The sequence below is a fragment of the Mirounga angustirostris genome, unplaced genomic scaffold, assembly GCF_029215605.1.
Source record: "Mirounga angustirostris isolate CCGP_5_RB_7025 unplaced genomic scaffold, mMirAng1.0.hap1 SCAF_1, whole genome shotgun sequence".
NCBI classification, from domain to species: Eukaryota; Metazoa; Chordata; class Mammalia; order Carnivora; family Phocidae; genus Mirounga; species Mirounga angustirostris.
Window position 1 is genome coordinate 205,425,645 of NW_026991709.1, and position 115,468 is coordinate 205,541,112.

The following is a 115,468-nucleotide window of genomic DNA, read 5'->3' on the forward strand; positions in this document are numbered from 1 at the left end:
CTTACAGAGTGAACATCACAAGAGAAAGATGAGTAAAAAGAATAACCCAAAATTTCACAAAATTTGGGCATTTTATTATCAGATTGCAGAAAGCAGGAGACTTGTTGTTCCTGTGCCTATTCAAATATAAATTAGATTGCCAAGGACTCAGGAATAAAAGGATTTGAAAAAGTCTTTTAATGTGGAGAAAAGCAGTATCTAAAGTTTTAGTTTCATCGCACATAAAAAGATACGGGACAAGTATGTTTATGGAAGGTAAAGGTGATTCGTGGTCAAACATAATAAGAAGAATCCTTTTCAAGTGATGAAATTTCTATTTTAGAAATAGATCCAATAATAAAAGGCCAAAAGGAACAATAAGGTACACAGAGACATGAACACTAGTTGGAATATATGTACAAAGGGTGATTTGTGTGCAATAAGTATACAGAAGGACATTCACTTTCAGTGTTTGGAAAACAAGTATGAACTAGTGAAGAATGTCAAGGTGACAGATCAATTCTTCCAGCAAAGCAAACAAACAAACAAACAAACAAAAAAGTAGAAAAATCAGTGTAGGGAATATATTATGACTAACTCAGAGACTAAAACCCAAAATTTATACTCTCACACATTCTGCACAAATACATCTATACATACATAAAAAAGCAAAATGGCAAGTAGATAAATTGGTGAAATAAACAGCAATTCTTTGCTGAAAGATCACAAAAAAACCCCCAAAAAAACAAACAAAAAAACCACCCACACAAAACAGGAATAAAACCACTCTGACCCCAAGACTCCCACAGCCAATTTTCAATAGAGAAAGTGAGTGGTTAGTTAAACCATATCGTGTTCAGGCTCACAGATAATGAGGTAATTGTAAAGGAAGCTCATCAGCATACCCTTTTTCACATAATACATGTAAAAAATTTCATTTGAATACTCAAGAGAGAGGAGGTATGGTGATATGTATGTTTCATGGACTGCTCTTGCATAGATGTATCTGTGAGAAATCTTTCGTCTGGATTTTTCTCCTCGGTAGGGAAATGTAGTCTAATATGTCCATATTAAAAGAGAAAAGACATATACTCACTTCACTGTATATCCCTCCATGGCTAATACTTGACTTTTCTACTCTAGTTAATCACAAAGATCCTTGGTCTCATGTTTCCCATCCCTCATAGGATTGGATTTCCCTTATTATGATTTACTTGTTAACGCTGAAACTTGCATTTCTGAATTCCATGTTCACATCTATTTTTAGGGTCATAAATACATAAGTTAATCAACCAATAAATTTCTTAATCAAGCCAGCAAACAGCCACAGAAAACTCTCAGCTTTGGGCTGGGCTGGATTGGCCCTGAGGTGACCTCAGCTAAATGCCTTGACTTTCATTCTCAGACCAACTGCAGTCCCTACTTGGCAGTAAAACTAATCTAGATGGGGTCTCACAGAGGAAGGTCTCGACATGGAAATCAAAATACCTGCCTGGTTGGTAGATGATGGAGGATGAAGCTCTGTCCCCAGACAAGAGAGCAGGAATGAATCAGACTTCAGTGCCCCATCCAGACTTAGGACTGCACAAGAAATGACCAGGTCTTGTTCATCCCGAGGTTGCCCGCACTGCGGGACTGCAGCCAAGGAGGTATTTACAGCTGCTTTGGTCTGCTCGTTAGGCACATTTCCCTCTTGTTCCTCCCACCTTTAGGCACATGACTTCCCTGCAGAACACTAGTGTGGACAGAAAGGAAATTTCACCTTTTGAATCTGTTCCTAAGAGAAAGGCTGATAAGCCAGGTGAAGTCAGTTCTTCTTACCCTTTTTCTATGACTTCTTCTGCCTTTCAGAGATCTAAACTTCCAGCACCTTATCCCACTCCTGAGTGAACATTTTCTCCTGTTTAAGACTGAGGAATCAGTCCTGACTAGGTCCCTTGGATCCTTCAAAGCATTGACTTGGGCTGGATGATACCCCTGATATCTCTAGAAAATTACTTTTCCCTTTTTCAACAAAGATAATAAGTTTGTTCTTTTAATATAAACCCTTGGGCACTACACTCTTTGGCTTCATGACAATTTTGCCAAAAAATTAGGAATTTCACACTTCTATCACAAGTTCAGAGCTATGAAAATGTCACTATAAAATGTTTGTTAATTGTAAGATATATATTGAGATATTTTATTTGGTATAATCTGAGTTTAGCACCTTATAGCAGTTGCCTAGTGTTCATCCCAACACATGCCCTCCTTAATACCCATCATCTGGTCACCCCATCCCCCACCCTCCTCTCTTGTGTAACCTTCAGTTTGGTGTCTGATTACTGATGCTAGGACTTCTAGTACTACGTTGAACAATAATGGTGAGATTGGGCATCCTTGTCGTGTTCCTGACCTCAAGGGAAAATCTCTCATTTTTCCACATTGAGAATGATATTCACTGCATGCTTTTCTTAGATGGCTTTTATGATATTGAGTATGCTCCCTCTATCCCTGTATTTTGAAGAGTTTTAATCAGGAAAGGATGCTGTATTTTGCAAATGCTTTCTCTGCATCAAGTGAGAGCATCATATGATTCTTGTCTTTTGTTTTATTGATGTGCTCTATCACGTTGTTTGATTTGTGAATGTTGAACCACCCTTGCATTCCTGGAATAAATCCCACCTGGTCCTGGTGAATTTCTTTATAAATTTCCTTTCAACACAAAAGAAGGGATTACTGAGTCAGTGTTGTACATACTTGTACTTCTTCCTTGCCAACCTGTACTTTGTATCACCTCCACCACCATTCCCAAGATGCTGGTGAATATACTAACACAGAGAAAAGTCATAACTTAATGAAAGCTGCCTCATACAGATGTACTTTTTCTTACTTTTTGTAGGGTTGGACAACTTTCTCCTGACTATGATGGCTTATGACCCCTTTGTGGCCATCTGTCAGCCCCTGCATTACAGGGTCATCATGAACCCCCTGCTCTGTGAACTGCTGGTTCTGGTGTCCTAAATCATGAGTGTCTTGCATTCTTTGTTGCAAACCTTGTGGCTGTCCTTCTGTACAAGCTGGAATTCCCCCACTTTTTCTACGAACTCAATCAGGTGATCCAACTCGCCTGTTCTGATACCTTTCTTAATAACATGGTGATGTATTTTGCAGCTATGCTTCTGGGTGATGCTCCCCTGGCTGGGGTCGTTTACTCTTACTCTAAGATAGTTTCCTCCATAAGTGGAGTATCATCAGCTCAGGGCAAGTATAAAGCATTTTTCCACCTGTGCATCTCACCTCTCAGTTGTCTCCTTACTTTATTGTACGAGCTTAGGTGTGTACCTTAGTTCTGCTGCTACCCAGAGCTCCCACTCAAGTGCAGTGGCCTCGGTGATGTACACGGTGGTCACACCCATGCTGAACCCGTTCATCTACAGCCTGAGGAACAAGGACATAAAGGGGGCTGTAAATGTATTTTTCAGTGGGAAGCCACGAAAGGGCCGTTGTTCAACATTACCTGTGATTTCATGCTTAATGCCTAAAAGCCAGAAATTGTGATTCTTAGATTGGATCATGAAAGAAGAGCTTAATCCCTCTATTTATAACCTGGAGTTTCAATTTTCTAAAGTTCAACTGCTATTGATTTTAAATAAGTCCCTTTGTTGAACTTTCTGCACTTTCTGATAGCCAACAATTTTTCCTTTTGTTTCTTTTTTAATTCTTTTATTTATTTTTAAAGATTTTTTTTTTTTTGTCAGAGAGAGACAGAGAACATAAGCAGGGGGAGCAGCAGGCAGAGCAGGCAGAGGGAGAAGCAGGCTCCCCACTGAGCCAGGAGCCTGATGTGGGACTCGTTCCCAGGTGCTGGGATCATGACCCAAGCCGAAGCCAGATGGTTAACCAACTGAGCCATCCAGGCACCCCTCCTTTTATTTTTTAATTTCCAAAGTTAGTCCCATCATGAATCAGAAACAATTTGGAGATTCCCATTTGCTTAATATTGTGATTAACGGTATATAATGATTATCATTTAGTTATTAACTGATTATTACTCTATTACATAGAGTAATAATTTTGTTATATAAACTACATTTGGCCACCGAGGCCAAAATTTATAATTTTAATGTAGAGGAAATTCTTTGATCACAGCTTTTCAGTCTGTGTTTGCCATTCATTTCCATGTTACTACTTTAAATGTTCTTCCCGGTGATAAAGACTTTAACTTATTAGTTTGTTTTGTAGCTAGTCATGGGGCTTTATGATCCTCATTAGGATCCTGTTCTCATATCAGTTCAGAATCCACAGTATCCTTGGCACAGAATAGTAAGGCGAAATTGCTTATGAAAAACTCCCTCCAAGTGTAATCTGCAGAAAGACAAATTTGCATAAACCAAATGACTTAATATGGGCTCAGTATCAGAGAAGAACTGAAATATGATGAAGTAAAAATTTCAATCATACAATATTTTATTGTGGAACATGTGTTTTTGATGATGTACATCTACTCATTGAAGTGTGGGATATTTGGCATCCATGTGTAAAGGGTTTTATTTATTCGAGTGAAGAATTTATTGGCAGATATTGAGTTATTTAATTGGATGATGTACTGTTTCTATTTGAAAATTTCCAGTGCTGCCTACAAATATTGCTACTCCCATTGCCCTAAACTTAATATCTCCCCCTTTAAAAATGTTGTCATAAACATTATAATGTGAGTGAACAATTGGTGTTTTCCCTCTGTCATTAACTACCTTTTTTATGCTCTAAACTCTCTTCAATCCTATGATCAAAGGATGACTCAGACAAGAGCTGGAATTCCTGCCCAGTAATGCTCTGGGAATGGAAAGTTGTGACTGAGGGTCCCCCAAGTTATTCCTGCAAAAACATAGAGATTTTTTCAAACTCTACCAGTTACCTGGATGGGAATCTCAGTGGTGGTCACTTTTTAGTATAGTTATCTGAAATAACTGTGAATAACCAGGCGATTATGAATACATCTTTCAAATACCAGAACAAATGTCAAAAATAAGAAGCAGTATATTATTAATAATATTCTCAGCTCTGTTTATACTGATTATTGTATCAGTCAGCTATTACTGCATAAAAGCCATGCCAAAAGGAAACAATATAATATTTTTTTTCTTTTTTTAATCACATGGGAGTCTGTGATGGGGAAGTCTTCAGGGCTCTGCTGGTCTCCTCATGAGGCTGCTGTCAACTGTGGGTCAGCTGGAAGTGCTCTGCTAATCCTGGCCGTGTTCTCACATTTTTTTTTAAAGATTTTATTTATTTATTTGAGAGGGAGAGAGATAAAGAGAGAGAGAGCTGGAGGGATGGGCAAAGGGAGAGGGAGAAGCAGACTCTCCCCATGTGGGGTTCAATCCCAGGACCCTGGCATCAAGATCTGAGCCTAAGGCAGACACTTAACCAGCTGAGCCACCAAGGTGCCCTGTTTCTAGGATTTGTCCATTTCTTCTAGGTTGTCCAATATGTTGGAGTGAAAATATTCATAGTGGTCTCCTATGATTGTATTTCTATTCTAGTGGTTGTAAGGTATCATTTTTGCTGCTGATTTTATTTATTTATGTTTTCTACCCTGTCTCCTTTTTTTTTGGTCTAACTAAAAGTTTGTCAGTTTTGCTAAGCTTTTCAAATTATTTACTCTTAGCTTTGTTAATATTTTCTACTGGTTTTCTGGTCTATATATTATTTCTGTATGCTCTAATATTTGGTATTTCTTTTTCTCTGCTGCTTTGGACTTAGTTTGTTCTTGTTTTTCTAGGTCTTTGAATCATAAAGTTATTTACTTAAGTTTTTTTTTCTTAATGTTGGCATTTATTGCTGTAAACATCCCTCTTAGAACTGCTTTTTGCAATATCCCATAAGTTTTGATAGGCTGTGTTGCCATTTTCCTTTGATTCAAGATTTTTAAATTTCCTTTTTGGTTTCTTTTTTCACCCATCAGCCATTCATGGTTGGCATGGTTTAATTCCCACATATTTGTGAATATCTCACATATCTGTGCCCTTACTTTTGTTGTAGCATTATTCACAATAGCCAAGATGTGGAAATAGCCCAGTATCCATTGACAGATGAATTAACAATGATGGCATTTTGGTACAATGGAATTCAACAAATAAAAAAAAGGAAGACATCCTGTCCTTTGCTAAAATATGGATGGACCCCGAGGGCATTATGCTAAGTTACATAGACAGACGGAAAAAGTAAAATACTGTATGATCTCACTTATATGTGAAATACAAATATCTGAACATGTAGAAACAGAGAGTAGGTTGATATTTGCTGGTGGCTGGGGTTTGGGGAAATGAGAAGATGCTGGTGAAAGCCTACAAAACTTCAGTTATAAGATGAACAAGTTCTGGGAACTTAATGTACAACATGGTCATTTTGGTTAACTATATTGTGTTGTACAGTTGAATGTTGCTAACAGAGTACATGTTCTTACAACAAAAAGAAATGGTAACTACATGAAGTGATGGATGTATTCACTAACCTATCGTGGTGATCACTTTACAATGTATATGTATATGAAATCACCAATCACAAATTTATATATCAATTACATTTCAATAAAGCTGGAAAAAATATTCCTATGTCTCTGCCTTCTATTTGCCTTTCAAATATCACCTCCTTTCGGCAGTACCCTCCCCATAAAAAAATAAAAAATACTACCAGGATGAAAACTATTTTGAATATGTCATTGGGAAGGTCTATCAATAGGAAAACAGTATCTACATTAAAGATGCCATGAAGATGGTATCAGTGATACAACAGTTCTTAGCTCCATCAATCAGTGAGTTAGATACAAGATCCCTGGTCTCTCTGAGGCATCTGGAAAGAAAACTTATTTCTTTGATATTTTCTTAGACTAAGAATGGTGATCTGGGTGCCTGGGTGGCTCAGTTGGTTAAGTGACTGGCTTCGGCTCAGGTCATGATCCTGGAGTCTCAGGATCGAGTTCTGCATTGGGCTCCCTGCTCAATGGGGAGTCTGCATCACCCTCTGACCATCTCCCCTCTCATGCTCTTTCTCACTCTCTCTCTAAAATAAATAAATAAAATCTTAAAAAAAAAAAAAAAGAATGGTGATCTATTGGCAAGGGGTGGGGAGGAAATATTTACCATTGGAGGAAAGCTTGATTCTCTGGAGTAGAATTTCCATAACTGCCCAGTGGACACATAATTCAGTTTCACTGTCTTCTCTGAGATCATTCCATTGCTGAAGGTGGACATGGACGTGAAAAATTTTGGATTGAAATTTACACTAGTGGTAGACTGTTTGCAGAGATGGACCCACATCCCCGACTTTCTCGGTAGCCATGTCTTTGGCAGTGTGTGCAGCACCTTCCATCAGGTTGTGGAGACTATTCCTCCACCTTTGATCTGGGCTGGATTAGGACAGTTTATGTGCTGTGGCCAGCAGGATATGATGGGAGTGACAGTGCACCTTACAGCCTTGGTGCATTTCTCTGCTTTGTCTTGGGACTCTGCCTCCAAAAAGTGAATTAAGCTGGTTGGCTGCCAGAGGAAATGAGGTCATGTGGAGCAGAGACCAGTTGTTCAAGTCAAGGCCACCCTGGATCAGCCACAGCTCACTAGCCAAGCCCCAGTTATATTAGAATGCCCTGTGGAGATCAGCAGAGCTCACCCAGCTGACACACAGCTGACTTAAAGCTGTTGAAGAGTTGAAAGGATATTAGAACAACTCATCACCATGCAATTCTACTTGCTACTAAAGTCATTATATCAAGCCATTTGCTTTCAGGATGATTTGTTATGTAACAACATTCATGATCACTTTGTTATTCAAGTTTATTTTGGGTAACTTACAAAGTAACTCTAGGGCACTTGGGTGGCTCAGTCAGTTGAGTATCCCACTCTTTGATTCAGCTCAGGTCATAATCTCAGAGTCATTGGGTCAAGCCCCACCTTGATCTCCCAGCTCAGCAGGGAGTCGGCTTGAGATTCTCTCTCTCCCTCACCCTCGGCCCCTCCCCCCATTCTTGCTCTCACTCTCTCCATCTCAAATAAATAAATAAATCTTAAATTTAAAAAAATGACTCTAATGAGGATCCATTTCAGGTACCAACTAGTGTTTGGAAGGACATGCATTTTTGTGGAGATTAAAGTGTGATTCAGACTCATGTAACTACTCAGGAATTCATGCTCTGTCTTGCAGAGACATCTTGATTTTAGCCCAATGAGACTCATTTTCAGCTTTGACCTCCAGAACTGGAAGAGTATAAATATGTTTCTTTTAACTCCTCAGTGTGGTGATTGATTGTAGCAGCAACAAGAAAGTGACAGACATTTTTCCAATAAAATTTTCTTTGAAGAAACTAATTTAAACCTCTCAGTTCATTCACTTAGCTTCCTCGGGTAAGCACATTTTGTGCTGAAACCCTACCTTCAGTAGTAGAAAAATCTAAAGTCAGTTTGGAGATATTCAGCCTGTTTTACTGGTACATGGAAGTTCTTGCATAAATGTCAATGTGGTTCTGTCTTTGAGAAGCAATGCATTGTTAAAATTAAGGCCAGCTGTTCTACTAAATGTTTTTGTCTAAATTTCTACATTCCTAGTATTTTATGCAAATGCAAATGTTTGTTCTTTTCACTTCTTAACCCTCAAGTTTCTCTAAAGCTTTCTTTCAACACAATAGATAGGTGATAATGGGTTATAATGAGGGTCATGAGCCTTGTACATGTACATCCATGCATGTGTGTTTTCTTTAAATAAATTGTATATGAATATACATACATTTACATACACACAACATTTAGTCTTGAACATTCTTTGTCCCACAAAGTATTTCCTCACATTTCATCTTTCCTTACAACATTCTGTGAAGTTAGGTTTATGAATCCGCATTGCCTTCAGAAGAAAACATAGGCTGGAGAGATTACATCTTAAGAATTGCATAATGAAGCAGAATTTATTGTGCATCTTCCTGAGTTCTATGGAAATGGAACCATGCACTATGTACCCATGAGTTTTCAATGATTATTTTAATTCCTAAAGTTGTACACTTTAAATATGTACAGATTATTGCATGTAATAATGGTCCAATAAATTAATTAGAATTTAAAAATTCTAGTGGTGCATGACTCAGAGTCAGAAATGGAGCATAGTTAGCTGAGTCACACCTAACAGGGTGGGAGAGCTCTTCTCCAACCGTGGAAAAGCAAAGGTTCACATGTGGATATTAAAAGAGTGGAATTAAAGTAAACAATTCACATTTGATAAACTCATTTATTTTGTAACTAGAAGATGCCTACATATATAAAGGAGCAAAATGACATAAATTGGATCAAGACAGAAGAACACTACAGCCACATACTTCATGGATGAGCCTTAGAAACACAATGTAGAGATTCCCAACTTACTTCAGAATCATGAGGAGCCCTGCAGAGATCAGAACAACCCCCTCCCCTACAATCCCTTTCCATAACAAAGGTATCATAATAAGCCATTTTTTAAAGGTTTTATTTATGTACTTGAGAGAGAGAGAGCAAGCTAGAATGAGAGTTTGAGGGTGGGGGGACAGACAGAAGGAGAGGGAGAAGCAGACTCCCCACTGAGTAGGGAGCCTAATAGGGGGCTCTATCCCAGGACCCCAGAATCATGACCTGAGCCAAAGGTAGATGCTTAACCAACTGAGTCACCCAGGCACACATATATTAAGCCATTTTATTTTAGGATGCTTTGTATGCAACAATAACTAACTGATACAATAATCAAATCAGAACTGACAGCATTTGTAATAATCTGATTCTTTTTATTCTAGGCAATTATTTTGATAATTGAAGGTAGCCTTCATGACTACTCTGTTCTTGAAGTTTATTTCATGTAACTGTATAAAAAAATGACTCCTTAGAGGCCCCTTTGAGGTAAAATGGAAAGGTGGGAAGGACATGTATGTGTGCCCACAACTTGTGACTCTGAACCACATCCTGGACAGGACTCAAAGCTTGCTGGTGAGTCATCCTGTGATTATCAGGATCATATATAGTGGATGTTACTGATATGGTTAATTTGCTACCCCTTTAGTAATTATGGCAAAATTTCGAAGGGTGAGAGATATTTCATTTAGAGAAATGGAAGGAATCATATTTGTATGTAGCACTGGAAATGTTCAACCAGAACCAGAAAATAATTTGATAAAACCCCAAACATGCCACCAGTCTTTCATTTTAATGAATACACCTTACAAGTGGACCCTGATATTCCATAAGTCAATGACTAGATGAAGTGCCTGAGAAAGAAATATTTTGCATAGCAATAAATATATAATTTAGTATTTTGCCTCATCATTCTTAAAACCAGGTTTGATTCTAAGACCATATTATGTCAATCTTTTTTTTCCATATTTGTCTTTCTGTGTAGATTCCACTTGGAGACATGTAATTTATTATCATATTTTTTGCCAGTGACTATGGCAGGCATGGTGTGTTAACAGAACAGGATCCTAATGTGTAGAAAAATTCCCATGATCAGCTATAGCGATCAGTACGCCAATGTCTGCATTCTCTCTAAGAGCAGTTAAGGTAGTGATATACAAAGGAATGATGTTCACAAAAGGGAAGTACAGTGGTCTCAGATTTTTCTCTGTTATAAACGTACATAAATAGCTGTGGTGACCAAGAGTAGATTTTTTCCACAGGAGTAGTATTCAGTCAAACAAAAGAAAAAATACTCACTATGATCTATTTTATTTGCCAAGAAATTATTCTTAACAGCTTAATGTAATCCTTTGAATAAGTAAGAATGTCCAAATATTTCACATCCAAAGTTAGGAATGACATTGAGACATAGGAAAATGACAAAGGGAAAATCTTTTGGATATCAGAGATATCACAAATCTTAAGAAAATGAGTTACATATATTGTACAAGACATTGAAATCAAAAACATAGAAATTCTAGGAAATAAGCTAAGGAAGCAAGTTCTACTTCCACAATATACATCAAATAATCACAACTTCTGACTCTAAGTCATTTGCTCTGCAATCATGGGCACTTCAGGCCTCGGACAATTGGTCCTTTTAGAACTGCCATCCCAGAGAATCTCATCAGAACCTTCTTTATGTCTTTATTTCTCAGGCTGTAGATGAAGGGGTTCAGCATGGGTGTGACCACCATGTACATCACCGAGGCTACTGCACTTGAGTGGGAGCTCTGGGGAGCAGCAGAGCTAAGGTACACTCCTAGGCTGGTACAATAAAGTAAGGAGACAACCGAGATGTGAGATGCACAGGTGGAAAATGCTTTATACTTGCCCTGAGATGATGAGATCCCAAGTATGGAAGAAACTATCTTACAGTAAGAGTAAAGGATCCCAGCGAGGGGAGCACCCCCAGCAGCACAGCTGCAAAATACATCACCGTGGTATTAAGAACAGTATCAGAACAGGCAAGTTGTATCATCTTATTGAGTTCACAGAAAAAGTGGGGGATTTTCACCTCTGTACAGAAGGACAGCCACAACACCATTAAGGTTTGTAACAAAGAATTCAGGATGCTCATGATCCAGGACACCAGAACCAGCAGTCCACAGAGCTGGGGGCTCATGATGACCATGTAGTGCAGGGGGTGACAGATGGCCACAAAGCGGTCATAAGCCATCACAGTCAGGAGGAACATGTCTACTTTTGCAAAGAGTATGAAAAAATACACCTGGCTGAGGCAGCCTGCATAGTTAATGACCTTACTGTGAGTCTGGATGTTCCACAGCATCTTGGGGATGGTGGTGGAGGTAAAACAGATGTCTATAAAAGATAGGTTGGAGAGGAAGAAGTACATGGGGGTGTGGAGGTGAGAGTCAGAGCTGACGGTCACGATGATGAGAAGGTTTCCAAACACAGTGATCAGGTACATGGAGAGGAAGAGTCCAAATATGAGGGGCTGCAGTTCTGGTTCCTCCGATAATCCCAGAAGAAGAAACTTTGAAATTCCTGTATTGCTTCCTGGGTCCATTGTTGGAGATGACTACCAGCACAGGGGAAAATAACATGATTAATTTTCACACAAATGGGCATTGCTCACATTGTGGAAATGCTAACATTTACATTTTCCATTCAAGAAACTAATTTCAATATTTTGTGAATGGATTTGGGCCCCTTGAGGGTATCCCCAGTTCCTCTCTGATTAGGAATTTCCTTCCCAACATCAGATGTTCCCCAACAGGTCAGGTATTATAAAGTTTAAATAATAAATCATTTCATGCATTTAAGGAATATATAGAGTGTTGACCACGTTTCAGAAATTCCTAATCATAAAGTAGAGGGTGCTGAAAAGCAATAGTCCCTACAATTCAATGATGGTGATGGAAAAGAAGCAGATATAAAGATTAAATAATGGACAGATGCTATAAAAAAAAAACAGAAGCAGGTTAAAAGAGAGAGTGAATGGGGTGTTACGTTGGGTGTTCAGTCAAGACTGGATAAGATGACATTTGAACAGAGACCTCATGGAAGAGAGGGTAGATGATGGGAGGTCTTCCTGGCAGATGGAACAGCCAGTGCAAAGGCACTGAGGAAGTGCTTCTGTCAGAAAAATTAAGGCTCAGAAGGACGCCAGTGTGTTGAGGGGAATGGACAAGAGGGAGTGATGAGAGGCGGTGGCAGTGAATTTCCTAGAACCATGTGGCCTCATAGCTGCTTAAGTTCAAGACACAGGGAGTTCTTCATCCACACTATGTACCTCTTGCACTTTATGATCTGGTTGCAATAGGGTCTGGTCCATTGAACATCCCTCCTCAGTATCATCTGTTGATTGAGTTTGGCCTGTGTACTGTAAGTGTCACCTTGTAATAGAGGAGCCCATGTATCCCTGCTCGGAGGACTGCTCTCACTCATCAAGATGCCCACACACACGTGCACACACACACACACAGTGTCACATACACACAACACAGCACACCATGTCCTCCTGGTATGTGTTACTCTATGTCCTTCTCACCCCCTAACCCACCCCAACACACTATTTAGGATATGAATGCATACACATCATATTACTTTTCCCATAAGGAATGTAGAAATATTACCCAGAAATTCCTATTCATTGCTTCCCAGGGATAAATCATCTTGGGGCTCCATTTTGGAATGGCCACTTTCTGACCTGTGTGTAAGGAAACAAATAATTGTGCTCAATAGAGAGAGAGAGAGAGAGAGAGAGAGAGATGGAGGGAGGGAGAAATAAGATGGACATAAAGAGTAAAATGACCTAATCAGCTCATTTGTCCTGAGAGACTGTGAGGAAGGAAAGCTTCCTTGGTGCTGATGGCATCCAATTCTGGTTTTACCCCATTTATACCCACCAAAAATAATAAAAGAGCAAAAATAAATTGCCCAAAGACAAAGGTAGTGACTTATTTATGGTGTAAAACACCTTACAGATTGAACACCACAAGAGAAAAATGAGTAAAGAGAGTATACCAACACTTCACAAAATTAGGTATTTTTATTAACAGATAGCAGATAGCAGGGGAACTGTTTTTTCTGTGCCTATTGCATATTTATTTGACCCATTGATTTTTGTTTGGTTCATAGAGGATAAGGTGAGCCCCTTTATCACTTTTCTTATGTGACATCTTTTTGTGATTATTTGTCATCTTATTCTTTGGGCTTTAGTCACTTTCTTGACAAGTCCCAGGAGAACATCTACCTCTATTGGTTCTGTTCTTTTCCAATATGTGAAGACCTCCCCAGACTCTGTAAAATCCTACACACCCCATGGCAATCTATCCTCTTACTCTGAATACTCTTCATGTGACTTATCTGAGGACATTATCTCGTACCACATTTATCTCACCGTGCTCTTGTCTGTCATTCTGATGTAAGCACCAAAGGAGCAAGAACTTCATCTGTACTGTTCATCTTTTTCTTTACGGGTGTGGATGTATATGCACTTGTATTGAAATAAGTTCAAGAAAATGAGACATTATGAAATACAGAGAATGACAGAGGAGATAAAACCAGGTTAAAGAGAGCGGGTTCAGTACAACAGTATTTCACAACACTGAAGTGAGTTTTGAGAACTAACTGAAACAGGATCTACAGGAGCAGTAAATCCACAAAAACAACATGGGTGAATAATAAAATTTCCCATGACCCTGAAATAGAAGGGTATAACATATAAAGTTATTAGAATATCCTGGCACATAGAAGATGCTCTTTTAGTATGTGTTGAATGAATCAGAAATTTGGTCTCATTATATGTTGACATTTAATACATGACAAAGATGCATTTCAATTTAGTTGGAAAAGACTGGATTGTTGAATGGAAGCTGGCACAAATAGCTTTCTATGTGCAATGAAGTACAGTGGATCCTTATCTCACACATCTCACAAAAAATCAGGGGAAAACCTTCAGTTTAGGAGTAACCATTCCACTTTAGTTGCACATCTAGAAACCTCCATATAAAATCCACAGCTGGGCAAACCATCATAATTAAGGCAAAAAACTCAGAAGTAAGAAGATAGAAATACTTAACCAAATAAAATTTAAAACTATTTTATGGTGAACAATATCTAACTAAAAGTCAAGAGAGAAACTGATTTACAACAATTACTTGAAATGCTGATAATTATAGATAAATAGGCATATAATATGTGGACATATAATGATAACAAGCAAATATCCATGGTGATCAAATACATGAACCTTTGCTGGAGCTCATTAATAGTTTAAAAACTCAACAAGAAATCTCACACCCATCACCTGGAGAAAATACTCAAGGAGCTGTCACATTGATTGGGGTTGAAATTTTTGAACACAAAGCATAGAGGTACTTTGTAATTTTGCTATCAGAATTGTGAAGTGTTACAGTGTCTTGTGGAGGCTCTGAAGACAGTTACAAATTTTTTTTTAAAGATTTTATTTATTTATTTGAGACAGAGAGAATGAGAGACAGAGAGCATGAGAGGGAGGAGGGTCAGAGGGAGAAGCAGACTCCCTGCCGAGCAGGGAGCCCGATGCGGGACTCGATCCCGGGACTCCAGGATCATGACCTGAGCCGAAGGCAGTCGCTTAACCAGCTGAGCCACCCAGGCGCCCCGACAGTTACAAATATTTAAAAAAAAGATGTTCTTTGGGGTGCCTGGCTGGCTTAATTGGTAGAGCATGGGACTCTTGAGGTTGGGGCTGTAGGTTCCAGCCCCATGTTGGATGTAGAGATTACTTAAAAAAATAAGGTATTAAAAAAATAGAAATATTCCTCAACTCGGGATTTCTCAGTCTCTGCATAAGGACATTTGTGGTCAGATTCTTCTCTGGTTCTTTTTTTTTTTTTTTAATTTTTTTTTATTTATTTATTCATGAAAGTCAGAGAGAGAGAGAGAGGCAGAGGCAGAGGGAGAGAAGCAGGCTCCCCGCCTAGCAGGGAGCCCGATGCGGGACTTGATCCCAGGACCCTGGGATCATGACCTGAGCCGAAGGCAGACGCTTAACCGTCTGAGCCACCCAGGCACCCCTCTTCTCTGGTTCTTTGGTTGTGAAACATAGTTTTAACTATTTAAAAATATTTTGTAGCATTGATATATTGTAATTTAATGAGAAAAAAATAAGAAAGATCATCAGAAGTGTAAATGGCTCAGCCACAACATGAAATGTCATGCAGGCGATGAAATAATGACAGCATTACACAAGTTGAGTAGAAGGACATGTAGAAGGTTCTCCTGAGTCAGAAGGACTGAGGAAGAAAAGCTAGAAAGAAAGGTTGTACCAGAACATACAGAGTACTTAGAATATGCATAGGTGTCTTTCTATGCATATGAGCTGAAAGGGTGTGAATGTGTATGTCTGCAGAGCACATTATAGTTTTAAAAAACAAAGACATTTGAAAGAAAGAACAGTGGAAATGCACTTAGGTTAAGCAGAATGGCTCAAAACAACTGTCTGAAACCAAACGGAAGGAAGTCCCAAAACCAACTTCTGTACAAAGAGGTTTAAAAGAGTAATAATTAAATGAAATTGACAATGGTACAAATCTAAATTAAAGTGCCATGGATTTGGGAATAAAAGAATATGAAAAAGTCTTTTAAGGTGGGGAGAAAGCAGTATCTAAAGTTTTAGTATCGTGTAACATAAAGATATATTGGACAGGATTGCTTATGGAAGGAAAGTGATTTTTCTTCAAACATAAAGAATCCCTTTCAAGTGATGGCATTTCTATTTTAGAAAAAGATCCAATAATAAAAGGCCAAAAGGAGCAGTAAGGAATACAGAATTGAATACTAGTTGAAAATATGTATAGAGGGTCATTTGTGAGCAGTAAGTGTGAAGAAGGTCATTCACTTCCATTTTGAATGTAGGTATTCACCAGTGAAATATATTAAGGTGACAGATTAATTCTTTCAGAAAAAAGAGAAAAGAAAGAAAGAAAGAAAGAAAGAAAGAAAGAAAGAAGGAAGGAAGGAAGACAGACAGACAGAAAGAAAGAAAGAAAGAAAGAAAGAAGGAAGGAAAGAAAAAGAAAGAAAGAAAGAAAGAAAGAAAGAAAGAAAGAAAGAAAGAAAAGAAAGAAAGAAGAAAGAAAGAAAGAAAGAAAGAAAGAAAGAAAGAAAAGAAAGAAAGAAAGAAAAGAGAGAAAGAAAGAAAGAAAGAAAGAAAGAAAAGAAAGAAAGAAAGAAAGAAAGAAAGAAAGAAAGAAAGAAAGAAAGAAAGAAAGAAAAGAAAGGAAGGAAGGAAGAAAGAAAGAAAAGAAAGGAAGGAAGGAAGGAAGGGAGGGAGCCTAGAAAAAGCAGTGAGGAAATATATTATGACTAACTCACAGACTTTACCACACAGAATTTATACACTCTCACACATTCTACACAAATACATCTATACATACATAAAAAAGCAAAATGGCAAGTAGCTAAATTGGTGAAATAAACAGCAATTCTTTCCTGAAAGATCGCAAACAAACAAAACCCAGGAATAAAACCACTCTGATCCCACTATGCAAACACCAAGGACTCCCACAGACAATTTTCAACAGAGAAAGTGGGTGGCTAGCTAAGCCAGGATATATTCAGGCTCACAGGTAATGAGGTAATTCTCAAGGAAGCTCATTAGCAGACCCTTTTTCACATAATCCATGTAAAAAATTTCACTTGAATACTCAAGAGAGAGGAAGTACTTTGATTGTATGTTTCATATACTGCTCTTGCATAGATGTACCTGGGAGAATTCTTGCATCTGGATTTTTCTCTTCAGTATGGAAATACAGTCTAATAAGTCCCATCTTAAAAGAAAAAAGACATGTCCTCACTTCACTATATATCCCTCCACAGCTAATACTTGACTTTTCTACTCTGGTTAATTGCAAAGATCCCTGGTCTCATGTTCTACTTTTATGCATCCTGTTCCCTGTCTGATTGGGTTTCCATTATTATGATTTAGTTGTTAACACTGAACCTTGTAATTATGAATACAATATCCACTTCTATATTTAGCATCATAAATACATAAATGAATCAATCAATGAACTTCTTAATCCAGCAAACAGCCACAGCGAACTCTCAGCTCTGGGCTAGGCCGGATTGGCCCTCAGGTGACCTCAGCTAAATGATCTTGACTTTCATTCTCTTGACCTTCTCCTGCAGCCCCTACTGGGCAGTAAAACTCATCTAGTTGGGGTCTCACAGAGGAAGGTCTCTATGTGGAAATAAAAATGCCTGTCTGGTTGGTAGATGATGGAGGATGAAGATCTGTCCCCAGACAAGAGAGCAGGAAGTGGTCAAACTCCAGTACCCCATCCAGACTTAGGACTGCACAAGAAATGACCAGGTCTTGTTCATCCTGAGGTTGCCCGCACTGCAGGACTGCAGCCAAGGAGGTATTTACAGCTGCTTTGGTCTGCTCATTAGGCACATCTCCCTCTTGTTCCTCCCACCTTCAGGCACATGACTTACCTGTGGGACACTAGTGTGGACAGGAAAGACATTTTTCCTACTGAATTTCTGTTCCTAGGAGACTGGGTGATAGGCCAGGTGAAGTCAGTTTTTCTTACTCTTTTTCTGTGACCTCTGCCTTTCAGAGATCTAAACTCCCAGCACCATATCCCACTCCTGAGTAACGTTTTCTGCTGTTTAAGGAGGAATCGGTCCTGACTAGGTCCCTTGGGTCCTTCAAAGCTTTGGCTTGTGGTGGAGACACAATCCCTGATATCTCTAGAATGTTACTTTTCCCTTTTTCAACAAAGATGATGTTTGTTCCTTTAATAGAAAACCCTGGGCCCTACACTCCTTGGCTTCATGACAATTTTGCCAAAACATTTAGGAATTTCACACTTCTATCACAAGTTCAGGCTATGACTTAAAATGTCACTACAAAATATTTGCTAATTATAAGCTATATATTGAGATATTTTATGCACTATGATCTGAGTTTAGCACCTTATAGGAATTGCCTGATTTAATTTTTATAAAAGTCCATTCTGTGAGGAAACACTATTGTGAACCTCTTTCCCTATGGAGAAATGGGGTTTGAAGAATTTAGTGATCTTCTCAAAGTTATCATTGTAGAAAGGGATGGGTGTTGACTGCATTCTCTCAGGATGCTCCCAGTTTTCAAACTCTGTGCCAGTGGTCCCAACCATACATGGTACTTTTCCCTGGGCATATGTGGCAATGTCTGAGGGATGCTGCTAAACACTTCCAATGAGCAGGACAGCTCCCCCCAAAAATAATGACCCTGCCTCAAAGGTCAAATTGAGAATGTGAGAAACGTACTCTAGACCAGCACTTCTCCAACTTCAAAGTGCCTGTGAATCACTTAGGATTCTAGCTTACTTGCAGATTCTGCTTTATCAGGTGCTGGTGGGCCCAGGAGTTCAGCATTTCTAACAAGCCCTGGAGTGATGTTGATGCTGCAGGTTGTGGTCTGGGGACCACTCTTTGAGTAGCAAGGCTATCGTCCTACGATAGAGTAAGGTGCAGGTGGTTGTAGGTGTTCTTCACACACACACAAAAATAACCAAAAAACATTTTTGCAAAAAATTTTGAATGACTAGTAGTATTTCCAGTCATTCTAGGGGCTGTGATAAATTCTGTGTTTGTTTCTTTTATATAAGGACCCTTGTGTGGTACACACAAAAAAATACTTTTGGAAAAGACTTTCTAGTAGGCAGAAAAAGAGCCTCTTTAACTTGTCTACATTTTAGTACCTAGAAACTTCAAATATGTTATTCTTTATAGGAAGAGGGAGGTTAAGGTAGCAAATGGAACAAGTCCACTAAGCAGCTGACCTTAAATTAAGACTGGCCAAGATTATGCAGGTGGAACTAACATAATCACCACAGTCCTCTCAATGTGGGAAAGGCAGGCAGAAGAGTTGGATCCGAGAGATATGTGAAGATGCCACGTCACTGATTTTGAAGATGGAGAAAGGGCAATGAGCCAAATAATGCTTGTTGTCAGTAGAAACTGCAATTGGAAAAAAAAAGTCTCTCCTGCAGCATCCAGAAGGAACCAGGTGCTGCAGATAACTTGATTTTAGCCTACTGAGACTTACTTCAGGCTTCTGACCTCCAAAGGAGTAAAAGCCTAAATTTCTTTGAAACCTCTAGTGTGGTAATTTGTTAAAGCAGAAATAGGAATGTAAAATAGACATCGATCCAATAAAATTGTTTTGGAGTAAAGCAAATTTTGGTTTCTCAATTAATCCATTTCTTTACTCTTGGGTAAGGGTATTTTGGGTTGAAATCCAACCTTAGCTGGAAGAAAAAAAGAATAAAGTCATTTTTTTTTTAAGATTTTATTTATTTATTTGAGTGAGAGAGAGAAAGAGCACAAGAGGGGGAGCGGGAGAGGGAGAAGCAGACTCCCTGCTGAGCAGGTAGCCCGATGCGGGACTCGATCCCGCGACTCCAGGATCATGACCTGAGCCGAAGGCAGTTGCTTAACCAACTGAGCCACCCAGGCGCCCAAGAATAAAGTCATTTAGAAGCTTCTGTTCCATTGCTGAAATGGAATGGAAAAAGTGTGATTTACTTACTTTATGTATTTATTTTAAAAAGTGGTGGAAACTTTTAAACTGGTAGCCAAGGGATTACTGTGAATTTGCTGGCAGGAAAGTGTTACAAGGTTGAAGGCAGAACATGAAGGCAGCTGTGTTCCAAAAACTGATATTCTTTTATTTATTTATTTATTTATTTTTTATTCTTATGTTAATGCCCATACATTACATCATTAGTTTTAGATGAAATGTTCCATGATTCATTGTTTGTGCATAACACCCAGTGCTCAATGCAGAAATTGCCCTCCTCAATACCCACCACCAGGCTAACCCATCCTCCCACCCCCCCTCCCCTCTAGAACCCTGTTTGTTTTTCAGAGTCCATCGTCTCTCATGGTTCGTCTACCCCTCCGATTTCCCCCCCTTCATTCTTCCCCTCCCGCTACCTTCTTCTTCTTTTTTTTTTCTTAACATAGATTGCATTATTTGTTTCAGAGGTACAGATCTGAGATTGAACAGTCTTGCACAATTCACAGCACTTACCAGAGCACATACCCTCCCCAGTGTCTATCACCCAGTCACCCCATCCCTCCCACCCCACCCCCCACTCCAACAACACTCAGTTTGTTTCCTGCGATTAAGAATTCCTCATATCAGTGAGATCATATGATACATGTCTTTCTCTGTTTGACTTATTTCACTCAACATAATACCCTCCAGTTCCATCCACGTCGTTGCAAATGGCAAGATCTCATTCCTTTTGATGGCTGCATAATATTCCATTGTATATATATACCACATCTTCTTTATCCAGTCATCTGTCGATGGACATCTTGGCTCTTTCCACAGTTTGGCTATTGTGGACATTGCTGCTATAAACATCGGGGTGCACGTACCCCTTCGGATCCCTACTTTTGTATCTTTGGGGTAAATACCCAGTAGTGCAATTGCTGGATCATATGGTAGCTCTATTTTCAACTCCAAAAACTGATATTCTTTAACTCAGGGTTTCTCTGTCTCCTCAACATGGACATTCTGGTCACAGCCTGCCCTGGGGTGGGGTGTGTCCTGTGCATTGTAGGGTGTTTAGAGCATCTCTGGCCTCCACGCACCCCTCTCCAGTGTGACAGGCAAAGCTGGCTCCAGGCAGTGATCAGTGACACCCCCCCCCCCAGGGGACCAAATCACATCCAGTTAGAACCACACATTGAGTGTAACAATCTCAAACTACTTTTTCCAGCATTGTTATAATAGCAATTTAATGATAAAGAATATGAAAGACCATCGAAAATGTGAGTAGCAGTTACTCTGTGATATTGATATTAGCACTAATAATACATTAATTACTTAATCAAGCAAACAAACACAAGGATCCCCTGCTCTGGGCTAAGTTGAATTGGCTCTCACATGGTGATGGGTCAATGTTCTTGGCTTCCAGTCTCTCTGACCCTGTCATCCATGGTCCACTGGGGTGTTGGACTCACCTGGCTAGGGTGTCTGGCAGGAAGACGTCCTTGTAGATGTTTGAATTCCTCCCTGGACAGCAAATGATAGGGACTAAAGCTCTGTCCTCATCTTCCTGAGACAGCAGGAAGGAGTGAAGCATTGGCCTCCAGCCAGAATTAGGACTCAGAACAAACAGACAAGAAACATGGCCCTTCCCATCCAAGGTTGTACAGAGTGATGGACTGGAAATGAGGAGGTATTTACAGCTCCCTGTGTCTGCTCATTAGGCACATTTGGCTCTTGTGACTCCAGCCTCTAAGCGCATGATTCCCAAGTGGAAAAGTTCTCTGGACAGAAAGGATGTTTTCCTAATGAATCTGTTCCCAAAAGACTAGGTTAGAGATTAAATGAATCCAGTTCTTTTGTTTGTTTTACTCCTTTTCCTTGACCTTGCCCCCTTCCTGATGTATAAATCTCCTAGCACTTTATCTAAGCTTTGAGTTATAATTTTCTCCAAGTCTACAATGGACCGAGGCACAAACCTGGGTTAGATCTCTTTATCTTCAAAGCATCAACATGTGGTGGGGACCCAGCCCTGCTGTCTCCAGACAGGGTCTATTATTCTATTCAATAAGGTGGACAAGTGGGTTCTTCTGATAATAAACCTTGGCCACTACAGACATTGGCTTCAAGACACGTTTGCCATTACAATTAGGAATTTCTTACTTTTTTTTTTTTTAGATTTTTTATTTTGTGTATGTATTTGTCAGAGGGAGAGAGAGAGAACAAGCACAAGCAGGGGGAGCGTCAGGCAGAGGAAGAGGGAGAAGCAGGCTCCCCACTGAGCAGGGAGCCTGATGTGGGACTTGATCCCAGGACACTGGGATCATGACCTGAGCCGAAGGCAGACACTTAACTAACTGAGCCACCCAGGCATCCCAGTAATTTTTTACTTAATCACAAGTTAAAAGCTGTCCCTTGTTATAAAAAATGTTAATCATAATAGATGTATTTAGATCTTTTTATGTACTATAATGTGAGCTTATCATATCATAGGGATTTTTGATTTAATATTTATAAACATCTTATCCCTGAGGGAGTACATTTATGAACTCCAATCTATATTGTAGAAATGGCCCTTGGTGGTGTGTTGTGATCTGTCCACATTTAATATCCACGTATGTGTTTGTCCTTGAGTGTCATGCTGTCAGGACGCTTCTAGTTCTCAAGCTCTGGGGCAGTGGTTCTCAACCAGAAATGAATTTTCCCTGGGGAATGTTTGGTAATGTCTGAAGGGAAGCTGCTAAACGCTTATAAAACAAAGGAAAGCATCCCTACAATATTATTATCCTGGCCCAAATGTCAACCACAGAAGGTTGAAACCTCTCTAGACCAGCATCTCTCCAACTCAATGTGCATTTGAAACAACCCGGATCCCAGGACAAATAGAGGATCTGATCACAGGTCCTGGGTGGCCCAGAGATTCTGCATTTCTGGCGAGCTCCCGGGTGATGCTGATGTGTGGGTCCTGGTCTGTGTTCCTGTGTAAGAGATAGGTGTAGGGGGTGTTGTTTCAGGGTTGCAGGGTTCTTGTCTCACGGAGTCGAAGAATGAATCTCGCAGACACAAAAGGTTGAAGTGAAGTGAAAATTTATTAAGTGAAGGTGAGAACTCAAAGGAAAGGAAAAAAACAGCTCTAGAGTGAGAGGGGTTCTGAATGGGTTGCCACGAAGGGCGTTTATGGTCTGTCTTTTATAGGAAAGTGACCAGGGAACATGGTAAACATCTCATCGATAGCATTTAGGACAAACAAAGTGGATTTATAACTATCATGTAAATATATCATTTATATTTAGGACAAACAAGCTGCATTCCTTATGTTCCCTTTCTCTGGGTAATATCTCATCTATAACAGCTCTCCCCATCTGGGATTTCTGTGAGCCTGGTCACATAGTCCCTGGTGTGAGCCTAGTTGCATAACCCCCTACCTGTCTGTCCCTACATAGCCCCATCTGTCCCTTACTCAGTTTTAAGTCTTCTGTACCAAATACATGTAATCTTGAAGGAATAGTATACGATGGGGGATCGTCAAGCCCAACAGTCAAGAGAGAGTTCTTGAAAGTTTCACAGTGCAAAAATGTGATTTTCATTACAGCATAGGGACAGAAGCTGTGGACAGAAGAGCTGCACTGGGATTGTGAGGAGTGACTGATTCTATACTTTTTAGTCAGTGGGGGTTAGGAATAGCATAAGTCTCTAAGATTGAAAAGGGTTGCTAATCAGCTACCATTAAGATAAAGAGATTAGCTATGATTGTCCAGATGGGGCTAAGGTAATCACAACAGTCCTCCAAATGTTGACAAGGGAGACAAAGAGTTCGTGTCAGAAAGACTTTGAAAATGCTGCCCTGCTGGTTCTGAAGATGGAGGAAGACCCATGAGCCCAGGAATGCAGGTGGCCAGCAAGAGAGACTAGAACTGAAAAAGAAACAGATTTTCCCTTGAGCCTCTAGAAGGAACTCAACCCTGCAGACATGTTGCTATTGGTCCGATGAGACTCCTTCCAAGCTTCTGACCCCAGAACTGTAAGAGCAAGTATGTGTTTGTTTTAAGCAACTAGTGTGGGGATATTTTACAGCAGTGGGAGGAATCTCATATGGACAGAGTTATAAAATTATTTGAGGGAACTGAGTTTAAGTCTTCCAATTCATTCATCAGCTTCCTTTGGATAAGGGCAATTTGCATTTAAAGAACCCACATTAAGGAGTGCCTTGGTGGCTCAATAGTTTAAGCATCTGTCTTCAGCTGAGGTCATGATCTCTGTGTGTCCTGGAATCAAGCCCGCATGGGGCCACCTGCTGCTGGGGGAATCTGCTTTTCCCTCTCCCTCTGCCCCTCCCTCCTGCTCATGCTTTCTCTCTCAAATGAATAAATGAAAATTAAAAGAAAGAAAGAAAGAAAGAACCCACATTAAGTAGAAAAAATTTAACTCGATTTGGAGATATTCTCCTCCATCAGCTGGTACAGTGAATTCCTCCAGGCATAAATGTGCCTGTGGTCTGACTCTGAGGCCTTTGAGGCAGTGATATAGGAAAGGAACTCACAGTCAAAATTAAGGTAATCCATTGTAATTTACAATTTTGTGTTTATATTTCTGCATCCTTTTATTTCATGTTGATTCAACCATTCATTCTTTTCAGTGTTATCCTCTCCAACTCTCCCTCAAGTTTCCTTTCATCAAAAAAGATGAAATCAGAGATCATCTGTGTGTGTACACACGTGCGGAGTGGGCTTGCTTATTTGAAAGAAAAATGTATACACACACACACAAGATACAACCACTAAACTAGAATATTTCCTTTGGAGTAAAAAATTAATTTCCACGTATTTCATTCTTTTCTTATGGCATTCATATGAACTTACGTTCAGTATTCCACACAGCCTTCAGAAATAAGGAAAGAGCCTCAGGGAGCTGAAATTTTGCAACAATTAGTTAACACAGCAATTAAAGCTGATGTAACAGTCTTAAATCATACACAAATGGAAACTTGCACCATGTGCTCTTCATTTTCATGATGCTCCTTTAATTCAACAAAATGTATTCTTTCAATGTGGAGTTCATTATATGTCATTATAATTTGACAATTGAATTAAGTGGGAAAATGTCTATGGTGTGAGGCCAAGGGTAGGATCCAGCGCACAGTAGTTGACTCTCCACTGAAGGTTTGCAAGATAGCTCTTCTAAAAGGGAAGGAAAGCACGTGTTAATTATGGAAGCAGGAACAGTGCGATGAAATTTAAAGAATTCACATAAGTTCATTTAATTTCTAAATAGGAGAATACCTTACATATAGAAATGTAGTAACAAGACCATGAATTGGCTGAGACAGAAGAACTCTACAACCACACACAGCATCATGGATGAGCCTTAGAAACACAACAGAGATTCACAACTGGCTCCAGACCCATGAGGAGCCCAGCAGAGTTCAGAAATGCTTCCCAGAATATAATGTCATTTGATCATAAAGGGATTACCGATGAGAAGAATAGAGGCAAGAGAAATGCAGCTAGAAGTCAATCTCCTTAAAACCTGCAGCCCCTGATAAATCCTTGAGACATGCAGAGGATGACATTCCTCCAGGAACTCATGGCTGCATTAATGTTGATGTTTTATTAGAGATGAAAAAAGAAGCTTATCTTTTTTTTTTTAAGATTTTATTTATTTATTTGAGAGAGAGAGTGAGAGAGAGAAAGAGCACAAGAGGGGGGAGCGGGAGAGGGAGAAGCAGACTCCCTGCTGAGCAGGTAGCTCGATGTGGGACTCGATCCCGGGACTCCAGGATCATGACCTGAGCCGAAGGCAGTCGCTTAACCAACTGAGCCACCCGGACGCCCAAAAGAAGCTTATCTTGACAATAATCAGAACTCCAAGAACCTGTAAACCTCAGGTTCAGCATACAGAAATTCCTTAGAAACTTACATTATCTCTGCCCACTCCTGCCACAAATTTAAAAGTACAGAATCAGCTACTCCTCACAATTCCAAGGTAGCTCTTTCTGACCCCAAGTTCTGTCCTCGTGCTATTACCAAAGTACCTTTTGTACCAAAAAAAATCTCAAAAATTCTTTCTTTTTTTTTTTGATTTTATTTATTATTCTTTTGACGGAGAGAGACACAGCGAGAGAGGCAACACAAGCAGGGGGAGTGGGAGAGGGAGAGAAGCAGGCTTCCCACTGAGCAGGGAGCCTGATGGGGGGCTCGATCCCAGGACCCTGGGATCATAACCTGAGCCGAAGGCAGACGCTAAACAACTGAGCCAGGCGTCCCACAACAATTCTTTCTTGATCATTGTGTTCAGCCACCCTGCATCAGTATAATGCAGCCACCCTGCATCAGTATAATATCCCATTTGACAAGGACAGCCTGTTATACAGCAAGAGCTGACTGACACAATAATCCGAGTGAACAGACATGAGGCAATTAGAACATGTGCTGTTTTTTGTTTGTGGAATATGATCTGACAAATAGGAGAGGAGTCATGATCTTTCTGTTATTCAAGTTTATTTCTGATGACTTTATGAATAAGTGACTATATGTGGGCTTCATTCCAGATCACTGGAAGAGTCTGAAGGACATGCATGTTTGTGCAGAAGAACTGGTGACCCTGAACCACACGACTGGCAGGACATCCGCTTATCTGTGGAGCGTCCTCTGATCCTGCAGGGGGAAGACATTTCTGAAAGGTGGGAGGTACGAAATGGGTGATGCTGGTATTGTTCATTCGCCATCCCTTAGAATCTGTGACAAATATTAGGACAGGGAGTTATTTTGTGTAACAATAGAAGCAGTCATATTAGCAGGTAGGTTTGGAAGATATCAAGTAAAAACAGGAAGATAATTCGGTGATAAAATATATAAGATACAAACCAACCCTTCACCTCAATGAATAAACCCCCTCAGTTGTGGACACCGAACTTCTATGCTTCAGTAAATATATGCACAGCATGAACTGTGATATAAATAAAGGAAAACAGAAAAAAAAAAAAGAAATATTTTGTGTAGTAACAAAATGGATGTTTTGAAATTTTGCATCATCATATTTATGATTATCCTGACGCTAAGAATATACCTGGTCGATCTATTTGTTCAAGTTTGTCTTTCCATGTAGACTGCACTGGGAGGTATATGTTTGCTAATCAGCGTTTGCCAGTGGCTATGGTGGGCTTCCTGGACAGGGAGCTGAATCACAGAATAAAAGAAGTTCAGAAACACAGGAGCATGTGTCCAGAGTAACTGCCTGACTTTAAGCATTTTGATTGTAATGTAATTACCTGACATCAAGCTTTTGATCTCTGAGGCATGCATTTCTTAGGCAGTCAGGTTGAGTAAACACACTATCAGGTGAGGGACACAAGGACCAGATAAGCACTCAGGCTGCCCCAGCCATGAAGTACCTCTTCAAAAAGCCCTGGGTAACCTCCATACGGACACAGGAGTGACCCTGATTTTCCCATTGAGCACCCAAATTCTAATCATATAAAAATCTCCAATAGACATTATAAAATGGGGCGGAGCAAGATGGTGGAGGAGTAGGAGACCTGGATTTCGTCTCCTCTGAGGAATTCAGCTGGATAGGGATCAAACCATTCCGAACACCTACAAACTCAACAGGAGATCGAAGAAAAGAAGAGCAACAACTCTCTGAACAGAAAAGCTACCACTTTCTGGAAGGACGTGCGGAGAAGTGAATCCAAGGCGATATTCGGGAGGATAGATGGCGGGGGAGGGGCCTCCGTCAGCCGCTTCTGGCAAGTGATAGAACCACGGAGCACAAAATTGGAACTTTTAGGAGTCTGCTCCGCTGAGGGATGTCACTCTGGTGGCTAAGCGGGGGGTGGAACCCTCCGGGACAGTGTGGTCTCAGGACCCTCGGGGTCACAGAAAGACCAGGGGTGCCTGAGTGCGGCAGAACTCCCAGGAAACAGAGCAGGGAAGGTGGCTGCAGAGGCGGAGCCCAGGCGCGAGCTCTCAGCTCGGGGTGGCCATAAACCGTGATCCGCAGCACAGTTGGGCCACTGCTCCTCCGGCAGGGACCCAACAAGCGGCAGATCCAGGGAGACTCACCTTCCTCCCCGGGGAGGAGCCCCGCGGGAGTGCACCGCAGGGATCTGCTGGGTTTGGAGACTCCACCCGGGGTCGGGTGCCAGAGATAGAAACGCGCGGTCACAGGCCGGGCGAGCACGGAGTGTGGCCGGAGACCGGGGAGACGGGAGTGACTGGCAGCTTTTCTCTGAGGGCTCACTGAGGAGCGGGGCCCCGAGTTCTCAGCTCCTCCGGGGCGGAGATTGGGAGGCCACCATTTTCACTCTTCGCCTCCAAAGTTGTACAGAAAGCTCGCGGGGAACAAAAGCCCCAGAGAGCAAACCCGAGCAGATTACTTAGCCGGGAGGGGGCAAGGGCAGGGCAATTCCGCCTCCAGCAAAGACATTTGGAAACCACGGCAACAGGTCCCTCCCCCAGAAGATCAGTGAGAACAGCCAGCCAAGACCAAGTTTACCGATCAATGAGAACTACAGAGCTGCAGCGCTAGGGGAATACTGCACATAGAATTCATGGCTTTTTTACCATGATTCTTTAGTCTTTCAAAGTTAAATTTTTTTAACTGTCTTTTTTTCTTTTTTTTCTTTTTTTGAATTTTTCCTTTTTCCCTTTTCAACCAACATCTTATCAATCCCCCCCTTTTTTCCCCCCACTGGCCTGTTTATTTTTTTTTAATTCTTTTTTTTTTAATTTTTTTATTAAGTTAATCCTCATACATTACATCATTAGTTTTAGATATACTGTTCCATGAATCATTGTTTGTGCACAACACCCAGTGCTCAATGCAGAATGTGCCCTCCTCAATACCCACCACCAGGCTAACCCATCCTCCCACCCCCCTCCCCTCTAGAACCCTGTTTGTTTTTCAGAGTCCATCGTCTCTCATGGTTCGTCTACCCCTCCGATTTCCCCCGCTTCATTCTTCCCCTCCCGCTACCTTCTTCTTCTTCTTCTTTTTTTTTTTCTTAACATATATTGCATTATTTGTTTCAGAGGTACAGATCTGAAATTCAACAGTCTTGCACAATTCACAGCACTTACCAGAGCACATACCCTCCCCAGTGTCTATCACCCAATCACCCCATCCCTCCCACCCCACCCCCCACTCCAACAATACTCAGTTTGTTTCCTGCAATTAAGAATTCCTCATATCAGTGAGATCATATGATACATGTCTTTCTCTTTTTGACTTATTTCACTCAACATAATACTCTCCAGTTCCATCCACGTCGTTGCAAATGGCAAGATCTCATTCCTTTTGATGGCTGCATAATATTCCATTGTATATATATACCACCACTTCTTTATCCGTTCATCTGTTGATGGACATCTTGGCTCTTTCCACAGTTTGGATATTGTGGACATTGCTGCTATAAACATCGGGGTGCATGTACCCCTTCGGATCCCTACTTTTGTATCTTTGGGGTAAATACCCAGTAGTGCAATTGCTGGATCATAGGGTAGCTCTATTTTCAACTTTTTGAGGAACCTCCATACAGTTTTCCAGAGTGGCTGCACCAGCTTGCATTCCCACCAACAGTGTAGGAGGGTTCCCCTTTCTCCGCATCCCCGCCAACATCTGTCGTTTCCTGACTTGTTAATTTTAGCCATTCTGACTGGTGTGAGGTGGTATCTCATTGAGGTTTTGATTTGGATTTCCCTGATGCTGAGCGATATTGAGCACTTTTTCATGTGTCTGTTGGCCATTTGGATGTCTTCTTTGGAAAAATGTCTGTTCATGTCTTCTGCCCATTTTTGATTGGATTCTTTGTTCTTTGGGTGTTGAGTTTGATGAGTTCTTTATAGATTTTGGATACTAGCCCTTTATCTGATATGTCATTTGCAAATATCTTCTCCCATTCTGTCGGTTGTCTTTTGGTTTTGTTGACTGTTTCCTTTGCTTTGCAAAAGCTTTTTATCTTGATGAAGTCCCAATAGTTCATTTTTGCCCTTGCTTCCCTTGCCTTTGGCAATGTTTCTAGGAAGAAGTTGCTTCGGCTGAGGTCAAAGAGGTTGCTGCCTGTGTTCTCCTTTAGGATGTTGATGGACTCCTGTCTCACATTGAGGTCTTTCAACCATTTGGAGTCTATTTTTGTGTGTGGTGTAAGGAAATGGTCCAGTTTCATTCTTCTGCATGTGGCTATCCAATTTTCCCAACACCATTTGTTGAAGAGACTGTCTTTGTTCCATTGGACATTCTTTCCTGCTTTGTCAAAGATGAGTTGACCATAGAGTTGAGGGTCCATTTCTGGGCTCTCTATTCTGTTCCATTGATCTATGTGTCTGTTTTTGTGCCAGTACCATGCTGTCTTGATGATGACAGCTTTGTAATAGAGCTGGAAGTCCGGAATTGTGATGCCGCCGGCTTTGCTTTTCTTTTTCAATAATCCTCTGGCTATGCGGGGTCTTTTCTGGTTCCATACAAACTTTAGGATTATTTATTCCATTTCTTTGAAGAAAGTGGTTGGTATTTTGATGGGGATTGCATTGAATGTGTACATTGTTCTAGGTAGCATTGACATCTTCACAATATTTGTTCTTCCAATCCATGAGCATGGAACGTTTTTCCATTTCTTTGTGTCTTCCTCAATTTCTTTCATGAGTATTTTATAGTTTTCTGAGTACAGATCCTTTGCCTCTTTGGTTAGATTTATTCCTAGGTATCTTATGGTTTTGGGTGCAATTATAAATGGGATCGACTCCTTAATTTCTCTTTCTTCTGTCTTGTTGTTGGTGTATAGGAATGCCACTGACTTCTGTGCATTGATTTTATATCCTGCCACTTTACTGAATTCCTGTATGAGTTCTAGCAGTTTTGGGGTGGAGTCTTTTGGGTTTTCCACATAAAGTATCATATCATCTGCAAAGAGTGAGAGTTTGACTTCTTCTTTGCCAATTTGGATGCCTTTGATTTCTTTTTGTTGTCTGATTGCTGTGGCTAGGACTTCCAATACTATGTTGAATGGCAGTGGTGATAGTGGACATCCCTGCCGTGTTCCTGACCTTAGGGGGAAAGCTCTCAGTTTTTCCCCATTGAGAATAATATTCACTGTAGGTTTTTCATAGATGGCTTTTATGATATTGAGGTATGTACCCTCTATCCCTATACTCTGAAGAGTTTTGATCAAGAAAGGATGCTGTACTTTGTCAAAAGCTTTTTCTGCATCTATTGAGAGGATCATATGATTCTTGTTCTTTCTTTTGTTAAAGTATTGTATCACATTGATTGATTTGCGGATGTTGAACCAACCTTGCAGCCCAGGGATAAATCCCACTTGGTCGTGGTGAATAATCCTTTTAATGTACTGTTGGATCCTATTGGCTAGTATTTTGGTGAGAATTTTTGCATCCATGTTCATCAGGGATATTGGTCTGTAATTCTCCTTTTTGATGGGGTCTTTGTCTGGTTTGGGGATCAAGGTGATGCTGGCCTCATAAAATGAGTTTGGAAGTTTTCCTTCCGTTTCTATTTTTTGGAACAGTTTCAGAAGAATAGGTATTAATTCTTCTTGAAATGTTTGGTAGAATTCCCCTGGGAAGCCATCTGGCCCTGGGCTTTTGTTTGTTGGGAGATTTTTGATGACTGCTTCAATTTCCTTAGTGGTTATAGGTCTGTTTAGGTTTTCTATTTCATCCTGGTTCAGTTTTGGTAGTTGATACATCTCTAGGAATACATCCATCTCTTCCAGGTTATCTAATTTGCTGGCATAGAGTTGCTCATAATATGTTCTTATCATTGTTTGTATTTCTTTGGTGTTGGTTGTGATCTCTCCTCTTTCATTCATGATTTTGTTGATTTGGGTCATTTCTCTTCTCTTTTGGATAAGTCTGGCCAGGGGCTTATCAATCTTGTTAATTCTTTCAAAGAACCAGCTCCTAGTTTCGTTGATCTGTTCTACTATTCTTTTAGTTTCTATTTCATTGATTTCTGCTCTGATCTTTATTATTTCTCTTCTCCTGCTGGGTTTAGGCTTTATTTGCTGTTCTTTCTCCAGCTCCTTTAGGTGTAGGGTTAGGTTGTGTACTTGAGACCTTTCTTGTTTTTTGAGAAAGGCTTGTATTGCTATATACTTTCCTCTTAGGACTGCCTTTGCTGCATCCCAAAGATTTTGAATAGTTGTGTTTTCATTTTCATTGGTTTCCATGTATTTTTTTAATTCTTCTTTAATTTCCTGGTTGACCCATTCATTCTTCAGTAGGATGCTCTTTAGCCTCCATGTATGTGAGTTCTTTCTGACTTTCCTCTTGTGATTGAGTTCTAGTTTCAAAGCATTGTGGTCTGAAAATAGGCAGGGAATGATCCCAATCTTTTGGTACCGGTTGAGACCTGATTTATGACCTAGGATGTGATCTATTCTGGACAATGTTCCATGGGCACTAGAGAAGAATGTGTATTCCGTTGCTTTGGGGTGGAATGTTCTGAATATGTCTGTGAAGTCCATTTGGTCCAGTGTGTCATTTAAAGTCTTTATTTCCTTGTTGATCTTTTGCTTAGACGATCTGTCCATTTCAGTGAGGGGGATGTTAAAGTCCCCCACTATCAATGTATTGTTGTTGATGTGTTTCTTTGCTTTTGTTATTAATTGCCTTATATAATTGGCTGCTCCCATGTTATGGGCATAGATATTTACAATCGTTAGATCTTCTTGTTGGATAGATCCTTTAAGTAGGATATAGTGTCCTTCCTCGTCTCTTATTACAGTCTTTGGTTTAAAATCTAATTTGTCTGATATAAGGATTGCCACCCCAGCTTTCTTTTGGTGTCCATTAGCATGGGAAATGGTTTTCCACCCCCTCACTTTCAATCTGGGGGTGTCTTTGGGTCTAAAATGAGTCTCTTGCAGACAGCATATTGATGGGTCTTGTTTTTTAATCCAGTCTGTTAGCCTGTGTCTTTTGATTGGGGCATTGAGCCCATTTACATTCAGGGTAACTATTGAAAGATAGGAATTTAGTGCCATTGTATTGCCTGTAAGGTGACTGTTACCGTATATTGTCTGTGTTCCTTTCTGGTCTATGTTGCTTTTAGGCTCTCTCTTTGCTTAGAGGACCCCTTTCAAGATTTCCTGTAGGGCTGGTTTTGTGTTTGCAAATTCCTTTAGTTTTTGTTTGTCCTGGAAGCTTTTTATCTCTCCTTCAATTTTCAATGACAGCCTAGCTGGATAGAGTATTCTTGGCTGCATATTTTTCTCATTTAGTGCTCTGAATATATCCTGCCAGTCCTTTCTGGCCTGCCAGGTCTCTGTGGATAGGTCTGTTGCCAATCTAATATTTCTACCCTTGTAGGTTACATCTCTCTTCTCCCGAGCTGCTTTCAGGATTTTCTCTTTGTCTATGAGTCTCGTAAGTTTTACTATTAGATGTCGGGGAGTTGACCTATTTTTATTGATTTTGAGAGGGGTTCTCTGTGCTTCCTGGATTTTCATGCCTGTTTCTTTCCCCAAATTAGGGAAGTTCTCTGCTATAATTTGCTCCTTTATACCTTCTGGCCCTCTCTCTCTTTCTCCTTCTTCTGGGATCCCAATTATTCTAATGTTGTTTCGTCTTATGGTATCACTTATCTCTCGAATTCTGCCCTCGTGATCCAGTAGTTGTTTATCTCTCTTTTTCTCAGCTTCTTTATTTTCCATCATTTCATCTTCTATATTACTGATTCTCTCTTCTGCCTCATTTATTCTAGCACTTAGCGCCCCCATTTTTGATTGCACCTCATTAATAGCCTTTTTGATTTCTACTTGGTTGGATTTTAGCTCTTTTACTTCTCCAGAAAGGGTTTCTCTAATAACTTCCATATTTTTTTCAAGCCCAGCTAGTATCTTTAAAGTGATGATTCTGAACTCTAGATCTGACATCGTACTAATGTCCGTATTGAGTAGGTCCCTGGCAGTCGGTACTACCTCTTGTTCTTTTTGTTGAGGTGATTTTTTCCGTCTTGTCATTTTGTGCATAGGAGAATAGATTAATGAAAGAACAAAATGCTAGCAGAGTAACAACATCCCCAGAAAATATACTCTAAACAAATCAGAAAAGACCTGAAGCAGTGGGGTAAGAAAGGGAAAGAGAGAAAAAAGAAAAAGAAAAAAAAGAAAAAGATAAAGATAAAAACAAAAACAAACAAAACAAAACAACAACAACAACAAAAAAAAACCAGGATGTGATCAAATATGATCTATATGGTATATAGATCAGTGCCACACACTAGATTTGGGGTGTATTTTGGTCTTTTAGAAGAAAGTGCCTCCCAAAATTTTAAAGAAAGTAAAACTTATATATGTACAAAAATAAGGGTTGACATGATGAAGGGATGGAATATGACTGTAAAAATCGAAATTATAAAAAATTTTATAAAAGGAATTGATAAGAATTTGTTTGAAAAAAGAAAGAAGAGGATTTAAAAAAAGAAAAAAGAAAAAGAAAAAAAAGGGAGAGGATGTGATCAGGCAGGGGAATAGAAAACACCATATACTAGAGATTTAGGGTATATTTTAATCTGTTAGAAGAAACTATCTCAAAATTTTAGAGAGAGAACAACTTATATATATAAGCCAAAAATATGGCTAACTACTATGAAGGGATAGAATATGACTCTAAAAATGACCAATAAAAATGTTTTTTTTTTTTTAAAAAAAGGGATTGATAAGATGTTGGTTGAAAAAGGGAAAAAGAAAAATTCAAAAAGAAATAAAAAGACAAAAAGACAGTTAAAAAAATTAACTTTAAAAGACTAAAGAATCATGGTAAAAAAGCCATGAATTCTATGTGCAGTATTCCCCTAGCGCTGGAGTTCTGCCGTTCTCATTGATCGGTAAACTTGGTCTTGGCCGGCTGTTCTCGCTGATCTTCTGGGGAGGGGCCTGTTGCCGTGGTTTCCAAATGTCTCTGCCGGAGGCGGAATTGCCCCGCCCTTGCCCCCTCCCGGCTAAGTCATCTGCTCGGGTTTGCTCTCCGGGGCTTTTGTTCCCTGCGAGCTCTCCGTACAGCTTTGGAGGTAGAGAGTGAAAATGACGGCCTCCCAATCTCCGCCCCGGAGGAGCCGAGAACTCGGGGTCCCGCTCCTCAGTGAGCCCCCAGAGAAAAGCCGCCAGTCACTCCCGTCTCCCCGGTCTCCGGCCGCACTCCGTGCTCACCCGGCCTGTGACCGCGCGTTTCTATCTCTGGCACCCGACCCCGGGTGGAGTCTCCAAACCCAGCAGATCCCTGCGGTGCACTCCCGCGCGGCTCCTCTGGGGGAAGGAAGGTGAGTCTCCCCGGATCTGCCGCTTGTTGGGTCCCTGCTGGAGGAGCAGGGGCCCGACTGGGCTGCGGATCACGGCTTATGGCCACCCCGAGCTGAGAGCCCGCGCCTGGGCTCCGCCTCTGCAGCCGGCTTCCCTGCTCCGTTACCTGGGAGCTCTGCCACAATCAGGCACCCCCGGTCTTTCTGTGACCCCGAGGGTCCTGAGACCACACTGTCCCAGAGGGTTCCACCCCCCGCTTAGCCACCAGAGTGACGTCCCTCAGTGGCGCAGACTTTTAAAAGTTCCAATTTTGTGCTCCGCGGCTCTATCACTTGCCAGAAGCGGCCGACGGGGCCCCTCCCCCGCCTTCTATCCTCCCGAATATCGCCTCGGATTCACTTCTCCGCACGTCCTACCTTCCAGAAAGTGGTCGCTTTTCTGATGAGAGAGTTGTTGCTATTCTTTTCTTCGATCTCCTGTTGAGTTTGTAGGTGTTCAGAATGGTTTGATCCCTATCCAGCTGAATTCCTGAGAGGAGACGAAATCCAGGTCTCCTACTCCTCCGCCATCTTGCTCCGCCCCCTATACAATGGAATATTACTCAACCATCAAAAAGAATGAAAGCTTGCCACTTGCAAACACATGGATGGAACTAGAGGCCATTATGTTAAACAAAGTAAGTCAGTCAGACAAAGACAAATACCATGTGATTTCACTCATATGGAATTTAAGAAAATAAACATGTGCAAAGGAAAAAAAAGAGACAGAGACAAACCAGAAACAGTCTCTTAACTACAAAGAACACACTAATGGCCATTCTCCAGAGAAGACATAGGAATGGCTAATTAACACATGAAAGATGCACAACATCACAATCATTAAGGAAATGCAAACCAAACCATAATGTGACACCACTTCACACACACTATGGCTATTTTCAAAGCTAAAACAGAAAAAAAAAAAAGAGTTGGCAAGGATGTGGGGAAATTGGAACCTTGTGGTACTTTGCTGTTGAGAATAAGAAGTGACACAGCAGCTGCAGGAAACAGTGTGCCAGTTCTTCAAAAACTGAAACATAAAATTATCATATGATCCAGTAGTTTCACTTGTGGGTATATGCCTACTTATATGGCCCAAAGAAAAGATTGCCATACTCCATAAAAGACTGTCAGTGCCATAAATAGCCTCATATGATATAGAAGAAGGAATCCACAGTTCAGGAGATAAGGGCATTGTAATGGATTTATCTTGTGTGATTCAATATCTTAACCCCAAAGTATACCCAAAATAAGGGTTCAGAGGACATAAAATTCAACATAAGGTCATTGAGAAATAACCTGGTGAGGCTGTAGTATCTTCCTTGACAAGCTCTACAGAGTCATACAACCCTGTAGGACATGGTTAACATGGACATGCTCAAATTGAAATGGATTTGTCCTGAGGTCAACCCATCCTGAACTGGCAGAGGCCATGTCAGCAGTCCAAAACCATCTGAGATGTGGTGTTCATAGTTCATGTAAGAGTTCATCATCCTCATCTAAACTGGGTGAGCCACAGGGATTTCTCAAAATTGCAAATTCCTCATGGTGTCTCCACGAAACAAAAATGATGGGCAGCTTAATAAGGACTCATTCCATCTGAGTAACCAAAACAATAAAAAAAATTAAAAACCCTCTAATTCTCATGAAGAAAAATTTGACCTGAGTCACACAATGAAGAGTCATAATCTCACAGGTCCAAATCCTAGATTGATGGAACCAGCTACTCCTGAGTGAAGACTCTAAAATGGCAACAAATGCATTACATTTTCCTCCAAACCCAACCCAAAGACTCTGAGGTGATGGTGCTAGGCAGCTTATAATGATGCATGAGGACTGAGTACATGCAGCCTGAACTAAAATTGGTAGCTTGAAATTGGGCAAGATGAGAGGTGCCTGGGTGTGGCAGTCAGTTAAGCAACGAACTCTTGATTTTGGCTCAGGTCATGATCTCAGTGTTGTGAGATCAGCATGGAGCCTGCTTAAGAGTCTCTCTCCCTCTCCCTCTGCCCCTCCCCCCCAATTTCTCTCTCTCTCTCTGTCTCTCTCTCTCTCTCTCCCTCTCTTAAATAAAACTTTAAAAAAAGAAATTGGGCAAGATGAGAGTAATTATACTATGGAAGCTGGCAAATGCTACAAGTGCTCTGCTTTATTCCCTTTATCTTATATTCTTCCTATCTTCATGCTTTCTTTTCTTTGTGTTTTCTTTTTAAAGAAAGATCCTTAAACATTTATCTGAATACTAGTGTTCAAAGTGATCTGTGGACTTTTACCCAGAAAACTGTGAACCAGGTAATAGGAAGTTACCATTATGGCCTACAAATCCAAGTGGAGGCTTCTGGGGTCAAGTGATGAGGAGCCATTCATCTTACTCTGTCTCACAAAGCACAGGTGAGGTCCATAGGCACAGCCTGCTATTACTGCCTAATCTCTGGGATGCATCATTACAAAGACTTAGCTGGAAATAAGTGGAATATCTATATTGCTTTTGTGATCTATGAAAGGACTATTATGGCAGGAGGTGCTGAGGGAAATCACCAGGCAGCGTTGCTGCTTACCTAAATACTAAAAGAAAAGTAATAACGCATCCCTGGAATAAGCACTGAAGAGGACACCATCAGTGCCTGAAAAATCAGTTGTAATTTCTATTACCTACACTTAATTTATGTTTTGAACTGTGCAATTGAAAATTAGATAATTCATAATGAATGTGGATTATTTTAAACTTCATCACATAGGGTTCCAGGTGCCTCTGCTGTTTTACATGTGATCTCTTTCTGGGGTAGATTGAGAAACCCCCAGGAAACTGCTATATAACCTCTGCTATATTAAATGGATTTTCTCCCAAAACAGATATTCTAAGGGATAACTACTTTCATCTGAGGGAGAAAGCATCCCATATATTCTTCTGGCTCTTCCAGAACATTATAAGTATCCAATTTCCTGTATTACTTATCCACAGCTGGAAATCCATGCAATATCAAAAAAAAAATTTAAAGAAATAGGGGCGTTGGAGTGGCACAGTCAGTTAAGTGTCCAATTCTTGATTTCAGCTCAGGTTGTGATCTCAGGGTCATGAGATTGATCCCTGCATTGGGCTCCATGCTCATCCCAGAGTCTGCTTGAGTCTCCCTCTCCCTCTGCCCCACCCACTCATGCTATCTCTATCTCTCTCTGAAATGAAAAATAAATAAATAAAATCTTTTAAAAATTTTTAAAGAAATAGACCGTAAAACAGATTCTTAAAAATGGAGAAAAAACAGGGTTGCTGGAGGAGAGGTAGGTGGATGGATGAGCTAAATGGATGATGGGGATTGAGGAAGGCACTTGTTGTGATGAGCCCTGGGTGTTGTAGGCAAGCGATGAATCACTGAATTCTATTCCTGAACCTACTATTACACTATCTGTTAACTAACTGGAATTTAAATAAAAACTCACTATTCAAAAAAATTTTGAAAAAAAGAAACAGTTGATCATTATGTATGAAAAAAATTAAAGAGACCGAATACTGTAGGAAGATAAACTGCATAATGTATTTCTATGAACTGACACAAAAATCATGATCTAGGTCTTCTGGGATTTGAGCCCTATTACACATGTCTTCATCTTGAAACAAAGGATCCTTATATGCAGAGAGTGTCTCTCAGCTAAAGAGCTTTCTTAGGGCCAGCTTTATGTCTCTGTTCCTCAGACCATAGATGAAGGGGTTCAGCATGGGTGTGACCACTGTGTACATCACTGAAGCTATGGCAGTTGTCCTGGAGTTTTGTGAAGCAGCAGAACTAAGATACACCCCAAAGCCTGTACCATAGAACAAGGAGACAACCAAGAGGTGAGACCCACACGTGGAAAATGCTTTATACTTGCCCCCAGAAGATGAAATTTTCAGAATGGAGGTTACAATTCTAGAATAAGAAGAAAGGATACCAATGAGTGGAATAAAACCCAGAAGTCCACTTGCAAGATAAATCGCCAGGTTATTGAAGAAGGTATCAGAACAAGCAAGTTGGATCACCTGATTAAGTTCACAGAAAAAGTGAGGGATTTCCAACTGTGTACAAAAAGACAATTGCAAAACCATTAAGTCTTGTAATAGAGAGTCCAGAACACTCAAAACCCAGCATACCAGAAGCAGGATGCCACAGAACTTGGGGTTCATGATGACCATGTAGTGCAGTGGGTGACAGATGGCCACAAACCGGTCATAGGCCATCACTGTCAAGAGAAAGTTGTCTAATCCTGCCAAAAGCATGGAAAAATACATCTGGCTGAGGCAGCCTGCATAGGTGATCACTTTGCTCTGTGTCTGGATGTTCCACAGCATCTTGGGGATGGTGGTGGAGGTGAAACAGATGTCTACAAAGGACAGGTTGGAGAGGAAGAAGTACATGGGCATGTGGAGGTGGGAGTCCATGACAATGGCCAGGATGATGAGCAGGTTCCCACTGAAGGTGACCAGATACATGGACAGGAACAGCCAAAGGAGCAGTGGCTGCAGTTCTCCCTCCTCTGAAAGTCCCAGGAGGATAAATTCTGAAATAGGAGTTTGATTTCTTTGTTCCATGTAACTGCTGAAAACAGCTGGAACAGAGACAAGAGCATAGTAAAGTCACAAGCAGTGAGCACAGAGTTAAAAGAAATGCTGTGATTGGGGTGCCTGGGTGGCTCAGTCAGTTGAGCAACCAACTCTTGGTTTCAGCTCAGATCATGATCTCCTGGTGGTGAGTTCAAGCCCCACATTGGACTCTTTCCTTGGGGCAGAGTCTACTTCAGATTCTCTTCCTCCCCCTTTGTTCCTCCCCCCACCTGTGCACTCACTCTCTCTCTCTCTCTCAAATAGATGATAGAGAGAGAGAGAAAGAAATGCTGCCATTTGTGTGGTGAAATTTGTGTTTTCAAATTGCTTCATTCATTAATTCTCATACATTACCTATCAATCTAGAATAATTAGCCAAAACCTGCAAGGATCTCAAAAGCTCCATGTTTTCCATGATGCTGAAAATAATTGCAGTCCTGAATCAAAACATTTACCCAAAGCAATGTTGTCCTCTATAAGTTTCCTGAGACATTTTTTGTTCACTTAACAAATATTTTAACCAATTATCTTGTGACAAGCATTGTTGAAAGCATTGTAAATTAGTGATGTGTGTTTGACCTTAACAAGATTGTATCTAAGATATGTGTGTGCCAGAGGGAGCAATAAAATATTGACAAATGAGCAAATGATGTTTCAAGTGGTGGTTATCACTACTAAGTAAAATAATGCAAGACAAGGTAGTCCTAAAGTGAAGAGAAAATTTTCCATTGTATCTTCTCTGATAAGGGGATTTTGAGCAGGAAAGCTGAGGGCCGTGGATTCATGAACCATGCAGATAATTTTGAGAAAAACAACTAAGGCAGAGAAATAGCCTGTGCAAACAGCCTTATACAAGAGCTTACCCGAAACCATAGGGCAACATCAAAGAGAAAGCTGTGAGCAGAGTGGGTAACACAACAGGAACAGGTGTTGGATGTAGGAGAAGAGAGAGAGGAGGTCAAAGCCTCCTGCTTCTTTGGAAACATTCTACGGCAATGGAAACTGTCATTCATTGTCATTTTTATATGTATATATTATATATGATGCCTACAATAGCACAAATTTTATGTAATATATACAAATGGGACAAAATTCATTCCTCTATAACTCTTTCTTTACTCTCAGTCTATATTTGGTCTACATTCTGCATTTTTTATTGCTTAAAACAGCTTCAGCTTGACCTGTGTGTACTGTAATGATAAATTATTCCCTACACACACACACACACACACACACACACACTGAGTGCAGAGAGGGAGAAAGACAGAGAGAGTTGTCCATTATCGTAGTACTGTGAACGCTTGTAGCTGAAGCACAACTGTATTAGAAAGCAGAGGACAAGCTATACTGTGAGTCACAGAGCTTCTTTCTCCTAGGAGAATTGCATTTTGTAATGTAGGGATTCCAATGGAGTAGTCATGACTGAAGATCACAAGATCCATACAGAATTAGGATGAACACCAATCTTTTTCAAACTCTTCCAAAAAATATCAAAGGGCAAACACTTCCTACTTTATTCCAAGAGGGCAGCATTGCAGTTACAATGAAGCCAAATAAAGACATTACAAGAAAAAAAGGTACAGATCAACATTCCATGGGAATCTTTGACTAAATATTACAACTGAATATAGCAGCCTTTTTTTTAATGCTGTATAAGAGGATTATGCATCATGACTAAGTGGGGTTCATTCCTGGAAGGCAAGGATGGTTTAACTTATGAAAACCCATCCCTGTAATACACCACATTAACAGAATCAAGGATAAAAGGCAGAATTATCTCAACTGATGCAGAAAAAAATTTGACAAAATTCTGCATTCTTTCATAATAGCAACATTGAAAAAGCTAAGAACAGAAGGAAACTTCCTTAACATGATATAGGTCATATATGAAAACCCACCTCTAATGTTATTCTCAATAGGGAAAGTCTGAAAACAATCCTAAGATAAGAACAAGACAAGAATGCCTGCTTTTCTAACTTCCTTACACACAGCATTCCAAGCTCCAGACAGAGCAATTAACCAGTGAAGAAGAAGCAGCAGAAGCAGAAGCAGAAAGAAGAAGAAGAAGAAGAAGAAGAAGAAGAAGAAGAAGAAGAAGAAGAAGAAGAAGAAGAAGAAGAAGAAGAAGAAGAAGAAGAAGAAGAAGAAGAAGAAGAAGAAGAAGAAGAAGAAGAAGAAGAAGAAGAAGAAGAAGAAGAAAAGCAAAGCCATCAAAATTGTACAAAGGAAGAAATAATATGATTTTTGTTCACAAAGAAGGTGATCTTATTTTAAACATGACACACCATTAAAAACAAGAAAAACTATTACACTAATAAACAGATTAAGCAACGTTACAAATACAAATCAACACACACAAAACACAGAGGACTGAGGGAATCCCAGAATGGAATGCCTCCATGTGAAAAAAAACAAAACAAAACCTAGATTACAATCGCATGAAAAAAATCTCAATGAAGCAAGTGGGGGAAAAGACAGAAATATGTGATCTGGGAACTGAGTGGAGTCTGTAAAACTGGAAATGAAAGTGCACAGAAGGACTCTACTGTAGTTAATACAGATGTATCCCAGAGAGTACTATTAACAGTGCTGATACTTGTGCACGTGTGAATGAAACTGAACATTTAAGGAAATGGAGAGTAAGTGGTGAGCCATTTGGTGTGGGAGTTTACAGGTAAGCAAGGTGGAGAGGCTAGAATGATCCATGTGGCAATAAATGAGAGTTGGAGCCATCAGTATGAACTTGCTTTAGCTTCACATAGATACAGAGAGTTACATATAGATATGTGTATAATTGTCTGCATATACAGAGTATACACTCCTGTGTTTCCTTGCCAGGTCAGTTGAGAGGATACAGAGACCCTGGCAGCAGTAAGCACACCTGGCACCCAGATCTTGGTGCTAATCCCATGACCCAATAAAATGAAACAGGGCTCTTTGCAGGAATCACTGATTCTAGGGCTCAGGAGGGAAATACAAGAAGCTGAAGCTGAAGCCTCTTTTACTGTAAGACAGTAATGAAATGCTATCTGAAAAAGCCAAGAATGGAGACATGCCGAAGAGACATATCAGCTGACTGAAGGAGTTCTCTATTGCCAAAGCTGGAACAATTTGAGCAACAAAATGAAGTAGTATTGGGTTATAACACAGACTATATAATCAATATCACAGAGTATACACCTATGTAAATAAGTGAAAAAAAAGAGAAGACACACATTAGAGAGCAGAAGAATACCAACAATGTACATAGATATTCTACTCTCAAGGAGGTGGAGGATAACTCCCACTACTTAAGAATGGGGCTACACTTAGAAAAGTCCCTACAAAAGTACAGTATGGAAATAAGGGGAAAGATTAACCACAGTGGAGAAATCTGAAAAACCCCATGCAGCCAGCACATCAACAAAAACACCAATGAGGGTCAGTCATGTTGACAGTGTGTACCCTTGATGTCATGAGATGAACATGGCAGTTCATCTCTGTGGTCTTCTTGTCCAACACCCATAGTCCTAGTATACTCAGGAAGAAAAGAACAATAAGGTAAGTCCAAAAGAAGATAATTTTACAAAACACCCAACCAGTACTCCTCAAAACTATCAATTACTTTGAGAACAAAGGAAGCCTGAGAAAAGTCACTATGTGTGGAAGCTCAGCAGATATGAGGATTACATGTGACATGTATAACAGATACAATGTAATCATAAGAGCAGAAACTGGGAAGGGAGCTTATGAGAACTCTCTGAACTATCACAGTAATTTTTTCGTGATAAATGTACAACTGTTCAAAAACTAAACTTGATTAAAACTTAAATTAATGAAGTGCAAAATATTTGGAAACGCTGAAATCTGAGCATGTCCGGGGTCCATTATATGCTTTGTGTAAACAGTATCACTGCTGTCAGCAACACTTTCCATCCATAAAATAAAAGAGTGATACCAAATTCATAGTTTTTGAAAGATTTCAATAAAATGATTACTACAATATGTCTGGCATTGTTTGTAGTATTAATTAACTCCTACAAATGATGAAGAGAAGATGTCTGGTAGTTTCTAGGAAAAACGTAATAATGAATGAAAAAAAATCATCTGAATTTTTGTATCCATGATGTCCACCTTCTCAGACACCCATCACTTGCCTCCCATCTCACTCTCATGATGCTATTTCTATCCCTCAATGTCCCTCTCACACCCTGAACACAGCAATGGCTTGTTCCTCACATTAACCTGGGTCACTTTTCCATAGAGCAGACCTGTGCATAGTTATCCTCTGACCTTTAAAACCCGCACTTACTCTTCACTAATTTCAGAATTAAAGTTCAACCCTGTAGCCAAAATGCTTGATTCTTTCTTTTTTTTTTTTTAAAGATTTTATTTATTTATTTATTTGAGAGAGAGAATGAGAGAGAGAGAGCATGAGAGGGGGGAGGGTCAGAGGGAGAAGCAGACTCCCTGCCGAGCAGGAAGCCCGATGCAGGACTCGATCCTGGGACTCCAGGATCATGACCTGAGCCGAAGGCAGTCGCTTAACCAACTGAGCCACCCAGGCGCCCTTGATTCTTTCTTAACATACTATTTCTTACCAGGCCGGTCTCCTATCTGTCCATTTTGCATACCCTGCTATTGATGGTTGGTCAGGTCAGTAAGAAGTGTTTCTAATCTCAGCAGCACAACTTCCAGTTTAATTAATCTCTAAATTTTCTCATTTGCTGTTTCTTCCTGGACTGCTCACACCCATTGCCCCCTGGAAGCACTCCAACACCTCCTTCAAGGCTCAATTCGATTATAAACTTCTCTGTGAAGCCTTCACTAATTCCCATGAAAGAGTTAACTTCTTGAAAAATTTTTTTAAAGAGTCAACTTTTTTGGATACTTCCACAGATTTCAATGCAACCTCGTGTTGCCACATTTATTTTTACATCTCTCACTTCGTTTACACAGTGAGTACCTTGAGAGAAGAAATAATGTCTTATTTATTTATTCCCAGAATAAATGGTAGTATCTACCATATATTAAATATTGAAAAAATGTTTGTTTAATGACTACAATAACAAATGGCTGAATAATGATAAAGTCTCTCTCGAGAATGAAAGAACAAGCAGTGAAACAGAGGAAAGATTATTGAGGAATGATATCCCTGTCATTAAGCACTACTCTGAAGGAGACAGATCAGGGAGAGATGGTTTAATGTATCCAGACTTTCCCTCCAGAATCAGAGCCTTAGTGGGCAGGACTTGGCTTTATTAAACTCTCCTTAACTTACTGTCCCTGTCCCTCACCCAACAATAATCACCAAGAAAAGCATCCCTCCCACCATAACACATGTCCCCAGCACTAGTGACTCACCCAGATGTTATCACACAACAGCATGAGATCACTGACCCATTTTCTCCCATGGATGATTGATGAGGTTGGAAGTTATGCCCCCAGGAAAGGAAGAGACATGGTCCCATTCATGAAGACTCTGGAAGACACAGTTATGTGTTTGTATCACCTGAGATTAGAAGAGATGAAGTCAGTGGGTGCAGCAGAGACATTTTCAATTTCTGTGGCTATAGAGGCTGAATTCCCATGAGTCTCATTAATGAAATATTCTTCTGTCTCACTTCCCCTTGGGAGACTTGGTGCTAGGAAAGAAACATAGAATGCAAACAAGTCCTGGTGTTGGTATTAGGACACAGCCTTGGTATTCCATGATTGTCTCATCCCATTAAACTCTTTGATCCCACGAGGAGGTCCTCTCTCTGTAGAGGGTCTCACTAATAAGCCAGAGAACCCCATAATAAGTATACAATTCTTGATTTGGAAGAGAGATTCTGAGTGCCCTACATCTCTTCTTTCTCGCATCTGGACCCTCTTCTGTTGGCTCATGATCATGGATCCTTCATCCCCCACAGTGCTTCTCCTGTTCTGCACCTCTTTCTCCTTCATTGTACACTGTGTCTGTTTAACATCACTCAATCATTTGCTTCTTTGGGCATCTTGCAAACACTTAAGCAGCAGGGGTGATACAGTAGACACTAAGCTACATCCTGGGGATAAAGAAAAGCATAAGACATGGCTTACAGTTATGAGACAGGGCAAGAGACAGAACAATAAATGAATGCATTAACCTGAAGTGGCACTGACACCTGATGAAGAGAACACCAACGTAATCAAGTCTTCCAGGGGAGATGAGTGAAGGCTTCACAAACAAGCTTATAATTGTCCTGAGTCTTGATGTCAGGGAATGCGGTAAGAGCACTCCAAGAGGGGTATCAGGGCTGTCAATGTGGTGGTTAGACTGTAAGATACAGTCAAGATATTTCCTATGCTTCATACTTGCTGACCAATAATCGGGGGCTAAGTATTACAATTGAAACATGACCCTGAGCAGTAAGACAGCATTCAGATAGCAGAGATGCTTATATTTTGGATACAGGCCGACATGTGTTTATGAAAATTATGGAGTGTCAGTGCAAAGTTCATGATGGGATGTCCAGGATCAAGCTGTCCCTGTGGAAAAGTCATCCTGGGACAATGTTAGACATAGATTCTTGCTACTATAATAGTCAAAGAAAACCGAAAAAGTGTAGATGGAAAAATAGAGAATGAATGGACATCTTTAAAGGGCAAAAATAATAATAATAAAATATTTTAAGTTTGCAATATGGATGGAGCCAGAGGGTGTAGTGCTGAGTGAAATAAGTCAGTCTGAAAAAGGCAAATACCATTTGATTTCAATTATATATGGAATTTAAGAAACAAACAAATGAACAAAGAAAGAAGACCAAAAAAAGACTCAAATACAGAGAACAAATTGGTATTTGCCAAAGGAGAGATGGGTGAGGGGATGGGTAAGATAGATAAAGGGGATTAAGAGTACACTTATCTCCATGAGCCCTGAACAATGTATACAATTGTTGGATCATTACACTGCATGCCTGAAGCTAATATAACAATGTATGTTATTATACTTTCATTAAAAAAAAATCCTGGGGGGGGGGGAATATGATTTTCAGAGTTACCACGTTATAATTTTAAAACAATCCATTATCAACGACACAAACAGAAATATAAATCATTGGAATAGGAGGAAGCCCAGAAATAAACTGTCATATATACGATTGAATGATTTTTGACAAGAGTGCCAGGACAGTTCAACGGTAACTGGATAGTCTTTCCATGAAATAGTGATGGGAAACCAAGATAACCATCTGAAAAAACATGAAGGTGACCTTTCTGTCCACCATCTACAAACATGATTCCAAATGGATCAAAGATCTAACCACAAGAAATAACACTGTAAGCACGTGGAGGAAAACACGGAGGTACATCTTTAGGACACTGGATTTGACCAAGATTTCCTGGATATAATACCAAAGACGCAGGCAACCAGAGAAAAAAATTACTTCAGCAAAATCAAACTATTTGTGCATTGAAGGGCACTATTTCTCAAGTGAAAAAGCAACCCACAAAGAAAAAATTGGCAAACCACATACTTGATAACAGATTAATATCCAAAAGATGTACAAAAATTCAATAGCAAAAAACCCAAACAACTCAATTTCAAAAACACAATGTTTTTGTTTAAATTCCAGTTAGTTAACATACAGGTAATATTAGTTTCAGGTGTACAATAGAGTGATTCAGCACTTCCATAATAAAAAGTTTTTTAAAAAGATATTTTTAAAAAAAGAACAACTGTTGGCAATGATTTGTTGAAAAAGAAACTCTCTTGCACTGTTGGTGGGAATGCAAACTGGTGCAGTCACTGTGGAAAACAGTGTGGAGGTTCCTAAAAGTTAAAAATAGTACTACCCTATGATCCAGTAATCACACTACTGGATAATTACCCCCAAAATACAAAAACACTAATTCAAAGGATTACATGCTCCACCATGTTTATAGCAACATTATTTACAGTAGCTAAACTATAGAAGCAACCCAAGAATCCATTAATCGATGAGTGGTTGAAGAAGGTGTGGTATAATTATACATACAATGGAACACTACTCAGCCATAAAGAAGAATGAAATCTTCCCATTTGCAATGACATGGATGGAACTACAGAATGTAATGTTAAGTTAAATAAGTCAGTCAGAGAAAGACAAATACCATACGATTTCACTCATATGAGGAATTTAAGCAACAAGGTAAAATGGTGGGAGCCAGGGGCTGGGCAGAGGGGCAATGGGGAGAGTTAGTGTTTCATGGGAACAGAGGTTCAGTTTGAGATGATGAGAAAGTTCTGTAGATGGATAGGGGTGTTGGTTGTGCAATAGGGAGAAAGTCCTTAATGCCACATAACTGCATACATCAAGATGTTTAAAATAAAAAAATTTTTATATATATATCACCATGACAAAAAAAGCATGAAAAGAGATTGGCATACTCTAAAAGAATGTCAGTGCCATCCATAGCTTCATATGATGTAGAGAAAGGAATCCAAAGTACAAGGAAACAGGGGCATTGCAATGGGTTTATCTTGTGTCATTCAGTACCTCAACCTTAAAGGATACCCAAAATAGGGTTTAAGGGACATAAAATTAATAAGGTTATTGAGAAATAACCTAGTGAGGCTATAATGGCCTCCTTGACAAGTTCTAGAGAACTTCTCCCTTATAGGACAGTTACCATGGACATGTGCGAGTTGAAAAGGATTTGTTCTCAGATGTCTCAGTGGCTCAGTCAGTTAAGCATCTGCCTTTGGCTGAGGTCATGGTTCCAGGGTCCTGGGATCAAGTCCCGCATCAGGCTCTTTGCTCAGCAGGGAGCCTGTTTCTCCCTCTGCCTGCTACTCACCCTGCTTGTGCTCGCTCTCTCTCTCTGACAAATAAATACATAAAATCTCAAAAAAAAAAAAAAAAAAGAAAAGAAATGGATTTCTCCTGAGCTCAACCCATCCTGAACTGGCAGAGGCAATGTCAGCAGTCCAAAACCATCTGAGGTATGGTATTCATAGTTCATGTAAGAATTAACCATTCACATCTAAATTGGGTGAACCATAGGGATTTCTTGAAATGGCAAATTCCTCACGGTGTCTTCATGAAGCAAAAATGATGGGAAGCTCACTAAGGGCCCATCCAATCTGAACAACTAAAAAAATAAACCAATAACAACAGAAATTCTAATTCTCATGAAGAAAAGCTTGACCCGAGTCACCACGATGGGTCACAATCTCTACTTGACTGTCAAACCTAAAACAGTTCACTGACCCAGATTCTCAATTGATGGATCATGCATGAGTGAAGACTATAAAACAACAAAAAATGCATTACATTTTCCTCCAAACCCAACCCAAAGGCTCTGAGGTGATGGTGTTGGTCAGCTTATAATGGCCCATGAGGACTGTGGTCTGAACTAAAATTGGTTGCTTGAACCTGGGCAACATGAGAGTAATTATACTGTGGTAACTGACAAATGCAACAGGTAAGCTCTCTTCTTTATCCCATTTTTCTTACTTTCCTCCTTTCTTCTTGTTTTCCTTTCTTTTGTGTGTGTGTTTTCTTTTGAGAGAGAGATCCTTAATCATTTATCTGAATACTAGTGTTCGAGGGACCTGTAGACTTTTACACAGAAAACTGTGAACCAGGTAATAGGAAGTTACCATTATAGCTGACAAATCCAACTGGAGATTTCCGGGGTCAGGTCATGAGGAGACATTCGTCTTACTTTGTCTCACAAAGCACAGGTAAGGTCCATATGTTTATCCTTTTATTACGGCCTAATTTCTGGAATGCATCACTACAAAGAGTTAGCTGGCAATAGGCAGAAAGTCCATATTCCTTTGTGATCTGTAAAAGGACTATTATGGCAGGAGGTGCTGAGGGAAATTACTAGGCAGTGTTGCTGCCTACCTAAATACTAAAAGAAAAGTAATAATGCATCCCTGGAGTAAGCACTGAGAAGTACACCATTGGCCTGAAAAATCAGGAGTTGTAATTTCTATTACCTACACACTTAATTTATGGTTTGAACTGAGCAACTGAAAATTAGGTATTTCGTGGTGAATGTGGATTGTGTAAACTTCATTGCACAGCGTTCCGGGTGCCTCTGCCCTTGCAGATGTGCTCTCTTTCTGGGGGGGGATTGACAGGAACCCCTAGATACAGCCTCTGCTATGTTAAGTGACTTTTCTCCCAAAGCAGATCCTCTAATGGAAAACTGCTTTCACCTGAGGGAGGAAGCATTCCACATTTATTCCTCTGGCTCTTCTTATCTCATTGTAAGTACTCAATTATCTGTATTATTTATTTGCTGCTAAAAGTTCATGCAGAGGAATTTAATGAGCTATCAAATTTTTTTAAAGGAAAAGATCATAGAAGACACTCTTACCAATGAAGAACAAACCAAGGGTGCTGGAGGGGAGGTAGGTAGGGATGGGCTAGATGAGATATGGGCATTAAGGAGGGCACCTGTAGTGATGAGCAATGTGTATTGTACATAAGTGATGAATCACTAAATTCTACTTCTGAACCTATTATTACACTATCTGTTAACTAAAAAAAAAAATAGTTGGTCATAATGTATGAATAATTAGAGAGACAAAATACTGTAGAAAGATAAATAGCAAATTGTCTTTCTATGAACTAATACAAATATTAAGATCTAGGTCTTCTAGGGTTTTGAGCCCTATTACACATGTCTTCATCTTGAAACAAAGGATCCTTATATGCAGAGAGTGTCTCTCAGCTAAAGAGCTTTCTTAGGGCCAGCTTTATGTCTCTGTTCCTCAGACCATAGATGAAGGGGTTCAGCATGGGACCACCGTGTACATCACTGAAGCTATGGCAGTTGTCCTGGAGTTTTGTGAAGCAGCAGAACTAAGATACACCCCAAAGCCTGTACCATAGAACAAGGAGACAACCAAGAGGTGAGACCCACACGTGGAAAATGCTTTATACTTGCCCCCAGAAGATGAAATTTTCAGAATGGAGGTTACAATTCTAGAATAAGAAGAAAGGATACCAATGAGTGGAATAAAACCCAGAAGTCCACTTGCAAGATAAATCGCCAGGTTATTGAAGAAGGTATCAGAACAAGCAAGTTGGATCACCTGATTAAGTTCACAGAAAAAGTGAGGGATTTCCAACTGTGTACAAAAAGACAATTGCAAAACCATTAAGTCTTGTAATAGAGAGTCCAGAACACTCAAAACCCAGCATACCAGAAGCAGGATGCCACAGAACTTGGGGTTCATGATGACCATGTAGTGCAGTGGGTGACAGATGGCCACAAACCGGTCATAGGCCATCACTGTCAAGAGAAAGTTGTCTAATCCTGCCAAAAGCATGGAAAAATACATCTGGCTGAGGCAGCCTGCATAGGTGATCACTTTGCTCTGTGTCTGGATGTTCCACAGCATCTTGGGGATGGTGGTGGAGGTGAAACAGATGTCTACAAAGGACAGGTTGGAGAGGAAGAAGTACATGGGCATGTGGAGGTGGGAGTCCATGACAATGGCCAGGATGATGAGCAGGTTCCCACTGAAGGTGACAAGTTACATGGACAGGAACAGCCAAAAGAGGAGAGGCTGCAGCTCTGCCTCTTATGAAAGTCCCAGGAGGATAAATATAGACATTTGGGTTTGGTTTCCTTGTTCCATGAAGCTGAAGACACTGTAGAACTGGGAACAAGAGGAATTCAAATTTAGCCACAACCAGCAATCAAGAAAGTAACAGGAAAGAACCAAGGTGGCCTTCAGTAGGTGAATGGATAAATAAATTGCAATGTATGCAGATGATGGAATGTTATTCTTTGCTTAAAAGAAATGAGCTATCAAGCCATGAAAAGACATAGAGTAACCTTAAATACATGTTATTAAGTGAAAGTTTATGTGAAGAAAGCTACATGTAATTCAACTACATGAAATTCTAGAAAAGGCAGAACTATGGACACAGAATAAAAGATAAGTGGTGGCCAGGGGGTAGAGTGGGAGTGAGAGGAGTGAATAGGTGAAGCACAAAGGATTTTTAGGACAGTGAAAATACTCTGTATGATACCATAAATATGGATATATGTTCTGTGTGTGTGTGCGAGCCAGTCTAAGCATATCATTTACCAGTGTTGTGACTGGACTGGTCCTTGTGGTTCTTATTATAGTTGCAAGACACCCTCAGCAATAACCATCAGAAAACTCTGAAAAATGTATTGAGACACCTGGGTGGCTAAACTGGTTGAGCGTCTGACACTTGACCTCAGCTCAGGTCTTGATCTCATAGTCGTGAGTTCAAGCCCCATGATGAGATCCACTCTGGGCATAGACCCTACTTAAAAAAATGTACTGGGGGGGGGAGGAAAAGATGGCAGAGGAGTAGGGGACCCTATTTCAACTGGTCCCTGAAATTGAGCTGGATATCTACCAGACCACTCTGATCACCCATGAAATCAGCCTGAGATGTAAGAAGATCTGGATCTCTACAAACAGAATATCGCAGGTGGTTGGTTTTGAGGTACAAAGTGGGGAGCCATGATTCTGTGGGCAGATATCGGAGGATAAACAGCAGCAGAAGGGAGCCTGTCCGTGGGGACCCTACACTGCCAGTGAGCGACAGCCTCGCACGCTGGGGACGGGGTGCAGACTCGCAGACCGGTAGCAGCAGGGAAAGGACTTTAGGGCAGCCCCCAGGGCAGAAACCGTGAGCAGCGGGGTGGCACGGGTGAACTGGGAGCGACTGGCAGTTTTAGAAGTACTAAGGGCAGAGATGTGCCCCAACCTGGAGGCAGGACTGGGGGCACTGTGGAGGGGCGCACAACCCAGGACACTGCAGTTTATAGCAGCACAGACAGAAATGGAGATGGTGTGGCTGGAGAGCTCACTGAAGAACAGACTGCAGTCTCTCTGCTCTGAGGCAGAGGGTGGGAAATGGTCTCTTCTGCTGTGACTCGCAGAAGAGACACAGAAAGTGCCAGGGAAAGCTGCCAGAGAACAAAAGCCCCCCAAACTGATTCCCACTAAGCCTATCCCCCACCACAGGGGCAGGGCAACTCTGCTCAAACAGGGTTGCCTGAGTAACAGCGTGGCAGGCCCCTCCCCCAAAAGACAGGCTGGGAAAACAAGAGGCCAGCAACCCTAAGGTCCCTAGAAAATAGGTGCATCTTGCTTGGGTTCTGGTCAGTCATTTAGACTCTATACATTCCCGCAACCACCCATCAACAGAATGACTAGGAGGAGGAACCCCCAAAATAGAAAAGACTCAGAGATTATGATTTATGTTGCAGATTCACAAATGGATGCAGATATAACCAAGATGTCGGAGATGGAATTCAGGCTAGCAATTGTGAAGACAATAGCTAGAATGGAGAAATCAATTAATGGCAACATAGAGTCTCTAAGGGCAGAAACAAAAGGGGAATTGGCAGAACTTAAAAATGCTATCAATGAGATCCAATCCAATCTAGATAATCTAACAGCTAGGGTAAGTGAGGCAGAAGAACGAATAAGCAACCTGGAAGACAGTATAATAGATAAAAAGGGAAAAGAGGAGGCCAGGGAAAAACAACTCAGAATCCATGAAAATAGAATCACAGAAATAAGTGACACCATGAAGCGTTCCAATGTCAGAATAATTGGAATCCCAGAGGGAGTGGAGAGAGAGAGAGGACTAGAAGATGTTTTTGAGCAAGTCTTGGCTGACAACTTCCCTAACCCGGGGAATGAAACAAACATTCGAGTCCTAGAGGAAGAGAGGACCCCTCCCAAGATCAAGGAAAACAGGCCAACACCCCGGCATGTAATAGTAAAACTTGCAAATCTTAGAACCAAGGAAACCATCTTAAGGGCAGTTAGGGCGAAGAGGTTCTTTATGTACAGAGGGAGGAACATCAGAATAATGTCAGACCTATCCACAGAGACCTGGCAAGCCAGAAAGGCCTGGCAAGACATATTCAGGGCACTAAACGAGAAGAACATGCAGCCAAGAATACTTTATCCAGCAAGGCTGTCATTTAGAATGGATGGAGAGATGCAGAGCTTCCACGACCAGCACAAACTGAAAGAATATGTGACCACTAAGCCAGCCCTGCAAGAAATATTAAGGCGGGTCTATAAAAGGAGAAAGACCCCAAGAGTGATCTACAACAGAAATTTATAGACAATCTATAAAAACAATGTCTTCACAGGCAACATGATGACAATTACTTCATATCTTTCAATAATCACTCTCAATGTGAATGGCCTAAATGCTGCCATAAAACGGCACAGGGTTGCAGATTGGATAAAAAGACAGGACCTATCCATATGCTGCCTACAAGAGACTCATTTTGAACTTAAAGATACATCCAGACTGAAAGTGAAGGGATGGAGATCCATCTTCAATGCCAGCGGACCTCAAAAAAAAGCTGGGGTAGCAATTCCTATATCAGACAAATTAGATTTTAAGCTAAAGTCTGTAATAAGAGACACAGAATGACACTATATCATTCTTAAAGGGTCTATCCAACAAGAAGATCTAACAATTGTAAATATCTATGCCCCCAACATGGGAGCAACCATCTACATAAGCCAACTGTTAACCAAAATAAAGTCATATTGATAACAATACATTAACTGTAGGAGACCTCAATACTCCACTCTCAGCAATGGACAGATCATCTAAGCAGAAAATCAACAAGGAAACAAGAGCTTTCAATAACACACTGCACCAGATGGACCTCATAGATATATACAGAACACTCCACCCTAAAACAACAGAATACTCATTCTTCTCAAGTGCACATGGAACTTTCTCCAGAATAGACCACATACTGGGTCACAAATCAGGACTCAACCGATACCCAAAGATTGAGATTATTCCCTGCATATTCTCAGACCACAATGCTTTAAAACTGGAACTCAATTGCAAGAATAAATTTGGCAGAAATTCAAACACTTGGAAGTTAAAGACCACTCTGCTCAAGAATGTTTGGGTCAACCAGGAAATCCCAAGAAGAACTTAAGGGGTGCCTGGTGGCTCAGTTGGTTAAGCAACTGCCTTCAGCTCAGGTCATGATCCTGGAGTCCCAGGATCGAGTCCCGCATCGGGCTCCCTACTCAGCAGGGAGTCTGCTTCTCCCTCTGATCCTCCTCCTTCTCATGCTCTCTATCTGTCATCCTTTCTATCTCAAATAAATAAATAAAATCTTTAAAAAAAATAAAGAAGAAGAAGAACTTAAACAATTCATGGAAATCAATGAAACAAAAACACACCAGTGATACTGCAATTGCGGTCCTAAGGGGGAAATACATAGCCATCCAAGCCTCACTCAAAAAAAATAGAAAAATCCCGAATTCACCAACTAACTCTACATCTTAAAGAACTAGAGAAAAAGCAACAAACGATGCCTAAGCCATGCATTAGAAGAGAAATAATTAAAATTAGAGCAGAAATCAATGAATTAGAAACCAGAAACACAGTAGATCAAATCAATGAAACTAGAAGTTGGTTCTTTGAAAGAATTAATAAGATCGATAAACCACTGGCCAGACTTATCCAAAAGAAAAGAGAAAGGACCCAAATTAATAAAATTATGAATGAAAGGGGAGAGATCACGACTAACACCAAGGAAACAGAAACAATTATTAGAAATTATTATCAACAACTATATGCCAATAAACTGAGCAATCTGGATGAAATGGAGGCCTTCCTGGAAACCTATAAGCTGCCAAGACTGAAACAGGAAGAAATTGACAACCTGAATAGGCCAATAACCAGTAACGAGATTAAAGCAGTGATCATAAACCTCCCAAACTCGTTTTATGAGGCTACCATTGCCTTGATCCCCAAACCAGACAAAGACCCCATCAAAAAGGATAATTAAACACCAATATCCTTGATGACCATGGATGCAAAAATTCTCACCAAAATACTACCTAATAGGATCCAACAGTACATTAAAAGGATTATTCACAACAACCAAGTGGGATTTCTCTCTTGGCTGCAAGGTTGGTTCTACATCCACAAATCAATCAATGTGATACAATACATTAATAAAAGAAAGAACAAGAACTATATGATCCTCTCAATAGATGCAGAAAAAGCATTTGACAAGTACAGCATCCTTTCTTGATCAAAACTCTTCAGAGTATAGGGATAGAGGGTACGTACCTCAATATCATAAAAGCCATCCATGAAAAACCCACAGTGATATCATTCTCAATGGGGAGAAACTGAGAGCTTTCCCCCTAAGGTCAGGAATGCAGCAGGGAGGTCCACTATCACCACTGCTATTCAACATAGTACTAGAAGTCCTAGCTACAGCAATCAGACAACAAAAAGAAATAAAAGGCATTTGAATTGGCAAAGAAGAAGTCAAACTCTCACTGTTTGCAGATGATATGATACTCTATGTGGAAAAGCCAAAAGACTTCACCCCAAAGCTGCTAGAACTGATACAGGAATTCAGTAAAGTGGCAGGATATAAAATCAATGCACAAAAGTCAGTGGCATTTCTATACACCAACAGCAAGACAGAAGAAAGAGAAATTAAGGAGTTGATCCCATTTATAATTTCACCCAAAACCATACCTAGGAATAAATCTAACCAAAGAGGCAAAGAATCTGTACTCAGAAAACTATAAAATACTCATGAAAGAAATTGAGGAAGACACAAAGAAATGGAAAAACGTTCCATGCTCATGGACTGGAAGAACAAATATTGTGAGGATGTCAATGCTACCTAGAGCAATCTACACATTCAATGCAATCCCCATCAAAATACCATCCACTTTTTTCAAAGAAATGGAACACAAAATCCTAAAATTTGTATGGAACCAGAAAAGACCCCGACTAGCCAGAGGAATGTTGAAAAAGAAAAGCAAAGCCCGTGGCATCACAATTCCAGACTTCCAGCTCTATTACAAAGCTGTCATCATCAAGACAGTACGGTACTGGCACAAAAACAGACACATAGATCAATGGAACAGAATAGAGAGCCCAGAAATGGACCCTCAACTCTATGGTCAACTCATCTTTGACAAAGCAGGAAAGAATGTCCAGTGGAAAAAAGACAGTCTCTTCAACAAATGGTGTTGGGAAAATTGGGACAGCCACATGCAGAAGAATGAAACTGGACCATTTCCTTACACCACACACAAAAATAGACTCCAAATGGTTGAAAGACCTCAGTGTGAGACAGAAGTCCATCAACATCCTAAAGGAGAACACAGGCAGCAACCTCTTCGACCTCAGCCGCAGCAACTTCTTCCTAGAAACATCGCCAAAGGCAAGGGAAGCAAGGGCAAAAATGAACTATTGGGACCTCATCAAGATAAAAAGCTTTTGCACAGCAAAAGAAACAGTCAACAAAACCAAAAGACCACCGACAGAATGGGAGAAGATATTTTCAAATGACCTGTCAGATAAAAGGCTAGTATCCAAAATCTATAAAGAACATTTTAAACTCAACACCCAAAGAACAAATGATCCAATCCAGAAATGGGCAGAAGACATGAACAGACATTTCTGCAAAGAAGACATCCAAATGGTCAACAGACACATGAAAAAGTGCTCAACATTGCTCAGCATTAGGGAAATCCAAATCAAAACCTCAATGAGATACCACCTCACACCAGTCAGAATGGCTAAAATTAACAACTCAACACCCAAAAAACAAATAATCAAGTCAAAAAGTGGGCAGAAGAGATGAACAGACACTTCTCTGAAGAAGACATACAAATGGCTAACAGACACATGAAAAAGTGTTCATCGTCATTAGCCATCAGGGAAATCCAAATCAAAACCACACTGAGATACCACCTTACACCAGTTAGAATGGCAAAAATGGACAGGGAAAAAAACAAAAAATGTTGGAGAGGTTGTGGAGAAAGGGGAACCCTCTTACACTGTTAGTGGGAATGCAAGTTGGTACAGCCACTTTGGAAAACAGTGTGGAGGTGCCTCAAAAATTTTAAAATAGAGCTACCATTTTAGCAATTGCACTCCTGGGTATTTACCCCAAAGACACAGATGTAGTGAAAAGAAGGGCCATATGCACCCCAATGTTCAGAGCAGCAATGTCCACAATAGCCAAACTGTGGAAAGAGCTGAGATGCCCTTCAACAGATGAATGGATAAAGAAGATGGGGTCCATATATACAATGCAATATTACTCAGCCATCAGAAAAGATGAATACCCAACTTTTACATCAACATGGATGGGACTGGAGGAGATTATGCTAACTGAAATAAGTCAAACAGAGAAAGTCAATTATCATATGGTTTCACTTATTTGTGGAACATAAGGAATAACATGGAGGACATTAGGAGAAGGAAGGAAAAAATGGGTGGGGGGAATTGGAGGGAGAGATGAACCATGAGAGACTATGGACCTGAGAAACAAACAGGGTTTTAGAGGGGAGGGGAGAAGGGGGATTGGTTAGCCTGGTGATGGGTATTAAGTAGGGCACGTACTGCATGGAGCACTGGGTGTTATACGAAAACAATGGATCATGGATCACTACATCAAAAACTAATGATGTATTGTATGGTGACTAACATAACAATAAAATTTAAAAAAATAAATAAATAACCCCCCCCAAATAAAATAAATAAAATAAATAAAATAAAATTAACAAGTCAGGAAATGACAGATATGGGGGGATGTGGAGAAAGGGGAGCCCTCCTACATTGTTGGTGGGAATGCAAGCTGGTGCAGCCACTCTGGAAAACAGTATGAGGTTCCTCAAAAAGTTGAAAATAGAGCTACCATATGATCCAGCAATTGCACTACTGGGTATTTACCCAAAAGATACAAATGTAGGGATCCAAAGGGTATGTGCACTCCAAGGTTTATAGCAGCAATGTCCACAATAGCCAAACTGTGGAAAGAGCCAAGATGTCCATCGACAGATGAATGGATAAAGAAGATGTGGTGTGTGTGTGTGTGTGTGTATATATATATATATATGTATATATATAATGGAATATTATGCAGCCATCAAAAGGAATAAAATCTTGCCATTTGCAACGACATGGATGGAACTGGAGGGTATTATGCTGAGTGAAATAAGTCAATCAGAGAAAGACATGTATCATATGACCTCACTGGTATGAGGAATTCTTAATCTCAGGAAACAAACTGAGGGTTGCTGGAGTGGTGGGGGGTGGGAGGGATGGGGTGGCTGTGTGATGGACATTGGGGAGGGTATGTGCTTGGTGAGCGCTGTGAAGTGTGCAAGACTGCTGAATCACAGATCTGTACCTCTGAAACAAATAATACATTGCATGTTTAAAAAAAAGAAGAAGAAGAAGAAGAAGATAGCAGGAGGGGAAGAATGAAGGGGGGAAAATCGGAGGGGGAGACGAACCATGAGAGACTATGGACTCTGAAAAACAAACTGAGGGTTCTAGAGGGGAAGGCGGTGGGAGGATGGGTTAACCTGGTGATGGGTATTAAAGAGGGCACATTCTGCCTTGAGCACTGGGTGTTATATGGAAACAATGAATCATGGAACACTACATCAAAAACTAAAGATGTAATGTATGGTGATTAATATAACATAATAAAAAAAATTCCAGAAATTGGAAAAAAAAAAGACCATCTAAATAGATTTACCATCACTCACTCTTTCATCATTAGAAATTAACAAACATCAGCAAGGAGGCTGGCAGTGCAAAGAGTAGTAATGCCAGGCAAAGAATAGAAAGCGGAACAGGGATTCTGGTAAGTTCAAATTGGTGGGGAAAGGGGAAGAAAGCATTCAGGCTAGCTCTTTGCCAAGTCAGGTCTTCTAGGGTACATATTTGCTTCAACAGGAAATATTATTAGCCCACAGCTCAAGATCGAATTCCCCCACTGCTGAGGCTTCATGTTTCTGTACCATGAGGGGCAGGTATTTTGCATTTTATTCAGGTAGGTAGAATTGTGAGAATCTTCAGTTGAAACCATTTTAGTGTTCTCTGTGCCTTTTGAGAAATGTCTTTTTCCTCTGCTTGATTCACTGCTTGTTCTTGCACTATTCTCCAGAAGGATAAGAACAAAAAAAGGCATTTTTTTCCAAGAAGGAAGTGGTTTGAATTTGCAACCAAAGGAAAATGTGGGGCTTATTTTGGGATTTCTCAATTTATAATTTATATATTTTTTGTTATTAATGCCTATAAATAATTTTGTTCTTAGAATAAATCATGTGAAATAATATGGTGCCTGGAATTTGCCTCCAAATTATCCAGTGGGGGCAGGGACTGAGTAAAGGTGTAGATGAAATAAAAGTGACCATAAGTTTATGATTATTGTAGCAGGGTAATTAATACACACAGGTTGAGTTGACTGTTTTTCTACATTTGACTTATGTTTGGAATTTTTTATTAAATGGAAAAAAATTTTAAAATAAAAATCAAGTTGCACAAAGTCACAGAGCCAGTGAGTGGCAGAGCTAAAATTCTAATGTAATTGCATTCAACTCCAAGACCAGTGGTATAATCTCAGGCCAGCCTAGGAAGTGAAAATGGATTTAAGTTACTTCAAAAGAAGAACGATCCTGACTGTAAAAAACTAGTATTAGTATCTGTATAAAGACAGGCAGATCTGAAATTCTCTTCATAAGGGGTATGTCATAAAATGGGTGGGAAAAGATGTTCTAATACATATGCCTATTACTTTCCATCTGTGTAGATTGTGATCCATATAGTAAAAGCCTGCTGTGATCAATTCCTCAGGAGACTTCTGGAAGAAAATAGGGAGAGAGAACATGTGCCCCCCTAGGTCCTGTGGGAAAGTCTAGGAGCCTGTCCAGAAGAAAACACTGAGATGTTCTAGAAGCCATAATGCCATAGGGGAGAGTCTCCTTAACCAGCTTGTAGTAGCTATTTCTGTGGGTGGTTTGGAGTTCATTCTTCAGCCATATTTACCTTCTCTTTCTGTTCTAGGGCTTTGTGTCCTGCTAACATCACTGGAAATTATTGCCCACAAGAACAGAGGTGAGTATGTGTAACAAACCCCATCCATCACCCGAAGCTGAGGAAAGGGACTTCACACTAGCAAAGGCCATTTCTTGGGAATAGTCTTCTTAGGATTTGAGAATTTGACCCTGATTCTCCCCCAAACTTCTAGTCCATTACCAAGGACAATTCCTTGTATGATGACAAGCATCACTTCCTTCTCTTCCTTCCATCTCCTTGTTCCCATCTGGGAGTTGGAATCTTCTGAGGACCTTCAAACCTATATAACCATTCCCAACAGCTCCCTGTGCTCGATGTCCACAGAATGCCCATTGTACCAATGCCACTTCCTGCCACTGTGATCCTGGATTCACTTCTCTGTCTGGATAGGTTATCTTTAGCAACCCCTTGGAGGTCTGTACAGGTAAAGAGGCTGAGAGACCATAGAGGGGGTCATCAAAGAGGGGTCACCTGGGGGTATCCAGACTCCTCAGCCCTTGGAGCAACACTGAAGTTCTTTGCAAAGGGCAGGAGAGGAAAACCAAGAGATGGGCAATCATGTCTCCTGGTCAAAGAGTAGTGTTAAAAGCTTAGGATTTGGAGCTGGACTATCTGAATTCCAGTGTGCAAGTCCAAGCAAATTGTTCCATCTCCCAGTGCCTCAATTTCCTTATCTGTAAATTGGGGATAATGATATCAACCCATTTAGTTATTGTGTGCTTTAAATCAACAAATACATATAAATGGAATTCACAGAAACAGAAAGCAAATTGATGGTTTCCAGGTGCTGGGGGAGAGAGGAATGGGGATTGACTACTTAGTTGCATAAGGGGTTTTTTTAATTGAGTTTTTAATTTTAATTCCAGTATAGTTAATATACAGTGTTGTATTAGTTTCCAGTGTACAATGTAGTGATTCAACAATTCTCAGTGATTGACAGTTACTCAGTGCTCATAAGAACTGTACTCTTAATCCCCTTCACCTAAGGGGGTTTTCTTTTGGAGTGATAAAAATGTTCTGGAACTAGAGAGAGGTGGTGGTTGCACCACATTATAATGTAATAAATGCCAGTGAGTTGTTCACTTTAAAAGAGTTGATATTTTTTCTAAATCCTTTTTTTTTTAATTTAAATTCAATTAGCCAACCCATGGTACATCACTGGTTTCAGATGTAGTGTTCTTTTGTTATGTGAATGTTACCTCAATAAGAAAATACATAAATGATAAATTAATACATGTAAAACACTTAGAACAGTGCATTGCACTTGATAAGAAGCCAATGCATTTTGTTGTTGTTGTTGTTGTTGTTGTTGTTGTTGTTGGCTGTTAATTGGTCAAAGACAGAGGGAGCATGTTGAAGGAGGCAGTCAGGGAGGGCCATGCAGCCAGCTGAGATTCGGAATGTTCTACCAACCCTAGCACTAACTTGCTGGGAACTCCCTATAATCTCAGTTCCTCCATCCAAAAAGACCCACATGCAACCTTATGCCAGGATGGCCATTTGCCATTTGTAAAACGCTATTTCCAAAGTTAAAATTAATTTAAACTACCTAACAATCAGATGAGTGCATACTGTTATTATCCCTGATTTATAGGTAAGGGAACTGAGACTTTGAGAGGTGGTTTGCTCACACTCACACAGCTGGTCATACAGCTGGAATTCAGATAGAGATAATTTGAAGTCCACAAATCTCTCAAACACTGTCCCTGAAGAAATCCAGATCAGCCCCTTGAGAAAGTCAATGTTGGTGCCATATTGTAAATAAGGAAACTGAGCCTGGAGAGGGGAAGCCATTTGTCCAAAGTCACATAGCTAGGAAGTGGAAGAATCTGGACCCATGGTGCAAACTGTAGCATTCTGATGTCTGTCCAGGTGGTCATAAGTTGGATAAAATATGAAATATCCCTACTATGGAATATCTATAGGCATTAAAATTATTTTTTTTATTTTGATGTGGAAAAGTAGTCAAAATATTCTAAAATCCTGGGAGAATTTGTATATACTAAAAGGTGTGAAAAAAAATTTTTTTAAAGCTATGGTCTGATGCTATGGGAAATCAATGAAAAAGTAATAGTGTTATCTTCATAATTGGTAATGCTGGGTGACAGGTACATGTGGAGTTATTATACTGTTCTCCATTATTAAAAAATTGTTGTAATCTCAGTGGTTGGATATTTATGGTTCTTTGCATTTTCCAATTTCCCAGTTTTCTCCTGTAAACACATTATTTTGTTTGGAAAGAAAATGCAAGGGGTAAAATCATTTGAATCTCGTTGCTACCTATCCTACCAGAATTTTGGGTGTTCCTAGCAGTTCCCACTTATGTTCCAGATATCAACAAGTGTGGCCCACCTCTATGTGTATCTTGTGGAAGCTTTGCACATTGTCACAATGTTGAGGGGAGTCACTACTGTGAATGTGCCTCTGGGCATTAGCTCCTTTCGGGGGGCACCAAATTCCAAAGTGAGAAGGAGAACACTTGTCAAGGTAAGTAGCTTCCCATGCCACACATTTCTCCAACTCCCATGACAAACCTCATCCTGTCAATTTTGAGGACCATCTTGGAATCATTACCTCTTATGTCTGAGAGTCCAAGAGAGAGCATCCTTTGTCTAGCGGGGGCTCATTCCTTCCATTTCTCATTCTTGTTCAGACTTAAAATGCCATGTTAAGGTATATCTAGTTGATTCTTTACTGTAACATCATATGCAATAGTTAAAGACTGGAAACAGATGACTTCCATTAAAGGAGAATAGTTTAACATATTATGGTACCGCCATACAATGATAAGCTTCAGAGCCTTTTTATCAACTTGTTTTTCTCTTTGATGGACAGTTCTATGATTTTTTTTAAAGATTTTATTTATTTATTTGACAGAGAGAGACACAGCAAGAGAGGGAACACAAGCAGAGGGAGTGGGAGAAGGAGAAGCAGGCTTCCCGACACAGGGCTTGATCCCAGGATCCTGGGATCATGACCTGAGCCAAAGGCAGATGCTTAATGATTGAGCCACCCAGGCACCTCAATTTTTTTAAAGATTTTATTTTTAAGTAATCTCTACACCCAATGTGGGACTCAAACTTACAACCTCAAGATCAAGAGTCATGTGTTCTTCTGACTGAGCCAGCCAGGTGCCCCTAATAGTTCTAAGAATTTTCACACACATACAGATTTGGGTTACCACCACTACATTCAGGATCCAGGCCAATTAGTTCCATTACCCCAAAACACCCCTTCCTTCTGTTCCTTTATAGTCACCCCACCCCTCTGCCCTGGCAACCCCTAATCTACAGATGTTTTCTTTCACCTGTGGCATTCTTTTGAAAATGTCATATGGATGGAATACTATAATATGTAGCCTTTTGAGTCAGATTCCTTCCACTCAGTGTAACATTTTTGAGGTTCACCCATATTGTTTTGTGTATCAATAGTTCATTCCTTTTTTCCCCCCATTTTTGACATTTTTATTTTCCAGAAAGAAAATTGGCTACACTCAGCTTGGATTTACAATGACTGCTTTCTTCTCCTATTTATCTGGATCTTGGGTTTGGCTAATAGTGAAATAGCATAAAGTTACCTCCCCTTTGTGGGCTGCAAAATTCTAATCTGTTGCTAGATACACACGTCACATTAGTCCACAGATCACTGTTTTAGAGAGATGGGTATAGTAACCTTCGTTTCTGGCTCTCTGGTAGAATCACCCTATATATATATATTTAAATATAGATGCCTGGGCCCTCCCTACCTGAGATTTACTAAACCATGCCCAGACATGGAGCCCAGATATGTATATTTCTTTAAAGTTCCAATGGTAATTTTGAAGACTAGTTCATTTCTTTTTATTGCTAAGTAATATTCCATTGTACAGCTGTACCACAGTTGGTTTATCCATTCATCCATTGAAGGACATTTGGGTTGTTTCCAGTTTGGAGTGATTAAAAATAGTGCTAAATGAGATATCTCTTGATGAATTAAATTGAAATGCTTTCCAAGCTGTTTTAAACAGAAAAGCATGCTGCGGGGTTGTACCCATAGTATGGCAATGGCTTTTTCTTCTCCCTTGTCTTCCTTTTTTATTAATCTCAAGCATGTTTCCATAAGTATATTTTAATCTTAAAACTTGTTAAGTAGTAGTCCAAAAAATAAATACTACTTTTTCATAGTTTTTAGATAATAATTCCATCATAGGCATGATTGGATTGTTTACCACTGCTTTGAGCTCTATGCCAGGCACTATGACTCCAATGCTAAATAATGCATTGGCTCTGTCTCCCGGAGATTTTACTCCAGTGGGCAGACAGACCTGTAGACAAATGCAATATAAAAATAGTCACTCTTCACAAAGCATCCAGTTCATGGGTAAACAATGTCTTTCTCACCACTGTACCCAAGTGCCTAGCACATACAAGGCACTCTGGAAATATGCAGAAGTGAGAAACTGGAAAGAGCTCTGTCATCACCATGATCAGAGCTGTGGTCACATCTTGGCCCTGACAGTTGGCCTTGATTTTGGCCGAGTTTTTACAATCTCTGGTCTTGGTTTCCTCATCTCTAATTCAGGAGCAATAATACCTACTTTTGAAGAGATTAGGTTTTTGTTTAAACCTGAATACTGAATTGTTTATCTTATAAAGCTAAGCACAATACACTTTTAAGAAAAACTTCACAGACTTACCTTAATTGAGGACTTTTCAATCCATTATTCATTTCCACACTAACCATTTTTTATTTACACAGTTGTTTGACTGATGTTTGAAAGTATTCAAAATGGCTAAGAGACAAGGGGTATTTAGTATCCACAAAGAGAAAAGTAAAATATTAAATCTTTCAACATTAAAAAATGTGACAGCAATGTATTTGCTTTTTTTTTTTTAAGATTTTTATTTATTTATTTGACAGAGAGATAGAGAGCACAAGTAGGCAGAGCGGCAGGCAGAGGGAGAGGGAGAAGCAGGCTCCCCACTGAGCAGGGAGCCGGACGTGGGGCTCGATCCCAGGACCTGAGCCGAAGGCAGCCGCTTAACCGACTGAGCCACCCAGGCGCCCCAGCAATGTATTTGCTTTGAAATGGGCTCACTGTTTTAAAGATTTTATTTAATTACTTGAGAGAGAGAGAGAGAGAGAGAGAGAGAGAAAGCTAGTACATGAGTGGCATGGGGGGCAGAGGGAGAGGAAGAAGCAGACTCTGCACTGAGCAGGGAGCCCGACATGGGGCTCAATCCCAGACCCTGAGATCATGACCTGAGCCGAAGACATGCTTAACCAACTGAGCCATCCAGGTGCCAAAATGAGTTCACTTTTAAACATCAGTCTTACTGGGAGCATGCTGCTGTTTATAAGCTACTCACAATCCCTAAAGGAGAAAATTTTCTGATCTTAAGAGAGGCATCTCCTACCCCACTGTCTAGGTTACAAACAAACAAACAAAAAAACTATAGCAAGGATTGTCCAAACTCCACTCTCCTGGTTTCTAAGTCAACAAAAGAGGATCAAATTTCTCTTCTAATTAGAAAAGAGGGAAAGATAAGTTGGGAGCCAAGTGGATGTGAAGACACCCATTTATTCAATGCTGTGACCACAATCACATGCCTTCCTCATTTTTCACTCACAAACTGCTCAGAGGAGGAACTTCATTTGGGTGGGGAGATAGCAGGGATACCAGAGACATTCTGGGGCCAAAACAAGTTCCCTCTGTGCGTGGCACTTAGAACAGACCTACCATCCACCCCACAGGATATAGGCACTACAGAGGGCTGTGTGAGCCCAGAACCCTAAAGGGTAGAGCTGTGGATGGAGCCATAGAAAATTGAGGAGTGGCCTTAGGCAGTGGGGTTAGAGGCTTTGTGAGCTGGCTAAGCATACCTCCAGATTATCCATCAGACTCCTGCAGCAACATGAGGGGCTGATACCAACACCACTTGGCTGGAAGCAATTCCCAGGCTCCTCAATGGACCATTGTATTAGTTTCCTATTGCTGATATAACAAACTTAATAGTTCAAAACAGTATAAATATATTCTCTTACAGTGTTGAAGGTCAGAAGTTTTAAATGTTTCCTTCTAGAGGCTCTAAGGGAGAATCTGTTTCCTTGCCTTTTCTGGTTTCTAGAAGCTGCCTTCCTTCCTTGGTACAGGGTTCCCTTCCCCATCTTCAAAGCCAACATCATATGTATCATCCATCTCCTCTCTTCTCTGATCTCCCTCCCTTTTACAAGAACGCTTGTGATTACATTAGGTACACTCAGATCATCAGAATAATCCTCCAACAAGGTTCTTAATCACCAAGTTCAAAATTTCTTTTGGATGAAAGCTAATGTAATCACAGGCTCCAGGCATAAGGACTTGAACATCTTTGAAGGGGCCATTATTCTGTCTACCATACTCACCATTCACCAAGCAGCTCTGACCTGAAATATCACACACTCACACATATATACAGAGTTCTCATCTTGCCAACCTTGCTTGAATGTAGAGGCCAGCCTACTCCTCATGCAAAGGGCCACATAAGAAATATCTTGGGTTTTATGGGCCAGAAGGTCCATGTCACAACTGCTAAACTTGCCATTATAGTGTGAAAGCAGACAGAGACAACACATAAATGAATAGGAGTGACTGTGTTCCGATACAATTTTATCTATGGATACTAAAATTTGAATTTCATATCATTTTCATGTGTCATAAAAGATGGCTCTTTCTTCTGTTTTTTTAGCCACTTAAAAATATAAAACCTATTCTTTATAGAAACAGGCAACATCTGGGTTTGGCTGTGGGCCATAGTTTGCCAATGCCTGCTCTGAGGTGGTTGATGAGTTGGGAGTGCTATCACCAAATGGTATCCATCCATTTCAACTATGATGGACTCCTTGATGCCTGACCTTGAGGAAGGTAGAGGGCTGGAGTTAGTGAGTAGAGGAAAGGCCTGAGCTGAGATAGGGGACTGGTCCTCTCTTTTATGTTAGATGTGGATGAGTGTAGCTCTGGAAAACACCAATGCCACAACTCTACCCATTGCATCAATGTGAAGGACAGCTACAGATGCCACTGTGACCATGACTGGGTAGCCAGGTCCAAGCCTCTGCATGGTCTGAAGCTCACCATCTGTTAAGGTATATAGTCCGGACACACATACATGCATGCATGCACATGTAAGTATAACATGCCTGTGTATGTATGTGCACATACACTCTTGCACATGAACATGTGTGTGCATACATGCATTCACAAAACAAAAAGCAAGCATACACATGCATTCAGCATGTGCACAAACACACACACACACATACACCAGTGGTGCTCCTGCCTCTTTTCCCTGCAGAAGTCCTCTTCTTCTCATGGACATCACCTTCTGGGGTCAGCAGCCAGGTGAGTGAAACTTCAGCAGAAGACCAGAAGCAGAAAGACCTTCACCAACCATCTTGTGTCCACCCTCTCCCCAAACTCCCTCTTCAGGCTCTCTTACTCACCCCCATGTCTCCTTTCCCGAGTCTCTCCCACTTCTTTGACAAAGTCCAGCAATTATCCCAAGACTTCACGCCAGCCTTGGCCAAGAACACCATCCAGGTAAAGTTGGAACCAAGAAAGAGGCTAGATACGGGAATCCCATAGAGACCTTTTGTAGGCGTGAAAACAAGGCCCCATGTAGTGGGCACTGCAACTGGTCCCTCACCCATGGTGGTGAGAAGACTAGGGCACTCAGCTATCTGAGCACTTTTAAAGACACCCACATGCACTAATTTATTTCCCTATTTCCCTATTGCTTATTCTGGGCTTTGGGCTTATGTCAGCCTTGGCCTTTCTGACCTGCATTGACGTCTCCGTAGCTGAGATCTAAGCAGCAGGGACCATCCTGGGAATTTAATTCAGTGCCATTGTTACCCTCCAAATACCCAGTCTCCAGGGTCTGTTCTGGGCTGAATGGTCAGGTCTTTGTGCAACCCCTTTGATCCACTGACCACTGGCTCTGTGACCACATCCCCCCAGGACCTCATGAGGGAAGTAAGTGAGCTGCTGGAGACCCCAGGGGACCTGAAGACCCTGCCTCCCTCAGAGCAGCACTGTGTGGCCACTCACCTGCTTGTTGGCCTGGAGGATGTCCTGAGAGTGCTAAGCAAGTTCCTGCCCAACGGGCCATTGACTGTTCATGCTCCTGCAGGCACAGGTAAGTCTGCATCAGACTCCTGCTCCTCCTGTTCACCTTCTCGCTCTTCCTTCCTAGAGACTGCCCCACTGGAACCAAGTGACCACACTCACATCCCAGGATTTTTTTTTTATTATGTTTTGTTAGTCACCACACAGTACATCATTAGTTTTTGATGTAGTGATCTATGATTCATTGTTTCTGTATAACACCCAGTCCTCCATGCAATACATGCCCTCTTTAATACCCATCACCAGGACTTTATTTAAAAGAACTCATTTCATAAAATAAACCGTGAAACTGTCTTTTATTTGTTTTAAGCACAAAATATTAAGATTTTTAAATGATAAGCAAAAATAAGCATATACAAATATCAATAAGTCTATCATTATGTCATTTATATAAAATAAAATGGCAACAATTGTATTCATAAAAATAAGGTATTCAAAAATAAATTCAACACTACTTGGAAATGAAGAAAATGCAATGAATCTTGAGAAGTTGAAAATTACATAATGTGATTTAATCTATTTTAAGTACAATCTTAAACAACATTGTATCAGTGTTTTTTTATTTAATTTTATTTTATTATGTTATGTTAGTCACCATACAGTACATCATTAGTTTTTGATGTAGTGTTCCATGATTCATTGTTTGCATATAACACTCAGTGCTCCATGAAGCTCATGCCCTCCTTAATACCCATCACCAGGCTAACCCATCACTCCACCCCCCTCCCCTCTAGAACCCTCAGTTTGTTTCTCAGGGTCCATAGTCTCTCATGATTCATCTCCCTCTCCGATATCCCCCCCTTCATTTTTCCCTTCCTTCTCCTAATGTCTTCCATGCTATTCCTTCTGTTCCACAAATAAGTGAATCCATATGATAATTGACTTTCTTTGCTTGAATTACTTGACTTAGCATAATCTCCCCAGTCCCATACATGTTGATGTAAAAGTTGGGTACTCATCCTTTCTGATGACTGAGTAATATTCCACCATATACATGGAATACATCTTCTTTATCCACTCATCTGTTGAAGGGTGTCTCGGCTTGTTCCATAGTTTGGCTATTGTGGACATTGCTGCTATGAACATTGGGGTGCATATGGCCCTTCTTTTCACTACATCTGTGTCTTTGAGGTAAATACCCAGGAGTGCAATTGCTGGGTCATAAGGTAGCTCTATTTTTAATTTTTTGAGGCATCTCCACACTGTTTTCCAAAGTGGCTGTACCAACTTGCATTCCCACCAGCAGTATAACAGGGTTCCCCTTTCTCTACAACCTCTCCAACATTTGTTGTTTCTTGCCTTCTCAGTTTTTTGCCATTCTAACTGGTGTAAGGTGGTATCTCAATGTGGTTTTGATCTGAATTTCCCTGATAGTAATGATGATGAACATTTTTTCGTGTGTCTGTTAGCCATTTGTATGTCTTCTTTTGAGAAGTGTCTGTTCATGTCTTCTGCCCATTTTTTGAATTGATTATTTGTTTTTTGGGTGTTGAGTTTGAGAAGTTCTTTATAGATCTTGGAAATCAGCGCTTTGTCTGTAGTGTCATTTGCAAATATCTTCTCCCATTCTGTGGGTTGCCTTTTTGTTTTGTTGACTGTTGCTTTTGCTGTGCAGAAGCTTTTTATCTTGATGAAGTCCCAAAAGTTCATTTTTGCTTTTGTTTCACTTGCTTTTGGAGATGTATCTTGAAAGAAGTTGCTGTGGCTGATGTCAAAGAGGTTACTGCCTATGTTCTCTGCTAGGATTTTGATGGATTCCTGTCTCACATTGAGGTCTTTCATCCACTTTGAGTTTATCTTTGTGAATGGTGTTAGAGAATGGTCGAGTTTCATTCTTCTGCATGTGGCTGTCCAATTTTCCCAGCACCATTTATTGAAGAGACTGTCTTTTTTCCATTGCATGTTTTTTCCTGCTTTGTCAAAGATTATTTGACCATAGAGTTGAGGGTCCATATCTGGGTTCTCTATTCTGTTCCATTGGTCTATATGTCTGTTTTTGTGCCAGTACCATGCTGTCTTGGTGATCACAGCTTTGTAATATAGCTTGAAATCGGGCAACGTGATGCCCCCAGCTTTGTTTTTCTTTTTCAACATCTCCTTGGCAATTCAGGGTCTTTTCTGATTCCATACAAATTTTAGGATTGTTTGTTCCAGCACTTTGAAAAATGTCATTGGAATTTTGATCAGGATGGCATTGAAGGTATAGATTGCTCTGGGTAGCATAGACATTTTAACAATGTTTATTCTTCTGATCCATGAGCATGGAATATTTTTCCATCTTTTTGTGTCTTCTTCAATTTCTTTCATGAGTGTTCTGTAGTTCCTAGAATACAGATCTTTACCTCTTTGGTTAGGTATATTCCGAGGTATCTTATGGTTTTTGGTGCTATTGTAAATGGAATCTTTTCTCTAATTTCTCTTTCTACAGTTGCATTGTTAGTGTATAAGAAAGCAACTGATTTCTGTGCATTGATTTTTGTATCCTGCCACATTACTGAATTGCTGGATGAGTTCTAGTAATTTGGGGGTGGAGTCTTTTGGGTTTTCCACATAGAGTATCATGTTATCTGTGAAGAGAGAGACTTTGACTTGTTCTTTGCCAATTTGAATACCTTTTATTTCTTTTTGTTGTCTGATTGCTGTTGCTAGGACTTCTAGTACTATGCTGAACAATAGTGGCAAGAGTGGGCATCCTTGACGTATTCCTGATCTTAAGGGAAAGGCTTTCAGCTTTTCCCCATTGAGGATGATATTCGCTGTGGGTTTTTCATAGATGGATTTTATGAACTTGAGGAATGTTCCCTCTATCCCTATACTCTAAAGAGTTTTATTCAGAAAAGGATGTTGTATTTTGTCAAATGCTTTTTCTGCATCAATTGAGAGGAACATATGGTTCTTCTCCCTCCTCGTATTAATGTGTTCTATCACATTGATTGATTTGCAAATGTTGAACCACCCTTGCATCCCAGGGATAAATCCCACTTGGTCGTGGTGGAGGATCCTTTCAATGTATTTGAGGATTTTGGAATCCATATTCATCAGGGATATCAGTCTGAAATTCTCCTTTTTGATGGGGTCTTTGCCCGGTTTGGGGATTAAGGTAATGCTGGCCTCATAGAATGAGTTTGGAAGTTTTCCTTCTGTTTCTATTTTTTGAAACAGCTTCAGTAGAATAGGTATCATTTCTTCTTTGAATGTTTGGTAGAATTCCCCAGGGAATCCATCAGGCCCTGGACTCTTGTTTTTTGGGAGGTTTTTGATCACTGCTTCAATCTTGTTACTGGTTATTGGCCTATTCAGGTTGTCAGTTTCTTCCTGTTTCAATCTTGACAGCTTATAGGTTTCCAGGAAGGCCTCCATTTCATCCAGATTGTTCAGTTTATTGGCATATAGTTGTTGATAATAATTTCTAATAATTGTTTCTATTTCCTTGGTGTTAGTCGTGATCTCTCCCCTTTCATTCATAATTTTATTAATTTGGGTCCTTTCTCTTTTCTTTTGGATAAGTCTGGCCAGTGGTTTATTGATCTTATTAATTCTTTCAAAGCACCAACTTCTAGTTTCGTTGATCTGATCTACTGTGTTTCTGGTTTCTAATTCATTGATCTCTGCTCTAATTTTAATTATTTCTCTTCTAATGCGTGGCTTAGGCATCGTTTGTTGCTTTTTCTCTAGTTCTTTAAGGTGTAGAGTTAGTTGGTGAATTCGGGATTTTTCCATTTTTTTGAGTGAGGCTTGGATGGCTATGTATTTCCCCCTTAGGACCGCCTTTGCAGTATCCCATAGGTTTTGGACTGATGTGTTTTCGTTCTCATTAATATCCATGAATTGTTTAAGTTCTTCTTTGATTTCCTGGTTGATTCAAACATTCTTGAGCAGAGTGGTCTTTAGCTTCCAAGTGTTTGAATTTCTGCCAAACTTTTTCTTGTGATTGAGTTCCAGTTTTAAAGCATTGTGGTCTGAGAATATGCAGGGAATAATCTCAATCTTTTGGTATCGGTTGAGACCTGATTTGTGACCCAATATGTGGTCTATTCTGGAGAAAGTTCCATGTGCGCTCGAGAAGAATGACATTTACAGGGACAATCTATAAAAACAACGTCTTTACAGGCAACATGATGACAATTAATTCATATCTTTCAATAATCACTCTCAACGTGAATGGCCTAAATGCCCCCATAAAATGGCACAGGGTTGCAGATTGGATAAAAAGACAGGACCCATCCATATGCTATCTACAAGAGACTCATTTTGAACTTAAAGATACATCCAGACCGAAAGTGAAGGGGTGGAGATCCATCTTCCATGCCAGCGGACCTCAAAGGAAAGCTGGGGTAGCAATTCTTATATCAGACAAATCAGATTTTAAACTAAAGTCTGTAATTAGAGACACAGAATGACACTATATCATTCTTAAAGGGTCTATCCAACAAGTAGATCTAACAATTGTAAATATCTATGCCCCCAACATGGGAGCAGCCATCTACATAAGCCAACTCTTAACCAAAATAAAGAGTCATATTGATAATAATATGTTAATTGTAGGACCTCAATACTCCACTCTCAGCAATGGACAGATCATCTAAGCAGAAAATCAACAAGGAAACAAGAGCTTTGAATGACACACTGGACCAGATCGACCTCATAGATATTTACAGAACATTCCACCCTAAAACAACAGAATACTCATTCTTCTCCAAAATAATTTTTAATGATTTATTTATTTATTTGAGATAGAGAGAGAGAGGGGAGGGGAGGGGCAAAGGGAGTGGGAGAGAATCCCAAGCTCTGCACTGAGTGCAGAGCTTATATCAGAACTTCATTCCTTTTGATTGACAAATAGTATGCCTTCATGAGGTTATACACATTTGATTTATCCATTCATCATTTCATGGACATTTAGGTTGTTTCTGCTTTGAGGCTATTATGAATAATACAGCAATTAACATTCATGTACAAATTGTGCAGATATATGTTTTCATTTCTTTTGGGTAGATACCTAAGAGTGGAATTGCTGGGTCATATAGTAACTCTACGTTTAACATTTTGAGAAATTGCCAGACTGTTTTCCAAAGTGGTTGGACCATTTACATTACCACCAGCAATGGATAAGCATTCCAATTTCTCCACATCAATGCAAACACTTGTTATTTGGGGGATTTTTGATATTATAGCCATCTCGTAAGTATACAGTGGTATCTCATTCTGGTTTTAATTTTCGTTTACCTAATAACTAATGATGTTAATGATATTTTCATGTGCTTATAGCATTTTGTATATCTTCTTTGGAGAAATGTCTATTCAAATCTTTTGCCCATTTTTAAAAGTTTTTTTATTTAAATTCAACTAGCCAACATATAGTACATCATTAGTTTCAGATGTAGAGTTCAGTAATTCATCAGTTGCATATAACACCCAGAACTCATCACATCATGTTCCCTCCTTAATGCCCATCACCCAGTTACCCTATTCCCCACCCAACTCCCCTCCAGCAACCTTCAGTTTGTTTCCTATAGTTAAGAGTCTCTCATGGTTTTTCTCCCTTTCTGATGACTTCCCATTCAGTTTTCCCTCCCTTCCCCTATGATCCTATGCACTGTTTCTTATATTCCACATATGAGTGAAACCATATGATAATTATCTTTTTCTGGTTGACTTACTTGCTTAGCAAAATACCCTCCAATTCCATCCACATCAATGTCAATGGTAAGTATTCATCCTTTCTGATGACTGAGTAATCTAAATACTCCACATCACTTGGCATCAGGGAAATACAAATCAAAACCACAATGAGATACCACTTCACACCAGTCACAATGGCTAAAATGAACAAGTCAGGAAACAACAAATGTTGGCAAGGATGTGGAGAAAGGGGAACCCTCTTACACTGTTGGTAGGAATGCAAGCTGGTACAACCACTCTGGAAAACAGTATGGAGGTTCCTTAAGAAGTTAAAAAACAGAGCTACCCTATGACCCAGCAATTGCACTACTAGGTATTTACCCCAAAGATACAAATGCAATGATCCCCAATGTTTATAGCAGCAATGTCCACAATAGCCAAACTGTGGAAAGAGCCCAGATGTCCATTGACAGATGAATGGATAAAGCAGATGTGGGAGATAGATAGATAGATAGATAGATAGATAGATAGATAGATAGATATGTATAGATATATATATATGAATGTTTTTTATTTAAACTCCACTTAGTTACCATACAGTGTAATATGAGTTTCAGGTATACAATACACTGATTCAACACTTCCATACATCACCCGGTGCTCATTACAACAAGTGCCCTCCTTAATTCCCATCACCTATTTCACCCATCCTCCCACCTCCCTTCTGGTAACCATCAGTTTGTTCTCTAGAGTTGAGTCTATTTCTTGGTTTTCCTCTCTTTTTTTTCCCCTATGATCATTGGTTTTATTTCTTAAATTCCACATATGAGTGAAATCCTATTGTATTTGTCTTTCTCTGACTGATTTATTTCACTTAGCATAATACTCTCTAGCTCCTTCCATGTCATTGCAAATGTAAGATTTCATCCTTTTTGATGGCTGAGTAATATTCCATTGTATATATAAATCACACCTTCTTTATCCATTCATCAGTTGATGGACATTTGGTCTCTTTCCATAATTTGACTATTGTTGATAATGCTGCTATAAACACCGGGGTGCATGTAGCCCTTTAAATTAGTATTTTGTATTCTTTGGGTTTTTAATTGGGTTATTTGTCCTATTATTGGGTTGTAAGAATTCTTTATATAGTCCAGATACCAGACCTTGTGAGACTTTGAGTTGCAAATACCTACATCAGCTTTAAGAGTAGTGTTGTATATATTCAAATTTAGAAAATCTTTGAACTAGAATTAGAATTGTCATAGCAACAGAAGCCTTGACTTGTCCATTAGCATTTTCTCCCTTTTCTTGAGATTATGCAAATTTAGTAGAAAATTTTCTAAATAAGTACAATCTTTGGACACCCTTTGGTTTTCAGCTTTCAAAAATGCTCAAATAACAGTATTAAGCCAACCACATTACTCTCACATCAGTACTTAAAATTCCTGTGGTTTATCAGCATATCAAAAAATCTAATCCCAATACTGCAAGCAATAACCTGACTTCTCCTGTCTCTCCTGTCATTGCCACCACCATAGAACTGTCCCTGAAGGTGCAAGAGCAAGGAATCGGTGATGTCACCTTGGGCCAGAGCCATGCAAAGATGCATCTGAACTGGGATGTGGCACAGGAATTCAGTGACTTTGGTAATGACTAAAATGGAGAACGGAAGGCCACTGAGACCTTGCAATGGGACAAGACAGCCAGGATGGGCCATGCACAGAATTAAAGATTAAAGGAAAGTGTAGGGTGGGTGGGGCTACAGGGGAGAGTCCGTCTGAGGAGGAAGGGGCCCTTTTGGGCACCCCAAAGTATCAACATTGGTCTCTTCCTACAGGCCCTTCTGTGGTGGGCCTTGTCTCCACTCCAGGGATGGGCAGGTTGCTGGCTGAGGTCCCCCTAGTCCTGGAGCCTAAGAAGCAGGCAGTTCTGCATGATGCACACAAGGGCGTGGTGCAAGGAGTCTCCTCTGTCCTGCTCTCAGATGTCAACTCTGCCTTTATGAGCAACAAGGACACCCAGAACCTCAGCTCCCCCATCACCTTCATCTTTTCCCACCATGTGAGTGCTGGTGAGATGGGAATGTGGAAGGAGCCTGGGTCCTGGGCAGCCTCACTGCTCAGCTCAGCCTTGGGGCTCTGGGGAGCTCCCCTGCCAGTGATTGCCTCCCCAGTATAGTCAGCCCTTCCTGAGTCAGCTCTGAGTCAGCCTCTCTGAGCACCAGAACCACCAACCAGCTCACTCCTATGCCCTGTTCCTACAGTCAGTGACCCCTGGGCCAAGGGAGGAGGTGTTCTGCATCTTCTGGAAACATGGTCAGAATGGGTATGGTCACTGGTCCACCGCAGGCTGCAGGATGGTGGCCACCAGAGGCACCAGCACCACTTGCCAGTGCACCCACCTCAGCAGCTTTGCCATCCTCATGGCCCACTACGATGTGCAGGTGAGAGCCCTAAGAGAGGCCATGGAGACAAGGATGCTAGGGACTGCAGGCACCAGAAAGGAACAGATGTGATGAGAGAGGTCAGAAGGGAGCCGGGGAGAATGGCAGCATCGAGGGCCAAACCATCATCCTCTCCTGGCCAGGTGACAGGATTACTTCTTCAGGGGGAACCAAGAACTGAGATTCACCCAGGTGACAGCAAGTAAGGATCCACATGGAGATAAGAATGAGAACTCTTTTAGTTAAATGGCCAGGCCTCATAGGAATCCAGACAAATTCAAACAGCACCCCCAAAACAGTGTGCTTCCTCCTGCCACTTCACTAAAGAATAAAATATGTTGTATAAGTTTTCCCAGTTAAATTTTTGAAGAGATGAAAACTATGGTTTAAAACTCAAAGGCAACAAAAAGAGTACCATTGAAAAGTCTCTTTCCCACCCATGGCCCCCAGTGATCAGGGTCCTTGGAAGAAATCTCAGTTTCTTTTTGGCCCTTTTATTTATTTTTTAAATGTTTAAAAGTTAGGTTGCTTTTATTTATTTTATTTTATGTTATTATGTTATGTTAGTCACCATATAATACATCATTAGTTTTTGCTGTAGTGATCCAGGATTCATTGTTTTCGTATAACACCCAGTGCTCCATGCAGCACATGCCCTCCTTAATACCCATCACCAGGCTAACCCATCCCTCCACCCCCTTCCTTCTAAAACCCTCAGTTTGTTTCTCAGAGTCCATAATCTCTCATGGTTCATCTCTCCCTCCGCTTCCCCCCCTTCATTTTTCCCTTCCTTCTCCTAATGTCCTCCATGCTATTCCTTATGTTCCACAAATAAGTGAAACCATATGATAATCGACTTTCTCTGCTTGATTTATTTCACATAACATATTCTCCTCCAGTCCCATCCATGTTTGAGTCCTTTTAGAGATATTTTATGTATAAACAAACTAATACATATAATATACAGTTTTATTTCCACTCAAGCCATTGCCTACCATATTCACTCTTATGTATTTTTTCCACTTAAAATACTTGTGAGATTCAATATTGATACATAGAGAACTTTATCATTCATTTTTACATCTGCATAACTTTCCATTCTGTGGCTGTTCCATACTTTAACCAATCTCAAATGATAAACATTTTCTTTGTAATATTTGGTTTCTACAATGTTGCAGTAACATTACTAGTTCATTTGTAGTTCTAATATATATATTATATCTATACGTATATGTGTGTCTGTATCTTTATCTCCACATTTCAACACATTTCTATAGCCATCCAATGGATTCTTTTAAATTTTAAAGTAGGGTAACTATATTGTCATTCTTGGCTATTTCCCCACAATCCATGCAAGGTGTTTAAGTGTATAGATTTGACTTTTCTTTCATTTTTGAAAATGTCTTGAAATCTCTTTTTCAACATTTGTTCTCTTCATTGGTTGGGTTTTCTTCATTGAATGCATATAGTGGCTCTCATTTGCCTGGTTCCCATATATCTTTCTCCTCTGAAGTCCTTTTACTTCTCTCCTTATATTAATATTCTTTTATTATTATGTTCAGTTAGCCAACATATAGTATATTATTAGTTTTTGATGCAGTGTTCAATGATTCATTAGTTGCATATAACACCCAGGGCTCATCACAACACATGCCCTTCTTTTTTTTTTTAAAGATTTTATTTATTTATTTGAGACAGAGAGAATGAGAGACAGAGAGCATGAGAGGTAGGAGGGTCAGAGGGAGAAGCAGACTCCCTGTTGAGCAGGGAGCCCGATGTGGGACTCGATCCCGGGACTCCAGGATCATGACCTGAGCCGAAGGCAGTCGCTTAACCAACTGAGCCACCCAGGCGCCCAACACATGCCCTTCTTAATACCCATCAGCTTGTTACTCCATACCCCCATCCTCTTCCCTTCTGTAACCCTCAGTTTGTTTCCCAGATATTTTGACAAGCATCTTTCAACTAACATCTTCTTTCATGAAGATAGAAGTGTTTTCTTTTTTTAATTTAAATTCAAGTCAGTTAACATATAGTGCATTATTAGTTTAAGGGGTAGAGTGTAGTGACTCATCAGTTGCATATAACACCCAGTGCTCATTACATCACGTGCTGTCCTTAAAGCCCATCACCCAGTTACCCCATCCCCCCACCCCCCACCCCTCCAGCAACCCTCAGTTTGTTTCCTAGAGTTAAGAGTCTCTTATGGTTTGCCTCCCTCTCTGTTTTCATCTTACTTTATTTTTCCTTCCTTTCCCCGAGTTCTTCTGTTTTGTTTCTTAAACTCCACATATGAGTGAAATTATATGGTAGTCTTTCTCTGACTGACTTATTTCACTTAGCATAATACCCTCTAGCTCCATCCACGTCATTGCAAGTGGCAAGATTTCATTCTTTTTGATGGCTGAGTAATAATAGTCCATTGTATATATTAACATAATTTTGCCCATTTTTTCATTCCTGTTCTCTATATCTCTTTTTTTTGGTTTGGTTTTTGTTTGTTTGATTGTTTAATTTTATTTTATTATGTTATGTTAGTCACCATACATTATATCATTAGTTTTTGGTGTAGTGTTCCATGATTCATTATTTGCATATAACACCCAGTGCTCCACACAATACATGCCCTCCTTAATACACATCACCGGGCTAACCCATCCCCGCATCTCCCTCCCCTCTAAAACCCTCAGTTTGTTTCTCAGAGTCCATAGTCTCTCATGATTCATTTCCCCCTCCTCTTCCCCCCCCCCTTCATTTTTCCCTTTCTACTACTTTTTCTTTTAACATATAATTTATTATTTGTTTCAGGGGTACAGGTCTGTGATTCATCATCTTACACAATTCACAGCACTCACCATAGCACATACCCTCCCCAATGTCCATCACCCAGCCACCCCATCCCTCCCACCCCCCACTACTCCAGCAACCCTCAGTTTGTTTCCCAAGATTAAGAGTCACTTATGGTTTGTCTCTCTCTCTGGTTTCATCTTGTGTCATTTTTTCCTCCCTTCCCCTATGGTCCTTTGTCTTATTTCTCAAATTCCTCATATCAGTGAGATCATATGATACTTGTCTTTCTCTGATTGACTTATTTCGCTTAGCATAATACTCTCTAGTTCCATCCACGTCATTGCAAATGGCAAGATTTCGGGGTTTTTGATACTGCATAATACTCCATTGTATCTGTGTGTGTGTGTATCACATCTTCTTTATCCATTCATCTGTTGATGGACATCTTGGCTGTTTCCATAGTTTGGCTATTGTAGACATTGCTGCTATAAACGTTGGGGTGCACGTACCCCTTCAGATCACTACATTTGTATCTTGGAGGTAAATACCTAGTAGTGCAAATGCTGGGTCAGAGGGTAGCCCTATTTTAAACTTTTCGAGGAACCTCCATACCGTTTTCCAGAGTGGCTACACCAGATTCCATTCCCACGAACAGTGTAGGAGGGTTCCCCTTTCTCCGCATCCCCGCCAACATCTGTCCTTTCCTGACTTGTTAATTTTAGCCATTCTGACTGGTGTGAGGTGCTATCTCATTGAGGTTTTGATTTGGATTTCCCTGATGCCAAGTGATGTTGAGCACTTTTTCTTGTGTCTGTTGGCCATTTGGATGTCTTCTTTGCAGAAATGTTTGTTCATGTCTTCTGCCCATTTCTTGATTAGATCATTTGTTCTTTGGGTGTTGAGTTTCAGAAGTTCTTTATAGATTTTGGATACTAGCCCTTTATCTGACAAGTCATTTGAAAATATCTTCTCCCCGATGGACTCTGAAAAACAAACTGAGGGTTCTGGAGGGGAGGGGGGTGGGAGGATGGGTTAGCGTGGTGGTGGGTATTGAGGAGGGCACATTCTGCATGGAGCACTGGGTGTTATGCACAAACAATGAATCATGGAACACTTCATCTAAAACTAATGATGTAATGTATGGGGATTAACATAAGAATAAAAAAATATATATATCTTCTCCCGTTCTGTCAGTTAGTTGTCTTTCGGTTTTGTTGACTGTTTCTTTTGCTGTGCAAAAGCTTTTTATCTTGATGAAGTCCCAATAGTTCATTTTTGCTCTTGCTTCCCTTGCCTTTGATGATGTTTCTAGGAAGAAGTTGCTGTGGCTGAGGTTGAAGAGGTGGCTGCCTGTGTTCTCCACTAGGTTTTGGTTTTTTTTTTTTAGACAGAAGCATTTTGTTTTTATTATGTTATTTTTTTGTTATGTTATGTTAATCACCATACATTACATCATTAGTTTTTGATGTAGTTTTCCATGACTCATTGTCTGTGTATAACACCCAGTCCTCCATTCAGTACATGCCCTCTTTAATACCCATCACCAGGTTAAGCCATCCCCCACTCCCCTCCCCTCTAGAACTCTCAGTTTCTTTCTCAGGATTCCTGTCTGACAATATCTTTCACCCATTTGGAGTCTATTTTTCTGTGTGGTGTAAGGAAATGGTCCAGTTTCATTCTTCTGCATGTGGCTGTCCCAATTTTCTCAACACAATTTGTTGAAGAGGCTGTCTTTTTTCCATTGGACATTCTTTCCTGCTTTGTCAAAGATTAGTTGCCCATAGAGTTGAGGGTCCATTTCTGGGCTCTCTATTCTGTTCCATTGATCTATGTGTCTGTTTTTGTGCCAGTACCATACCATCTTGATGAGTACAGCTTTGTAATAGAGCTTGAAGTCCGGAATTGTGATGCCGCCAGCTTTGCTTTTCTTTTTCAACATTCCTCTGGCTATGCAGGGTCTTTTCTGGTTCCATACAAATTTTAGGATTATGTGTTCCATTTCTTTGAAAAAAGTGGTTGGTATTTTGGCAGGGATTGCATTAAATGTGTAGATTGCTCTAGGTAGCATTGACATCTTCACAATATTTGTTCTTCCAATCCATGAGCATGGAACGTTTTTCCATTTCTTTGTGTCTTCCTCAATTTCTTTCATGAGTATTTTATAGTTTTTTGAGTACAGATCCTTTGCCTCTTTGGTTAGATTTATTCCTAGGTATCTTATGGTTTTGGGTGCAATTGTAAATGGGATCGACTCCTTAATTTCTCTTTCTTCTGTCTTGTTGTTGGTGTATAGAAATGCCACTGATTTCTATGCATTGATTTTATATCCTGCCACTTTACTGAATTCTTGTATCAGTTCTAGCAGCTTTGGGGTGGAGTCTTTTGGCTTTTCCACATAAAGTGTCATATCATCTGCAAAGAGTGAGAGTTTGACTTCTTTGCTGATTCGGATGCCTTTTATTTCTTTTTGTTGTCTGATTGCTGTGGCTCGGACTTCTAGTACTATGTTGAATAGCAGTGATGATAATGGACATCCCTGCCATGTTCCTGACCTTAGGGGAAAAGCTCTCAGTTTTTCCCCATTGAGAATGATATTCACTGTGGGTTTTTCATAGATGGCTTTTATGATATTAAGGTATTACCCTGTATCCCTACATTCTGAAGAGTTTTAATCAAGAAACCATGCTTTACTTTGTCAAATGCTTTTTTTGCATCTATTGAGAGGATCATATGGCTCTTGTTCTTTCTTTATTAATGTAGTGTATCACATTGATTGATTTGCAGATGTTGAACCAACCTTGCAACCCAGGGATAAATCCCACTTGGTCATGGTGAATAATCCTTTTAATGTACTGTTGGATCCTATTGGCTAGTATTTTGATGAGAATTTTGCATCCATGTTCATCAGGGATATTAGTCTGTATTTCTCCTTTTTGATGGGGTCTTTGTCTGATTTTGGGATCAAGGTAATGGTGGCCTCATAAAATGAGTTTGGAAGTTTTCCTTCCATTTCTATTTTTTGGATCAGTTTCAGAAGAATAGGTATTAATTCTTCTTAAATGTTTAGTAGAATTCCCCTGGGAAGCCATCTGGCCTTGGGCTCTTGTTTACTGGGAGATTTTTTATTACTGCTTCAATTTCCTTACTGGTTATGGGTCTGTTCAGGTTTTCTATTTCTTCCTGGTTCAGTTTTGGTGGTTTATACGTCTCTAGGAATGCATCCATTTCTTCCAGATTGTCTAATTTGCTGGCATATGTTGCTCACAACATGTTCTTATAATTGTTTGTATTTCTTTGGTGTTGGTTGTGATCTCTCCTCTTTCATTCATGATATTATTTATTTGGGTCATTTCTCTCTCTCTCTTTTTTTTTTTGATAAGTCTGGTCAGGGGTTTATCAACTTATTAATTCTTTCAAAGAACCAGCTCCTAGTTTCATTGATCTGTTCTACTGTCTTTTGGTTTCTATTTCATTGATTTCTGCTCTGATCTTTATTATTTCTCTTCTCCTGCTGGGTTTAGGCTTTATTTGTTGTTCTTTCTCCAGCTCCTTTAGGTGTAGGGTTAGGTTGTGTATTTGAGACCTTTCTTGTTTCTTGAGAAAGGCTTGTATTGCTATATACTTTCCTCTTAGGACTGCCTTTGCTGCATCCCAAAGATTTTGAACAGTTGTGCTTTCATTTTCATTTGTTTCCATGAATTTTTTAAATCCTTCTTTAATTTCCTGGTTGACCCATTCTCCTGTTTCATTGTAGGTGTTCAGAATGGTTTGATACCTATCTAGCTGAATTCCTGGGACCAAATGAAATTTAGGTGTCCTACTCCTCGGCCATCTTGCTCCTCCTCCTTGTTCTCTATATCTCTTAAACTATGCTTCAATAGGTCCTTTTTTAATATGACCTCTTTAAATCTTGCCTTCATTTCTAGAGGGTTTTTTCCTTCTATTTATCTACTGGGCTTTTGTAACACACAACTTCTTAAGATTTCTCTTCTCTGATGCCTTATATCTCTGCTTTCCAATTCTTACTTATAAAGGCAAGCGCTTCCTTTGTTCAGGGTAAATAATGTCACAACTTTCTTCTGCTCCAAGTTAACAATTATTTCATGAGTAATCCTTACTAACATTTTTTTTCTTTCTTCCTCCTTTATTTCTGGTGATATTTTGTATAATATTTTGTATAGATCTGTGTTTGTTCCTTTTGATCACTTATCTTTAAGGCAGATGGTGTTTCCTGGAGGAGTGATTTCCAAGATATGTATGTAAAAACATGTTCAGGGCTATATTACAGGTTTTCATGGCTTTTATGTGAGTTTTAAAAATTTATCTAACCAAAATTAGAAGTCAGCAGTGGGGCTTTCACATACAAAACCAGTTTTCCTCCACAACTAGAGCCAAACTTCTTCCTGCAAATATGGGTCTTTTGTATAATTAAACACTTAGCTTCAGCTCCTCTGAATCTTTAAATAAACTAGTAGAAGGAGACTCCTGCCCACATCATTCCCACTGTTGTAATCGTGAAACAGATTATTCAGGTTTCCTCCAATGTGCACTTCCAGTCAGTCTTCTCTGATATTAACATCTCTTCCAATTATTCTCTATTTTCACAGAAAGTGGAAATGATGTTTTTGGTTTTCATTACACTGTGACATTTGAAGCATTTCCAGGAACAGGTGTGTGTGTGTGTGTGTGTACGTGCAACCTTTGGGCCACCTTTTTCAATACCAAAATAATTAACTTTTTCTTGCAAACAAGGATTTCTTTAAAGCTTGATAAGTACTAGAATTTGGAATGAATCATTAGCAGTGGGAAGATATGGGAGGGGAATAGGGGAAAAAGATAAGTGCATGTGCTTTTGTGGTCCATGTTATTTTTCCCAGCCCAAGAATATTATTATTTTTTAGCTGAGCTGGTACAAATACTCATGAAGGTGATCTCAGGTCATTGCAATGGGTAGGACTGAAGTATCACTTCCAGAAGAGCAACATGTAAAACTTAGTTTCAGCATCAAAATACAAAATACAAAAAACTTAGTTTCAGCATCAAAATACAACCCTAATAGTCAAAGGCCTGATATCTTGAAGGAGAATTATCCTGTCACACAGATACTGCTGAGTTTATATGAGCTCTACTTCTCTTCTAGACATCAGACACTCAAGTAATTCATTTTTTTAAAAATTGATTTTATTGGGGTACAATATTATTGCAATAAAAATCAGATTATAAGTGTACACATCATAAGTTTTCCCAATTCTAAACACCCTGAACTACAACTCTCACTGAGCTATAGAACCCTTCCATCACCTCAGAAAGCCACTCAGTACACTCTCAGTGTTCCCATCCCTACCCACAGGAAACCACAGATCTAATTTTATCACTATAGTTTACTTTTGACTACCCCAGAGTCATTCAATAGAGTAGAATTATTCTCCTTTGTGTCTGGCTTCTTTTACTCAACATTCTATGAGATTCTACCATGTTACTGTGTGTAACAGTAGTTCATTCCTTTATACTGCTATATAGTATCCTAATATATGATTATTCCACAAATTGTTTATCTGTCCTCCAGTTAATGGGCATTTGCATTGCTTGCAGTTTCGGCTATTATGAATAAAGCTGATATAGAAGATTCTTTTTTTTTTATGTTATGTTAATCACCATACATTACATCATTAGTTTTTGATGTAGTGTTCCATGATTCATTGTTTGCATATAACACCCAGTGCTCCATTCAGTACATGCCCTCTTTAATACCCATCACCAGGCTAACCCATCTTAAAGATTGTTTTTGTGGACATTTGTTTACATTTCTCTTGGGTAAATACCCAGAAATGGAATTGCTGAATCCTATGATAGGTGTATTTTAGCATTAGTGTATGTTTAACTTTATTTAAAAAACTCCCAAACTCCATTTCAAAACAGTTGTTACCCTTTATATTCTCAAATAGCGGTGTATGAGAGTTCCAGCTGCTTCATTTTGCTGGCATTTGGTACTATCAGGGTTTTTAAGTTTTGCTATTCTAGTCTGTGCTTTTAAAAATGTGACTGTGGAGCACCTGAGTGGCTCAGTTGGTTAAGTGACTGCCTTCAGCTCAGGTCATGATCCTGGAGTCCCAGGATCGAGTCCCACATTGGGCTCCCTGCTCAGCAGGGAGTCTGCTTCTCCCTCTGACCCTCCCCCCTCTCATGCTTGCTCTCTCTCTCATTCTCTCTCTCTTAAATAAATAAATAAATAAAATCTTTAAAAAAAATATGACTGTGATCTCCTCGTTGATGGGTACCAGGAGGAGGATCCCGTGCTGGCTGTGATCACCTACCTGGGGCTGGACCTCTCTCTGCTATGCCTCCTCCTGGCAGCCCTCACCTTCCTGCTGTGCAAAACCATCCAGAACACCAGCACCTCGATCCACCTGCAGCTTTCAATCTGCCTCTTCCTGGCCCACCTGCTCTTCCTCATGGCCATTGACCGGACTGAGATCAAGGTACTAACACTGCCACAGAGGACCCCCTGCCCTGTCCTACGTGATGATCATTTCGTGGAGCACTGATAAAATAGCCTTGGGTCCTGGGGAGGTTAGAGGGGTAAGTAGCCTATTTCACATTGACTAATGAACTAGAAGACAAACCCTCTCCTGACAATGTGACCATATACATGAGTTCTCTTCAATGGCAAAGTATGGGAAAGGTCCTGGGGCCACCCTCCTCCCTGACAGTCCCTCCTGGTGACACCTTTCTCCTCCCCCAGGTGCTGTGCACCATCACTGCGGGTGTCCTACGCTATCTCTACCTGGCATCCTTCACCTGGATGCTGCTGGAAGGTCTGCACCTCTTCCTCACTGCACGCAACCTGATGGTGTTCAACTACTCCAGTGTGAGCAGGGTCATGAAGAAGTTCATGTTTCCTGTGGGCTATGGAGTCCCAGCTATAATTGTGGCCATTTCTGCTGCATCCAGTTCTCTCCTTTATGGAACACCCACCCAGTAAATGCAAATTCTCACTGTCCTTATCTTCTCCAGTACAACCATGGCCATCATAGAACTAAGAGCAATTTAATTCCACCAGAACATGATAGGCAGAGAAAAGTCAGTGACCACTCCAAGGGCAATTACCTGGTGGAAGATTGCTTTCATTGAAGTGACTGTTTTATTTAAGTTCTTAAGATTTAATTATTTTTAATTTATTAATTTTCATCTCATTTTTTACTTTTATTTAAATTCAATTAGCCAACTTATACTACATCATTAGTCTCATCCCATTTTTTTTTCTTTTTCAGTTTTTTATTTAAATTCCAGCTAGTTAACATACAACATTACTATTCGTTTCAGATGTAGAATTTAGTGATTCATCACTTATATATAGTACCCAGTGCTCATCACAACAAGTGCACTCCTTAATCCCCAACACCCATTTAAACTGTCCCCCTACCTACCTTCCTCATCAACCCTCAGTTTGTTCTCTATATTTAAGAGTCCGCTTTCTGATTTGCCCCTCTTTTTTCTTTTTCCCCCTCAGTTCATTTGTTTTGTTTCTTTTTTTTTATTATGTCATGTTAATCACCATACATTACATCATTAGTTTTTGATGTAGTGTTCCATGATTCATTGTTTGCATATAACACCCAGTGCTCCATTCAGTACGTGCCCTCTTTAATACCTATCACCAAGCTAACCCATCCCCCCACCACCTTCCCCTCAGAAACCTCAGTTTGTTTCTCAGAATCCATAGTCTCCCATGGTTCATCTCCCCCACCAATTTCCACCCCTTCATTTCTACCTTCCTACTATCTTCTTTTTTTTTTTAACATATAATGTATTATTTGTTTCAGAGGTACAGGTCTGTGATTCAACAGTCTTACACAATTCACAGCACTCACCATAGCAATACCCTCCCCAATGTCTATCACCGAGCCACCCCATCCCTCCCACCCCCCACCACTCCAGCAACCCTCAGTTTGTTTCCTGAGATTAAGAATTCCACATATCAGTGAGATCATATGATACATATCTTTCTCTGATTGACTTATTTCGCTCAGCATAATACCCTCCAGTTCCATCCATGTCATTGCAAATGGCAAGATTTCATTCCTTTTGATGGCTGCATAATATTCCATTAAATATATAAACCACATCTTCTTTATCCATTCATCTGTTGATGGACATCTTGGCTCTTTCCATAGTTTGGCTATTGTGGACATTTGCTTTGTTTCTTAAATTCCACACATGAGTGAAATAATATGCTATTTGTCTTTCTCTGATAAGATTTGATTATTTAATATTAATTATGAAGTATGTTAATAATTATATAGTATAAATTATGTTTTATATTAATAATGATATATAAAATAATAATTATAAATTAATATATAGTGAACATAGATGAGGTGACTATGTTTTATCTTTTAGATTTAATTATTTCATTTTTTGTGGGGTAGAGAAGCTTATATTCTTTTTATTAGTTTCAGGGGCAGAATTTAGTGATTCTTCAGTTGCATACAACACCCAGTGGTCATTACACCAAGTGCCCTCCTTAAGGCACATGACACAATTACCCCCATCCTCCTCTTCTCCTGCAACCTTCAGTTTGTTTCCTATAGTTAAGAGTCTCTTATGGTTTGTCTTCCTCTCTGATTTCACTTTATTTCTCTTTCCCTTCCCCTATGTTCATCTGTTTTGTTTCTTAAATTCCACATATAAGTGAAATCATATGGTATTTGTCTTTCTCTGACTGACTTATTTCACTTAGCATAATACCCTCTAGTTACATCCATGTTGTTGCATATGACAAGATTTCATTCTTTTTGATGGCTGAGTAATATTCTATTGTATATATATACCACCTCTTCTTTATCCATTCATCCTTTGATGGATATTTGGGCTCTTTCCATTGTTTGGCTATTGTGGACATTGCTGGGTACACGTGCCCCTTTGAATCATTATATTTGTATACTTTGGATAAATACTTAGAAGTACAATTGCTGAGTCATAGGGTAGCTCCCTTTTTAACTTTTTGAGGAACTTCCATACTGTTTTCCAGGGTGGCTGCACCAGTTTCCATTCCCACCAACAGTGTAAAAGGGTTCCCCTTTCTCCGCATCCTCACCAACATCTGTTGTTTCCTGATTTGTTAATTTTAGCCATTCTGACCAGTGTAAGGTGGTATCTCATTGTGGTTTTGATTTGTATTTCCCTGATGCCAAGTGATGTGGAGCATTTTCGTTATGTGTCTGTTGGCCATTTGAATGTCTTCTTTGGAGAAATGCCTGTTCATTTCTTCTACCCATTTCTTGACTGGAATATTTGGTTTTTTAGGTGTTGAGTTTGATAAATTCTTTATAGATTTTGGATACTAGCCCTTTATATGATAAGACATTTGAAAATATTGTCTCCCATTCCATAGGTTGCCTTTCATTCTTGTTGACTGTTTCCTTTGCTGTGCAATAGCTTTTTATCTTGATGAAGTCCCAATAGTTCATTTTTGCTTTTGTTTCCCTTGACTTTGGAGATGTGTTTAACAAGAAGTTGCTATGGCTGAGGTCAAAAAAGTTGCTGCTTGTGTTCTTCTCTATATTTTGATGGATTCTTGTTTCATGTTTAGGTCTATCATCCATTTAGAGTTTATTTTTGTGTATGGTGTAAGAAACTGGTCCAGGTTCATTCTTCCACATGTGGCTGTCCAATTTTCCCAACACCATTTGTTGAAGAGACTGTCTCTTTTCCATTGGATATTCTTTCCCACTTTGTTGAATATTAGGTGACCGTGGAGTTAAGGGTCCATTTCTGGGTTCTCTATTCTTCAATTATTTTAAATAGTCAGTGCATATTATATAAATGACTATGTATTAGTATAATATTAATTGCATCTCATATATTAGTAAATGTCTATTAATAAAATATTCATTGTATTAATTGAGGGTGTTCTTTTAAAATCTAGAAAACAAAAGTGACATAAAGGGAGGCATTGATTTGTGTAAACTCCTTCTCTATCTTAATTTTAAAAGAAACGAAGGGTCATTTGGATGACGAAATAACTGTAACCACAGCTAAGATTTAAAAATCACTTCTGATATACAATCACTGTTCTAAATATTTTTCACATGTCAGTTCAAATCATCGCCCCAACAACCTGTGCAGTAGAAACTAGTAATAAGCCATATTACAGATGAGTAACTGAGGCACAAGGAGATTAACTAACATGGCCAAGATCACACAGCTGGTTGGTGGCAGAGCTGGGGTCACTTCCAGTCTGGTGCTCACATTATGCGCTTATCCTGATGACATGAGTGCTCAGCTGCATCAGGGAGCCCTGGCCAGCTGGCCTCCCTAGGGGGTTGAGCATAAAGGTCAATGAACTTTTTCCATAAAGGGCCAGATAATCAATAAATTCCAGCTTTGTGGGTCCTATAGTCTCTGTGGCAACTACTCAGTCCTGTCCTCAGAGCACAAACAGAACCACAGACAGTTCAGGAGGGAATGAGTGTGTGTTCCTATAAAACCTACTTATAAGAGCAGGCGGCAGCCGCCTGCTTTGCCAATGCCTACCTTCGAAGCTTCCCTTTGATGCTTCCCCCTGGGTCCATCTGACCCTCTCCCCAGTCCTCACACCTCCCACCTCACTCACAGCTCCCCTCCCTGGGGATAAAGTCCAGCTCTGTCATTGTTCTCAGTGTGGCCTTGAGATGCCTGATCTGTGAGTGTGTGAGTACCTGTGTCCTCATGAGGAGTAAGTTATGTAATGCACATGAGCCTTACTGCTGGGGCAGGCTTGCTGTTTTGTTTCTTTTGGGGTTTTTTTGTACTCACTTCTTGGATGGTCCAAAATTTTCACCTTGTCTACACATACTCATCCTTCACATCTCAGCTTTAAAACAATTCAGTTCTTATGATTTGCCTCCCTCTCAATTTTCAACTTATTTTATTTTTCCTTCCCTTCCCCTATGCTCATCTGTTACACAGTGTTGTTTCAAAGTATAGGGCATTTTCTTTATGCTTCCACACACATATTTGAAAATGCTTCTATCTTCATGAAAGAAGATGTTAGTTGAGAGATGCATTCTACACAGTTGTTTCATTAAGTATACGGCACTTTCCTTATGCCTCCACACGTACATTATGGAAAGAGCCCAGATGTCCATCAACAGATGAACAGATAAAAAAGGAGGTGGCACTTATATTTACAATGGAATATTACTCAGCCACCAAAAAGAATGAATTCTTGCCATTGGTAATGACGTGGATGGAACTACAAGGTATTATGCTCATGAAATAAGTCAGTAAGAGAAAGACAAATATCATATGACTTCACATATATGTGGAATTTAAGAAACAAAATGGATGTAGTGAAAAGAAGGGCCATATCCACCCCAATGTTCATAGCAACAATGTCCACAATAGCCAAACTGTGGAAAGAGCCGAGATGCCCTTCAACAGATGAATGGATAAAGAAGATGTGGTCCATATATACAATGGAATATTACTCAACCATCAGAAAGGATGAATACCCAACTTTTACATCAACATGGATGGGACTGGAGGAGATTATGCTAAGTGAAATAAGTCAAGCAGAGAAAGTTAATTATCATATGGTTTCACTTATTTGTGGAACATAAGGAATAGCATGGAGGACGTTAGGAGAAGGAAGGGAAAAATGAAGGGGGGAAATTTGGAGGGAGAGATGAACCATGAGAGACTATGGACTCTGAGAAACAAACTGAGGGTTTTAGAGGGGAGGGGGGTGGGGGGGTTGGGTTAGCCTGGTGATGGGTATTAAGGATGGCACGTACTGCATGGAGCCCTGGGTGTTATACGAAACAATGAATCGTGGATCACTACATCAAAAACTAATGATGTATTGTATGGTGACTAACATGACATAATAAAATAAAATTTAAAAAAAAGAAGATGTGGTCCATATATACAATGGAATATTACTCAGCCATCAGAAAGGATGAGTACCCAACTTTTACATCAACATGGATGGGACTGGAGGATATTATGCCAAGTGAAATAAGTCAAGCAGAGAAAATCAATTATCATATGGTTTCACTTATTTGTGGAACATAAGGAATAGCATGGAGGACATTAGAAGAAGGAAGGGAAAAACAAAGGGGGGGGATTCGGAGGAAGACTATGGACTCTGAGAAACAAAATGAGGGTTTTTTTGGGGGGAGGATGGGTTAGACTGGTGATGGGTATTAAGGAGGGCACGTACTGCATGGAGCACTGGGTGTTATACAAAAACAATGAATCATGGATCACCATGTCAAAAACTAATGATGTATTGTATGGTGACTAACATAACATAATAAAATTAAATTAAAAAAAATAATTCAGTTCTTTCAGGGAAACCCTTTCCAACTATTGAGATCTCCTATACCCTGGACTAGATTATGGATCCAGCTACATATCCTCATAGCTCCTCATACTTGATAATAAAATTCATCATCTTGATTTTGTCTATTGTCTAATTGTTGATCCTCCAACTTCATCTGTGTCTCCCTGAGGACTGAGACCACTCTACCGTAATCCCAACTGGGTCTTCAGGGCCAAGCACAGATCCTGACACAGAGGATATACTTGATATTTGTCCAGAAAAAAAGAAAAAAATATATATATATAATTTATTTTACTGATTGATTCTTTTTTTTCCTTTAAAAAAATTTATATTTATTTCTGCCGGCATTTCTGGAAGCCAAAACTTAAAAGAGCTCTTTGAAAGGAATTTATGTTTCTTAAAAACAACTTTATTACAGAATGCTTCACATGGAATAAGATGAACATACTGAATGTATAAAACCTAATGGGTTTGGGAATAAGTATACACCCATGTAACCGTGACCACTATCAAGAGCATATACAAAGTTTCAGTAATATAAGATAAATAGGATCAAGATATCAAGTATAAACCATTGCGACAATAAATGACAGTGTTGTATACTGAAAATTTGTTATGAGGATAGATCTTATGTTCAATGTTCTTACACAACGACAGCAACAGTAAAATAATAATAATAATAATAATGAAGGAGGAAGGAAGAAACATTGGGAAGGGAGGGGTATGTTTATTTATCAGTCCTTTGTCTATGAAAGCCAATATTTTCTTGAATCTCTTCCCATCTCTCTCTAAGATGCTGGCTCCACACAGACAAAGGATTCATATGGACCTTCTTTGGCCCCATCTGCACCATTTTCTCCGTGAGTAATGGATGACATCAGAGCAACCCGCCTGCCCAGCTGAGGGTTATTCAAAGATCAGGTGTATCAGGAGGGTGACAGGCAGGGTGAGCAGTCATTCCAGTTGGCCCAGGACTGATGAGGGGCTCCCAGGAGGTGGGAATTCCCATTGTAAAACCAGGACTAAGGTGTTTCCTGAGATGTGGCACTTTCAGTGCTAACATTTGTAATTCCCATGCAAACTGAATGGAAGTGGTCACCGAAGTTACAGGGCAAACATGGGCCTGAGTTACTGGGTGTTTGGTTTGCTTTTCTAGGACTGTTACAAAACACAAAAGCTTCTTCCCTGCCAGGTTAGGAGCTGGATGAGCTAGGACGAAGGTTTGCCAGATGTGGAGTGTAGTTAATATACCTGTGGGTTTTCTGCAGATTAATTTGGCTTTCTTTCTGATGACCTTCTGGATTGTGAAAACCAAGCTCTCCTCCAACAACAGAGATGTGTCCACACTCCAGAACACAAGGTGAGGATGGGTCACAGGTGCACACCACCCCCCATACAGAACATTATCCTCACGCGTCCAAGGCTCTGGTGTCCCTTCACAGTGCTCCTGGGGGGCCTGGAAGAGAGAGGTGCAGCCACTCTCCTTGGCAGCCAGATCAGATTCTGTGGTTTGCTGCTGACACCCATGCCAAAAAAACATCCCACCCATGCACAACCATAACAACAAACCGCTTCAGCTGCAGAGAGAATGGGCTTTGTTCTGATAAGCAGGGATTGCTACCATTGCCCTATGAAAAAGGTCCTGAGAACATTCACATACTTATAACACACGCAGGAAATCACACAACAGTTTCCAGAACCAGCATACCACATCATGCCCATGCCTTCATGCATGCTCTGCCCTCTGCCTTCCCCTTCCCTTTCACCTGGTGAACTCAGCTTCAACACCCACATATCACATCATCTAACAGTTTGGGGATGTCCTCTGCTTTCCTCAACTTTGCACAGAATCAATGGGCTCTATTCTGGGCAAAGCATGTCCTGGTTCAGTTCATGGAGAGGGTGAGGAAAGGAACAGCCCTGGATGGAAAGAAGTACTTCACTTCACACACACACACAAATCATTTGTTCTTGTCTTTCCACTAGACTTTAAGGTCTGTAAAAACAGAAGTCTTGTTTTTGTTGTTTTGAATGCCCTAGCCCCAGGTGCACAGAACATTCTCAGTAATGTCAGCTGAACAAAATTGAGGATCTTCATGAAACATCATCATCTGTTTGAAACTCACATTCTCAGGTGTCACCATTATCCTCAGTCCTAGTCAAAATGCCATCCTGGACCCAAATAATGTTTCTCTTTAGGAACCATTGACAATAAAGATCAAAGTTGATCACAACTCAGTCAGAAGCATCGTGGAGTGGACTTGAAACCAGCCCTGGTTGTGTTGCTCTGGGTGCATCACGACCTCCTTTCTCCTCCTACCCAGGATGCTGACATTTAAAGCCACAGCTCAGCTGCTCATCTTGGGCTGCACGTGGTGCCTGGGCATCCTGCAGGTGGGTCCAGCTGCCCATGTCATGGCTTACCTCTTCACCATCATCAACAGCCTGCAGGGCATCTTCATCTTCCTGGTGTACTGCCTCCTCAGCCAGCAGGTACCACTGCCCGACTCCCCCCCACCCCCCGGTCCTCCTACCATCCTTACTGCCTTTGGTGAGCTGACCCACACATGCTTTGCCTCTGCAGGTCCGGGAACAATACAAAAAATGGTTCAAAGAGGTCAGGAAAACCAAAGCCGAGTCAGAGAAGTACATGCTCTCAAGTGGGACCATGTCTGATGCCTCCAAACACAGTTGGTAATATTATGCAGTGCTCCCAGAGCATTTCACTAACCAATCCTCTTGACAAGCTCATGCCTATCTCACTGGACAACCTGGGATATATTGGATGGTTCACACCAAGTTTACCCCTGGACTCACTTGAAGGCACTTCCCTGTCTTGAAATGAGGTCTTCCTATACTTACACTCACTGAGGTTCTATGCTCACATTGACCCTTGCATGACTGTCCTCTTTCCCCACAATTGTAGAGCACCCCCTTTGTGTGACATGTTGCATATGGTTTCTAATTGTACTTGGGGAGAAGATACAAAAGATAGATACTTATAAGCAGAGAGGGAAACTTGGTCAGCTAAATAATTAGGAATTAATGATCTGGAGCAATGATGCACAAACTGCACAGTCACCGCCCATCCTTTATCCCAAGTCATTCTGGAAAGAAAATGAGACTCACAGGGCTTATGTCAATTATGCAAGGCCTTCAGCCTCCTCTACTTTCCCCCAACTTCAGTGACCCCCACCCTGCCTGCCAAGTCATCTGCACATCTCTCCCCCACTTGCTTGTCCTCCTTCTGAGACTGTTCCTTCCCAAATGCTCTACTCATCAAAATCTCATCCTTCGAACTTTTTCCTCTTTCCAGCAGATCTTCTTACTGAATTCTTCATATAGAAAACATGAGTCAGCAGGAAGAAACAAGGTTAATTTCGCACTCTCAAAAACACCAACCATTTGGCATCCTGTTCATTGTCTCCTCATTCCATCTTGTCACCACAGATAGACAAAATATACTTCCTACCTTTTACACTAATTCTTCAACCTGCACACCTCCTGACTTCTCAGTAACTTCACATTACTGATCATACATTTTCTTTCTAATATATTTGGTCTCATGTCCTCAATAGCATCCTTTCCACCTGCTTTGCAACATGTTAAATCTCTCTCTGACACTGAAGTATTGTTATATATTTGATTCCTCCCTCTTCTTCCTCCAGATATTCGAAACTGGATTTTGCCTCCATCATTCTACCAAAAGAGCTCTCTCTTAGGCCTCCAATGTTCTCCACTTATAAATATCTTTTGGTCCTCTTAGCTTTCTTGACAGCACTTGATACTCTTGGCAGTACTGGATGCTGTGTTTGCCTCCTCCATTTTGAAATACTCCTCTTGTGTGTCTGGCTTCTATGTCTCAACAGTCCCTGGAAAACTTGCTATCTTTCTACCTGAGCTTTCTTCATCTCCTTTATATTTCAACTATGAACCACTTCTATTCTCATAGTTTGGTACAAGATTTTATGATGTATGTATATTAATGTTTAGAAAAGTTAATAAGTACATTTCAAAGTGTACATCTTGCCTGTGTCTTGGAAGAGGCAGCCATGTGATGTAGGGGAGATTTTTCCTATTTTGCTGTATATATACATTGTTAACATTATTTAAAAAGAGAATATTCACATATTTGTGATCTGAAAAATAAAAAGAAAATTCTAAGTTGCTACAAAGCACAAAGAAATAAATTCACATGATATGGATAACTATCTACTTTTCACTTTAAACTGTTCACATCTACCCTCTGGGAGGGTATGTGCTATGGTGAGTGCTGTGAATTGTGTAAGACTGTTGAAGCACAGACCTGTACCTCTGAAACAAATAATATATTATATGTTAAAAAAAAAAAAGAATACAAATTTTAGGATTGTTTGTTCCAGCACTTTGAAAAATGTCATTGGAATTTTGATCGGGATGGCATTGAAGGTATAGATTGCTCTGGGTAGCATAGACATTTTAACGATGTTTATTCTTCTGATCCATGAGCATGGAATATTTTTCCATCTTTTTGTGTCTTCTTCAATTTCTTTCATGAGGGTTTTGTAGTTCCTAGAGTATAGATCCTTTACCTCTTTGGTTAGGTTTATTCTGAGGTATCTTATGGGTTTTGGTGCTATTGTAAATGGAATCATTTCTCTAATTTCTCTTTCTACAGTTGCATTGTTAGTGTATAAGAAAGCAACTGATTTCTGTGCAAGTTGGTACAGCCACTTTGGAAAACAGTGTGGAGGTTCCTCAAAAATTTAAAAATAGAGATACCCTATGACCCAGCAATTGCACTACTGGGTATTTACCCCAAAGACACAGATGTAGTGAAAAGAAGGGCCATATGCACCCCAATGTTCAGAGCAGCAATGTCCGCAATAGCCAAACTGTGGAAAGAGCCAAGATGCCCTTCAACAGATGAATGGATAAAGAAGATGTGGTCCATATATACAATGGAATATTAGTCATCAGAAAGGATGAATACCCAACTTTTGCATCAACATGGATGGGACTGGAAGAGATTATGCTGAGTGAAATAAGTCAAGCAGAGAAAGTCAATTATCATACGGTTTCACTTATTTGTGGAACATAAGGAATAGCATGGAGGACATTAGGAAAAGGAAGGGAAAAATCGGGGGGGTGGGAATTGGAGGGAGAGATGAACCATGAGAGACTATGGACTCTGAGAAACAGGTTTTTAGAGGGGAGGGGGAGGGGGGATTGGTTAGGCCAGTGATGGGTATTAAGGAGGGAACGTACTGCATGGAGCACTGGGTGTTATATGAAAACAATGAATCGTGGATCACCACATCAAAAACCAATGATGTATTATTGTATGGTGACTAACATAACATAATAAAATTTTTAAAAAATAATTTAAAAAAATAAATGCAAAAAGAAAAGAAGAAGATAGCAGGAGGGGAAGAATGAAGGGGGGGAATCGGAGGAGGGAGACGAACCATGAGAGACGATGGACTCTGAGAAACAAACTGAGGGTTCTAGAGGGGAGGGGGGTGGGGGGATGGGTTAGCCTGGTGATGGGTATTAAAGAGGGCACGTTCTGCATGGAGCACTGGGTGTTATACACAAACAATGAATCAAGGAACACTACATCAAAAACTAATGATGTAATGTACGGTGATTAACATAATAAAAAGAAAGTGTTCACATCTAGAAGGACTTTCTCCAGATTATGGGAGCAATGCACAAGTTTTGTTGGTGTGTTTATATTTTCCATACCAGTTATTCTCCCAGCAAATTCTTTCCTTAAAAACCATTAATCCTCCACAAGACGTAGACTATCCTTTGGATCTGGGTAAGGAGGAGGAGTGAACATCCAGTCACCCACAATATGATCTCCTCACTTCACTATGTGGAAGTGCCCAGCTGCTTCCTGAAGCAGACACTATACAGTACTTTTCCCAACATGCAAACCCCCCTGGAAACAAAGCCCTCCCCACACAAAACCTACAAAACAGAGTCCCAAGCAGAAATCCCAGATTGACCTTCTAGCACATTCTCAGGGTGTTTTACAGCTGGGAAATTCAGTCTGTACTGGCCTGAGCTCAAATACTGGCTCAGCTATTTGCTCTTTATTACACTGTAAACAAACTATTTTATATCAGATCTCTTCGCTTCCTCATTTCAAAACCCTCTCACTATCCTCCCCGACTCGTCTTAGCTTCCTCATTTCAAAACTCTCTCACTATCCTCCCCGACTCTTTCCAGCACTGCTCCAGATTCCTCCCGCCTAGCTCTTCCAGGACCCCACCCCTCTTCCCACCATCAGACACTCACATTCTCTGATCAGGACCCCCCAATGACTCTAGCCCATCCCTCTGGTCCACAACAGTCTCCCCCATTCTCTGACTCTCTCCAATTCCTTTCTAGGCTCATTCTTCCAATTCCTCACATCTCCCACATGCAGAATTCCTACTCAGCTTCACAGAATCCCCACCACCCAAGCCTTAGGTTACAGATCATGTTTCTGGATTTTTGACCACCCAATCCTGAAATTTCAATTCCACTTACTGCAGATCCACGGCCTTGGATCTCCAGGTACAGGAGGCAGGGGTTTCTGGTACCCAGGCTCCTCTAGTCACAAACTTCCAATTCCCAGGTTCTGAGGATTCCAACTTCCAGGAATCAGCTGCAAAGTCCTCTTCATCCAGGGGAGTGCATGCTGTCTTCTCTGCCCTTAAAAGCCTCTGAAGTAGGGAGCCCAAGGGGCATGATGACCTCACTGTGTTCATTGTAGCATTGGAAGGCAGAAAAACACAAACCACTCAAGTGAACCATCAATAAGAAATGGCAAGATGAAAAGTTACTTTGGTTTTAAGGAATGCCAGTCCACAGACACAAAAACTGAAACACTTCTTCCTATGTTGACATGGAAAAATCTCCATGTACAAGTTGTTGGGTGTCCATAGCACAATACCATATAATTCTAAAATCTTAGATTTATTAACATTGTAATGTTTACACAGACATACTCTTATCTAACTTTTCATAATTAAGTTATAGATTCTATGTTTGGCAGAACAAATTATAATTTGTTGATAATAGAGAATACTTATTCAAGGGAGGTTAGGTCAAGGTGAGGATCAATCAGATATCTCTTGTGTTTGTGGTGTTATATTTCTACAACAAAATGTATTCATGTTTTTACTTGTTATCAAAAATAAACTTTTAAGTGTTTTAAATAAGGTACCCTCTCCTGGTAAAGGCAAGAATACCACTGCTAAAAAGCAAAGTATACAATGGAATATTACTCAGCCATCAGAAAGGATGAATACCTAAAATTTGCATCAACATGGATGGAACTGGAGAAGATTATGCTAAGTGAAATAAGTCAAGCAGAGAAAGACAATTATCATATGGTTTCACTTATAAGTGGAACATAAGATATAGCATGAAAGACGTTAGGCGAAGGAAGGGAAAATCAGAGGGGGAGATGAACCATGAGAGGCTATGGACTCTGGGAATCAAACCAAGAGTTTTAGAAGGGAGGGGGGTGGGGGAGTGGGTTAGCCTGGTGATGGGTATTAAGGAGGGCACGTATTGCATGGAGCACTGGGTGTTACATGCAAACAATGAATCATGGAACTCTACATCAAAAACTAATGATGTACTGTATGGTGACTAACATAATAATTATATATAGAGAGAGAGAGAGCACAAAGTATAAGGCATGACATATTCCAACTCTAATTCTTAATTAGTTCTCTGCCCACAATGCTTCTTGAAATTCCTTGTGTATGTGGAACATCTGGTATCTCTTGTTAAGCTGCAGATTCTGAGTGAGTAGCCATTGGGCCTTTACCTTTGCTTAGGAAGCAGGACTTGTGGAGCAATCTCATGGTACCCATGTTAAATACTCATTTCAAAAGACTTTGAAAATCCATAACTGAATAGGCTCATAATTCTTTATGCTACCTCCAAGCTCAACCCCATGGGATGGAAACCAAAAAGAAGAGGTACCTGTACTTGAAAGAGAGACATAAAGCAATCATTACTTAGAGAAGGCATGATTGTTTGCCAAGAAAGCTTCAGAGAATTCATTGGAAAATACTGACAGTCCAATCACATCCCAATAGCAAGGTCAAAGTTCAAGATGCATTGATTTTCCTATCAAAGGAAAAACAAATTTTAAAATGCAAAGAGCTGTTTGAACATAATAATAAAAATAATTTTTAAAAAATAAAATAAAATTTAAAACTAAAACTTCTACAGTACCTGAGAACAATCCTACAAGAAATGCATGAAGTTTCTCAAGGAGAAAATTGTCAAGTGTAACATAAGAAGAACTTATAACCTAGAGAAAGAGAGAGGTTGGTGGGGGTGAGGAAGTCTTAATATTATAAAGAAGCTATTATTTCCAAATTTATCTACACAGTCAATGCAATGATAATCTAAGTCCCAAGACATTTTTGTGAAATTTAGTAAACTAGCCATCAAGTGTATATAGAAGAAAAAAATGTGACCGAGGAGACAGTTCACTGAGATTACAGATCTCAGTTCACTTGAAGAGTAAGCGAACAAGTGCTCACAATGGCCCATTTCCTACTTTCTTCTTTTTCTTGACCAAACTTTAATGAGACCTCTCTCTTTCCTACATGCCCCTGAATTCTGCTTACCCTCAAGTTTGAGCAAGTACCAAAAAAGTGGAACATGCCTTCCCCATCAGCCTCTACTGGGAACTGGCTGACCACAGCAAGACCGTCTTTTTGTCACAACACACTGATAATTTCCCCTTCTTTCTCCAGCTTCCCCTCCAAAGATGCTGCTTATTTCTGTCAGCTTCCTCCTTTACCCTATGAAATAAAAATATTTTTCCATATGATTTTTTTTATTCTTATGTTAATCCCCATACATTACATCATTAGTTTTAGATGAAGTGTTCCATGATTCATTGTTTGTGCATAACGCCCAGTGCTCCATGCAGAATGTGCCCTCCTCAATACCCACCACCAGGCTAACCCATCCTCCCACCCCCCTCCCCTCTAGAACCCTCAGTTTGTTTTTCAGAGTCCATTGTCTCTCATGGTTCGTCTACCCCTCCGATTTCCCATGCTTCATTCTTCCCCTCCCTCTACCTTCTTCTTCTTTTTTTTTTTTTCTTAACATATATTGCATTATTTGTTTCAGAGGTACAGATCTGTGATTCAACAGTCTCACACAATTCACAGCGCTCACCAGAGCACATACCCTCCCCAATGTCTATCACCCAGTCACCCCATCCCTCCCACCCCACCCCCCACTCCAGTAACCCTCAGTTTGTTTCCTGCAATTAAGAATTCCTCATATCAGTGAGGTCATATGATACATGTCTTTCTCTGTTTGACTTATTTCACTCAACATAATACCCTCCAATTCCATCCACGTCGTTGCAAATGGCAAGATCTCATTCCTTTTGATGGCTGCATAATATTCCATTGTATATATATACCACCACTTCTTTATCCGTTCATCTGTCGATGGACATCTTGGCTCTTTCCACAGTTTAGCTATTGTGGACATTGCTGCTATAAACACCAGGGTGCACGTACCATTTCGGATCCCTACTTTTGTATCTTTGGGGTAAATACCCAGTAGTGCAATTGCTGGATCATAGGGTAGCTCTATTTTCAACATTTTGAGGAACCTCCATACTGTTTTCCAGAGTGGCTGCACCAGCTTGCATTCCCACCAACAGTGTAGGAGGGTTCCCCTTTCTCCGCATCCCCGCCAACATCTGTCGTTTCCTGACTTGTTAATTTTAGCCATTCTGACTGGTGTGAGGTGGTATCTCATTGAGGTTTTGATTTGGATTTCCCTGATGCTGAGTGATATTGAGCACTTTTTCATGTGTCTGTTGGCCATTTGGATGTCTTCTTTGGAAAAATGTCTGTTCATGTCTTCTGCCCATTCTTGACTGGATTCTTTGTTCTTTGGGTGTTGAGTTTGATGAGTTCTTTATAGATTTTGGATACTAGCCCTTTATCTGATAAGTCATTTGCAAATATCTTCTCCCATTCTGTCGGTTGTCTTTTGGTTCTGTTGACTGTTTCCTTTGCTTTGCAAAAGCTTTTTATCTTGATGAAGTCCCAATAGTTCATTTTTGCCCTTGCTTCCCTTGCCTTTGGCGATATTTCTAGGAAGAAGTTGCTGCGGCTGAGGTCAAAGAGGTTGCTGCCTGTGTTCTCCTTTAGGATTTGGATGGACTCCTGTCTCACATTGAGGTCTTTCAACCATTTGGAGTCTATTTTTGTGTGTGGTGTAAGGAAATGGTCCAGTTTCATTCTTCTGCATGTGGCTATCCAATTTTCCCAACACCATTTGTTGAAGAGACTGTATTTGTTCCATTGGACATTCTTTCCTGCTTTGTCGAAGATTAGTTGACCATAGAGTTGAGGGTCCATTTCTGGGCTCTCTATTCTGTTCCATTGATCTATGTGTCTGTTTTGGTGCCAGTACCATGCTGTCTTGATGATGACAGCTTTGTAATAGAGCTGGAAGTCCGGAATTGTGATGCCACCAGCTTTGCTTTTCTTTTTCAACATTCCTCTGGCTATGCAGGGTCTTTTCTGGTTCCATACAAATTTTAGGATTATTTGTTCCATTTCTTTGAAAAAAGTGGATGGTATTTTGATGGGGATTGCATTGAATGTGTAGATTGCTCTAGGTAGCATTGACATCTTCACAATATTTGTTCTTCCAATCCATGAGCATGGAATATTTTTCCATTTCTTTGTGTCTTCCTCAATTTCTTTCAGGAGTATTTTATAGTTTTCTGAGTACAGATCCTTTGTCTCTTTGGTTAGATTTATTCCTAGGTATCTTATGGTTTTGGGTGCCATTGTAAATGGGATCGACTCCTTAATTGCTCTTTCTTCTGTCTTGTTGTTGGTGTATAGGAATGCCACTGACTTCTGTGCATTGATTTTATATCCTGCCACTTTACTGAATTCCTGTATGAGTTCTAGCAGTTTTGGGGTGGAGTCTTTTGGGTTTTCCACATAAAGTATCATATCATCTGCAAAGAGTGAGAGTTTGACTTCTTCTTTGCCAATTTGGATGCCTTTGATTTCTTTTGTTGTCTGCTGTGGCTAGGACTTCCAATACTATGTTGAATAGCAGTGGTGATAGTGGACATCCCTGCCGTGTTCCTGACCTTAGGGGGAAAGCTCGCAGTTTTTCCCCATTGAGAATGATATTCACTGTAGGTTTTTCATAGATGGCTTTTATGATATTGAGGTATGTACCCTCGATCCCTATACTCTCAAGAGTTTTGATCAAGAAAGGATGCTGTACTTTGTCAAAAGCTTTTTCTGCATCTATTGAGAGGATCATATAGTTCTTGTTCTTTCTTTTGTTAATGTATTGTATCACGTTGATTGATTTGCGGATGTTGAACCAACCTTGCATCCCAGGGATAAATCCCACTTGGTCGTGGTGAATAATCCTTTCAATGTACTGTTGGATCCTATTGGCTAGTATTTTGGTGAGAATTTTTGCATCCATGTTCATCAGGGATATTGGTCTGTAATTCTCCTTTTTGATGGGGTCTTTGTCTGGTTTGGGGATCAAGGTGATGCTGGCCTCATAAAATGAGTTTGGAAGTTTTCCTTCCATTTCTATTTTTTGGAACAGTTTCAGAAGAATAGGTGTTAATTCTTCTTGAAATGTTTGGTAGAATTCCCCTGGGAAGCCATCTGGCCCTGGGCTTTTGTTTGTTAGGAGATTTTTGATGACTGCTTCAATTTCCTTAGTGGTTATAGGTCTGTTCAGGTTTTCTATTTCTTCCTGGTTCAGTTTTGGTAGTTGATACATCTCTAGGAATGCATCCATTGCTCCCAGGTTATCTAATTTGGTGGCATAGAGTTGCTCATAATATGTTCTTATCATTGTTTGTATTTCTTTGGTGTTGGTTGTGATCTCTCCTCTTTCATTCATGATTTTGTTGATTTGGGTCATTTCTCTTCTCTTTTGGATAAGTCTGGCCAGGGGTTTATCAATCTTGTTAATTCTTTCAAAGAACCAGCTCCTAGTTTCGTTGATCTGTTCTACTGTTCTTTTAGTTTCTATTTCATTGATTTCTGCTCTGATCTTTATTCTTTCTCTTCTCCTGCTGGGTTTAGGCTTTATTTGCTGTTCTTTCTCCAGCTCCTTTAGGTGTAGGGTTAGGTTGTGTACTTGAGACCTTTCTTGTTTCTTGAGAAAGGCTTGTATTGCTATATACTTTCCTCTTAGGACTGCCTTTGCTGCATCCCAAAGATTTTGAACAGTTGTGTTTTCATTTTCATTGGTTTCCATGTATTTTTTTAATTCTTCTTTAATTTTCTGGTTGACCCATTCATTCTTCAGTAGGATGCTCTTTAGCCTCCATGTATTTGAGTTCTTTCCGACTTTCCTCTTGTGATTGAGTTCTAGTTTCAAAGCATTGTGGTCTGAAAATAGGCAGGGAATGATCCCAATCTTTTGGTACCGGATGAGACCTGATTTATGACCTAGGATGTGATCTATTCTGCACAATGTTCCATGGGCACTAGAGAAGAATGTGTATTGTGTTGATTTGGGATGGAATGTTCTGAATATGTCTGTGAAGTCCATTTGGTCCAGTGTGTCATTTAAAGTCTTTATTTCCTTGTTGATCTTTTGCTTAGACGATCTGTCCATTTCAGTGAGGGGGGGGCGTTATAATACAATACTATTATTGTATTGTTGTCGATGTGTTTCTTTGCTTTTGTTATTAATTGCCTCATATAATTGGCTGCTCCCATGTTAGGGGCATAGATATTTACAATTGTTAGATCTTCTTGTTGGATAGATCCTTTAAGTAGGATATAATGTCCTTCCTCATCTCTTATTACAGTCTTTAGTTTAAAATCTAATTTGTCTGATATAAGGATTGCCACCCCAGCTTTCTTTTGGTGTCCATTAGCATGGTAAATGGTTTTCCACCCCCTCACTTTCAATCTGGGGGTGTCTTTGGGTCTAAAATGAGTCTCTTGCAGACAGCATATCAATGGGTCTTGTTTTTTAATCCAGTCTGATAGCCTGTGTCTTTTGATTGGGGCATTGAGCCCATTTACATTCAGGGTAACTATTGAAAGATAGGAATTTAGTGCCATTGTATTGCCTGTAAGGTGACTGTTACCGTATGTTGTCTGTGTTCCTTTCTGGTCTATGTTGCTTTTAGGCTCTCTCTTTGCTTAGAGGACCCCTTTCAAGATTTCCTGTAGGCCTGATTTTGCGTTTGCAAATTCCTTTAGTTTTTGTTTGTCCTGAAAGCTTTTTATCTCTCCTTCAATTTTCAATGACAGCCTAGCTCGATACAGTATTCTTGGCTGCATATTTTTCTCATTTAGGGCTCTCAATATATCCTGCCAGTCCTTTCTGGCCTGCCAGGTCTCTGTGGATAGGTCTGTTGCCAATCTAATGTTTCTACCATTGTACGTTACATATCTCTTCTCCCGAGCTGCCTTCAGGATTTTCTCTTTGTCTATGAGACTCATAAGTTTTACTATTAGATGTTGGGGTATTGACCTATTTTTATTGATTTTGAGAGGGGTTCTCTGTGCTTCCTGGATTTTCATGCCTGTTTTCTTCCCCAAATTATGTAAGTTCTCTGCTATAATTTGCTCCATTATACCTTCTGCCCCCCTCTCTCGTTCTTCTTCTTCTGGGATCCCAATTATTCTAATGTTGTTTTGTCTTATGGTATCGCTTATCTCTCAAATTCTGCCCTTGTGATCCAGTAGTTGTTTATCTCTCTTTTTCTCAGCTTCTTTATTTTCCATCATTTCATCTTCTATATTACTGATTCTCTCTTCTGCCTCATTTATTCTAGCACTTAGCGCCCCCATTTTTTAGTGCACCTCATTAATAGCCTTTTTGATTTCTACTTGGTTAGATTTTAGCTCTTTTACTTCTCCAGAAAGGGTTTCTCTAATAACTTCCATATTTTTTTCAAGCCCAGCTAGTATCTTTAAAGTGATGATTCTGAACTCTAGATCTGACATCGTACTAATGTCCGTATTGAGTAGGTCCCTGGCAGTCGGTACTACCTCTTGTTCTTTTTGTTGAGGTGATTTTTTCCGTCTTGTCATTTTGTGCAGAGGAGAATAGATTAATGAGAGAACAAAATGCTAGCAGAGTAACCACGTCCCCAGAAAATATACTCTAAACAAATCAGAAAAGACCTGAAGCAGTGGAAAAAGAAATGGAAAGAGAGAAAAAAGAAAAGAAAAAAAAGAAAAAGATAAAGATAAAAACAAACAAAACAAAACAAAACAACAACAATAAACCAGAATGTATCAAACATGATCAGGCTGGTATATAGATCAGTGCCACACACTAGATTTGGGGTGTATTTTGGTCTTTTAGAAGAAAGTGCCTCCCAAAATTTAAAGAAAGAAAAACTTATATATGTACAAAAATAAGGGTTGACATGATGAAGGGATGGAATATGACTGTAAAGATGGAAATTATTAAAAAATTTTATAAAAGGAATTGATAAGAAGTTGTTTGAAAAAAGAAAGAAGAGGAATTTAAAAAAGAAAAAAAAAAGGGAGAGAATGTGATCAGGCACGGGAATAGAAAAACCATATACTAGAGATTTAGGGTATATTTTAATCTGTTAGAAGAAACTATCTCAGAATTTTAAAGAGAGAACAACTTATATATATATGCCAAAAATACAGGTAACTACTATGAAGGGATAGAATATGAGTCTAAAAATGAAAAATAAAAATGTGGTTTTTTTTTCAAAAAGGGATTGATAAGATGTTGGTTGAAAATGGGAAAAAGAAAAATTCAAAAAAAAGAGAAAAAAAGACAGTTAAAAAAATTAACTTTGAAAGACTAAAGAATCATGGTAAAAAAGCCATGAATTCTATGTGCATTATTCCCCTAGCGCTGGAGTTCTACCGTTCTCATTGATCGGTAAACTTGGTCTTGGCTGGCTGTTCTCGCTGATTTTCTGGGGAGGGGCCTGTTGCCGTGGTTTCCAAATGTCTCTGCCGGAGGCGGAATTGCCCCGCCCTTGCCCCCTCCCGGCTAAGTAACCTGCTCGGGTTTGCTCTCCGGGGCTTTTGTTCCCTGCGAGCTTTCCGTACAGCTTTGGAGGCAGAGAGTGAAAATGGCAGCCTCCCAATCTCTGCCCCAGAGGAGCCGAGAACTCGGGGCCCCACTCCTCAGTGAGCCCCCAGAGAAAAGCCGTCAGTCACTCCCGTCTCCCCGGTCTCCGGCTCCACTCCGTGCTCACCCAGCCTGTGACCGCGCGTTTCTATCTCTGGCACCCGACCCCGGGTGGAGTCTCCAAACCCAGCAGATCCCTGCAGTGTGCTCCTGCACCTCTCCTCCCGGGGGGAAGAAGGTGAGTCTCCCCGGATCTGCCGCTTGTTGGGTCCCCGCTGGAGGAGCAGGGGCCCGACTGTGCCGCGGATCACGGTTTATGGCGACCCCGAGCTGAGAGCCCGTGCCTGGGCTCCGCCTCTGCAGCTGGCTTCCCTGCTCCGTTACCTGGGAGCTCTGCCGCACTCAGGCACCCCCGGTCTTTCTGTGACCCCGAGGGTCCTGAGACCACACTGTCCCAGAGGGTTCCACCCCCCGCTTAGCCACCAGAGGACGTCCCTCAGTGGAGCAGACTTTAAAAGTTCCGATTTTGTGCTCCGCGGCTCTATCACTTGCTAGAAGCGGCTGACGGAGGCCCCTCCCCCGCCGTCTATCCTCCCGAATATCGCCTCGGATTCACTTCTCCGCACGTCCTACCTTCCAGAAAGTGGTCGCTTTTCTGATGAGAGAGTTGTTGCTCTTCTTTTCTTCGATCTCCTGTTGAGTTTGTAGGTGTTCAGAATGGTTTGATCCCTATCCAGCTGAATTCCTGAGAGGAGACGAAATCCAGGTCTCCTACTCCTCCGCCATCTTGTTCCGCCTTTCCATATGATTTTGAGATGCTCATGGGTTTCTGAGATCAGAACTTTCTCCCTGCTGCAATAGTCCTTCTAAGTAATGTGTCTCTTTATTCAAGCCTAGATTTAAATTTATTTGACATAAAATGCCGGGATTTGCCTCATAACATCTATAAAAACAAAACCATGACATTTCTTAATGTGTGTTTTCCATGAGTAGAAAATGAGTCAATGAAATCAAATAAAGGATACGTCATGTATAGCAATGTAACGATCCATAAAAATGACATTTCAAGGGTGCCTGGGTGGCTCAGTTGGTTAAGCAACTGCCTTCGGCTCAGGTCATGATCCTGGAGTCCCGGGATCAAGTCCCGCATCGGGCTCCCTGCTCAGCGAGGAGCCTGCTTCTCCCTCTGACCCTCCCCCCTCTCATTTACTCTCTCTCATTCTCACTCTCTCAAATAAATAAATAAATCTTTAAAAAAAATGACATTTCAAATCAGTGTGTGAAACATTACATGTGAAGTCAGGGAAGTCACAGATTTTTCTCAACAAATGATGTCAGGACAACAGGCTATTCATTTAGGACAAATTATTTACTGGACAAAATCTAGGTATATTAAAATCTACCAAAATTATTAGAACATTAGAAAATCAAGGGCATTGTCCTAGGCAAGATTAAAGAAAAATTCATATAGTCAATAATTGAAAACCTGGACCAAAATGAAATTGTAAGTTTATGGTGGTGACAGCACACTCAATTTCCTCTTTATTACAACTGTAATAGGATTGATATTTACCCTGTTTTTTATCAGTGTGAGTGTGGATATGCAGAATCATCAAGCGACATGGGTTTTCCAAGATACCCCTGCCATGGTGGCCCAAAACGGTACAATGAACAGGGTGTGCAAGTCGTCCAGGATGCAGTACAGCAGGTGACTATTTGACTGGTGCATCCTCAGTGTCTGTCCTGCCTGCCAACTTGTTTAGAGAGTCCCATCCCTGGGGGCAGTCATGAACTAGGCCAGTCTATTAGTGGTCAGATTCCAGTTTGGAAGGGGCAGCTGGATTGTATCTGGTTAATAATGCATGTGGTCTTCGGGTTCCTGGGGTTCCTGTTAAGGATGAGACAAGGGTTGAATCAAGAGGAACTATGACTAGTGACTATGGGCACCTGGCTCGCTCAGTCGGTCAAGCATGTGACACTTGATCTTGGGGTGGTCACTTCAAGCACCACATTGGGTATAGAGGTTACTTTAAAAATACATTTTTTAAAGAGGAATGCAAGAACAAATATTGTGAAGATGTCAATGCTACCTACAGCAATCTACACATTTAATGCAATGCCTATCAAAATACCATCAACTTTTTTCAAAGAAATGGAACAAATAATCCTAAAATTTGTATGGAACCAGAAAAGACCCCACATAGCCAGAGGAATGTTGAAAAAGAAAAGCAAAGCTGGTGGCATCACAATTCCGGACTTCCAGCTCTATTACAAAGCTGTCATCATCAAGACAGTATGGTACTGGCAAAAAACAGACACAGAGATCAATGGAACAGAATAGAGAGCCCAGAAATGGACCCTCAACTCTATGGTCAACTCATCTTTGACAAAGCAGGAAAGAATGTCCAATGGAACAAAGACAGTCTCTTCAACAAATGGTGTTGGGAAAATTGGATAGCCACATGCAGAAGAATGAAACTGGACCATTTCCTTACACCACACACAAAAATAGACTCCAAATGGTTGAAAGACCTCAATGTGAGACAGGAGTCCATCAACATCCTAGAGGAGAACACAGGCAGCAACCTCTTTGACCTCAGCCGCAGCAACTTCTTCCTAGAAACATCGCCAAAGGCAAGGGAAGCAAGAGCAAAAATGAACTATTGGGACCTCATCAAGATAAAAAGCTTTTGCAAAGCAAAGGAAACAGTCAACAAAACCAAAAGACCACCGACAGAATGGGAGAAGATATTTGCAAATGACATACCAGATAAAGGGCTAGTATCCAAAATCTATAAAGAACTTCTGAAACTCAACACCCAAAGAACAAATGATCCAATCCAGAAATGGGCAGAAGACATGAACAGACATTTTTCCAAAGAAGACATCCAAATGGCCAACAGACACATGAAAAAGTGCTCAACATCGCTCGGCATCAGGGAAATCCAAATCAAAACCTCAATGAGATACCACCTCACACCAGTCAGAATGGCTAAAATTAACAAGTCAGAAAATGACAGATGTTGGCGGGGATGCGGAGAAAGGGGAACCCTCCTACACTGTTGGTGGGAATGCAAGCTGGTGCAGCCACTCTGGAAACAGTATGGAGGTTCCTCAAAAAGTTGAAAATAGAGCTACCCTATGACCCAGCAATTGCACTGCTGATTATTTACCCCAAAGATACAAATGTAGTTATCCAAAGGGGTAGATGCACCCCAATGTTTATTGCAGCAATGTCCACCATAGCCAAACTATGGAAAAAGCCAAGATGTCCATCAACAGATGAGTGGATAAAGAAGAGGTGGTATATATATACAATGGAATATTATGCAGCCATCAAAAAAAACTGAAATCTTGCCATTTGCGATGGCGTGGATGGAACTAGAGGGTATTATGCTAAGCGAAATAAGTCAATCAGAGAACGACAAGTATCATATGATCTCACTGATGTGAGGAATTCTTAATCTCAGGAAACAAACTGAGGGTTGGTAGAGTGGTGGGGGGTGGGAGGGATGGGGTGGCTAGGTGATGGACATTGGGGAGGGTGTGGGCTATGGTGAGCGTTGTGAATTGTGTAGGACTGTTGAATCACATAACAAATAATACATTATATGTTTAAAAAAAAAGATAGTAGGAAGGGAAAAATGAAGCGGGGGGCAATCAGAGTGGGAGAGGAACCATGAAAGACTATGGACTCTGAGGGGCACCTGGGTGGCTCAGATGGTTAAGCATCTGCCTTCAGCTCAGGTCATGATCTCCAGGTCCTGGGATCGAGCCCCACGTCGGGCTCCCTGCTCAGCAGGGAGTCTGCTTCTTCCTCTTCCTCTGCCTCTCCCCACTGCTCCTGCTCTCTCTCTGTCTCAAATGAATAAATAAAAAATTATTTAAAAAAAAAGACTATGGACTCTGAGAAACAAACTGAGGGTTCTAGAGGGGAGGTGGGGGGGGGATGGGTTAGCCTGGTGATAGGTATTAAAGACGGCATGTATTGAATGGAACACTGGGTGTTATAAGCAAACAATGAATCATGGAACACTACATCAAAAATTAATGATGTAATGTATAGTGATTAACATAACATAATAAAATAAAATTTGTAAAAAAGAGGAATACAACTATGATTTGTGAGCATATTTTAATTAAAATTTTGCACTTGGAGAAACTTGGCCTTATTTCCTCTGTTAAACCTCATTTGGTGCTGTTGGATTTGTTGTTCTTTATTCTTTTACCCCTCTGAAAATGGATGCTCTTGCTCTAAGATAATATTTATCTCTTGACTTTTCAAACTAGGAAGTTTCAGTATTCCCTTATTGACCAGAATAACCTTAGATGCCTAAAATTGTTGGTAGTGTCCCTTCCAATTTAGCTGCCCCTCAAATTCAAGTGAATATTTTCCCTTCTTCCTTTACCCTTCTCCAAAAATAAAGCAGGTGACAAAGTTTCCTGGGGGGAAAAATGTTTATGTTGACAAAAACACCATATTCAGAGTCTGAATGCATGTGATACAATAAAAAATTTTGCATTGTTTAACAAAAGATATCTAGATATAGATACATACATACACACATATGTATTCTTAATGCCTTAAAGTCAGTAACAAAAATATGGTGAATAAAATAAAGTGTGCAAGGGGCACCTGGGTGGCTCAATCGTTAAGCAGCTGCCTTCGGCTCAGGTTATGATCCCAGGGTCCTGGGATCGAGCCCCGCATCGGGCTCCCTGCTCAGAGGGAAGTCTGCTTCTCCCTCTCCCATTCCCCCTGCTTGTGTTCCCTCTCTCGCTGTGTCTCTCTCTCTGTCAAATAAATAAAATCTTTTAAAAAAATAAAAATAAAAAAAATAAAGTGTGCAAAAGATAGGAGTATATAATTCACAGAGACCACCATGAAAATACAAGAACATATGAAAATTGCAACAACACTGTTAATGAGATACTAATTCATATATTAAGATAAATAGTTTACCCATCAAATTGGGGGGGAGATGAAAACATTTGATAATGTATAATTTTAAGATTCCAAGACATCTGTAAACCCTAAGCCTCCTAATAGTTAAATAGAAACTTAGAATTGTAAAGTTGGAATGTCCTTTACAGATCATCTAGACTGGCTGTGTCATCCTATCAATAAAAAAAAAAAAACCTGTGCATCCTTCAGAGAGACTGGCTTATATTCTTGAAGTATTTGATATTTTTCCTGTCCATGAATATATAATGAACATGTCTTCCTGACAATTTTAAGTTCCTGTGTCTTTCTTCTATCAATTTCCTTCTAAACGAGATAAATGATTAACCAGAGCCTAAGGGTCACTTAAGCCACAGATCAACAAAATTTCTCATGTTAAAAATGAAAAATTAAAAAATGATATTATAGCAGTAGTGTTGATTGCATGTGGAAAATTGATCCTCTCCTATGGCACCTGGGTAATTTGATACAATCTCATTACATAGAAAAGTTGCAGAATTTATTACAACATAAAATATATATGTTCTGTAACCCAGTACATAAACCACCTAGTCTAAGCAAATTTAAAAATGTTCTCCTTATGGTATTTTTGAGACTTTCACTACAGCATTATTGTAGCAATGGGAAACAGGAGGCCATATAAACGTGCATTTAAAAGGAGAAATGCAAAATATATTCTGTAATCTACATATATACAACAACAGCCAAAAAGAAAGATGTGGATCTATAAACAGTGACATGCAAAACCTCTCCAAACATTTTTGATTAAAGAATAAGTTGAAAACAAAGTACATAGTAGGAAAAACTTTATTTTAAAAACAACCACAGCTGAATTATATATAAGCATTTTATACAAAACAAAAACACCACTCTAAAAGATAGAGGGAAGGAAGATACAACAGGACCTTGGGACCCAAAACACTATGCAATGGCGAGTCCCATGAGCTTTTGTTTGGCCTCATGTATCCCAGGCTTGGAATTAAAGAGGCTGGCAGCCCAGAAATGCCAACAGGTGCAGACAACAAAAAATGTCCCCAAGAAAAGCCAGTTCTCCCTATCCAAAGGACCAGGAAAGGGAACACCTGGCAAAACAAAATATTTCAGCAGTAACTTCCCTATTCCAACCAAACAACAGAGAAAAACTGTCCCCACAATTATTTTCATCAGCAAAGGTCAAGTCTGGAAGCCCAGACCTCTACCCTTGCCCAGCTATGATGGAGCATTCCCTCCCACCCGCTGGGGTTGTGGCTGAGAAGGAGCTGGGACTTTCATGGTGTCAGTAGAGGCCCTGTGAGGAGCAGTAACAAGGCATCCCTTCAATCCCACATCAGGTATCCTCCCACACAGGAGTGTCAGCAGGCCCAAGAGGAAAGTCTGCATTCCCACCCTCACTTGCCAGTAACAACATGGCCACTCCTCCCCCCACTCCCAGCATGGTGTCAGAAGAGTCTGCCAAAACAGAAGATCCTAATAAAATCCAGTTTCAAAACACAATACCATAAAGACCAAGACTACAATTTAAAAAATCATTGTCATACCAAGAACCAGGAAAACCTCAACTTGAGATGACACAAATGTTAGAATTATGACAAATATTTTACAGCAACCATCATAAAAAAATGCTCTAGAGACTGTGGACTCTGAGAAACAAACTGAGGGTTCTAGAGGGGAGAGGGTTGGGGGGATGGGTTAGTCAGGTGATGGGTATTAAAGAGGACACGTATTGAATGGAGCACTGGGTGTTATATGCAAACAATGAATCATGGAACACTACATCAAAAAAAATAAGTTAGGGGCGCCTTGGTGGCTCAGTCGTTAAGCGTCTGCCTTCGGCTCAGGTCATGATCCCAGGGTCTTGAGATCGAGCCCTGCATCGGGCTCCCTGCTCCGCGGGAAGCCTGCTTCTCCCTCTCCCACTCCCCCTGCTTGTGTTCCCTCTCTCGCTGTGTCTCTCTCTGTCAAATAAATACATAAAATCTAAAAAAAAAAGTTAAAAAAATGTTCTAATGAGCAATTACAAGCAAACTTTTCTGAAACAAATGAAAAAATAGAAAGTCTTAGCAAAGAAACAGAGAACTTCGATAAGAAGCAGATGATTACAAAGACCTAATGGAAATTTTAGACCTGAGAAAATACAAAAAGTGAAAACTCTATTGGATGGGCTTACTAGCAGAATGGGGACAAAAGAAGGAAAAAATCAGTGAACCTGAAGACAAAACAATATAATTTATGCAATCTGAATAAGACAGACAAAATAAACTACAAAAAAAATTATAAGCATCTCAGGGACCTATGGGACTATAAAAAATATCTAATATTTCTGCAATTGAATTCCATGAGAAACTCTTAACTCTAGGAAACAAACAGGGTTGCTGGAGGAGAGGTCGGGGGGGATAGGGCAACTGTGTGATGAGCACCACATGTTATATGCAACTGATAAGTTATTGAACTCTACATCTGAAACTAATGATGTACTATATGTTGGCTAATTGAATTTAAATTTAAAAAATGAATTCCAGAGGGAGAGAATATGGAACTGAAAAACTATTCAGAGGGAAAAAAATGGTTAAAATTTCTCAAATTTCCAAAAGACAAAGACATATAGATTCAAGAAGCTGAGGAAACTCCAAACAGAATCAACTTAAGCAAATTAGGGCCAAGAAACATCACAATCAAACTTTTGATATGTAAAGACAAAGAAAAAAATCTTGAAAGCAATGAGAGATTATGATACCTCATCCCTAAGGGAACAAACATTTCAGATATCAGCTCATTTCTCATCAGAAATCATGGATGCCAGTGGAATGTAGCACAACATTTTTCATGGTGTGGATGAATGGATAAAGAAAATGTGGTGTCTATATATATAATGGAATTTTATATATATATGAATATTATTCAGCCAGTTACAAAATAAATAAGTCATGGGGATATAAAGTACAGCATGGTAACTACAATTAATAATATATTGCATATTTGAAAGTTGCTAAGAGAATAGGTCTTAAAAGTTCTCATCACACACACAAAATTTGCAACTATGTATGGTAATGGATGTCAAGTAGATTTATTGTGGTGATTATTTCACAATATATACAAATATCAAATCATTATGTTATATACCTAAAACTAATATAATGATGTATGGCATTTATACCTCAATAAAATTGTCTTTTAGGGGCGCCTGTGTGACTCAGTTAAGTGTCCAACTCTTGATTTCTGCTCAGGCTATGATCTTGGGGTTTTGGAATCCAGTCCTATGTGGGGGGTTCTGTGCTCAGCAGCGGATCTGTTTGAGATTCTCTCCCTCCTTCTCCCTCTACCCTTCCCCCCACTCACACTCTCTCTCTCTCTTTCTCTCTCTCTCTCTCTCTCACTCACTCTCTCTTTCTCTAAAATAAATAAGCACTGGGTGCTATACACAACTAATATATCATTGAA

The 115,468-nt window shown here is 40.1% G+C and overlaps 2 protein-coding genes, 1 long non-coding RNA gene and 3 pseudogenes across 4 annotated transcripts; 2 read left to right on the top strand and 4 right to left on the bottom strand.

Moving 5' to 3' along the window:
- The first annotated feature begins 1,695 nt into the window (after positions 1 to 1,695).
- On the top strand, positions 1,696 to 3,519 carry LOC123863051 (olfactory receptor-like protein OLF4; annotated as a pseudogene).
- A 7,468-nt stretch (positions 3,520 to 10,987) lies between these two features.
- Positions 10,988 to 11,952, bottom strand: LOC123863052 (olfactory receptor-like protein OLF4; annotated as a pseudogene).
- A 14,121-nt stretch (positions 11,953 to 26,073) lies between these two features.
- Positions 26,074 to 68,220, bottom strand: LOC135365700 (uncharacterized). Its single transcript, XR_010413911.1, has 3 exons — positions 68,089 to 68,220; positions 45,137 to 45,254; positions 26,074 to 26,660 (listed from the first exon to the last, which is right to left on the bottom strand). It is a non-coding gene; the product is annotated as an uncharacterized LOC135365700 (long non-coding RNA).
- LOC123842882 (olfactory receptor 7A17-like) lies at positions 37,938 to 39,781 on the bottom strand. 2 transcript variants are annotated; one of them, XM_064576778.1, is made up of 2 exons: positions 38,874 to 39,781; positions 37,938 to 37,959 (listed from the first exon to the last, which is right to left on the bottom strand). In XM_064576778.1, exons 1-2 carry the CDS (start codon positions 39,779 to 39,781, stop codon positions 37,938 to 37,940), a joined length of 930 nt encoding a protein of 309 aa, XP_064432848.1. The 2 variants fall into 2 exon arrangements, with proteins under 2 accessions (XP_064432848.1, XP_064432854.1); XM_064576784.1 differs by lacking the exon at positions 37,938 to 37,959 and having other exon boundaries at positions 38,861 to 39,781.
- LOC135362355 (olfactory receptor 7A17-like) lies at positions 50,461 to 51,377 on the bottom strand (annotated as a pseudogene).
- An 18,060-nt stretch (positions 68,221 to 86,280) lies between the features above and the next one.
- On the top strand, positions 86,281 to 97,052 carry LOC129045739 (adhesion G protein-coupled receptor E2-like). Its single transcript, XM_064593475.1, has 6 exons — positions 86,281 to 86,302; positions 86,374 to 86,446; positions 92,753 to 92,819; positions 93,228 to 93,319; positions 94,284 to 94,452; positions 94,544 to 97,052. Exons 1-6 carry the CDS (start codon positions 86,281 to 86,283, stop codon positions 94,655 to 94,657), a joined length of 537 nt encoding a protein of 178 aa, XP_064449545.1. The 3' UTR covers positions 94,658 to 97,052.
- The last annotated feature ends 18,416 nt before the right edge of the window (positions 97,053 to 115,468 follow it).

Excerpts from the sequence above, each read along its gene's own strand:
- LOC123842882 (XM_064576778.1), bottom strand. The coding sequence starts at position 39,781 with ATGGAACAAAGAAATCAAACTCCTATTTCAGAATTTATCCTCCTGGGA. Across the intron at positions 37,960-38,873 it reads ATAAAGCTGGCCCTAAGAAA|AACCCTATGTGATGAAGTTT; the intron begins GCTCTTTAGCTG and ends AGAGGCACCTGG.
- LOC129045739 (XM_064593475.1), top strand. The coding sequence starts at position 86,281 with ATGAGTTCTCTTCAATGGCAAA. Across the intron at positions 92,820-93,227 it reads CCATCTGCACCATTTTCTCC|ATTAATTTGGCTTTCTTTCT; the intron begins GTGAGTAATGGA and ends GGTTTTCTGCAG. Across the intron at positions 94,453-94,543 it reads ACTGCCTCCTCAGCCAGCAG|GTCCGGGAACAATACAAAAA; the intron begins GTACCACTGCCC and ends TTGCCTCTGCAG.